General features: G+C 36.5%; 10 protein-coding genes and 1 pseudogene across 16 annotated transcripts; 6 read left to right on the top strand and 5 right to left on the bottom strand.

Annotated features, from left to right (window-relative positions):
* LOC109719070 lies at positions 2,510–5,061 on the top strand. Its single transcript, XM_020245588.1, has 3 exons — positions 2,510–2,672; positions 2,794–2,884; positions 4,606–5,061. Exons 1-3 carry the CDS (start codon positions 2,603–2,605, stop codon positions 4,739–4,741), a joined length of 297 nt encoding a protein of 98 aa, XP_020101177.1. The 5' UTR covers positions 2,510–2,602; the 3' UTR covers positions 4,742–5,061.
* Positions 5,820–12,471, bottom strand: LOC109719836 (proteasome subunit beta type-7-A-like). Its single transcript, XM_020246665.1, has 9 exons — positions 12,322–12,471; positions 8,931–9,072; positions 7,466–7,607; positions 7,249–7,345; positions 7,068–7,137; positions 6,710–6,814; positions 6,386–6,484; positions 6,022–6,112; positions 5,820–5,932 (listed from the first exon to the last, which is right to left on the bottom strand). The coding sequence occupies exons 2-9, from the start codon at positions 9,069–9,071 to the stop codon at positions 5,856–5,858; spliced, it is 822 nt and encodes a 273-aa protein (XP_020102254.1). The 5' UTR covers position 9,072; positions 12,322–12,471; the 3' UTR covers positions 5,820–5,855.
* On the top strand, positions 14,355–36,010 carry LOC109719618 (gamma-tubulin complex component 4). Its single transcript, XM_020246391.1, has 16 exons — positions 14,355–14,633; positions 15,986–16,271; positions 16,821–16,957; positions 17,568–17,666; positions 18,739–18,859; positions 25,750–26,022; positions 26,189–26,269; positions 26,348–26,431; positions 26,886–26,969; positions 27,137–27,192; positions 27,290–27,463; positions 27,573–27,795; positions 28,177–28,265; positions 29,434–29,587; positions 35,571–35,693; positions 35,788–36,010. The coding sequence occupies exons 1-16, from the start codon at positions 14,467–14,469 to the stop codon at positions 35,851–35,853; spliced, it is 2,217 nt and encodes a 738-aa protein (XP_020101980.1). The 5' UTR covers positions 14,355–14,466; the 3' UTR covers positions 35,854–36,010.
* LOC109719620 lies at positions 19,938–20,887 on the bottom strand. The gene is made up of 2 exons (XM_020246393.1): positions 20,697–20,887; positions 19,938–20,594 (listed from the first exon to the last, which is right to left on the bottom strand). The coding sequence occupies exons 1-2, from the start codon at positions 20,818–20,820 to the stop codon at positions 20,140–20,142; spliced, it is 579 nt and encodes a 192-aa protein (XP_020101982.1). The 5' UTR covers positions 20,821–20,887; the 3' UTR covers positions 19,938–20,139.
* Positions 21,658–22,953, bottom strand: LOC109719619. The gene is made up of 2 exons (XM_020246392.1): positions 22,733–22,953; positions 21,658–22,641 (listed from the first exon to the last, which is right to left on the bottom strand). The coding sequence occupies exon 2, from the start codon at positions 22,585–22,587 to the stop codon at positions 21,913–21,915; it is 675 nt and encodes a 224-aa protein (XP_020101981.1). The 5' UTR covers positions 22,588–22,641; positions 22,733–22,953; the 3' UTR covers positions 21,658–21,912.
* LOC109719286 lies at positions 40,628–41,532 on the bottom strand (annotated as a pseudogene).
* LOC109719731 (putative pentatricopeptide repeat-containing protein At5g52630) lies at positions 52,747–57,916 on the top strand. 4 transcript variants are annotated; one of them, XM_020246526.1, is made up of 4 exons: positions 52,747–55,928; positions 56,014–56,115; positions 57,038–57,232; positions 57,709–57,916. In XM_020246526.1, the coding sequence occupies exon 1, from the start codon at positions 52,777–52,779 to the stop codon at positions 55,576–55,578; it is 2,802 nt and encodes a 933-aa protein (XP_020102115.1). In that variant the 5' UTR covers positions 52,747–52,776; the 3' UTR covers positions 55,579–55,928; positions 56,014–56,115; positions 57,038–57,232; positions 57,709–57,916. The 4 variants fall into 4 exon arrangements, with proteins under 4 accessions (XP_020102115.1, XP_020102116.1, XP_020102113.1 ...); XM_020246527.1 differs by having other exon boundaries at positions 56,054–56,115; XM_020246524.1 differs by having other exon boundaries at positions 52,747–55,911.
* Positions 61,545–62,745, top strand: LOC109719732 (protein GOS9-like). Its single transcript, XM_020246529.1, has 3 exons — positions 61,545–61,657; positions 61,928–62,122; positions 62,325–62,745. Exons 1-3 carry the CDS (start codon positions 61,655–61,657, stop codon positions 62,562–62,564), a joined length of 438 nt encoding a protein of 145 aa, XP_020102118.1. The 5' UTR covers positions 61,545–61,654; the 3' UTR covers positions 62,565–62,745.
* LOC109719287 (mannose/glucose-specific lectin-like) lies at positions 67,471–71,178 on the top strand. The gene is made up of 3 exons (XM_020245861.1): positions 67,471–67,504; positions 68,930–69,018; positions 70,680–71,178. The coding sequence occupies exons 1-3, from the start codon at positions 67,471–67,473 to the stop codon at positions 70,917–70,919; spliced, it is 363 nt and encodes a 120-aa protein (XP_020101450.1). The 3' UTR covers positions 70,920–71,178.
* LOC109719146 (protein GOS9-like) lies at positions 85,537–124,056 on the top strand. Of its 3 annotated transcripts, none has more exons than XM_020245680.1 (3): positions 85,537–85,622; positions 85,864–86,058; positions 123,665–124,046. In XM_020245680.1, exons 1-3 carry the CDS (start codon positions 85,620–85,622, stop codon positions 123,902–123,904), a joined length of 438 nt encoding a protein of 145 aa, XP_020101269.1. In that variant the 5' UTR covers positions 85,537–85,619; the 3' UTR covers positions 123,905–124,046. The 3 variants fall into 3 exon arrangements, with proteins under 3 accessions (XP_020101269.1, XP_020101268.1, XP_020101270.1); XM_020245679.1 differs by lacking the exon at positions 123,665–124,046 and adding an exon at positions 86,517–86,952; XM_020245681.1 differs by lacking the exons at positions 85,537–85,622; positions 85,864–86,058 and adding exons at positions 122,693–122,773; positions 123,022–123,216 and having other exon boundaries at positions 123,665–124,056.
* On the bottom strand, positions 107,014–112,451 carry LOC109719145. Of its 2 annotated transcripts, XM_020245677.1 has the most exons (11): positions 112,023–112,451; positions 111,826–111,914; positions 109,426–109,532; positions 109,305–109,356; positions 109,142–109,199; positions 108,973–109,035; positions 108,214–108,284; positions 108,094–108,117; positions 107,627–108,023; positions 107,475–107,529; positions 107,014–107,226 (listed from the first exon to the last, which is right to left on the bottom strand). In XM_020245677.1, exons 1-6 carry the CDS (start codon positions 112,355–112,357, stop codon positions 109,029–109,031), a joined length of 648 nt encoding a protein of 215 aa, XP_020101266.1. In that variant the 5' UTR covers positions 112,358–112,451; the 3' UTR covers positions 107,014–107,226; positions 107,475–107,529; positions 107,627–108,023; positions 108,094–108,117; positions 108,214–108,284; positions 108,973–109,028. The 2 variants fall into 2 exon arrangements, with proteins under 2 accessions (XP_020101266.1, XP_020101267.1); XM_020245678.1 differs by lacking the exons at positions 107,014–107,226; positions 107,475–107,529; positions 107,627–108,023; ... (4 more) ...; positions 109,305–109,356; positions 109,426–109,532 and adding exons at positions 111,195–111,332; positions 111,543–111,608.

The raw sequence follows: 144,179 nt of genomic DNA on the forward strand, positions 1-144,179 counted from the left end.
AAACTCTATGAAATTAATTAATTAATTTTATTAATAATTCATTATATATAATATAGCTAATTAATTTTATTAATAATACACATAATAAATTGCGTAATAAAATCTAACCTAATAGATGCAATTTAAATCGCGTAAAATATCGCTGTATAAAAAAAATAGAGCATTTAAATTTTAGGAGTAAAATTTTAGAAATATAGTGTATTTCTGTGTATATATAATTAATGTTATTAAACAATTTCTTTTACAATTTTATTTTTCTTCTATTTATTGATTTTTTAAAATTATTTTGATAGATTTATCTCAAATTATTTTCATATAAATATTTATGAAATAAATTGTTGTATAAATTTACTTTGCGCATATACCGATTTTAATGACTTTTATTTAAATAGATTTAACGATTAAATTATTTTTTTATAACTTTTATTTTATTAATAATTAGACTTATAAAACTATATAAACATATTAAAAAAAATAAAATTTATTATAAAAATATTTTTATATCCGCAACATCGCGCGGGTATTTCACTAGTATTTACATAATAGCAGTGCACCCAAATTTTGTAACAAAAGAATTACCAAATGACTTGAAAGGAAAGGATCAAAATAGGACATAGTTTAAAATTTTGTGGATCATAAACGCTAATCAATTATCCCAAAAGTACGTGCTGATCGCACTTAAGAGCTCAGCCACAGTGCTCGCGGGTTTCGACCTGACTCAACCCACTTGGACGTTGGGTTTATTGTTCGACTTCTTGCCGTTAAGTCTAGTGTGGACCACAGCTCCACTCAACTTATTAGTCTCATGGACCTATTATCACGGGACAGAAAGTTGGACCTATTTTAGCCAAATAATAAATAACCAACAAACTTTTCTTACATATTTTTCTGAAAAATATTAATATTTAAACTGATGAAGAGATATGCATAGTAGTAATAAAATTCATGAAGTAGCAGAAGTGAAATTCTAGCTACAGATAAAAATGTTTATGCATACATTCATATGTACAGATAAAAATGTAGACTTTGGTTTTTCGATTTAAATTGTAGAATTCTCCATTTGGTTTTGTTTAATAGTTATTTTGGGTTCCATGCTCGCCTCTAGCCTTTTTCCTCTCCAAGATATAGTATTTGTTTGGCCCAGCTTTTGCTGGGCCAGATATTTCTCCACTAGGGGTAGAGAACTAGATATGTCAACAGGTCGGACTCGGGTCGGATTTTCAAAGATCCGAACCTGAATCCGACTCCAAACCTGAAACCGAATCCGTACTGGAACCCGACGGATTTTAAAAATCTATATCGAAACCCGAAATCTGAACCCGAAACCCCAAACAATTATTTCTCTTTTCAATATTTCAAAATATACTATATTAAATTTAAATTTTTAAAATACAAATTCAAATATAAATCAATTTTTCATATATACATATTATATGTAATGTAAAATAAATTCGGGTTCGGGTCGAGTTCATGTCAGGTTCGGGTTGGGGTCAGATGCAGTTAAAATCCATATCCGTATCTATATCTGTCGGATTTTTATTTTTGATATCTATATCCGAAATCATATCAATTTAGTGTCGGATATATTCGCTCTGTTCGGATTCGGATTCGGATAAAATTTCGGGTATCCGGATCTACTGACATCCTAGTGGAGATCTTATCGTAGCGAAGAAGCTTCGATAACGGAACTTCTATGATAAAAAAATTAGATCATTGCTGTGCTGGCGCTGAATGTTTGCATGTTTTTTTTTAAAATTTTTTTTTATTTTGGTCTTCAAATTTCTTTTTTTTGGAGGTTAATTTTGTTTGGTTTATAATTTATGAATTTAAAATTATATTTATATTCAAATGTTAAGTTAAATTATATTTTGAATTACATTTTAAAATTTACAGTTAAAATTTTTTTAACTCAAATTTTAATTGTAATTTTGATGGGTCCTAATTTTAAATTTAAATTCTAATATTAAATTCAAATTTGAATTCAGATTCGAATTTTAAATTTGAAGTTGGATTTGAATTCGAGTCTTTGAAAATCCGCTCCACGTAAGGGGAACACAGAGTAGAAGCCAATTTGGACACCCACCTCTCATTCCCCTTCTTCTTTTTTTTTTCTTTTTTTTTTTTTTTTTTGAGGTCAACAACTCTTTTCTCTCTCTCTCTCTCTCTCTCTCTATATATATATATTAAATAAACACAAGCATAAAAAGGAAAAGCAAAAGAAAAAGAACAAACCAAAACAAAACACATGCACCTCGCTAGGTTCCCACGCAACGCGAGCCCACAACACGGATGAAGCGTCCTATCCACTCACCTAAAGCCACGTGTCACAAACATTTCTCATCACACGTGTCATCTTAGCATTGGTCCTTGCTTACAACACGAAACAGCGAAAAATTATGAGACATTGTCGAACTTTGACCAAATTACCCTCGTCAAAATTTTGGTGCGGCGCATTTTAGCAACCACCCTTTCACAAATCACACGCCCATAAATACATACATTGCAATGAGAAGCGTCGAAAGGGGACGCCTTTTGTTTCCGTAACTCTCTCTCTCTCTCTCTCTCTCTCTCTCTCTCTCTTAGAAATTCTCGAGCGAGGAAAATGGCGGAGGCGCCGAGCAAGATCGATTCGATGAGGAAGTGGGTGGTGGAGCACAAGCTTCGAGCTGTTGGTAATTTGATCGGGAATTTTTTTGCGCCCTTTTTTTACGGATTTTTTGGTGGGATTTTAGGGATTTTGAGGTGCGATGTTCTAATTAGGTTTTTGATTTGATTTTTTGGGGGGAAAAACAGGGTGTCTTTGGCTCAGCGGAATCGGGGGTTCGATCGCGTACAATTGGTCTCGGCCTAATATGAAGCCCAGCGTTAAGATCATACACGCAAGGTTTTTCCCCTTTTCCCCCTTTTTTATGTTTAATTCTCATTAATTTGTTATTTTTGTGCAATTTTGATGCCAAATGTATTAGTTTTTTGCGAAATATGCGAGAATTCTGGGTTTTTTTTTTTTTTAGGTTGATGATACGGCCCCAGATCCTATCTGGAAATAAAAGAGAAATTGAAAGAGAAAATTTTAGTTCATTTCCTATGGTACCTAGGGTTTACTAATAAAGATGCAAAAAGGGCGAAAAAAACTTGCTCTTTAACCTAATATCTTAAAAAAACAAAAATAGTGTAAAGAAAATTAATTTTTAATTTACTAACAAGAGTGTGAATTTTTTGTTTTTTTATATTGCATTGCTTAATTAGATTATGTTATGTTATATAAAATTTGCAAATGTTGAAATGTAAACGTCGTGGGATGAGTTGTATTCAGTGGTGGTATCGATCAAGTCATCCTTATGGTCCATTTATGTGCTAACTACTTCATCTTTAGAGAATCGACCTTTCTTATTAGCTAAATTATTTAGAATCACTATATCTTAGAGGCTTTTTCGTCTCGGAGGTGATGAAAATAATGGGGATATTGTCTTTGTTTGGTATCACAATCCTCTTTTGGTTGTTTGCTTTCTCGAGTCTCGTTGTTAAGTTAGAGTGTATTTGTGCTAATCGCTTAAAATTGACACACTAGTAAGTGGTAAGATTTTGAGAAACGGAGGGGGAATATATGGAAATATATAAGTATCCTCCTCGGCGTCAAGCAAAACCTTTGACTATCTATGTTTGTAATTCCATTTTCAGGTCAAAAATAGTGTTAACTTGAACTATTTAGGACTGTTGGCACATTGCCGACTTACAGCTCTAGGATCCACCTTTATATTGTCCTTACATTTTTTTTTTAACATATGAAATCCGAAGATCTTCAGTATCTAGATAAATAACTAGAACTTTGTGTGACCATAGCCCCTGACTGACAAGCGAGTTCAGAGTTTAGGCGAAACTTGATTCCTTTTGTGTTAATGGCTTAGAAAGTTGGAAGTTTAGAGGTTGGGGCATGTTTGGTTCATGATTGGAATAGGAATGGAAAATGAAATTGGATTGCTTTGGAATGGAAAATGAAACGACGAATCATCCAAAAATGTTTGGTTCATTATTCAAATGGAAATTGGAATGAGACTCAACAATTTTGAGAGAGAGTTTTGATTAAGAGAGATGAAGGGAGAGGGGGGAGGTGTTTATGGGAGAGGATTTTGGTTAATTTACTTTGGAATGGGTCAATCCGGGAGGTCAAAACCGGATTGGGCCATAAATGGATTTGGTCATTCCCACCCCAAAGTGAAACAGGAATCGGAATCCGATTCCTGTAAGACAAACAACAGTTATCGGAATCGACGAATCCCATTCCGATTCCGTAGTCTAAATAGGTGAACCAAACATGCTCTTAATGATCTGGAGAATTGTTAATAACTTTATCATCCTGAAGGTTAGCACCAAGTACCAGATTTCTAGTTACGAAGGCTGAAATAGCAGGAAATGTTGGAAATGACGTCAGTTTGCTGCCCTTTCATAATTTGAAGCGTTACCTCTGATCTTCCATTTCTTTTAACATATTCCAATTCTTTCAATTCTTAGTGCATTCAAACCTTTTTTTTATACGTATTTTTCTTGCTTTAAAGGTAATAGGCCTTACTTTTTTGTTTTCTAATATATGTATGTTATGTCTTGCAGGTTGCACGCACAGGCTTTAACACTGGCTGCCTTAGCTGGTGCAGCAGTGGTCGAATACTTTGACCATCATTCGACCTCCGAGCCGAAGGTGGACAAATATGCAAACCAATTCCTTGCGCACTCACAGAAAGATTGAAATCATTTGAGGCTGCTTCTTTCAACCTACATCGAACTTTTGGTTCTTACGCAATCATACATGATACTTAGTGGAGGATTTTTTTTATTTTTTTTCCTCTTTTTGTTTACCATGAGATCTCGAGAAGTTGTTTTCCATAAGTGTGCTGTCGAAAAGGATCTCCTCCTGCTAATTACATGTCAGGCGTAACAATATATTGCTATAGAGGGGAAAAAACCTAAATTTGTTGAATAATCCGAGTAATAAGTTGGAGAGGGTGTTGGCGAACATGTTACATATTTTCATGATGGATGCCTTTTCTGTGTTTTTTCCTCTCCTTATGTATGGTTTCATCTGACTTGTTCTGACAATCCGTGCGAAGCAATATGCTCTCAATGTTTGTAGCCGGCAATAGTTCGACGAAAACTTAAGCTGAAGTTAGTGATTAGCATACATTTCTTGTGTTTGTTGAGGTGTGAATGAAAGAATGTCCGTGTGTCGGCTTCGTAACGAAGTGCTTCTGTTAGTCTCCTGAGGAAAATGATTTTCCTTTTCGGTACGGTATTTGATAGCAGGCATGCATGTAACATTTCTGAGAGGGAAGCTGATTTTCTGAGCCATCTTGAGGATGCTTGATATTGAATAAAGCAATCTGTTGAACTCTTTCAGGAACTAATGCATGTTTTATGAACAGAATTTAGCTTTATTTTAAGCCTTGAATTTTAAAGTTTCGACTCGCTACGAACTTTTGAAAGTGTTTTATTTACTATTATCAAGCTCCGGCCTTCATCCCGTATCATATTTTAATTCAAACCATCCATGGAGTTGCTCTAAGAAAAGATTAAAGTAAAGAAACTCCAATTGTTTGCAGAGTTGAATGTCCAACTTAAAAGTTTGATGACCAAAGTGAAATTTGACTAGAAGTTCAGGGACTAGTAGTGCAATTTACCTGAATAGAACATTAACCGGATAAAAACCATCCAATTGATTTAAGTGAAATCACAGAACATTCCAAAAGCTGATCGAAATTCATTTGCAATTACAACAACAGAAGCCATTTGTTTGTGATAATCATTTACCACCCCCCCCCCGGTAATGATCCGATTTCGTATGCAGAAAATCAGGTAACATGCAATCACTCTTCCATGGCGTCGCCACCCTCGATTGCTTTTATCTTCGGCTTTAGTTGAATGATCTTGCTAGATAGTACCTCTACAACCAAAACAAAACGAAAAAATTGAATAAAATTTTGAAAAGTCGGCGCGGAATCTTCTTGTTTATATATATAAATAAAGCCTCACCAGTATGCCCCTTGCCAAAGCTGTAGCCCTTTGAACTGACATAGGTCCTAGGGTTCGGCAACTGGTAGTTTCTCAAGTACTCTGTGTTACCCTAACAACATTAACCAGTGACAATGAACAAAATAAGTGAATCGAACGTTAACGGTAAAAATTGAAAACCAACCACCCCCTGTTAAGTATTACGATTCCACTTTGCCCTGCAATCGATACTTCAACCACTTGAACTACAATTTTTCAGGGGTTTTAGCGTTCCAAAAGTGTATCTTTGAGGATGGGAAGGGGCAGTGTGTGAAATTGCAATGTTTAAATAGAAGTTTCCTGCACCTTTAGTCGAAATTCATATACTGCAGTTAAGGTAACATACTTTGGTAATTACACAGACGTCGACGTTGCTTCCGCTACCCAAATCATTGAAAATGCCCGAGCAAATTGCCTCGCTCACAATTTGTATCCCCTCATCTCTCTGCATCAGAAAATTGTCATCCATTAAAACTAATCAATCCAGAGTTACAATTTACAAGACCGTTGTTAACCCCGAACATTGAACAAAGAACAACTCGCAAACAATTAACCAAGTTATTAAAATCCATCTTCTATTTAATTTAATCCATCATAGTTAATAAGAATAAGATAAAAATGACGGTGATGACAGTAGTTACAATTTTGCTTTATACGTAAATTTACTTACAGTTAGTCCCTCTCTGTATTTGGATTCAAAGACGGCCATAGCAGCAAGAGAACCCGAACCCATTGTGGCGAAAGGGAGAGTGTCGGTTGATCCATGGGGGTAAACCTATGTACGACAAACTTCAGTCTATGGTTTTAAAAGCGGGGAAATTATAGCCTGGACCTAGTCCACCATGTCAGCCATGGGCCACCACCGAGAAGCCCTCCGCCCCATCTTTACATCTTGATTCGAAAATTTTCGTTAAAAAGTGAGATTGGATGGATTGGGAGTACGAGACGGGCTGGAAGGCATCTCTACATTTGGCATAAATGAAGAAAATCAATAATAATCGAAGATTAACAAGCAACAGTATACTCACTGTGTGCAGATGTGGTCCGGTAACATCAACTCCACCGAGAACCAATGCAGCACTTACATGACCTTGGTAACTAGCAGCAAATTTCAATAATTCAATCATTTATAAGTGTGAGTATAATACTAAATGAAGCACTAGTTGAGTATTGAAAGAAAACTTTTGGGAAAAAGAAATAAATATTTACCCGAAAAGGTGTGATTTCAAAAGCGTAAGCGCGGTGATAACCCTTGATTCTCGACCTGTTGCATAACGGTGCAGCTGCAGCTGGGAACTCACCATATCTGGGAAAAAAAATAAAACTAATACGTAAAAATGTAACATATTTGGAAAGGCACATTTTATGATGTCTAGAAAAGGAGCCTTCTTCAGTGATGAAGTCGTGGCAAGTTCTTACTCCCTACCAGTAACAGCCTCGGTATCAGCAGCAGTTCCTGCTCCGCAGCAATAAATATTTGGTGCCATATAATGAATTTTCTCGCAATTCTTATCAGCAACTATAGGCCCCTCAGTTGCTCTTGTATCTGCCCCAAGAATAACGCCATCCTAAGGAAACAAAAAAAGAGACATTTAGGAAAATAAATAGAAGATTTTTAATACGTCAGTTTTTCACAACAGCATATAATAGGTCAAATTATTATATATTATCTAGCCGGTAATCCTATGCTCGCTTCCACGGAGTAGATAGGAGTAGGATGCAAGGTGAAGTGATTGGGTCCTTTAGAAGATGAGTGGAGCACACCATCCTGTGATTTGTGTAGATCTCTTGAGGATATAATTCTCACCATCTAGTTTCTACTCTGATCAACTCCTAAGAATGGGTATAGCCGCATAGCATAACTCATTAGCCAACAGGACCAATGAAGTTATTGCGACCTTTCCGCATCCAGTTACACTTAAAAAGTAAGAGAAAATGTTACATGTACACTTCATACTTTCTTGATGAAGGAGACTTACAAAGGACAATTATCAACTTATTTCGAAAATGAATCCAATCTAAGTGGCTTAAAAAGGAAAAAGTACCATCTCCAATATTACTGTGGAGCAACAAAACACTTTAAGAGGATACCGTGGTTGATAAGAAAAAGAAATGAGCAGATATAGCCATAAGGCATAACAATTACATCGACACGATATAGAGTACTCTTTACCGCAACACTCTGACTGGTGGACAATACATCAGAAAGAATTATATCTTAACGAATTTACTCTATCAAAGCCAATAATCTTGTTATATTACCAAGTATCTCATATCAATCCAAATAAAACATGTATACGAAATAATACTTCAACCCTTAAGGTGAAGAAGGGTGCAAAGAATTCTCTTACTTCGTCATCAATCAAATAACTACTCATTGCCAAGCATTCAATTTTACCGACAATTTGTCACCATTCACTTTGTTTTTTCTCTTTTTCTCGTAGATGAATTGATCTCTTCTATGAATTAGCCAGCTTGTATATCTTTAAAAAGTGATTTGAATTATGGGAAGATAGATAAACCAAAATTTTCACTAATATTTCTTGCGGCTCGACTATAGTATTTCTTACTGCCGAAAAGCAACCAAATATGCAAGTACGCCTGATATATAATCAAGCATGGACGTTAAGATGCAAAATTCAGTCACATGCGCCACTGATGGCAAATTTGCACATAAAAAATTCACAGTAAGTTACTTATTATTAATAGTATGTTACTCATAAATGGCGAAAGGTATGCTTAATGGAAAAGTAATTGACTTGACTGCTCAAACATCACTAACAGAGACACTGAATGCAGCGACTTTTCTCTCTTTTTCAACCGATATTAGAAAATCTTGAGTGGGTCCTATCTGTTCATAGAAAAGGAAAAAAAAGGCAGAAAAATAGTACCTGGAAAACTAAGCCAACAATAGTTGTTCCTGTTTTTCTGAAAGATGGGAGCTGGATGCCTTTTTTCAGTAACATTTCATTTCTGCGGCACAAATCAAAGCTAAATCCACCTTTTGTTGGAATATCAAGTGATCTAGCCATGCTGCAGAGAGAAATTATCAAACTCAGAAGACCAAAGAGACGTCACATCAATGCCCAAGCAATCACAAAATGAACTCATTATCAAGTAAGATCTATCTGATATGCAGCATCCAACATTGGAATGTTAATACACGGTAACAAGTAGATAAATGGAAGTCTGATAGAACTACTAGATAAGCTTGTACAGCAACAGTGATAACCCGCTAGAAACAAAGCAGACAGCTGGGTTGCTTTTTTTTCCCCTTGCAGGATATAGAATGTTTGTTTTTTCCTCATTAACTACAGACTAACAGAGAAATATATATTTTCATTAGTACTGTTCTTACATGCAATTAAACCTATAATGAATTTTCCCTCCCATGGTTATGCTACATTACGTTTTTGTGGCTTGCAATATACAAAATGACGAGATTGTCAGCATTCAGCTAGAGCTAGGGCAGTAGGACGTAAGGGTTTTATGGATTCTTGTCATTCTTCAGGTATGCGAATCCCATGGTAATGTAAGCAACGATTTAAGTGTTGTGTTGTGTCAAAAACTTGCCGGCACGGTACAACACAGTGCGTGCCAGATTGTGCCGATGGGTGCTGGTCACAAAAAATACATGTGTGCCGACACATAATTGCATGAAATACTTATTTTCTTTAACAACAAAATATTCTAATTGCTTATTATGTATCTTTATCAAGTCTTTGGAGCTTTATTGAGAAAATTACTTATTAATTTAAAGAAAAGAGAGTTTTGGGCCTTTGCATGGGTGCTGTATCATGTTAATATCTTGTCGACGCGATATGACGCAGTAGATACGGCCTATGCTGATAGGCACTTAAATCTTTGAATGTAAGATGCCTACTAATTGAGAATCTCGAATGATTTTATCACTTCCTATAAAGACCCATATGTCCATCCAACACAAGTTGTCAACTGCCGCTCTCTCATTATTTTATCGAAAATATATAGCATTCCTGGAGTATTAAAACTCTATAAAACAAATGGCCCCTTAATGTTCAAAAAAATATTACCATGCAATGCAAGAAAAGTTTAAATTACCCAATCTTAGCATTTAAAAATTTAACACGCAATGCCATAAATCTTTTAAATTTTTAACTATATACTGTAATATAATCAGCGTATTTCTACTAATTCCTTAAAAGTAGAACATATTAACGATTTTCCCTTGAAAGCCGGTATATCCAAAACTAACATTAGAGCATTGTTCAAAGTCTTCAATAACAAAATAAAATGGTAGATCCCTGCTCAATTTTCCCAAAATTTTCTTTTGTCGGTTGCAATGGAAGGTACTAAAAATCTACAACCTGTTGTGTTTCTACTCATGTCAATGATTGCAGTAAAACTAATTATTGATTACAACTAATAAAAAGGGAGACTACTTTGGAAAACTAAAACTATTCATCAACTCTACTACTGTTGCTTGGAACAAGGAAAAGCTTTTACGGCATTTGAAGAATATAGAGATATGAGAATAACAAAAACTTCGAATACTACTAAGAGTTGGTGACCAAATTTCAATTTCAAAGGAGAAAAGCTAGAATTCGATACGTGTAATAATCACCAAAACCACTAACTTCTTCGTAATTACAATTCAACTGACTACTGTTTACTTGGTGCAAGAATACCAACCAACTTTTTTCTCCCATTTTACTCACCGAAAAGCTTAATACGGAACAAAGAAAAATCATTAATCGTCTAATATTACTAAAAGTTTCAATTGACACAAACAACTAAACTCCACCAATAAGGTTTATATTGGTACCAGAAAACCTCATCACAGGTATTGCTGAGGTAGGGAGCATTTGGATCGACATAACTGTAGTTTGGCTGAAAATTAAGTTTTGGTGAGAGAAAAAAATATAGGTCTCGCCATCAACTAGTATAATGCCTTGGGATTACAGATAGATGGTGTCGATCGAGAAGGATATTGATGGGGACAAGCAAAAAGCATTTCGACCTCGGCTTCGCCGCGACGTGTTGGGAGCTATGGAAAGAACGGAATAGAAGAATTTTTTACGATCGCTTTGAAGACTGCGGGAAACTAGGCCAAAGAATCTGCTGGACCACCACGCTATGGGAGTCTGCACTAACAAGCTAGCTTCCTTTCTCTTTGCAACGACCTCTTCTGAATCGGGGGACGAGTATTATTTTGGGTTAAGGGACGAGTAATTTTGTTAGGATAGTTCTTTGACAAAGTACTCCCCTGTTTTTTGTGATCAGGTTGGGGCTTTGGACCTGTGTAATCTCGCCTATGTACCTATTTACACTTTCAAATAGGGTATATCCCTGTTTAATCAAAAAAACTAGTATAATGCCGAGGAGATTCCCTGTCTAGTTGTAGGCTTTTTTTTTTGTCTTAAGTTCTTAACGAAAGATGACTTCACAACTATGGTTAAATACTTAAATATTAGGGGCTATTTGGTTCCTCAGAAAAGTGTGGAAAAAAGTTTCCAAAAAAAAGTTTTCCACGGAAAACCTCTTTTCCGATCTTCCGTCTGTTTGGTTCCAAGAAAAAGTAGCTTTTTCTAGAACGAATTTTTTCAAATTTCATGGAAAACTTGCGTTTTTATTTTACTACATAAAAATTCGGAAAACGAAAACACAAGTTTTCCATGAAATTTGAAATTTTTTTTTTCAGAAAAGTTACTTTTCCTTGGAACCAAACAGACGGAAGACTGACCGGAAAAGAGGTTTTCCCTTGGAACCAAAATTTTTTTTGGAAAACTATTTTCCACACTTTTCGGAGGAACCAAACAGCCCCTTTAAGTTTGGCGGGAGTGAAATATCGGTCTTGTCATCGACTAGTACAATGTTGGGAAGATTCTCACTGTCTAGTCGTAAGCTAGATTTTAGGTCTTCTTACGAAAGATGACTTCAGAGTTCAGACCATTTCAAGGGAAATTTTTTTTCGAGAATTTAAGCTCGCCGCTACCTACCGGATTTTCTCGGTGTCTTCATTATGGGTGCCAAAACTAAAACTAATGTCTCTACTCTTACTTAATAAACTTGATTTACGGTCGAATCGCAGCTTCATCAATCCAAACACCTCCTTAGGGATCTAAGATGATTGCTGGGTTCTTGTTTCTCACCAAATCAACTTTGTGGATCATCATCATCATATGAAATATTAACGTTAGTGGGTTTCATCATAAAATCATATCAAATCAAAAACCCTAAATCTATCAAATTCTTACGAATAAGAAAGGAACAAATTGGGAAAAAAAAAACAAAAAACAAAACCTGGCTTCGATTTAGTTCGACGATCCGCTTCCAAATTGAAAGGAATCGCTAACGCGATCTTTTGATGGAGAGAAAGAGTTTTTAATTTGATTTATATTTGAAGGAGAAGGCCGTGCCTTTTCCTATATGTGTCTTACGGAGCAAGGAAAATGCATTGGAAGATAAAAATGCATGAAGACACCCTCTACTATATGTCGTTCTGGAATAGCTCCCTCAACTGTTTATTGTTTAATTGAGGGTTTTTTTACATTTAACCCTCTCAAAATCTTTCTTTTACAAATAGCTCTAGTAAATTTATATTTGCATATATGACGCTCTCTTCGTCACGCTGGTATTTTTAAATTAAATATAAATACTGTGATTGAATCATTGTATTTATATCCACACTCTAGTCATTTTTTTTAACTTAGAGATAATAAAAAATAAAAAAAGAAATAAGGTAATTCAATCACTATATTTAAGTACGGTAATAAAATCACCGCGTTCAACTTAAAAATACTATCTAGGCATTTGCAAATATAAATATAAATTTGTTAGGGTCATTTGTAAAATAAAAAATTTTGAAAGGGCTAAATACAAAAAAAAGCCATCTAATTGACTCTCAGTTTTAATTTAGTTTAATTTGATATTGAGATTTATTTAACGTTGTTAGGTAAATTAGAGTTAAGAAAAAATATATAGAGATATGCTTCTGTGTTCTCCGGTGGGATCACAAAAAATATATCTAATCGACTCACCACAATATGCGGAACACAATATTATGTATGGAAACAAACCGAGTATTAAATATATTTTAAGAAATAAAATTAGATCAACTAAAAGTTAGTAACTAATAATAGAGTTATCAAATTAGATAATTTTTTTTATTTAATTAAATTATAAAAATATTGAAAGGTCTCAATCTTAAAAAAAAAAAAAGAAAAAGAAAAGAAGAGGGGTTAATTCAGAATTGGCTACAGTTGCTCAAGTTGAGAGGTTCTCCGTACATTAGTTATGTACTTTTAACTAGTCTAATTTTTCACTAAAAAAAGAATTAAAAATATTAAATTTAGTGAAACCGTGAATGAATTTGATAAAACTTTTTAATGTTCGGACAAAATGACCTCAATTAGAAAAAAAAACAAATGTTGAGTAGCTATTTCAAAATTTATGCAGTTGCCATCGTACAATTTTACATAAATATATGACTAAAATATATAAAAACTTTATATATATATATTTATTTATTTTAAAATTTACTTTTAAAATTTAAAAAAATATTTTTAGAAATTTGGTATTAATGAAAAAGACGTAAGAAACAACATAATAAAAAATTATTTTTTATATATTTTTATTATTTTTAATTATTTTTAGTATAAATTATAAAAAATAATGGAATAGCAATGGTTGCTTAATGAATGTGGCTAAATATATCACCTTATAAAATTCTGAATAAGATAAAAGATTTTTTTTTATTTTTTTTTGCATTTGGCTCTCTCAAAAAAATTATTTTCATAAATAGTTCCACCAAATTTATAATTATAATTTTGACTCTATTTTCGTCGTACAGGTATCATGTAAACGCCAAACAAATAATAGTGGAAGAGCTGGAATAAGTTGAACACTATAATTCATTCACCATATCTATTGTATTTTAAATTTAAGCGCGGAGGTAATATAAGTATAGAAACACGATAAATGATTCACCGTGTCTATTATATTTCAAAGTAAAGCGTAGAAAAATATAAGTATGGAACACGGTGAACCATTCACCGTGTTTAAAAATAGTGAATTGTTTACCATGTTCAACTTATTTCTACACCCATCGCTTCGCGCTGATGTGGCTCCTGCGTTGTGAGGATAGCGTCAAAATTATAATTATAAATTTATAAATTTGGTAGAGAAAAAAAAAAAAAAAAAAAAAAAAAAAAAAACTCTAAGATAGAATATAATTTTTATAAAAAATATTATAAATATTTTTTCTATATTTTAGCAATATTATTTTACGCAAAAATATTCAAATGTATTCACTCTGAGTTGAGAGCTGAGACCAGTGAGTGAGCGGTTCGAAAAAAGAAGAAGAAGAAGAAGAAGAAGAAGAAAAAAACATCAACAAAGGGGAGAGAGAGAGAGAGAGAGAGAGGGAGAGGGAGAGATCGCTGCAAAATGCTCCACGAGCTTTTGCTCGCGCTCCTCGGCTTCACGGGCGACTTCGTCGTCGACTCGCGGGATCGCTACGAAACCCTAGCCGCCGGCGCCGGCGCCGGCGCCTCGGACGGCGAGCCCACCTTCGAGCTCGCCCCCGACCTCTCCTTCATCCACCCCTCCGAGAGGTCCCCCTAACCCGCTCCCCTTTTTTGTTCTCATCCATTTTAGACGCACAATTTATTCATTGTGATTTCTCTTTTATTTGGAAAAGTGTTGATCTCGTAGAGTGTGTGAAAATTAATGTTCCGGAACAATCATTGTTCTCCGGAGTCGTCAGAGAACCGTATCTTTAATATTCTTAATCTGAAACCGCGTGAGTTGTTCTCCCGAAAGCTTAAACTGTCAGAGTACGGTGTCTTTGATTTGATACCCTCAGAGAAAGTTTTTGAAGAAGTGTTGATTTCGTAGAGTGTGTGTGTGTGTTTAAATAATGTGAACCAACTGTTGTTCTCCAAGTCGTCAGTGTCTCAGAGAATAGCGTCTTTAATTTTAATTTAAAGCATCTGTTGTTCTCCCAAAAGCCGAAAAGCTTAAGCTGTCAGAAAACGGTGTCTCGAATATTTTATATTCAACAAAGTGTTTGTCTCGACGAACCGGGAAGTTCAACCTAATGGGAAAGCGTGCAAGAATAGTTTGTAATAACACTCCGCGGTGGAGAACAGGTGAAACTTGCCATGCGAACGGACCGGCCGATTTGTTGTGGCTCTTTATTTATTTGGTAGTGTTGACTCCCATGAAGTGAAGTGCTTTTTATAGGGATTAAGTTCGCCCTTCCTTATTTATTTTTTTATTTTTGTAAATTTTGTTTTGATGAACTTTGAAACATCAACCTTATTAGAGACTGTAGAAGAATAGTCTTTAACACTATGCAATGGAGAATAGGTAAACCATGCCACGTGAACCAACAGGAGAGGGGACGGAAGAGGTAAAGGATGGGAATATATTACCAATTAATGGGGATGGGGTGAAGTGAACATTGGACTTCTTGGAACCGAAGGGGCTTAGGACTAGCTCTCATATTATCGAACTCAGATGATTGATATTATACGAAATGTTTCAGGAATAGTGTTAGTAGAGTGGAAAATTTAGTTTGTTGCTTAGACGATCTGAATTAATCTGAAATGGTAATGTGGGTTGTCTTTGGTTACTACTCTTTAGCCTTCCTGCATCAATTGTAGATGTTCTTTTCGAATCAGACAGATTCAATAGAGAGAGTATGATTTTTTAGATGTAATGTGCCGAGTTAATGATTATGCCATCTGTTGGCTGTAATTTCTCCTTTCTGCCGTGTGTGTATATTCTTTTCATGGGAAAGGCCATGTTGTTGCATGAGCAAGAGATTCATGATCTATTAAGTTGGTATAAAACTGAATAGTTCATATTTTATAGGGGGGAAGGAACTACATCAAGTAGTATTTTTTATACTTAATGGCTTGGCTTTTGTGTCTAATTATTTGAATGGCTTGTTTACTTGCAGGAGTGTTATTGAAAGGCTCATACGTTTAGGCTTTTACTATAGGGAACTGAACCGCTTTGCAACCACCTCTCGTGATTTAAGTTGGATTCAATCCAGTGTCGATATTCCATTGCCTCAACCTAGCAAAAGTCAGAGGGGAAGAAAGGGGAGTGCTTACAGGAGGGCAATTGCGAATGGCATTGTCGAGATTTTATCTGTTTACAGGGCTGCTGTTCTGCAGGTTGAGCAGAATCTCTTATCGGATCCTTTGCCTATTCTAGCAACCGTAACTCGAGGCCTCAGCAAGGTTTGTTCGTTTAATTTATGGTGCTTAACTGTCAGGTTGTTTTAAGAAGCTAATTTTACGAAGAACCCAATTTCTTGGCAGCTAGGGAATATGTTGGTTTAATCATCATTTTGAACTTCTCAATCTATTACTCTTTAACTTGTATTAGTCAACTTAAAGTGTGAAGAAAGGTGCCTAAATAGCGCTTAACTGATTCCATAGCAATAATGTTTGTGAAAATATCTTGATCGGCAGCATAATGTGAAAGAAGGTAGAACTATTTATACGAATGTCTCTTTCCTGTTACTTAGACCATCTTCTATATGGATTACATTTTGGTAAATGAGCTTTGTCATTGTCAATAGTTCTTTTTCCAGGATTAGTTTTCCCATGTTATTGCTTGTGCCTTTTCACTCCCTGTGATTCAGAAAAACCTGTGATTCTTTTTTGATTTTGAAGCTGCCCTGTTAGAACATATCTCAGAAATCTGTGTTGCATTTTGCAACGCCGAGTTTGTTCATTACTAGTTTGCTTTTCATGTTCTAAAATAAATGGTCAATTCGCTCTTAGTTTGAGGTTCTTTTGCCGCCTCTTTTCGAGCTTATTACGGAGATTGAACGGGAGGATATTAGAGGAGGACAGCTTCTCAACCTTTTGGATAAACGGTGCCATTGTGGAGTGCCAGAGTTGCAAAATTGCATTCAAAGGTACTTAGTTTCGTGATCTATAATCCTACATTAAGAAGTAAATTGCATTCAAAAGAAGGATTCGAGTGCCCATCGGCACGGGCCATGCCCACCATGCTGTACATTGTTAACAAGATATCGGCACGATACGATCCTCGTGCCGATGGCACGGCTCAAAACTCTCTTTTCTTTGAAATTAACAAATAGTTGTCTCGATAAAGTGCAAACTATTTAATAAAGATATGTTATAACTTATACGCAACTAGAATATATTAGTGCCAAAAAAAATAAATATTTCATGCCAATGTGTGTTAGCACATAGGTATATTCTTTGCACGGCATCGTTGGCATGGCACGGTACGGCATGGTGCATGCCATGCCATACCGTGCTAGCAAGTTTCTGGCACAACCCTATGCCCGACACTTCAATCCTTTATTCAAAGGTACTTAGTCTCATTTTGGGCTGTAATTATCCTACTTTAGAAAGCAATCTTACAGAATGAGCACCTTTAATTTCAAGTGACCTGGCAATTTACTGACTGAACTATTTAATCTTCTGACGCTATATTTTGTTTCAAAGTGTTTGAAATAACTTTGTGTTCTTTTATGATTTTTGTGTGAAAAAGTGTAGGCTCCTATGGCATGGACATCAGGTCTTGTATAACCAACTTGCTTCTTGGATGGTATATGGAATTCTCCAAGATCCACATGGTGAATTTTTCATCCAAAGGCATGAATCTATCTTGAAAGTTAAATTTCTTCGAAGAAACCTTTTTATGTATACATGAATGGATTTATATTCTAGACAACCTTGTCTATTTATAACTGCATGTCTAATGGATGTCCTGCAGACTGCTAGGACATACTTTTCTTAACAAATTGTTATGGCTTTATGTGAAACTATCAGATAGAAGGACCTAATGATGCATGTAGTCGCTGCTTGAATGAGTACTTCTAATCTGCTATAAAGGGCATCTTGGTCCTTTTGGAGCTTATGCAGCAGTGCTGCTCGAGTAGAGCTACTTGAAGAAACTTTTTTTTTAATATAACTGAAATACCTCCAACAGCTTTTTGCTTCAGGAAAAACAGTTCTCAATTGGAGCTTTTGCTTCCACCGTCCAGAAACTCATTTTAGGTTCTTCCATAGAAAAGTCTCCAAGTTATTTGCTTGCCAAATGTCAGGCTGCTGCCTTTTGAGTAGAATAGTTGTTTGAGAGGCCAAGGCGAAAAGGTTCTAAGAATGTTTATAACAATCAGACTTTCAGCTGATAAAATATGATTGACCAACCAAAATATCTCTTTCGATCACCTTCCTTACATATTCATGCAGGTTATATATATACTGTTTGATGGCTATGGAAATTTCTTGGAAGTTGAGCACCTGAAATAGCTATTATAGTTATAGTTAGAAGTTAGAACAGCCTTGGTACTATTGTTTATGTGAATATTTCATTTAAAAGTTGTCATTTCGTTTCGTTTCTCTATCTTGTAACCAAAACGCCTTTGGCTGGCATTGTTTGTTTTTCTTAATTATATGGTGATGACTAAGTTGGCAGTTCTTCTATCTTCATATTTTTTTAGTTGGCAGGTTCTAGTGCGGATATAGGATCACTTGCTTGCTGTTTTTCTTAAGAATTCCCTGCTTTTCTCTGTATCAAGTGGTAGTAATATTTACTGTAGGGATATAGGACCTAGTGAGAAAGTAGTTACAAATTCTAGCTGAAGGATGTGGACTTGCATTTTCATGATTTGGTTTTGTTTTTTATGCTTGTGGGCCTTTTTTTTTTCATGTAATTTTGCAGACAAGATGACAGAGATGGGGAGAGCGAATCATCTCATCCTGATGTGATTGAGAAGTTGATGCATAAATCAACAGATGATTCAATTCTAACTGATTGGCACTTGGGATTTCATATATCTCTGGTACATTTCTTTTCCGAATACATGATATCCAACATGGTGCTATTTCATTTTTATTCTAGAATTATCATTTGTTAGATAAAAATTTTATTGGCGGCTAATTCAATATATTTCTATATAATATCCATATGTACCCCTTTTCTTTGTTTTGGTAACCATTTAATTGAATATATTGTTCTTGCACTTTAATCTCTCGAAAACTCTTCTCTCTTTTTCTAATGATTGGGAGATATGATAGACTAAGCCCATTGATTGGGTCATTTGGAGGGAATCCTATATACCTTAAGCCACCGTTTGGTTTGGGGTTAAGGAAAAAATAGCTATTCCAGGGATAGGGTTAAGTTCAGGGTTAAAGTGGGGTTAAAGTTTTTTTGTGTTTGGTTGGGGGTTGGAGTTAGTCTAGAATATTGAAAAATAGTGTTTAGTTGGAGTAGGTGGGATAAGAAGATAATGATTGATAAAGAAGGATAATGATTGGTTGGAGTAAGTGGGATAAGAAGGATAATGATTAAGAAAAAAAAGTAAAATTACTAAAATAGCCTCACTGTAATCATTTGAAATAAATATTTTATTTATTGTTTTAAAAATTCTATGCTTGCAAATTATTATGAGGATTAAAATTATATAAATTTTTGCGTAATTGTATACCAAAAATTATTTTCCACTACTCTTTTGTAATTTTGAAAATTTCCTCAAATTTTCAAACAACAATATTAAAATTGTTATATTTATAAATTTCACTCACAATAGTATTTCCTGAACTACAATTAATATTTTAGTTATAATATCATTTTAACCCTCCAAAAATACTAATTTCGAACCTTTCAAATTTAGCCCCTAGTGGAGTTGAGTATCGTTAGGCGTTTTCAAATCCGATTTGTTCCGATCTTTCAAACTTTGCATTGCTATTCGAATATCATTAATAATTCAGAAATATTTACGTACATCAAGTCAATCTGCACATCAACGAACATTTACACAGATAACAACACATTGAATCAAAAACAAAAACATATACAACCAAAATAGAACCGAAATAGTACAAATATATAACAGAGTACAAAAATAAGAATATCTACCAACATATCTACCTACCAATATTCAACGCAGAAAATATCATCACAATATATAACATTAATACATGTTCCATAACAGGCATAAATAAGCAAGTATTACAAAGCATATCCATCTCATACATCATCATCTTACAATTGTCAAATAACAATATAACCACTACACTCAATTCTACCAAATATCAATACAATTATCTAATTTATATAAAATTATATTCTAGTGTTCCACAATTGATTTGTAATATTAGCACGTAGATCCTCACCATTTTGGGAGTCCTCAATTACTCCCACTAAATCGTCCACTCCACCTTCATTTTCAGCGTTCTGTTCATCTGGACCCTCATCAGGAAAAATGTTATCATTTGCTTGGTGACGGCGAATAAAGTTATGTATTATACAACATGCCATAGCAATCAAGCATTGAACTTTATACGAAAACGGTGTTGCTACATTTAGAATTTTGAAACGCTTCTTCAAAATGCCAAATGTCCTCTCAACCACATTCCTTAATTGAGCATGCCGGTGGTTATACAAATCTCGTGGATTTCGATGAACGCGGGCCCGTGTGCTTGCGTCAAACTGACTAATATGGTAACGCTCTCCTCTATAGGGTGCAAGAAATTTTTCAGTATTTGCATATCCCGAGTCTACTAAGTAATACTTGCCTGCAAATAATATAATAACCATATGTTATTAGTATAAAAAACTTATCTACAATAGTGTTCATATATATTTAAATTTAACAAATAATTTATTAGCAAGACTACCTTCGGGAACAACGAAACCACCTCTTTCGCATGCCCATCGAAGTACTCTCATATCGGCAGCAGAGCCTTCCCATCCTGTGCATACAAATAAAAAATTAAGATCAAATGACACCGCAGCCATCATATTTTGTGAGGTGAACCCTTTTCGACATCGAAATGGTGCTTGTTGACTCCTTTTGACCACTACTGGAATATGTGTCCCGTCGATCGCACCAATAGCATTCTACAGTTTACAAAAGAAAAGATAAAAATATTAGTAATAAATTTTATTTATACACCAATGTATTATACGTAAAAGTGTGTATGGTTACCTTGAAAGGATGAAAATTTTGATTATCCCGAATTCTTGGATGCACGGCAGCATTACTTGACGGCAACATTATATAGTCATCTTTTAGCCTCACAATGCCGCGTAGTACATTGTTAAAATGCCTACTAATGGTTTCTCCGGAATGTTGGAATGTTTCCGCCAATATTCGGTTTGCCACGCCATGCCCTACGCCATATAGAAAGATGCCTAACTGCTCATCAGCAGTCATATTTCTTGTGCTACTTATTAAGCCCTTCTCGACTAAAGCATCGCGGAGTGCAATAAATGTAGTTGCACTCACACGAAAGTGATGGCAGCAACGTTCAGGATGACCAGATAAGATATCACACAACATTTGATGTCCGGTAAACGGTCGAGTCCGACACCTTTGTCTGGGTACTCTATTTGCAACTGCAGATTCTAACTCAAGTAGCATCATAGCCTCGATAGATTCATCATCATCATCTATTATTGTCATAATGGTGGCTATGGTCTCTGAAGAAAAAATTCTTTTGTATAGTGGGTTCGCCATTAATGTCTTTCTAATTGCAACTGTTGTAAATACCGAATAAATCAGCACTTAATATGCACATCCAAAAATAAATAAATACACACGAACATATAACTATAGCAAGAGGTAATATATATAGCGCAAACATATAATAATCTTCCAACAGCAAAAAAATATGCAAAGCTAATAAGAGTAGAGGAAATATAAATCAAAGCGTCATACATTCAAGAGTCACTACCACAAAGTAGAAAGTATGCAAAGCTAAGATAAAGAAGCATCCACACGCAATAAGCTTCCAACTACCAATACCACGACAAGCTAGAAAATATGGACATCCACACGCAATAAGCATGGGTCGAGGTACGATACAGAAGAACTACCAATACGCCATTTGTCTAACTCCCGGGAAATGACGGCCTATAGTATAGATTTTGCTGCGCAATTTCTCGCTCAACCCACTTTCTTGCATGCTTGTCATTCAATGACATGAAAGCATTGCGATTCTTGTCTTCCTTAAACGCATCACAGAGAACTAAGATATCATCATCACTTAACCCCGTCATCCCATACACTCGTTGCATGCATTGGTTCTGCGATGGCATATCAGTGCTCTTGCTCAGCTCTAGCTGACATAGTTGCCGCACCCAACCAAGCTTTTCCTTACCCTGCTCCGCGATGTCAAGGAAAGCAGAAGTCCGGGCATCTACTTTCTTTTTTCGTCCCCCAGATGTAGATGCCGTTTGTGCTTGCTTATTGCTACGCTCTGGAGAACGAGCTCTTTTACTACCAGAGCTATGAGCAGAACCACTTGCACCAGTTGTAGGCATCACGGGAGGGCTTGGGGAGCGTGACGTATTTGCTTCATCAAAGTTAGCATATCTGGCGCACCCAGATCCCCCTGCTTCGAATGGGTCCGATGAGAGATTACAAGCTGACATTCCAATGCCAGCAATAGTATCATCCTCACCAGGGGATGACCCAGAGGAGCTTTCAATTATAGGGGGAAGCTCCACAGCACTTGTAAATGCATATCTTCCTGTCGCAGTTGTATTTTGGGTAAGAAATTCCATGTCATCGTAGGCGGGAAAGGGCTTATCCCTACACCTGGCGTACGCCGGATTCTCCTGAAGTAATAATATTAACAATTTAATACTATCATATAATGTACATGTCTTAATAAGACAGTAACGCTATTATAAAAGAAATTGTAATTACCGCTATTACAGAATTTCAGATTCTTGCGTCACCAGGTGTGGGAATGTGCAAGTCAGAGTTCCATCCCCACCCGCTCTTGTTGGCAAGAGAATGGTACAAATTGAAAATTTTTTTTAACACTTTAAATCGATTCTTCAATTGTGTCTTTGTTAGGTTCATATTGTTTCGACTATTGAAATCATTTGCCATCCGCTTCCACGCAATCGGAGTGAATGACCCATTTACGCAGTTACCAAATGTATGTTCATCTCTCATAAGCCCCAACAATTGTGCATCCAAAATGTTGCTCCAATTTTGACTTCTAGTTCTTGTATCAATACGAATGCCACCGCTAGCCTCAATAGGTGACTCATCTGCGAGCCCATGTTGCTTCTGTTTGGACTTAGAAACTTTCTTGAATGGACGCATCTGTAGTTTATAATTAAAAAGAGTGCATGATGGATGCATGAATATGAGTTAAATGCAAGACTTGTTTTTCACTACCAAGTATAGTGTATAATGGCTATAAGGGTCTACTTAAATCAACGATAAATTACATATTTAATTACATATCTGCCTCATATGTACAAAAGCATGTTCGTCGAAATAAGGTTTAGATGGTTCATTCCCACAAATGGCTCAAGTGGTTTCCAACTAAAATGGGGTTGCATTAATTTTTCAATCGATGCCATCCATCTAATCTTAATTGGAAACCGTCATCATCGCCGAACCATATATTTCCCAGCAGTATATCTTTCCCTCATCAGTGTATCTACAATTCTTCCTCACGACATCCGAGAGAAGAGTATGAATAACTTGGCGATTTCATATAGCAACGAGAATATGCGCAAGTATTATCAGATATCGATATTGAATAGGCAGCAGAAAATGCAAAAGTATTAGGTCGGCACAGATCGCAGATAAAGAAACCCCAAAACAAAGAATCAACAACCGAATCAACAAGCAAGTCGCAGCTTAAGGCCGGCACAGATCGCAGATGAAGAAAACCCCAAATCGAGATGATTCACCAACCGAATCAATAACCAAATTGTAGGTTAAAGCCGGCACCGATCGCAGGTGAAGAAAGCCCCCAAAAAAATATCATCAAGCAAATCGCTGATGAAGGAGGGCACAGATCGGTAGATCCGGAAGCGTCGGTTTCGCGGAATCGACGAGGAAGAAGTAGCAAAGGGTTTAGCTAGATGTGAGGCACTTACGACCAACGCTGATGAGGGAAGGTGAGGCGACGACAGGAGGTGAGGCCGAAGGGGAGGTGAGGCGAGGGGAGGTGAGGCGATGACGGGAGGTGAGACCGGAGGGGATGTGAGGGGACGACCGGAGGTGAGGCCGGAGGGGAGGTGAGGCCGGAGGGGAGGTGAGGCGATGACCGGAGGTGATGAGGCGAAGACCGGAGGTAAGGCAACGAGAGGGGAGGACAGACGACGAGCGATGGTGAGGCCGGAGCGAAGGTGAGGCCGAAGGGGAGGTGAGGCGACGACCGGAGGTGATGCGGCGAAGACCGGAGGTGAGGCAACGAGAGGGGAGGACAGGCGACGAGCGAAGGTGAGGCCGGAGCGAAGGTCAGGCCGGAGGGGCTTCGGGCCGAGGTGAAGGGGATCCGGCGGTTAACCTTGGAGAGCAAGGCGTGGGAGAGGGGCGTGAAGCTTGGGGAGCAAGGCGTGAGAATGGGGAGGAAGAGGAAGAAGCTGGAGAGGAGAAAGGGGAAAGTGGAACTCGGGAAACGTGCAGGGAGAAAGCTGGGAGGGGGGGTGGGGTTAGTAAACCCCACCCCAAACCGAGTTATCCCCTGATAACCCGGTTTGGGGTGGGGTTTACTAACCCCACCCCATTTAGCTAGTGTTTGGGTATTAATTGGGGGTTAAGGGGTTATTCCACCCCTTAACCCCCAACCAAACACTAGCTAAGAGGGTAGATTGCGGAATCACTTTTTGGTAAAGGTTTCTTTCATTATTTTTTCAGTAAGACTGCCTTCTTGAGGAAAAATAACCTTACAGATTGCTGTAAACAGCTTTCCAAGTTGATGAAATGGCATTAAGTGTTGAAAATTTTCAATTCGCTGCCAATATCTCCATTAGCTATGTAGAGGGTTCCAACATTATAAAATGGAGTTAGTGCATTCCTCTCTACTTTTTTCTCTGTTATTTATTCACATTGTGACTTTGTTTTATTACTGTTTTTTTTTTCTCTCTTTATTTTCCCCTTGGCTTGGGTATTGCACACATTGGAACCTGCCTTTTCTCTTCTTTCTATTTTCCATTCTTTTTTCCACTCTTTGTCTAAAAACAAGCAAAGACCAGAAAGATTGGCCCTATCAACTTCCTATGACTTCAACTCTTGCGCCAGAAACAATTTATTTAATATCTTTTTTACCTTAGTCTTATTTTATGAAGGCTTAATTGTAGTGTATTCATAGTGTTAAAGAATGTGAGATCGCCGTTATCCTCCAAAAGTTTAAGCTGGTAGAAACGGTGTTTTTATATTTTTATATTTAACACTTCCCCCACGTTTAGACTTGAGACTTTTTTGACAGGCCAATAACGTGGATTTGAATTGAATGGGAGGAAATCAATTATGTTAGGAGCCTGATGAGACTCGAACTCAAGACTTCCTGCTCTGATACGATGTTAAAGAATGTGAAACAACTGTTGTTCTCCAAAAACTTAAGTTGGTAGAGAATGTTGTTTTTATATTTTTTATATTTAACACATATGAACCGTGCTCCAATGCATGCAAAATTATTATCTGAATAGTAAATTCTCTGGTCATTCTTAAAAAGGAAAGCATATGTATTTTGCCTTGTTTGTTTTAGATTAAATGGGGCAAATTATTATAGCAACTACTAAGATAGAAGGCAAGAAGTTCGAAAATTAATAAGAACATTAATAAGAAAACAGTGGCACTGTGTCTAGGAGCTTTTTTTTTCCTGGCTATACATGTGTTTGTTTTCACAGTTTAACTGTCGACCTCAGGGTGTATACTGTTACAGATCTATTCATCTCATGACAATCTGATTGCAGGACATGTTGCCAGAATATATACATATGCGTGTTGCAGAATCAATTCTTTTCGCTGGAAAAGCAGTGAGGGTTCTTCGAAATCCTAGCCCTAGTTTCAGATTAAAAGAATCTTTTGTGCACAATCCAAATGTGAAAGGGTCTCATAGAGTTCAAGGCTTTCTTGGAAATTTTGCTACCCTGAAGGAGTTGCCTGATTCTTCCAATCTTATCACAGAAGATTTACTACCCCAATCCGAGGCTGATAAAATTAATGCAATGCTTCTAGAATTGAAGGTTATTCTATTTGAAAATTTTTTGCTTTTCTTTTCTATCTTTTCTCGAAACTAATTTTTTGCTTTCTTGCAATCTCTTTATCTAGTTTTTCTAGTTTGATAAGTTATATATGTGAATAATCTTATCCTAGCAATCCTTTAAACTAATATTCCTTCATTTAATGCAGCATTCATCTGAATTCCATAAAAGACTGTTTGAATCTGCTGTAAGTTCAATTCGTACAATCGCAGCAAATCATCTATGGCAGGTAATCTGGTTCCAAGAAGGATCTCTTTAAAAATGCAGTCACTGTTGAAACTATTTATACCTTCTTTTGGTATACCAGCTTGTGGTTATTCGGGCCGACTTGAATGGCCATCTGAAGGCCCTTAAAGATTATTTTCTCTTAGCCAAAGGCGATTTTTTCCAGGTATGCAGTCATCAACTTAACCAAAAAGTGCATATATTTTTTGCTAGTGATATATAATTTAGTTACAAACTTACTAACCTTGGTTTATTGTATGAATATTTTGTCAATGGGTATTTGTTGATAACTTCTGTTTTCATCTTATTGGGCTTTGGCGAAGGAATGAGCCGGATCTTTCTAGTGGATTTAGAATGCATTTGGGACTGGTCATAACATTTGAGCATATTGTAGTTGTTCTAATGCTCATCTGCAATTTGTATTACATGGAGTTTTCGAACTTCCAGCTAAAATTCCCATTAGTTCTTTTGTTTCTATTCCACAAAAAGTTCAATCTGCTGGTCAATTCTTCTTGTTCACTATTTTCTATCTAACGCGCTATAACATGATGTTGTTACATGCAAGTAATGGCCTTCATATCTCTCTCATATTTAATATCAGTCATGTATTTCTTAATCAGTGTTTTTTGGAGGAGAGCCGTCAATTAATGCGTCTACCTCCTCGTCAAACTGCTGAAGCAGATCTTATGGTCCCATTTCAGTTGGTAAGTTGTAAAGCTTATTGATGTAGTCTTTTTTCTTTATGTAATTCCCTGTAAGATTTTAGTTCTCAAACCAAATATGATACTTTTTGCTTGTAATTACATCTGTAGTAATGTTACGGTATTTCACTTTTTCGAATTTTACAGCAACCGGCATAAATTTGATGCAGGCTGCACTTAAAACTATTGGCGAAGAAGACAAGTACTTTCCAAGAGTATCATTAAGGTTTGGACTTTGGATTAATGTATATCTTACATACCATTCTAGCATTTTTCTTTTTCACAGGGTGCATATGCGAAAGTTTTGTCTGCATCTATTGTAGAATGCCGTCATTTGGAGCTAATGTAACTGCTACTCAAAAGGATTTTCCTACAACAAAGGTTACTTCTGATGTGTCTCAAAAAGACTTGCCACTCGATGGTTGGGATGCAATTTCTCTCGAATACTTCATTGATTGGCCTTTACAGCTGTTCTTTACTCAAGAGGTCCTTTCTAAGTAAGTTCTATATGGCACCTAAAAAACTTTCAATTTCTGATTAATACTTCTCTCCTTTCTCTTTCGCTGGTGAAACTATTGTGAAGACAGGATATTGAATCTGGTTCAGGTACCGCAAGGTTTTCCAGTATTTGATCAGACTGAAGCGAACCCAGATGGAGTTGGAGAGGTCTTGGGCTGCGGTAATGCATCAAGATCATGCTGATTTTGCAAACTATAGGAAGGACCGAAAGAACAACTCAGTTTCTCAACTGCGTCAACGCTCAAGCCCAATGTGGCGAGTTAGGGAGCATATGATTTTCTTGATCAGAAATTTACAATTTTATATCCAGGTCACTATAAGAGATCAATTCCTTTTGTTTTTCTCTTTTTCCCTTGTAGTGCCACATCCTGCATTTGTTTGGTTTTTGTTCTAGTGCTGTGTTCATTGCATGTATATCCCTGTAAAATCATCCATTCACATGTATACCTTGTGAAATCTAAATGCTTGAATAACCTCCTGTGAAAACTGATATTAGCATTTAGTGAATGATGCATATGTCCATATGTATCATGCTTTTCCCTTATATGGTGATCATTTGTTGTGGTTTTCACTTGTCCTCCACACTTCCTTGTGTATGTATCTTTGTTTTGCTCAGTCAGCTAATCTTAAAATTAATCACGTATATAGAAGCTTGTGTTTTTGTTTCCTAAATGACTATTATTTTGTGTAGGTTGATGTTATCGAGTCCCAGTGGAATGTTTTACAAGCTCATGTGCAGGATTCACATGATTTTACAGAACTAGTGAGCTTTCATCAGGAGTATGCACTTATCTCTATCTTCTTCATATCTCTCTTTTTATTTTTTCAATTGAAATGCTATTTAATAATTCTAAGTCGGTTATGAATTGTGATTTTAGCTTTGCTATTTATTTTTGAGCTCTGCTTGCTTCATAAGCACTCACCACGTTAACTATAAACCTAAATACTCAGGATCTAATAGTCACTATGTACTCTGGAGGGTGAAGTCGATATTTGAGAAAGGCAAAACAGTCATATTATTGGTTGTTGTAAGATGTATCGTAACTACTGTTTGTGGCACAATTCTTGCTTGGTTGTTGTAAGATGTATCGTAACTACTGTTTGTGGCACAATTCTTGCTTGTTAAGGCAATGATGGTTTCTGCTTTAGGTGAAGAGGGGAAAATAAGGAAAGACAATTCTTGCCATGAATCTTAAGAAAAATAATCCGAACTCCACGAGTTCTATCAGCACTGGATAGCAGAAGAAATGAAAATTTCAATAAGCCTGGTTTAGCGTCATGGTATCTATGAAAAAGTAGAAATAAAACTCACTGTTCCCTACTTATGACAGATTTTGATAGATGATCTATTTTGTCGGTTCGTTATTACTTTTCTTGAATTCCTTTTCTATAATCTCTTTTGACCATGCGTAAGAGTGAAAACCCATAGCATACTTCGCTCCAAAGAAAAGGTAAGTTGGTGAGCTCATTCCCTCATTATTATTCATGCAGGCGTGCCGATAATTTAAGAAGCTCTAGTGCATCTGTTTGCATGTTCAGAAGAACTTGCTGACATGTTCTTTCTTTAATTTAATCTTATACTTATCCATATATAATTTCTTTTCGCATAATTTATGTGCTATATGATTTCTTGAACATCTCTTTTACACCATTGATACTGATCCTTTTGATGCTGCTGATGTTCAGCAGTAATATGTTTTTCAGACATGACATATATGCCCTTTGAAGACTTATCTGTTTACATCTATAACCTGCTGATTCTGCGTATATTTAAATTTTAAAGAACTTTTTCTGATACAAATCTAACTTCCCCTATGAACTGGACATCACCCCAACTTACGATAAGGGTATGAATAGGTGATTATGCAGTGGTGAATGCTGCTATTTGTTTATTTTTGTTTCCTTATATTTAGCACATATCCTGACGTTCTAGGTGTTTGACTTGCAGATACTTGTCAGCTTTGATTTCACAGTCGTTCCTTGATATCGGGTCCGTTTCTAGAATATTGGATAGCATAATGAAACTTTGCCTGCAGTTCTGCTGGAAGATCGAACTATATGAAAGCAGTACAAATCTGTCAGAACTAGAGCATATAACCGAGGTACCATTTGAAGTTCTTTTATTGAATTCGTTAGTATGAACTAAAAATCAGTAATGCTTATTCATATTAGGTACATTGGCGTACTCGATGTCTCTCAGGTTTATTGTCAAATTGAGTTACTTTTGCATACAAAATTACTATGCACACAAAATTATCAAACTAATATAAATAAGGCTATACTAGGAGGCTTTTGCGTCCCACCATGCACTTGTAGGTAACACAACATAATAAAATTTTGACAGATTACGAGTGCTTCATTATCTGTGGCAACCTAGTGTTAAAGTTATCAGCACCACTATAATGAACTTACCAATTACATGATTTGATGAGAATTACTAATTTATTTGACCCCCGCCAAAATGTATAGTTGAAGTCTGGAAGATTCTTTTGATATATCTTGTTTATGTAGTATGCACTAAGAAAGCGGGTTTGTCCCCTGGAGGGTAGGGTTCAAGAAGAGAATTGAGTAGCAAAAACATATGGAGGGGACACCATATTAGCATTTCTCAATGAGAGAAGATATGGCTCTTTTATGGAATTTTATACATTTTAAATATACAACCATAGGTGGACATATTCTAAAGCATATAAATATTACTTTTCTTGTCCAAAATGGTCTGGTATGGGCATAAACCTAGGATCAGCGTATCTAGTTTCAACTTATTTTTTTCTCTGTCTGCCAGTTTTAGTACATCTACACCATAGATTCGAAAAATTGTACAGAGACCCTCTAAACTACAGGTCATTTTGAAATAAGCCCTTAAACATTTTCTATTAATGCCCCGTTAACTTTCACTTGTTTGAACTTAAGTTAATATCAGTAAATTGAATAGGCATTATTACATAAAATCAGTCATTTTCATCAAATTTCATGGCTCTAACTACTTTTTAGGTAAGTGCTGATTTTACTATTGATTGGTTACCAATATCTAATGACGCTATTGGTTTTTAATGAAATCATCAATTTAATAATTGAAACAACTCAAAAGAAATAAAAGTTGAAGAGTTGCTAGTCAGGAGAAAAAAGTTGAGAAATCTATTTCAAAATGACCTAAAGTTAACTAGGTCTCCAACATTTTTACCCAGTATATGTGTGTCAAGGTTTTTTACCCAATATATGTGTTAATTGGGTTGGCCTTGAATTAAAGATAGTCGGCTTTAGTTCTGCTAGGGATGTATTGGACCTCAATGTTTAGTTATGAGGTTTATTATTTAACGACAAACTCTTCACTCAATTATAAGGGGTGAAAGTTTGACCCTCTTTCCGTTGTAGGAACCTTGAGGCTCCTGGTTAATTACGTCCCCAGTTGCGGACAACCTTTGATTCAGCCAGTTTCAACAGAGATTAACCCAGCTAGTAATATTTATACCTTTTCATTGATTTTATGTATGTTTTATGATATACCATCTAGAGGCACAATAGATTTATGATACAAGATTAGAAAAGGAAGTTTTCTTCATCTCTTTCTTGTCTCATTTTGTTGGTGCATCAAGGATGAAGTATTTCTTGTCCGCCACTGTAAACTTCCAGAAGTAAATAACAATGTAGGAATGAGGAACTTCGGTTGCTGTAGAGCTGGTGTAACGTAGTTTGCACATGATAACTAGATTGTCGTGATATCTTTTGATATTTGGGGATGAAAACAAAATAAGATTAGTACAAATTTATATTTTAAATTTTAAATTCTAAATTTTAAAGTTAAGATTTTAAATTCTAAATTTTAAAGTTAAGATTTTAAATTTTAAAATTTAAAATTTGAGATTTTAAATTTTAAATTTTAAATTTTAAAATTTAAATTTAAAATTGATATTTAAAATTTTAAATTTTAATTTCGAATTTTGAAATTTAAAAGTTAAATTTTTAAATTTAAAAAATATAAATATAAAATTTTAAAATTCAAATTCAAATATAATAAGAGGGTAATATTATTATTTTTAATGTATAACTAACCTCTATTTTTCTTATTCTATTTTTTTTATCCGAACGCTATTTTTCTTATTTCCGGGAATTACTCAATTTTCATCCAAACGCAAAATTGGTCTAGTTCTTGCTTATACCCGGACTTATACCTATCCCTGGAATAGACAGTTCTTGCTTATACCTGAACCAAACGATACCATAGTGTATTAGAAGATCCAAACTAAATCAAATTTAATTGAGCTAAGAATAATAATTTGATAGTAACTTCACAATTGTGTTTCTGGGTGTGGGGAACCTTGAGTACGGGGACGGGGAACTCTAACTACGGGTTGGACTAAGCGGGGCTGGGTTGAGCGGAATCCCTAGTATTTGCAGACGTGGGGACGGGGAACTCTAACTATAGGTCGGACTGAGCGGAATTCCAAGTATTTGTGGACATGAATAGAGAAGGGCTTTCTCTCTAGCCCTCCTTCTTGTCATTCTTCTCCCTGTTGTCATTCTTATTTTTGGTAGACGTGCACACATGATAGAGTAGCTCGATTTACGACTAAGCATAATGTGGCATTGTAATAGTTCTTGACCTAATGCTCGAAACAATGGCGATATCCACATTCTTATTCAAGGATGGAACGAAGGCTGATCTCGATATTTGTGTATAAAGACAATGAAGAGAATAAATATCGGCATGATCCATAAAACAATGTCAACACCGACGGGCTTGACAAAATGTAATAGATGTAACAAAGATGCATCTTGGTCTTGTCCGCAGACATGACAGAATGTAACAGAGGCAATAAAGATGGATCTTGCTTTTGTCCATAGACATGACATTTACGATAAAGGGTTAGATTTATGCATAAAGGTCATGAAGATGGATTTCAGCTTTGTACATGATGACTGCATTGAGAGAGAAGCTTGGCCTCTTATTCCTATGAAATTGAAATTGAAATTTGAATTCAAAATTTAAAATTGAACTTAAAACTGAATCAAAAGATCTAAATTTAAATTTAAATTTCAATTAAAATTTAAATTCAAATATGAGCTTTGATTTCAAATCTAAATTTGGATTTGTACTTTGAATTCAAATTCACATTTTGAATTTAAAATTCAAAATCAAAGTTTGAACTTTGAAATTAAATTTAGAATTGAAGTTTAAAATATGAATTTTAATTTAAAATTAAGTACAAAATCTTATTGTGTATTCGAAACTGAATTAAAATTTAAATTTGAATTCAAAATCAAGATTCAAATTTAAAATTTGTATCTAAATTGAAATTTAATTTTGAAATTTAATGTCAAAATTAGAATTTAAAAATGAAATTTGAATCCAAAATTTAAAATTTAAATTTAAATTAAAAAAATCTAACTTTGAACTTAAAATCTAAATTTTAAAAAATTTGAAATACAAATTTCGAATTAAATTTTATAATCAGCTGGCGTTGACACGACGCTTTTGTGGTGCTGACGTGGTGTTGATGTGGAACGTGAATTTTAACACTGACATGGTGTGGATGTGGAACGTGAATTTTAACACCCTTTGCAACGTTTGGGATCTAATGGCAATGAAATCAAGAGGTTGAGAACTTGATTGCAAAGAAAAAAGGTTAAGGATAAAAGTGAAGAAGGATGCAAATGTTGGGACCTCCAGTGCAGTTAACCCTAATAAAAAAGATATTTAATGTCTTTACTTATGTGTAATTGACTTGTATGTTGTTTAAATTATATTGTTATGAAGTTACAAATTATTTTCGTCCAATATTTCATATCATTACAATAATTAGAAACACATACATGTATGACTATCTTAAATCTAAGAAGTTATTTGTTTGAAGGCCTATAAGATTTTATTTAGCTACACACATATTTACTTTTATAGACTATAACCAGTCAATATCATTTGTCCCAATGGTTCAAAAAGTGTGCACAGTCACCTTTTTTGCATGAATCTCACTTAATCACACCCGACACGCCAATATGAAGATAGAAAGATACCACTTGCTTTGGGGCATTGCTAGGGATAACCAACTGTTCCTAGAGTGTCCCTTAAAAGGGTAGTAGTTTTTAACTCATGGATAGGTGCTTGGCATTAATTAGGTTAGATTTATATTTCTACCCATCATATTTACATGGGAGGACATCTTCGGGCACACTTTTGAATACATAAGTATGTTCCTGTCTTGCATCCAATGTTTCAAAATCAGTAGGACTAGTATGGTCAAACCGATCATCGCTTAACTATTTTTTATCCGGACCAACTCATAACCTTGGATTTGAGATAATCAAAAGGCAGTAAAACCTAGTCGGCCCAACTGAAGTTTGAATGGACTGGCGAGACAATTTAATGTTAAAATGTCCAAAACTATATACTAAAGTGATTTATCATCTAAACTACTGATTTCATTCTTCTTTCTCTTTGTTCCCCCTAAGATCTAGCATCCAAGGCCCGTAGTCAATTTATTTGATTATAAGAAGAATAATGGAAAGATAAAAATGTATAAAACTTATCTCAACTATCATCCATTTGGATTTAACCAACTAAGATTTACAAATTCTGATTTTACTTCCTAACCTTTTAATTTATTTGATTTGAGCCAATTAGCGGCTTTTTAACAACAAAATTTGAATGCGTCGTTTATCTTTACGAATATAGTTAGTATATGTTATGCAATTTACGTTAACTATAAACATTAAAGCATGCAATTAGCTTAAATTTTGCATTCAAAGAGCATTAAATCATTTAAATCAAACAAATTGAAAGGTTGAGTACCAAAATCAAAATTTTGAAAGATTGAGTAGTCGAATCAAAATGGTCTATAGTTCAGTTATGTTTTATAGATTTTTACCTAATGGTAATTATATCCAAGTTAATTTGACATACTTTATTATTTGTCCTAAAACATTCCTTTATTTAGATTTCTCTTCCTTTCTAGATGCCTAACAATTCTTTTTGTTGTATATAAATTATTAAAACACCGTTCTTTTGGGAGATTAAGCTTTTGAAGAAAATTGCTGTTTCTCATTATTTAAAATGGTTATTAGAGTAAGAGGTTGCGAGTTCGAATCCAACGAAACTCCTAGCATTGTTTAATTTTGTCCTATTTAATTCAATTGCACATCATGGAGCTATTGAAAGGTCTCTGAGCTCGGACATGTGGGGGAGTTTGAATCCAACCAAGCTTCTAGCTTTGTTTTATTGCCTCTCATTTAATTTATATCCACATCTTGCATTTTTCAAAGCATGTTGAGCCCAAACGTGAGGGAGAGTTCGAATCCAACCAGGCTCCTAGCTTTGTTTAATTGCCTTCCATTTAATTCTAGTCCACATCTTCGGTCTATCAAAACATTATAGCAGCTTATGCTTTTGAATATAAAATATTAAAATACCATTCTTTGGCAGTTTAAGCTTTTGGAGAAAATGGTTGTTTCGCATACTTTAACAATTATGTATAACTAGTGAAGTTACCCACGTATTGCGGCGGACTATTACTATAAAAGATAGAATATTGATAAAATAAAAATTTTAAAATTTTTTGACCTTCCATGGGACATCAATAAATACAAATAGTATGAGAAAAAAGAGTATAAATAGATCTTACTTTACATTTTTTGTGAAAGCGATTAGTTTAGATGATAATAAACTATATGAATGCATTAATTAGAAAGTGGGCGGGTGGGAAGACAAAGAGTCGAGTGGAGATGGGAGGTGGGAAGGCGAAGCATCAGGAAGTGAGAAGGGGAGAGAAGGTAAGGGTGAAAGAAGAACTGCTATGTGGCAAATTCTATGAGGAATAATGTATAGGTATAGATATAGATATTTGTTGTGATACTGAAGTTAGTAGTTCAATCATGTTTTCAACTACTGGTCAAATCAGTAAATTGCTGATAAAAATAAAGTAAGCTCATGAAAAAATAGTTTCTATTCGCGCTATCCTATCATCTTGTTTTTTCTCTTTCATTTCCTTGCAAATGCTAGCATTGCCACATTAAGTGACAACTGTAATGCTGCATTTGGTGTAGCATTTGTCACGTGTCTTGATTGATAGTTATTTTCTGTTTCTGCAGGAATTCAGTAAGAAATCCAATTCTCTGTATACAATTCTGCGTAGCAGCCGTTTGGCTGGAAGCCAACGAGCGCCGTTTCTGAGGCAATTTCTTATGCGACTGAACTTCAACTCATTCTTCGAGGTACGAAAGTAGTAATTTCTCGATCATTAACAAAACTTTGTGAATTATCAATATAATTTGCGCTTTCTGCTCTTGGTCTCTTTTCCGCCAACAGGCCACCGCGAGAGGCGTGCTGAATGTGGTCAGGCCTCGCCCGACTCCCCCTGCCATCCAGCAGTAACAAGCCCATTGGTTCCGAAGGGTGTTTGCATATGTTGCGGCGTCAAATTGATTTATTTTCTAATGTTTGCGGAAGCCATTGTGTGCTGAATATTTTCTATCATGTACAATTAGTCTATTGCTTCTCAAAAGAAATATACTTCTGCAATTCTTTGTTTTGTTGTGTGAGTTCCAGGTAACATGGCTTCAGTGTTCAAGAGAAAAAGCCTAAACATAGTTAGAGAACGGGCTTTTTTTGCAAATAGCCCCCTGATAAATTTTATTTTTAAAATTGGCCATGTCAAAATTTTATTTGCAAAAATGGCCCTGGCCCCGCCACGCAAGCGCCACATCAGCGCCACGCGGGCGGGGCTGGGCCATGTGTTTAAGTTGAACGCGGTGAACCATTCACCGTGTTCAATACAAGGTTTTGTATTGGACACGGTGAATGATTCACCGTGTCCAATACAAATACCTCCAATTTAGCCAAAAATGACTAAGTTGTGGGTGTTTGTATTGGACACGGTGAATCATTCACCGTGTTCAATTATTTGTATTGGATACGGTGAATCATTCACCGTGTCCAATACAAATACCTCGCAGTTAACCATTTTGTATTGGACACGGTGAACCATTCACCGTGTCTAATACAAAAACCTTGTATTGAACACGGTGAATGGTTCACTGTGTTCAACTTAAACACATAGCCCAGCCTCGCCCGCGTGGCGCTGACGTGGCGCTGACGTGGTGGGACCAGGGCTATTTTTGCAAATAAATTTTTGATAGGACCAATTTTTAAAAAAAAATTAGTTAGGGGGCTGTTTGCAAAAAAAGCCCTTAGAGAACAAACTCAGCTTGTCAAGCCCCAATAGTTTAACATCAGTAAGTATGAGAATAGGTTTTTTTTTTTAATTTTTGTTTTTAATTTGTTAAATGTATATGTATTGTAGGCTCCGTAAACTTGAAAATATGTTGCGTACTAAAATTTGTTCTATTAAAATTTTATCTAAGTTGAATACTTCTATACCATTAAATTTGCAAATGAAATACATTAACAGTTAAAAATCATTGATTTGAATACTTTCGATCACTCGGTAAATGGTATCGAAAATTTACAAAATTTCTTTTCTAGATAATTCGGTTAGGATAAGAATTGAGATGGTTTGAACGAACTATTTCGGTTAGGATAAGAATCGAGATGGTTTCAGTGTATCAGAAGAAGAGTCAAATTGTTAAACTAAATGGGATAAGAATAGAGCCAATTTGGATAAGGATAAAGATATTATTTTCAAACATTTTGTTCTTATTTTCTTGTAAATCTGAAGGTTATAAATAGGGGTTTTATTGGCTCTTTTAAAAACATTCTAGTTTAGAGAGAATTAATATACAAATTTTTTCACATAACAATATTGTGTTTTTTTTCCTCTTTAATTTGATTTTAGATATCCATCAGGGAGGCGCTGCAATATTGCTTCCTCCTCCGACTGATAAAGTTCTTAATTCAAAAAACATAGTTAAAGACAATTAGAATGTCACCATCACTTTTAACAATTAGAATGCCACCATCTCTTTTTGACGCACTATATTTTGTTAGATGGAATTATTATATTTTAAATATATCTTCAAATTGCGTATTTAGAAACTTTCGAATTTATTACTCTTAAATTTCGTGCTTATTAAAAAAAATGATCACAACTAACTTTGTTCAAATAAAATGTAGAATGATTTGAAATATAAATCTGTAAGTTGTTTTCCTCCAATATTTCATAATTTTGTAACTAGAAGCTCAAAATGATATATATATATATGTAATAGCATGCTAAATTGAAAAAGCTAACATGTTTTATAATGCTTTTATAAAACATATACTTTTCTGGATTCATATACTTTTATAGGCCGTGTGACACCCTCACTCTCTTGTTATGAGGTTACCTACCTAATCGCAAAAAATGACATGCCACAGTTATGACAACTTTGCTTGCGGGTACCAAGGGACACAAATTTTGTTGATATTTGTTTTTAAAATGAGACTGTTCCATGGTGCAAATCCGCTATGTCTGTCCCGCTTTTGCGACAGAATAAAATAGTTATCCCATGATCCGTAATGTCTAAAAATTTAGTTTCTGTTGGTATCTCAAATAAGGATTACCAACTTTTTTTTTTTTTAAGTTTATTTAAATTTAAACTAAATAGAATTAAATTTTATCATTTCAATTAAAATAAATTTAAAAATAATGAAAGTACCGTAAATGCAACTATCTTTTAAATTACAGTAGAAGTAAATAACATTTAAAACTAAATAATGTTTTTACAAAAAAAAAAAAAACTTATTTGAGGCAGGGCTTGGCGAGAGGGATTGGGGGCGGATCAATTCTTTTACCATCTTCTGCCCCGAATTCGCCTCAAATCATAAAAGAATGTCCCGCTTCTTACCCCGAAATTCGTTTATTGATTCTCGCTTACTGCTCTGTTTTTAGGATCCCCAACCCAGATCCATTTGCTTCCCTAAGTAGTCTTAAATTGAATTTACTCAGTCAAAAATGTTGGATACGGTATTGTACATTGCTTACTGCTCTTTCAATCCCGGATAATGGATTGCGACAAATTTAAGACAAAATCTTGCATAATGAAAGAAATTTCTTATCAATTTTCAAATTTGGAATTTATTTGGAAAAAAAATTATTTCTAAAGTTTTCTAATGATTGATCGACTATAGTCAATTATTATTAATTGTGTACAATCAATTAAATAAACCACAAAACATTATAGAATTACCCAATCAGGAACATAAAAAATTTACATGATTTAACTAAAATTCACAAGTAATGGAAAAAATATTGTGCATAAAATTTTTCTACAAAAACTTTGCTCTCAACACATGAATAATGACGGAAAATACTGTTCTCAACACAAGAATAATGAAAACAAAATATATCAATTTAACAATTCTAATACTAAAATAGAACAAATTCCTTCAAACAGAGAATATTCCAACTTTTTCATCTTTCATCAAAATACTTTCTGAATCTCTCTCCTTTTCTCCTATTTTTGTCACTTTTCAAAACCATAAATTTATTGCACAATTGTCCGTAGTCCTGCTCGATGTCATGTGATTAAATTTTTGGATCAGAGAATCATTCGGAATCAAACCGATAGGTATAAATTTATACATGTTTATAAATACTATTTGAATGTACGTGCAAATGTATATAACAATTATTTTAATTTATTTCAAATCAAAATAAAATTGCGAATAATATTTATCTAAAAATTTACAATAAAAATTATATATTTTATAAGTTTATATATAATATTTTATTAGAAATATCTCCAATATGCTATATTATTTTTTTATATATATTGAATATTTTTATATATTTTTTGAATTATGATGAATTTAAAATTCAAGTATATGTTTAAAACTAAAAACATCAAAATTTAATTTATATTTACTTTAAAATTAATAAAAACACGTACTTTGAATTTGGGTTTCACGACATACGTAATTTTTGGCACAGAAAGAATTTTAATTTCTCTTTTCTTACGCAAACAAATAACGTAACAAAATAAATAATGTAAATAAGATGGATAGGAATATTATTTTTTAACATATTAATCTTTATTTGATAAATCTTTTAACAGATTAATCATAGCCGTCCGTAGAATTGAATTTATAGATAGATAGAAATATATTTTTTTAACAGGTTGATCATAGCTGTTCGCTACTATTTGAAATATTTTTTAACAAATTGATCAAAACCCTTCGTAGGAATTATTTTTTTATTCTTTCTTGATTTCTTCATTCCGTCTGCCATTGCAAGAATTCCTATTTGCTTCAATTCAATGCTAAGAGTTTGACTCAACGTGCTTGTAATTTTTTAGTCGTCAAATTGCCTCAAGATCCATGCAAGACTATTAATAGTGTATCCCGTTAAGTCTCTTTTGCTAGTGCTATATAAATGTTGAGGCGATCCAACAGCTAAAAAATTACGAACACGTTCTCAACTCCAATGCGAAATACAACCATAAAAATGATAGAGCACAAATCAGGATCTTAATAAGATCCTAGTAAAAGAATATTTCATTATCTCTCAAAACCAATTACTCATACCAGATTCAATGCTAAGAGTGGACTCAACATGTTTATAACTTTTTAGTCGTCAGATCACCTCAAGATCTGTACAAGATTATTATAAGTGTATCTTGTTAAGTCTCTTTTACTAGTATTGTATGGATGTTGAGGCGATCTAATAGCTAAAAAATTACGAGCGTTCTCAACTCCAATGCAAAATACAGCGTTCTCAACTCCAATGCAAAATACAACTATAAAAATTTAGCCGAAAAATATTTGAATTTGTTCCTTCGCATGTTATTATCCCGCAATTAACAAAATCCCGAATAAACAGCAGGATCAACAATGAATAACAATACCGACCGTCCCTAGAGCAAGTGGCAAAGGGCTTGGTGGTTGGTACCCGAGACCCAAGTTCGAATCCTAATTGATTCACATTTACAGCTAAGTTTATTTCTAAATGAAATAAATGAAGCGGGTAGCGTGCTACCTATCTCTCAAAGAAAAAAAAAAAAAAAAACAATGAACAACAATCTTAAAAATGTTTTGGTGTGTTTCGTACTAACAGTTACTACAACACGCCGAGCCGTAGAATCAAATCAGAAATTACATATTAACATGTCATTTTACTATTATAACTTGTTGTTATCACTAAGAAGTAGCCGAATTGAACTTTTAACCACCATTCCATAAATAATTTGTGGAGACGAGGGTCAAAGGAAATTCATTCATCCATTCTTATTGCCACATTATACTTCATAATCTTGAATATCTCGAGCCCCGTTGAAGTAACTTTCGCACAACCGTTTGTGTGAAGAACTTCGAGGTGGTCGCAGCCATCCCGCAACGCTTGCAACCTGCAATTGCAGAGGTTTCTGCGTCGACTTGCGTCCAAGAGCGTCAGTTTCTTACAGTTTAAGCCGATCGCTAGCCAGCCCGGGAAGCGTACCTCGTGGCACAAAGTGAGACTCCACTCCTCGAGCAGCGGGGGAGCCTTCGCTATTCTGGCCGCCGAGCTATCGCCATGAACCGACACATTCGGAGATTCAAGAACCGAAGTCTCGCGGCGAACTTAGAGCTGATCACATGCAATCCGTCCCGTCCCACCCAGTTCTTCAAGTTCGATGCATTTAAGTACTCAAGCCCGCGCCACTCGGGGCTTCTGACAAGCCCTCTTAAGAGAGAAAGCATGTAGGAATCGGATTCTAGATAAGCCAAATTGCTTGAAGATCTTTTGAAACTGGTCCCATTTATTCTGAGGCAATATGAGATCATACCGGCATGAATGACAGGGCATGCTCTGACGAGTGTGCCAATCTCGCGGTTATAACATTCTTCAATCCACGACATGAATAGGCGAGATTTTCCAAACCGGAATCAGTGATATTGCAACGATAGAGCGAAATGGATACAAAGCCTCAGTAGATATTGCGCGTATGCCTGATAAACTTTTGGGTTATAATCATAGTGGGATACTAATGATCCCCGTGGAAAATTTTGAATCTCGAACCAGCGGCGGCATGTAAGGCCGAAAGCGTTTCTATCTGTTGCATTCTGAAGCTTATTGAATATAGTGAGCAGATAGTCGTCAGGTAAGTGGCTCTTGGTGCAGTCTACGCGACTATCCATTATAGAAAGATAGAAGCTTCGATGAGCTACTGACTTTTTTTTGATGGTTGCAAAGCTTACTAAATTAAGATTAAAATTTAAATTTAAATTTGAATTCAATATCAAGATTTAAATTTAAAATTGGTATTCTAATTGAAATTTGATTTTGAAATTTAATTTTGTAATTGACTCGTATGTTGTTTAAATTATATTGTTATGAAGTTACGAATTGTTTTCCTCCAATATTTCATATCATCATAATAATTAGAAATGCAAACAAGTACGACTACCTTAAATCAAAGAAGCTATTTGTTACCGACAGTCCCTATCGCAAGTGGCAAAGAACTTGGTAGTTAATACTCGAGATCCCAAGTTCGAATCCGAATTCTGAAGTGGATAGTATGCTATATTTCTCTAAAAAAAAAGAAGTTATTTGTTTGAAGGCCTTATAAGATTTTACTTAGCTATACACATATTTACTTTTATATATAGACTCTATAATCACAATGGTTCAAAAAGTGTGCACCTTCACTCCTTTTGCATGAATCTCACTTAATCACACCCGACATGCCAGTATGAAGATAGAAAGATTCCACTTACTTTGGGACATTGCTAGGGGTAACCAACTGCTCCTAGAAGTTTTTAACTCTATGGATAGGTGCTTGGAATTAGTTAGGTTAGATTTATATCTCAAACCATCATATTTACATGGGAGGACATCTTAGGGCACACTTTTGAATACATATCTATGTTCCTGTCTTGCATCCAACGTTTCAAAATCAGTAGGACTAGCCCGGTCAAACTGATCAGATCGCTTAACTATTTTTTATCTGGACCAAACTCATAACCTTGGATTTGAGATAATCAAAGGCAGTAAAACCTGGTCGGCCCAACCGAAGTTTGAATGGACTGGCGAGACAATTTAATGTTAAAATGTCCAAAACTACGTACTAAAGTGATTTATCAACTAAACTACTGATTTCATTTTCCTCTCTCTTTCTTCCCCCTAAGATCAAGCATTCAAGCCCCATAGTCAATTCATTTGATTATAAGAAGAATAATGGAAAGGTTAAAAAGTATAAAACTCCATTTGGATTTAACTAACTAATCTTTAAAAATTTTGATTTTACTTTCTAACCTTTTTAGTTTATTTGATTTGAGCCAATTAGTGGCTCTTTAACTACAAATTTGAATGCGGTGTTTATCTTTACGTACATAGTTAGTATATTTTATGCAATTTACGTAACTATAACTTTATTAAAGCAAGCAATTAGCTTAAATTTTGCATTCGAAGAGCCATTAAATCATTTAAATCAAATAAATTGAAAGGTTGAGTACCAAGATCAAAATTTTGAAAGATTGAGTAGTCGAATCAAAATGGTTTATAGTTCACTTATGTTTTATAGATTTTTACCTAATGACAATTATACCCAGTTTAACTTGACATATTTTATTATTTGTCCTAAAACATTCCTTTATTTTAGATTTCTCTTATTTTCTAGATGCCTAACAATTCTTTTTTGTTGCATATAAAATGTTACAACACCATTCTTTTGGGAGACTAAGCTTTTGAAGAAAATGGTTGTTTCTCATCATTTAACATGGTTATTAGAGTAAAGAGGTTGCGAGTTCGAATCCAATGAAACTCCTAGCATTGTTTAATTTTGTCCTATTTAATTCATATCCACATCATGGAGCTATTAAAAGGTCTATGAGCCTGGACATGTGGGGGAGTTTGAACCCAACCAAGCTCCTAGCTTTGTTTTATTGCCTCTCATTTAATTCATATCCACATCTTGCGTTTGTCAAAGAATGTTAAGCCCAAACGTGATGGAGAGTTTGAATCCAAGCAGGCTCCTAGCTTTGTTTAATTGCCTTCCATTTAATTCCAATCCACATCTTGGGTCTATCAAAACATTCTAGCAGCTTAAGCTTTTGAATGTAAGTTCATCATCAAACGTTCTTATATATCATATAATGTAAACTCAATTAGGGTTCGGGTCGGGTAGGGACAAAATTCATATCCGAATCTAAATTTTTCGGGTTTTCGTTTAGAATCTGGTAAATCCGCTCTCTTCGGGTTCGAGTTTGACGAAAACTTCGGGTATTCTCACCCGTTGACATCCATATCAGCACTTAGTATGGAATAGCTTGTTTAGATGACTATTTTTCAGGAGGCCTATTTGGATGCATGGACATCTTATTTATTTTTTCTCTTCTATACAAGAACAATATGATTGTCATAATTCTCTCTCTCCCTCTCTCAAAAAAAAGTAGTGTAATAATTATCTAATGAGAAGTCTGATACTGTGTTATTGATGTGATGATATGGTAATGCATGCTTAGTGATATAATAATAATTAAGATATTATATCACTATTACATTGGTGAAACATTATGATCTGTTCGACTTTGAGCTGATCAATTGCAGCAATTTAGAAAATTTGGGAAAGAAATTTACAAGAAATTAAATTCCATGACCAAAATATCATGTCCATCTTAAAGCTGAGGATCAAACATTGTTTAAACGACCAAACATGATATAATTTAGTCAATCTTTTTTTTTTTTTTTTTTTTTTTTTTTTTGTGATGATTAAGTTTATAAAAGACACTCTTTTATATAATAGACTCATGCTACACTTGCTGAACCTATTCAGTGTAGCACGATTCTTATATTATCGTTCCGATGTCGTTAATTTTTTGTTGTTTCTTAACATATGGTAATTACATTCATAACAATGTAATGTGCTATTAAAAGAATTATAACTAATAGTAATTTCTGCTTAAGGTGTTAAGATTTAAGACGAATTCTCAAAAATATTGCTTTCTTGGTAATCAAATAAGAAATTAATTTAAAGATGGGGAAGACAATACAAAGATAGTTTCTTTATTAGGTCACATCAATGTCTGATTGTAAATTTCGGTATTGAGACTCTTATTTTGACTTTTCTCTCTATTTTGCTATGTTTTTAATTAATTCTTTAATTTGGATTGGCTAAAAATATAGTAACAAAATGAATGAAAAGTTATGTAGAATTAATTTTACAGTGCAATTCTGTCACTTCCCAATTCTGTGATATTATTAAGACTGATAAAAGTTTTTGTTAGAGAATAAAAAAAAAATAAGGCTGGATTAATTTTAAAGATTACAAATTCAGAATTGCAGAATTTCAATAATCATGTATTATTTTGTTCCATCTTCTGCAGATTTAGGGATCTTAATTGATTACCTAGTTTTTATTAATCATCTCGCTATAACATTGAAAACAAATATCTTTACAAATTTTTAAGACTTTCGGATGTAAGTTTATGAAGTAATATGATTATTAGAATCGGCACCAAGGTCTTCCACGGTCAAAAATAGATGAAGAATATACCAAGTTACAATGACGGATATCAATAAGGTAGCCAGTTCAACTAGGTTGGGAAGTTGTCAATGGCAGTGAAGGAAGACCATCTCCACAAGAGGATGCCCCTACAGTCAAAAGACGGAAGATGAAAGATGGAAAGGGCCGGCGAGGATGCCCCTACACTCAAAAGATGGCAGATGAAATATAGGAACAAAAGATGGAAGATGAAAGATAGGAAGGGCTCAATGAAAGACGGGAAGGGCTCGCCATGAGCCATAAAAACAAAAGCCTTTGCACTCAAAAGATGAAAGATGAAAGATGGAAGGTCTCGCCATAAGCCATAAAAAGAAGAGTGCAATGAACGAGAAGTGACAGATTATGTCACACTAGTCTTTTTGGCCTTATACTAGATGAAGTCAAAACTGATTGAATTAGAGCAGTCAAATCCCTACACTGTCAAATCCGCTAATCATTGCAAATAACTCCTTGTCCACCCGCCACAGAGATCCCTGGTACCTGTGGTATTAGAAATATCAAATATAATTTAAAATTTAGAAAATATTTATTCAAGGGGATAAAAATTTGTCAATGAAAAAGAGATTTATATTTATAAATTGACAATAGTTAAAAACTCTGAAAAATAAATTTATGATTTTATTATTTTATTTTGTAGGAAATTTTATATGTCCTTAATTCAAAAAATATGGTTACAAATAATTAAAATGTCAACGTTCATTTTTTTGACGTACTATGGGATCATTATATTTTACATATATCTGCAAATTGTATATTTAGAAACTTTCAAATTTGTTACTCTTAAATTTCTTAGGTGTGTTTGGTTCCACGTAAAACTTTCGGTGGAAACATTTTTTTACGTCATTTAGTGTTTAGTTTGTAGGGAAAAAAAAAAGTTTTTCATGACAGTTCTTTGGTTGAAAGAAAAAAAAAAACTATTTAATATATTTATAAATAAAATTATATATAATGAGAGGGAGGTCACGGTCCGCTTGAAAACACTGCCCATGAGGCCGTGACCTGCGATTTTTGCTCCACGCCTTTTCGTTTTACGCCGCTCTCGTGCGGAAAACGAAAGAGAATATTTTCATCCAAATATGTAAAATTATTTTTCAGGAAAAAGTTTTTTATGCTGAACCAAACGAGCACAAACTATTTTTCAGCTGAAAATTTTTTTTCCATCCTTTTTTACATCAAATCAAACACAGCCTTATTGATTAAAAAAAAATGATAATAAGGAACTGTTTTCAAATAAAATGTAGAAAGATAAAAAAAAATACAAAACTGTAAGTTGTTTTCCTCCAATATTTCATAATTTTATAACTAGAAGCTTGAAATGATATATATATATATATATATATATATATATATATATGTAATATTATACTAAATTAAAAAAGCAACATGTTTTATAATGCTTTTGAGTTTATGCTTTGTTCTGCATCTATATACTTTCATAGGCTGTGTGACCCTGTCACTCTCTTATCATGAAGTTACACTATCTAGTCATGCATGACATGCCAGAGTTACGATAACATTGCTTGCGGTACTAAAGAACACAAATTTGTTGGGATTTTTTTTAAAGTGAGACAGTTTCATCCACCGTCGATTATGCTGATTATACGAATCTCAAATTAAGCACGACGGATGGTGAGTGAGACTGTCGCACTCTCCATAGGGCGAGACTTTCTCACTTTGGGGACCGTCTTCATAAAATTTTTGTGCGATACTAGATGATTTTTATAGTGTTGCATAATACTGTAGTAGTATATCTTATTGATAAGTGGTTTTAGGTTTGTAAATGGTTAGTATCCGCTATATCCACCCCACTTTCTTGATGGGATAAAATTTTTCCTATGATTCACACTGTCTAAAAATTCATTTTGTAGTGTTTTTGGGATTTAGCTTTCTGAGAGACTGTAGCATTAGTGGCTTCTCGACACATCTGTAGGGTGTCGGGACGAGTCGGAGTCGTTTTGGCTCGAAATGGACGCAAAAACGGATTCGAAGCTGTCAGACTTGGAGTTCGGATACTGAAATCTGTAAACTGCAGGATTTTGAGTGTTGTGTACCTGTACTCGGTACCTGGGTGGAGTACCGGTGCCCCAGAGGATTTACCGAACGCAGAGGTACTCTTGGGTCTGTGAAGTTTGTATTGAGTACCAATACCTGAGTGGTGAGTATCGGTACTGGGACTAAGTACCGATACTGCATTGAACTAGTACCGGTACACAGTGGCTGTCGGAGTATCGGGTACCGGTACTCAATACGCAGGCGGCATAATTGAGTTGGTAAGGGGTCTTTTGGTAATTTTGTTGTTGGGTTTATCCACCAACCGACCCCTAGCTATATATATCTGAGTTGAAGCTTGCAGAAGGAGGATAGCTGCTCATCTTTCTCTCTCTCTAGCTATTTGAGGATTTGATCTCAGTTCCTTTCTTCTCTTCTTAGGAGGATCGTTCTTGCACGTGGGTTGTTTCCAGTTGAGGCAAATCTTGTGCGGGGTTCCTTCTATCGACTCCCCGCCGGTTTTGGACGAGCGTTTGAAGTGGGTTAATATTGACCGAACACTTCGAAATTCCTCCTAAGTTTTAGAAAATGTCAGCATGCTTATATTTATAGTATAGTCTTATGTTAGTAGCTCGAATTTATTGATTTGTATGTTTTATATGAAATCTGAATTTGGAGTGTAAGCTAATGATTTTAGATGAATTTTATATTCTAAACTGAGATTTGAATTAAGAGAAAACTCATTAAATCTACACCCGACACTTTTAAAAAAGTTAACAGAATTAGCTTGCGGAGCTGTTTTTCTTTTGTATCACCGCTGTTAGTGCGTCGTGGATACTTGGTTTAGTGTAGGTTGAGTTTATACTCGTGTTGAGGGGCCGAGCTCGTTTTACAGCAGAGTTAGGCTATTTTGTACTGTCGGATGCCGTCGGGGCTAATGGTGAACCCAGATTCCTATACCTTGCATCAGATTGTGCCGAGAGCACGCGAGCCTTGGTTGTTAGACCGGTTTGATCAATTTGTGTTGATTATAGCCTGTGTAAGCCTGATTGAGCTCGACACACGCTTGCATACTCGGTGGGGTTGTTCCCACGAGTTCGCTCCAGAGTGAGGCTTTTCTTGCGTTGATGTCGCAACAGTCTTGTTTGGACAGTTTTCTTGGACCGGCCACCCCCGTGGGTGGTGTGCGGTGTGCGGTGTAGTTTGAGTACCGGCTGGACTGGCTAGCCGACGGTCCCTTGAGATTGGGTCAGTGTAGTTGATTTGTAGCTAGTGATACATTTCTATATCTACAGAGGGCCTGATTTGGATAGCAGTAGTATAGTGACATATAGTTATAGAGTTATTTCCAACCTATTTTACTATCTTTACCTATTTGCTCATACGTGTATTATAGACTACTTAGTGGGTGGGCCGTTGGGGTTGATGACGGTACCCACTGAAGACTATTCTGTTTTGCAGTAGTTCTCACACCCAGTTGTTGCCACCTTTTTGCAAAGCTTTCGTCTGCTGCTGCTGCTATTGATTCTGATCGAGGTAAGAGAGCCGCGAGCTAGATCCCTACTTTTTCCGGTCAGCTGATTAGCAGAGTACCCCTATAGAGGTAGTTTTGGATGTTTTCATGTACATACGGTGGTGTTTTGCTGTACTCTCTGAGTTTTGATTGTACTTTTGGAGTTTGTATGTACAGTGGGCCTTTTATGTATACATGAGTTTTTAGTTTTAGCAGCTCTATACCTTTTGTTGTTGCTTATATCTGTTTGCAGGTTTTGCTTTCGCTTCGTATACACGAAAAATTTCTATATATACTGCGGGTCTATCGGCATGCCCGGGGAAACGTTCTGGGGCATGATACATTTTTTGTTGATGTCTCCATTCAAACCTGCCAATTATTTTTTTTAAAAAATTATTTAAATTTAAACTAAATAGAATTAATTTTTATTATTTAATTAAAATAAATATAAAAATAATGAAGGTGTCATAAATGCAACTATCTTCTAAATTACATTTTTTTTTAAAAATAAATAACATTGAAAACTAAATAATGTTTTAATGGAAAAAATAAACTTATTTGGGGCCAAGCATGGTGGGACGGATTGGGGTGCAGATCAATCTTTTACCGTCTCCTACCCCGAATTTGTCTCTGATCATAAAAATGTCCTGCTTCCTATTCCAAAATTCGATTCGTTTATTACCTCCTACTTGCTGCTCCATTTAAGATGTATTGGGACGAAAGCTCCACCAATCCGGATCCATTTGCATTCCTAAGTAGTCTTAAATTGAAAATCATGGATAAAATTTTGTACATTGCTTAGTACTCTTTCAATTCTAGGGTAATGGATTGGTTTGAAGGTTGAGCCTTTCCTTTTAAGTTTATTTTAGCAGGTTTTAAGAGATAAAAAAATAATGACAAATTTAAGACAAAATTTTGCATTAACTTTGTTATTTACAAGATTCTTGGAGACTTTTAATTTTTTAATTTTTTGCTAGCTTTGTATTGTGAACTGTGTATGCTAAATTATAGAAATGTGCTTAGAACGCGATTCTCCGTTATATAACAATAAAGGAAAATTCTTACCAATTTTGAAATTCAGAATTTATTGGGAAAATATATTTAATTGCTAAATTTCTAAAATTTTATAATGATTAATTGACTATAGTCAATTGTTATCAATCGAGTATAATCAATTAAATAGAGCACAAAATATTACAGAAATCACCCAATCAATCAAGAAACATCAAATATTCTTGTGATTTGACTAAAATTTACGAATATAAGAGTTGGTAGGAGTTTTATTGAAAAATATTGTGTATAAAATTCTTCCACACTCCTTCAAACAGAGAATGTTCCAACTTTTTCATTTTAATCAAAATACTTTCTCAACCTCTCTCCTTTCCTTCTATTTTTGTCACTTTTCCAAACCCTAAATTTATTGTACAATTGTCCATATATATAGCTTGATATATTGCTGATTAAATTTGGGCAATATTTTGAGATCTGTCGAACTGATAAAGTAAGAAATTTAAAGATTAGAGAATCATTCGGAATCAAACTGATAGGTATAAATTTATATATGTTTATAAATACTAGTTGAGAGTACATGCAAATATACGTAATGATTATTTTAATAGTTATCTTAAATCAACATAAATTTTTGGATCGTATTTGTTCAAAAGTTTATAATTATTAATTTTTAATTAACCCGGTTAGACTAGTTGGCTCGATTGGCTTGATTCAATTTTTTGAACGATGATTCAACGTAATTGACGCACCTACTATTTCGTCCTCTCGGGTTGAAAATTAGTATACAGCTGACTACTTTTAAACATAATTTATTTTACTAAATAATATTATTATATTATATTTTAACTATTTATTTTTCAAAGAAACCTAATTTGTTGATAATCTGTTCTTTTCTCAATAAGAATATTGGCCAAAGAAAATTCTTCCATATTATTCTTTTTAGAAGGAATAATTTTTTCATACTGTCTCATTAAAGTATTAGATATATAAATCTATGAGTTGTTTTCCTCCAATGTTTTAGTACAATATAAATGTATGACCTACTATACTCAAGAAGTTGTATATTTTAAAGGTTATGAATTTTCACTTTGCTCCGCTTCTTCATACTTTTATATTGCAATAAGATAATTTTATTAGCTGCAGCAACTCAGGAAGTATGTGCGGTCACTCTTTTGGAATGAAGTTTAGCTAATCACACCAAATAACTGGTGATCATAGTTAGTTAATTCGGATTCGGCAAAAATTCGGTACGAATATTATACACATAAAATTCGTTTTCTAATTTTTAAATTCGTTGAAAAATTCGGCTTAAAAAACGGATTTGGTATAAAATATAAAATATAAGATATAAAATATAAGATAATTTATATTTAAAAATAAAAATTATAAATTTTTTATTCATATTTTCAATAATTTAGCAATAATTCGTGAATAATTCACGAAATATTCGTGAATAATTCGGCTGGCCTAAAAATTCGCGAATAATTCTCTTTTTTTGAAAAAAAATTTGTAAACGGACCGTTTAATTCGGATTTTCAATAATTTGCGAATGGAGATTAGTTTGCAAAGGATTACTCTAAGCGTTCCCTTAAATGTCCCCCAAAGTGTAGCAGTATAATCCTCGATACATAGTTTGCATAATGATCTGTAAATTTACTCTTTCACCCTAGAAATTTGTGAGGAATTCATGGATATAGTTTTGTATATTATAAACCACTCTTTTAATGAACAGTAAAGGTTGAACTTCGAATTTGATATGCTTTACCTTTCATTGGAGCCGGACCTTGTTCCAACAGGTACAAAAATTTGATGAGAATAGTCCCCTACTATCTCATTTGTGGTTCATGCAATTTTAAAATTCGAGCCACTAATGGCTTTTGAAATTTGCTTCAAAAATTTGCTTCAGACGTCCTCGTTTGTGTTGCCATTCTATTCTTGGCCTTTGAAAATTGCTTCAGACGTCCTCGTCGTCGGGTCCAAATTAGATTTTCCTGTTTAGACCCCGACAAGTTCGTTGGTGTATTATTTCACACTTTTGACTGGTACCAATCCGACTCGCTAACAATAATAATTCATTAGATCTAAACCACCAGCCTAAAATATTTAAACTCAATTATTATTACTAGCGTATATACCTCATATATTTTAAGTAAAATTATTTTTCCACCCGATGTGAAATTATTAGGACATTATAATTTTTGCTAAACATTCTACTGCTCTCTCTCGTTTCGAAGAGAATTAAGATTATGTGCCACAAGGTGGAGATGATGTGGCAGTGACTGCAACGCCATATCATTGCCAAGTCATCCTGGTGATTGTAAGTGACAACGTGGTCCTTAAAGCAAGTGGCAAAGGGCTTGGTGGTTGGTATCTGAGACCCAAGTTCGAATCCTATTTGATTTACATTTCCAGCTAAGTTTATTTTCAAATGAAATAGACGAAGCGAGTAGCGTGCTATCTATCTCTCAAAAAAAAAAAAAAAAAGAAAAGAAAAAAAGAAGAAGATTGCTTTAGCAGTTCTTACATCATTGGTAAGTTAGCATAGGATCAAGTTGATTGAACTGCACGATTAAATTACAACCATCCAAAACATTCGAATCAGCAAATTTAATAAATTAAACTTTGACCGACCGTCCCTAGAGCAAATAACAAAAGGCTTGAAGGTTGGTACCCGAGATCCCAAGTTCGAATTTTAGTTGATTCACATTTTCAGCTAAGTTTATTTCTAAATGAAATAAATGAAGCGGGTAGCGTGCTACCTATCTCTCTCAAAAAAAAAAAAAAAAAAAAAACTCGAAATGTCACTCAAAGTTAGAGACTATTGGGCTGCATATCGAGTTCTAACTGCATTATAATCTTATACGCATTAATTATATAGTTTGTGAAATGTTGTGAGATTTATTTATAGAAAAAGTATTTTTCATACCTTTTTTTTTTTTTTTTTACTTAAATAATCTATATATTTCGCATTTTGGAAAAAATTAGAGAATAAAAAAAGAACTTTATATCATATATGGAAAAAAATAGTAAACTATTTTTTCTGACAATCAAACAAATTAAAGATATAAAAGTATGCTTTTGGATAATTTTCTGCAAACCAAAAGGAGGTTTTATAAAAATGAACCGAAAAATATTTTAGGTATGAAAAATACTTTTTCATTTGTCTTGTTTGACGTGAAAATACTTTTTTGTCAAAATATTTTTACAATTTTGTAAAATAAATTTAAAAAAATTTTAGCTGTTAAAAATGAAAACTCAAGCAGCGTAAAATTTTTTTTTATTTATTTTCTTACCAAATCAAACAAATGNTTTTTACTTAAATAATCTATATATTTCTACTGGTGAGCATGAAAATATGTTTTTGTAATGAAGCTTTGGCGCCACCTCCTCTTCCCCACTCCTTTCTCCCCTTTCAAACCCCACCCTCTCCACACCGCCGCTCTCCCCCTCCCCTCCTCCCCAAACCCTAACCAAACCCTAACCCTAACCCCGCCCTCCACCCTCTCCACTCTCTCCACCGTCCTCCGCTCCCTCCCCTCCGGCGCCGCCGCCTCCTCCTCCGCCGCCGCCGCCGCCGCCGCAGCCGCAGCAGCAGCACACGGCGCCTTCCTCAAATCCGGCGGCCTCTCCTCCGCCGCGCCCTTCTGCAACCACCTCATCTCCATCTACGCCCGATGCCGCCTCCCCGTCGCCGCCCGCAAGGTGTTCGACGAAATCCCCCAACCGGACCTCATCTCCTACTCCGCCCTCGTCTCCGCCTACGCCCGCAACGGCCTCGGCGCCGCCGCGCTCGCCGCGTTCAAAAAGATGCGATCTTGCGGCGTCCCCTTCAACGAGTTCACCCTCCCGACCCTCCTCAAGGCCTGCTCCGCCTCCTCCGACCTCCTCGCGGGGGCCCAACTCCACGCCCTGTCGGTAACCACCGGTTTCAATCTCGACGTGTTTGTTGCGAACGCCCTTGTCGTCTTGTACGCAAATTTCAGAATGTTGGGAGAGGCCCAGAAGCTGTTCGATGAAACTGCGGAGCGGAACGTGGTTTCTTGGAATGGGCTGCTCGCGGGTTACGTGAGGAATGAACGGTGCGAGGACGCGGTTAGGTTGTTTAAGGAGATGGTATTCAACGGGACGACGCCAAATGAGTTTGGTTTCTCATGTGTGTTGAATGCCTGTACAGGCTCGCGGGATTCGCAGAGCGGTTGGGAAATTCACGGTCTCCTTACCAGGCTCGGATACGATTCGGACCCTTTCACGGCCAACGCGTTGGTAGATATGTATGCGAAATTGGGTGCTATCCAGTATGCCACAGTGGTTTTTGAGAGGATCTGCGAGAGAGATATTGTTTCATGGAATGCTTTTATTGCCGGGTGTGTTCTTCATGGGCACGATTACCAGGCATTGGACTTGTTGTCGCAAATGAAGGCATCGGGAACATTGCCTAATGCCTTTACTCTTTCTAGCATTCTTAAGGCTTGTGCGGGAGCGGGGATGTTGGGTTTGGGCCAGCAAATTCATGGTTATTTGATCAAGGCCGATTCTAGTTCCGATGTGTATGTGGGCGTCGGGCTTGTGGATATGTATGCAAAGTCGAGTCATTTGGAAGATGCAAAAAGGGCTTTCAATTCAATCCCGGAGAAGGACTTAATCTCATGGAATGCTCTCATATCGGGTTGCTCACACAGCAATCGACATGAAGAAGCACTTTGTCTATTTAGTAAGATGAGAAAGGAAGGTTTTAGTGTGAACCGTACTACATTATCAGCTGTTCTTAAGTCCATGGCGAGTTTAGAGGTCATCAGTGAGAGTAAGCAGGTTCATGCGCTAGCAATGAAAGAAGGTTTGATATCAGATTCTCATGTTGCAAATGGTCTCATTGATGCATATGGGAAGTGCGGTTTAATAGAAGAAGCAAAAAGAGCTTTTGAAGAATGTCCACTTGATGATGTAATAGCCTTCACATCTATGATAACAGCTCTCTCTCAGGGTGGACAAGGGGAGGAAGCCATAAAGCTTTTCTCCGAGATGCTGAGAAAGAAACTTGAACCAGATTCATTTGTTGTTAGTAGCCTTTTGAATGCTTGCGCTAGTTTATCTGCGTACGAGCAAGGGAAACAAATGCATGCTCACATGCTTAAACTGCATTTTATGTCCGACGTCTTTGCGGGGAATGCTCTTGTTAACATGTATGCAAAATGTGGAAGCATTGAAGATGCCAACTTAGCCTTTTCTTTAATACACGATAGGGGAGTTGTTTCATGGTCCGCCATGATTGGAGGGCTCGCTCAACATGGGCATGGAAAGGAGGCATTGAATTTGTTCAGAAAAATGCTTGCTGAAAGAGTGAGCCCTAACCATGTAACTTTAACTAGTGTTCTTTGTGCTTGTAACCATGCAGGGCTCATTGAAGAGGCCGAGCATTATTTTGACTCGATGAAAGACATGTTTGGGATCGAAAAAACTCAAGAGCATTATGCATGCATGATCGATCTTCTTGGGCGAGCTGGCAGACTAAATGACGCAATGGAGCTCGTAAATAGTATGCCCTTTGAAGCCAATGCTTCTGTGTGGGGAGCACTTTTAGGGGCGTCTAGGGTTCATGGGGACACGGAGCTCGGCAGAAAAGCCGCTGAGAAGCTTTTTGTGCTTGAGCCAGAGAAGTCTGGGACCCACGTGCTTCTTGCGAACACTTATGCATCAGCCGGCATGTGGGATGATGTAGCTAAGGTTAGAAGGTCGATGAAAGATAGTGGAGTTAAGAAAGAACCCGCCATGAGCTGGATTGAGTTGAAGGACAAAATTCACACATTTATAGTGGGAGATAAGAGCCATGAGAGGAGTACTGAGATATATGCTAAGCTAGAGGAATTGGGTGAATTGATGAACAAAGCTGGGTATGTTCCTCTGGTGGAGGTTGATCTTCATGATGTGGAAAGAAGTGAGAAGGAATTGCTTCTTTCTCACCATAGTGAGAAGCTGGCTGTTGCTTTCGGATTGATTAGTACACCACCTGGCACCCCTATTAGAGTAAAGAAGAATCTTCGAGTGTGCAAAGATTGCCACACAGTGTTCAAGTTCATATCTAAGATCGTTTCAAGGGAGATTATTATTAGAGATACCAATCGGTTTCATCATTTCAGGGAAGGAGCATGTTCTTGTGGGGATTATTGGTGATGCTACAGATTAATTAAGAAAGATTTACTCTGGATCTTTGCTCAGATCTTGATATATATTCTTGCAAAGACACTGATACCTACGAGATATAACAGATCTCTGTTAGTTCAGCGTGAATGAACTTGGATTTTACCCACTGAATTTTTTCATTTGACTTAATAACTTAAAGAAGGTCCCTTTTGGGGAGGGGAAGCGAATTGACCATGAGAGCTTGGATGTTTTCACTCATAGCTTGGCATTTCTTATACCGTAGAATTGTGTACGATAGGCATTTGATTTATTTTTGCATTGGGAAAAGCATTTCCTCATGAGTAGCTATTCTACTTGAGAGTTGTAAGTTGTTCTTAAAGGTTGTTGAAGGAATCTAACATGATATACTTGAACATTGATAACATTGATAACACCCTGACGCATTTCCTCTTCCCTTTCTTTCAGTTAACTGTGCTAAAGATTTCTGCTGCTACTGTTCAATCAGGTTTCAAACTTGGGAGAATCACATCAAGCTTGTGATTCTTGGAGTCAACTAGATTAAATTTGGTAATATGCAAAGATCTTTTTTTTTTTTTTTTTTCTTCTTCCTGTTTTTGCATCTTTATGTATCCCTAAATTCATTTTAATTTCTGGGCGACATTTAGTTATCTGTCTGACACTATTCGCTCTAAAATGTAAAATGGTCCTTTATTGAAGTTTCTGTAAAGTTCAGTAACAAGATATATCTACATTTCACAATGCAGAAGTTTTGCGTAATTCAGCTGTTCATATTTCACAATCTTGTCTCGTTTATTTGTGATTTCCAGATTGTGCTCATCAACAAACTTTTCTTAGTTGTCTCAACATATGTTAGTCTATGTGCTCCCAAGGTTAAGATTAAGGAACTCGAGATGATCTTTGTATCAATTAGATTTGTCTTAGAAAGATGGCTTAAATGTATGACCAGATTATGGCATTTATTTGGTCTGTCATGCAAAGATGGCCTTGACAAGGTTCTCAGGATGATCCTTAAGCAATTAGGTAAATCGTGCAATTTCTCCGTAGCGCATACAATATCCATGACTTCCTTGAAAATTGCTTGATTTAATCTTATTTAAATCATACTTATTACATGGCCACCTTCATTTTTGGCCTATATTTATAGCACCTAAACATACCTCTTTTCTATCATCGAATTTCCTTACATTCAAGTGCAAGTTTCACCACTCAAACTACAAATGGTGAGCTCCTGCTACTATGAGTGGTCTAGACTCTCGATAATTATTTTTCATGATAGTATCTCTCTAAATTTAAATATTACTTATTTTTGTGACTCTTTTACATGTATAATTGGAAAGGTAAGAGCACACATATTTGTTGCAGTACTTTTTTGGTCATATCTTAATTGGTGGAAGTGGTAGTTGAAAGAGTTATGAAATCTTCTTGTACGATACTATGTATATATTTTTTTTCTTGATGTTTGGATTAGGCTGGATGCGTCAAGCTTGGATTATGGGGCGGAAGGGGAGGAAATCTCTGCGACATCGATGGTTACTCTAGACGCCTGTCGAAGATTGTAATTCGTAGCGGTCAAGCTATCGATTCACTAGCATTTGAGTATGTTCTAGACGGGAAGGCATACGAGGCTGGCCCATGGGGTGGTTCGGGAGGAAACCCCTCTCAGGTATGATTTTTATTTTGTATGTTCTTGGAAATATTTTCATGTGTGTCAAACTTCAAAAAACATCAACTTTAAGGCATGATTTAATTGAGCAATTAATCAAATGAGAATTATTTGTCTCTTGAAAATTTTCTCATTTTGATTTCAATCAAAAGGCCAAGTCGGGTTGGTACATTTAAGAATTAAAGGAAAATTAATATTGCTTTAATAATGCGGTCCTCGCCGAACTCTTTTGTAGGATAAATCTAGCGTTGTTCTCTAGTTAGGGCTTGGGATAAGTAAGCTACTAACAAGACCAAGCCTGGGTTCATAACGGAGTTCGACCTTACGCTTTAGATGGGGCCTGAGCTCGGCCCGACTTAACCTTGCTTGATTTTCGACACCCTTGTTGTGAAACTTCTAGCAAGAAATATTAATCTTTCTAAAGCAACACATGATATTCTTTTTCTTTTTGAAAAAATATATATATTTGTTTGTAGATCGTATTTGACTCTGGCGAGTACCTGACTGCAATGAATGGCACCACCGGTCCATTCAACCAAGTTGCCAATGTAGTGAGGTCGATCGCTCACTTTCATCACCAATGTTCGCAAGTACGGGCCGTTTGGACTGGAGCAAGGAACTCCTTTCTCCATTCCCGTGGCAAATGGTCGAATTGTTGGCTTCTACAGACGCTCCGGCGCGTACATTGATGCCATCGGGCTTTATCTAATGCCCAACTGACGTCTATTCTCATGCTCGTCATCTTCCGGAAGGAGTAGACTTTCGATCAATGTAATAAAGTCGAGGATATAATGGCCTCGTGCATTGTTATCCTTTGTTCAATTTCGGGGAATAAAATTGGATGAACTATTTTGTTCTTGAATGAATGATAGAGTTCTCCATCAATTCCTTAATATGATTACTTTATTGTGAACATATTATTTTATACATTAATTGCATTTACTAATTACTTATAGTTATTTTTATTGGGGCTTGTTTATGGAACAGCTCTTCTCCAAGAAACATCACCAATGTCCTTTTATTTCTCTAATCCAAAAACTATCAACTCACCTCATCATATTAACTGAAGTTGAACCTCTACTTACTGTGATCCTCACTGATAGTTTATTTAGTTTTGGTTATGATTTTCATTCTATAAATTCATTGTATCAGGTGATATTTTAAATAAAAGGATTAATTTTATACAGCTGTCCTTCTAAATATAGTGAATGGTAAATATCTTTATAAAGCTTAAGTCCTAATATTTTTTAATATGTTCTAATTTGTCAAAAATTTAGCATCTGACACATATTCGCATTTATAAAGAAATATGAATACGAATATAATTTTATTGAAAATCCTATCGTATTCGACCATTTTTATTCTTAGATGGCGCGGTTTTGAGATCCTAAGGATGCCCCGAAATTGATATCTAAATTGTCAATGTGCTTTTCCCAAGTAGTCAAATTTGGCATTTATTTTTCAAATCTTTTATTATTAGAAAGATTTCTTTAATTTTTAAAATTTGCTCACTTGCAACTTATGAATTTATTTGCATTTGTTGGTTAAATATATTTTAGAATCACTTTTTATTTTTATTTATTTATTTATTTTTGTCGAGCAATGTTAAATTTATGAGATAAGGCGGAGCACGTTCGAACAAGTCCATCGATCATCTTTGAATGGAGATGCATAGGTTGCATATGAAAATATTGTCTCTTTTTGTAGTAGAAAATTAAGAATAGTACTGTGCTACAGTAGTAATACAATTATGGGAGTACCTAATGACATGATAATCCAACATTAAGAATCTAACAATTTTTAACTTTTCCTTCGTCGTAGATATAGTTTACTTGATACGCATAGTCATTATCAATTAATTAGTGCATATTAAAAATTTTCACGTGGTTAATTTAATATCATTTTACTCTGATTATAGATGGTGGATGGGGGAATAAGAGGTTATTCCTCCCTTATCCTTATCCCCAAACACACGAAAAAAAAAAAGATGGGATAGCTGTGTGGGAATAAGGATGAGAACAGCTGTGTGGGAATAGGGACGGGATAGCTGTGTTCGCTTAAATGGGCCAGCATCCTGCCCTGTGGCGGGAGGCTATGTGGGCAGAGTCATGTTCGAAATGGCGTGAGGCTGGTTGGGTCGAGTCATGTTCGAAGTGGCGTGAGGCCAGGTGGGCCGAGTCACAATCAAGACCCGTGGGCGCTGTTTCTGTACGATTTAAGTGAATTGGTTGTGTATTTCTAACAGCTCGAGCTTTTGGGATTAATGNGTGGGAATAAGGATGAGAACAGCTGTGTGGGAATAGGGACGGGATAGCTGTGTTCGCTTAAATGGGCCAGCATCCTGCCCTGTGGCGGGAGGCTAGTTGGGTCGAGTCATGTTCGAAGTGGCGTGAGGCCAGGTGGGCCGAGTCACAATCAAGACCCGTGGGCGCTGTTTCTGTACGATTTAAGTGAATTGGTTGTGTATTTCTAACAGCTCGAGCTTTTGGGATTAATGGTTAGCGCCAACGATCTAACAAGCTGTGTGTGAATAGGGGTTAGAACAGCCCTGTGGGAATAGGGATGGGAACAGTTGTTACTATCCCTATTTAATTTTTTAAAAAATTTAAATTTAAAACTTTAAATTTAAATTTTAAAATTTATAAATCTATAATTTGTAATCATAAAATTAATATATAATTTTAAAATTTAAATTAATATTTCGAAATTTTTAAATTTAAAATTTGAAATTTTTGATTTTTAAATTTAGATTTAATTTTAAATATAAAATATAAAATATAAAATATAAAATATAAAATATAAAATATAAAATTTAGAACTTCGAATTTTTAAATATGAGATTTAAAAATTTAAATTTTAAATTTAAAATTATAAGTTTAAAATATAATATAAGAGGTAATATCATTATCTTCTATTTATAACTACCAACTATTTTTCTTATTCTATTTTATTTATCCAAATACTATTTTTCTTATTTTGAAAAATAATTCAATTTTCGTCCAAACATAAAATTGGCCTATTTCAGAATTAAGAAAAGTGACTGACCGTGCCGAGCATAATGGCTAAAAGAGTTTGAGGGTTGGTGCCGGAGGTTTCATGTTCATATTTAATAGGGATTTTCAAATTTTTTGGTCTAATCCTAACGTTAGTAGAGATTTTATCAAAAATCCGACAGTATTTGAGCGTTTTCATCCATCGATGGCGAGGTTTTGAGAGCCTAAGAATACCCCTGAATTGATATCCAAATTGCCAACGGGCTTTACTCAAATGGTCAAATTTGAGATTTATCTTTCAGATCTTTCATAATTAAAAGAATTGCTTAAATTTTCAAAAATTTGCTTACTTGCAACTTGTGAATTTATTCGCATTTATTGGCGCTCAGTGAATCTAATATATACAAGTTGTTATATATATATATTTTTGAATCACTTTTTATCTAATTTTTTTGGTCAAACAACAATAAATTTTGTGAGACAGATCAGAGGGGAGATTAATTGTTCAAACTAGTCCATCGATCCTTTTTAAATGAAAATGTATAATAATATATAGGTTGCATCGGGAAATGTATATGGTTTCTTTTTGTCATGGATAATTTAGAATAGTACTACGCTGCAGTAATAATTCAATTATCAAATTAAGCACCTTAGGACACGATTATTATTATCCAACATTAAGAATCTTACAATTCTTTAACTTTTCCTTCGTCCATATAGTTTAGTTGACACCCGTAATCAATATTAATTGATTAGTTCTTGTTAAAAATTATCACGTGGTTAATTCAATATCATTTTACTCCGATTATAGAAAAAAGATGAGACCAGGAGATTCACGATCGAGACACGCCGGAGCCAACGCGATGGAGTCGTCATTTTAAGACCCCATATAAACAAAGCTTTAATTTTTTCGGTTTTCGAACGTTAGTAGACGTCGATTTTAGTAAAAAAGTAGAATTAAGAAAAGCGACCGACCGTATTAAGCATATTGGCTAAAAGTTAGAGAATTGATATCTGAGATTTCGAGTTCGAAGGCTAGTTACATTATATCTCAAGCTGAGTTCATTTCATAAAAGACTTGTGACCTTTCTCTCTTTTGAAAACGAAGTAAAAAGAATTAATAAATCCGCACATTCATGGTACGTAGCTACAGAGGTTTAATTAAGTGTCACATTAAATGAGATGCAAGAGTCGGTTTGGACGTATATATATATTAAGTATGCATGCACGAGTTCCTAGTTTAAAAATTGTTTGATGTAATATTTTATATAAACCATGCGCATCACATGGTCACTTTCATATATCTTCACCTACATCCTCGGCCTCTATATATATAGCACCTAAACCTCCTATCTTTTCCATCACCGAGTTCATCAACTCCTTACATATTTAATTACAAGTGCAAGTTTCAATCACTTCAAGCTGCAAAATGGTGAGATCCTGCTACTCTGGCTAGGTGTGGTCGAGACTATATATATATATATATAGATAATTATTTATCACAATATTTCCGATCTAAATTTAAATACTAGTTGTTTCTGAAACTTTTTAGTTACATGAGTAATTGTAGGACAAGAGCGCACATATATATATATTTGCCACTGTATTTTATTCATAATATCATGATTGGTGAAAGCGGTAGTTAAAAGAACTATGAAATCTTTCTGAATATATACTACGTGTTTTTTTATGTTTGGTTCAGGCCGGACGCGTCAAGCTTGGATTATGGGGAGGAAACGGAGGAAACCCCCGCGACATTGATGGTAACCCTACACGCGTGTCGAAAATTGTTGTTCGCAGCGGTCAGGCGATCGATTCGCTGGCATATGATTATGACCAAGATGGAAAGACTGTTCAGGCTGGTCCATGGGGTGGTTCCGGTGGAAACCCCACTACGGTATGATTGTCAGAAATTTCAATTGTAAGGCATGGTTTAATTGAGTGATTTATCAAATAAGGGCAAGCTTGGGCTCTTTAGATGAGGCTTGACCTCGGACCACGACCTAATTTGGCTCGATTTTAAATTCGACACTCCTGTTGTGAAATTTTAGCAATAAACATCAATCTTTCTAAATCAACACATTTTATTATTTTTGTAGATCGTATTTCAAGCCGGTGAGTTCCTGACTGCAGTAAATGGTACCACTAGTCCATTCAACAACGTCGCCAATATGCTGAGATCGCTCACTTTTGTTACCAATGTTCGCAAGTACGGGCCATTCGGAGTGGAGGAAGGAACTCCCTTCTCCGTTCCTGTGACGAATGGTCGAGTTGTTGGCTTCTACGGACGCTCCGGCGTGTATGTTGATGCGCTCGGGATTTATCTGATGCCCAACTGATGTCGATTTTTATGCCGGTCATCTTCGCAAAGGATTATGGGTTTCGTTCCATGTAATAAAGTCGAGGATGAAATGGCCTTCTGCATTGTAATCCTTTCTTAATTCGGAGAAAATAAAATTCGATGAGCTATCTAGTTTTCGAAAGAATGATGAAGTAATTGAAGCTAGTGTGTTTCCTCCATTATGTTATCAATAGCTTTAAATCATGGCTTCTTTGGTAATTCAATAATTTAATTCTAGTTGTACTTTCATGGATAACCTTGTAAATTTGAATAATATTATAAATATTCTTTAAAACTTTAAAATATCACCAACTCTCTTTCAAACCTTATAAATTGTCGGGAATGGTCCAGTCATCATCCTTTGTTCATTTTTGCCAACATCAAAAGATGAAATGACATCTCTACCCTTAATTACTGATGAGTAAAAATGTGTGGAAGCCCCTCACCTATAGCTTAAGAAGACCCCTTAATTAATGTCACCGCCTCAAGGGCAGGGGTATTCTGAAACAAATTGACAGGTCTACTCCAAGTTTTGAAGGATAAATTAGATATTATCTAATAAAAGTAAGAATAAAACTTAAGTATTAAGCAAATGGTTTAGAGTTTCCTAAATTCTAGGAAGTAGGAATGACCTTGTTGGCCTTCTTAAGTGATTGTGTTAAAATCGGGACGGCGAAAAATAAATCCAGAAAATAACTTAATGCAAGAAAAGAAGAGAAAAAAGGAAAGAGCATATCGATATTTTACGCGGTTTGGCCAACGGCCTACTTCCACGGACGAAGACGGGGCAAAAGTTTTATTAATGTCAAAAGATGAAGTACAAAAAAGATCTCTTAAAAGACCAAAGCCTTAATTAGATTGAAAACGATGAAAGGCGCGTCATAGAAAAGACTTCAAATATGCTCGACTCTCTTGATCGTACGGACAAGCTAATATGCCATGAACACAAGTCTAATCTAATTCAATTTGAATTAGATTTCGACTTATAATCCGTATATACCGAATTTAACCTATATTATATCTAATCCTAATTAGATTAGAATTTAAGTGCAATTTAGATAACTACAAATCTATACCTAACTCATGTACCCTTGCAAACTTGTGAAGTTTTTTATTTATCCCTTTATTTTTATATATATGTTTGAATAATTTCTTTTTCTTTAATTCTTATATATATACAATCTAACAACTTGCATGATTTTTGAGAAAGTATACTAAAGAATAGATATTCTTTTGGAATATATAGATATGAATGTTAGAAAGTTTATAGAAATATAAAGACACTTAATTACTCCAACTATAAATTTTTAGTTTTTAATTTTAATTAATTTAATTTATTGAATAAACTTATTTTTCGCTAAGTTTTCAAACCATATTCAAATTTTATTATCATTTTCATCTTTAAGTCTTATTTACATAGCTTGACTCTAAACATTAAATTTTAATTTAATTAAGTTATAGGCATTTTCCTTTTATCATTATTAATACAAATGACGTAGCAAATAATTTGAGTTTTTTCTACGTAAGTTGAAACTATATCATGTGGCGATAGTTGGCGTAATTTAGTAATATTTAATAAACCCTATTAGTGTATGAAATAAATGTTAAAGTAGCAAGAAACTCGAAGCAATGCACAGATTTTTAATTTGAATTAGTTTTGTGGCATAAAACTATAAATTTATCATATTCAAGTTTTATTATCATCTTCATTTCTAACCATCGAAATCTCTAACTCTTATTTATGCAGCTCGATCGACTTTAAACATTAAAATATTTTGATTTAACTAAGTTATAACTATTTTACTTTACCAAACGTACGACCTAGCAAATAATTGAACATTTTTTGTGTAAATTTAAACGTTTCATGTATCGCGTGTGGCACGCACTGCAAAACAAGTGATAAGCGAAAGAATTAATTAATGAACGAGAAAGAATTATTTAATGAACGAAGAAGAGATAGGAGGGTTTCGTCCCAACTTCGTGTAGCAAGAGAATATATTGATTCTTTAAAAAAAAAAAAAATTAAAAACCCAAAAAAAAAGAGAGGTGGAATACAATCGTAGGTCCTAGCTTTAGTAGGGATTTTTATATTTATTTGGTCTAATCCTAACGTTAGTAGAGATTTTTTATATTTTATATATATATATATATATATATATATATATATAGTGAGGCTACTATGCTATCGGAAGCACGGAGCCTTCCATGCTTCCAGCTCGTTTTCGATGTTGCGACTTTCGAATTGTCGATTGGCTCCGTTAAACTTGATCTAAGAGTATGTCGGAATATAGAAAATAAATTTTATTATTTTTTGATATCATTTGCCTAGTATCGAATGGGCTCACAAATGCAACAAGTTTCAATGGCCGTGTGAAGCCGTTTGCAAGTTTAACGTATAGAAAATCTAAATTACGTGAAATTTTTGATAGAAAATTCTTTATCTATATTAAAAACAACAATATCTTAATTAAATTTAAATGTCATTTATTCATTTTGTAAGAGCGGTTTTATTTTCAGCCGTTGATTTGAGCAGCTTCGTTCACTAGGCAAATTGATAATAAAATTATAAAATTTATTATTCAGGTACTTCGATACTCTAGACTCAAGTTTAACGGAGCCGATCAGACGATTCGAAGTAGTCGGAGCAACATCGAAACAGAGCTGGAACACGGAACGCCCATGTTCTTCGCATAGGCATAGTACTACTATATATATATAGTATATATTATATAATTATTATAGTATTTATAATATATCATAGTATATATGATACTATAACGTCCACTATGATGGCTTGTAAAAGCACCCAGCACTTGGTGATTGTAAAAGCTATCTTCTATATATTTATCTAAGATTTTTATCCGTAGATTTACTCTATCGTTTATTTTTAACGCATTAGATTATACTATTTCAATCAACACGAAAAGCGACCTCCCCCATCCCCCACTAAAACCGCTAGAGAAGGCCTACATCATCCTAACCGCATATCATTTTTTTTTTTTTTTTGGTTTTTTTTTTAAATCCAATGCTAAAATCTACAAGCACCAATACTTGTAGCTTTAAAAATCATAGGAAGCTCAATCTCTCTCTCTCTCTCTCTCTCTCTCTCTCTCTCTCTCTCTCTCTCTCTCTATATATATATATATATATATATATATAGTCTTCTATACTATCTATAGTATCGAAGCTCCGGAACTATAGTATCATTTTCGATCTTAGGGTGTTCAAATCAACGATCCACACTGTTAAAACTGATTTAGGGTATTTAAAGTTTTTAGAAATAAAATTTTATATTTTTTCGACAAAGTTTATTTTATGATCAAACTATTTCAAAATTGTCAATTTTCAATGGCTACTATGGCGAGTTTGGAGTTTAACGGTGTAGAAGAATCAAAATTTCTTCAAATTTTGATATAAAATACTTTAAACTATTTAAATTAAGGTTAACATTCTTGATCTTGAATTTGAAAGTTCTATGCTCAAATTTTAAAAAATATTTAATTTTCACCGTCCATTTTGACATAATTTATTTACTAAGTAAACGATATCGAAAAAAAATTAAAATTTTATTCCTAAGAATTCAATATACGCGCTAATCATATTTACGATACAGATCGTTTAATTTGAAGACAACCTAGAGATCGAAAACAAGACTATTATGTACCAAAACTCCGGTACTAATAGAGATAGTATAAGTAGGCCTACTTATATATATATATATATTATATATTTATATAATATATATATTATATATATATACCTGGTCTATAAAAATATTTTTTAAAAAAAAGGATGCGTAATAGACTCCTATGCTGTTCGAAAGTACGGGGCCTCGCGTATTTGTAAATTGTTTCCGGATGAATAGGGCGTGAAGGGCTGAATCGTTTGTACCGGTACCAATTTGCAGGATCGATCGGTTTTGTTAGACATGATTAGCACTATTGAACTATCTAGGAACCAAAATTTTATAAATTTTTAAATTCGTTTGCCTAGTGAACGAGTAACCCTAAAATGAACGATTGAAAATAAAAATCTCATAAAAAATAGCGATAAAGGACTCGAATTTCAAATCGGAAGTATTGTTCTTGCTCTTGATGTTAAGTAGAATTTTCTATTAAAGTTTTACGTAATTTGGATACTTCTACACCGTTGAACTTAAAAGCGTGCCACATCGACCGTTAAAATAGTCATTTTTGAGACCCTGTGATCGCTTGGTAAATGAAGTCGAAAAATTATAAAATTTGGTTTTTAGATAGTTCCAATAGCATAGATTATGCCTAACGGAGCCGATCGTCGAATCAGATGCCATATCATCGAAAACAACTTACAAGCACAGAGGCCTTCGTACTTTCGAAAGCACAGGAGATGTACTTATATATATATATATATATTCGGCGATGGTGCTTTCGAATCGACGATCGACTTCGTTAGACTTGATCTAGCATATTTGAAGTATTTAGAAAATAAATTTTGTGACTTTTCGATATCATTTACCTAACGATCGAAAGGGTTTAAAATCAACGGCTGAAAATAAAAATCTTACAAAAAGTAGTGATATAGCATTAAAATTTTTGATCAAATATATTGATCTTGTTATAAATAGTATAAAAAATTTTCTATCAAAATTTCATTTGATTTGAATGCTTCTATACCGTTAAACTTGCAAACGGTATACATCAATCATTAAAAATTGTTGATTTTGAACCTTTCGATCACTAGGAAAATGATACTGAAAAATCATAAAAATTATTTTCTAGATAGTTTAAATACACTAGATCAAATCTAACGGAGCCGATTGTCGATTCGGCAGCTCCATCATCGAAAACGGCTTAGGAGCACGAAGGCCACTGTNATATATATATATATATATATATATATATATTAAAACAGGATAGAGATCGAATATGAACGTGGGGTGGCGCGCTAGTGGTAAAACTGGTAAGGATAAGCTCCGGTTGTATCCGAATTCACATTCGAAAAAAATAAAAAGAAAAATATAAATGTGAATATGCTTTTGTAAAAAATTCGACCGTACTCGACCGTTTTTATGCTTAGAAGATAAGAGGGATGTTAAATAATATATATTTTAGAGAGATAAAATGATTTTTATTGTGTTTTTTGTTTATTTTATTAAGAGTATTTCTGTATTAAAGTTATGTATATGTTCGTTAAATATATATTAACTTTTACTGAATGAAAGATAGATATATGAAGTTTGGGCATGAGTGTGAGTCTTTAATTGTATTGTGTATCTAATTCAGACTAATTTTGATTAACATGACATATGCATTTTAGCATATGTTATGATTAAAATAATATCCGAATATAAATTTGAATCATATTTGAATCTGAATTCCTTTTTAGTAGATTTGGTAACGAAAATTTAGAATTTGACTAACCGCATCGGTAAAGAAATATAGATGCGAATATGATTTTATCAAAAATCCAACCATATTCGACCGTTTTCGCCCTTGGATGGTGAGATTTTGAGAGCCTAAGGATACCCGGCCCCTAATTGATATCCAAATGGCCAATAGGCTTTTCCCAAGTAGTCAAATTTGAGATTTATCTTTCAGATCTTTCATAATTGAAACAATTGCTTAAATTTTCAAAATTTGCTTGTGAATTTATTGGCATTTATTGGCGCTCAGTGAATCTAATTAATATATACAAGTTGTAAAATAAATATATTTTTGAATCACTGTTTATCTAATTTTTTTGGTCAAATTAACAACAATAAATTTGTGAGACAGATCAGAGGGGAGATTAATTGTTCAAACAAGTCCATCGATCGTTCTTAAATGAAAATGCATAATAATATATAGGTTGCATCGGGAAATGTATATGGTTTCTTTTTGTCATGGATAATTTAAAATAGTACTACCCTGGAGTAATAATTCAATTATCAAAGCACCTAAGGACACGATTATTATTATCCAACATTAAGAATCGAACAATTTTTTCACTTTTCCTTCGTCCGTATAGTTTAGTTGACACCCATAGCTAGTCAATATTAATTAATTAGTTCTTGTTAAAAATTATCACGTGGTTAATTCAATATCATTTTACTCCGATTATAGAAAAAAGATGAGACCAGGAGATCCATGATCGAGACACGCCGGAGCCAACGCGATAGAGTCGTCGTTTTAAGACCCTATATAGACAAAGCCTTAATTTTGTCGGTTGGTTTTCGAACATTAGCAGACGTCAACTTTCGAAAAGAAGAAGAATTAAGAAAAGCGACCGACCGTGCTGATCATATTGGCTAAGAGTTTGATGATAGGTACCGGAAGTTTTATGTTCGAAGGCTAATTACTTTATATTTTAAGCTGAGTTTATTTAATAAAAAAAAAAATGGTCAAGTGATCGATTCACTAGCATTTGAGTATGTTCTAGACGGGAAGGCATATGAGGCTGGCCCATGGGGTGGTTCGGGAGGAAACCCCTCTCAGGTATGATTTTTATTTTGTATTTTTTTGGAAATATTTTCATGTGTGTGAAACTTCAAAAAACATCAACTTTAAGGCATGATTTAATTGAGCAATTAATCAAATGAGAATGCTGGCCGTGCACGAGGACGTGGCCGAGGACGTCGAGGGAGAGGACGATCGAGAGGCTGATTGTATATTTTTGATTTAGATAACTTAGACTTTGTATAATATTATATAATACTGAATTTAGTGCATATTTGTATATTTCTCGGGATTTTTTTTGATATTTTTATCTTGTTGATTGTATCTTGTTATTCCACTCGTGATCTTGTGTTTCTTGTTGAAAAATTTATTATCGTGAAAAAACTTGCGTCAAACTTGTTGAAATTTTGTTTAAAATCAAGCTTAAAACAGCAGCTGCTGCTGTTTGCGCTAAAGACGGTGAACCATTCACCGTCTTTATGCAAATACACAAAACCGGAGAAAAAACGGCTAAGTCGTGGCTACGCCTAGATAAGACGGTAGACGACTCACCGTCTTTGTTAAGGCGGTGAACGAGTCACCGCCTTATCTGTGTTTTAGCCTCTCTCTCGAGGACTTGGCGAAATTAGGCTGGGTGGAGTCCTACAAAAGACGGGAAACTTGCTCAGATAAGGCGGTAAACCATTGACCGTCTTAACTAAGACGGTGAACGATTCACCGTCTTATCTATACCCTCCCGCTGTCGATCGGATTTGCTGCCTAGATAAGGCGGTAAACGAATTACCGTCTTTCTTAAAGAGGTAAACGAGTCACCGTCTTCGGCGAATTGCTGAGAAGGCGGTGATACGCGGGTGATACGCGGGGAATTGCTGAGAAGGGAGTGGAGGTTCCATGCCTAGAGAAGACGGTGAACAACTTACCGGCTTCAAGATTCAGTAAACACGGTGAACGAGTCACCGTCTTATTTGGCTGGGGGCAACACTGAGAAGGCGGCGAATGCGGCGGATGGTGTACGCCTAGATAAGGCGGTGGATGATTTACCGTCTTTGTTAAGACGGTAAACGAGTCACCGTCTTCTGTTGAATTCCTGCGTAGGCGCTGATACGCGGGGAATTGCTGAGAAGGCGAGGGGTCCACGCCTGAGAAGACGGTGAACGAGTCACCGTCTTTATGAGAAATGCTGAGGTGGCGGCTGAGGTAGCGAGAGGAGGGTTAGTTTCACAAATAAAATTTTCAGAGGGTTATTTTGCCAATTATAAAATTTCAGAGGGTTATTTTCGAAAAAAGTCCCTTTAAGGCATGATTTAATTGAGCAATTAATCAAATGAGAATTATTTGTCTCTTGAAATTTTTCTCATTTTGATTTCAATCAAAAGGCCAAGTCGGGTTGGTACATTTAAGAATTAAAGGAAAATTAATATTGCTTTAATAATGCGGTCCTCGCCGAACTCTTTTGTAGGATAAATCTAGCGTTGTTCTCTAGTTAGGGCTTGGGATAAGTAAGCTACTAACAAGACCAAGCCTGGGTTCATAACGGAGTTCGACCTTACGCTTTAGATGGGGCCTGAGCTCGGCCCGACTTAAACTTGCTTGATTTTCGACACCCTTGTTGTGAAACTTCTAGCAAGAAATATTAATCTTTCTAAAGCAACACATGATATTCTTTTTCTTTTTGAAAAAATATATATATTTGTTTGTAGATCGTATTTGAATCTGGCGAGTACCTGACTGCAATGAATGGTACCACCGGTCCATTCAACCAAGTTGCCAACATACTGAGATCGCTCACTTTTGTTACCAGTATTCGCAAGTACGGGCCGTTTGGAGTGGAGGAAGGAACTCCCTTCTCCGTTCCCGTGGCAAATGGTCGAATTGTTGGCTTCTACGGACGCTCCGGCGTGTATGTTGATGCGCTCGGGATTTATCTGATGCCCAACTGATGTCGATTTTTATGCCGGTCATCTACGCAAAGGATTATGTGTTTCGTTCTATGTAATAAAGTCGAGCATGGAATGGCCTTCTGCATTGTAATCCTTTCTTAATTCGGAGAAAATAAAATTCGATGAGCTATCTAGTTCTAGAAAGAATGATGAAGTAATTGAAGCTAGTGTGCTTCCTCCATTATGTTACCTCTAATATGTTATCAATAGCTTTAAGGATGTCTTTTGCAGTAATTCTATAATTTACTTCAGTGGCACTTTCATGGAAACCCTCGTAAATTTTAAAAATATATCAAAAGTACTCTTCAAAAGTTTGAAATATCACCAATACCGCTTCAAACTTTATAAATTATCAAAAATGGTTCAACCATCTTTCTTCGTTCATTTTTAATTACTGGTTGGTAAAAGTGTATGGAAATTAACCCTCACCTAAGCTAGCTTTCATTTCTTTTATTTGGATTTTTGTAAGAAGTAAAAAAAAATTTAATTGAAATCTTTCACGCATGCTTCGAATGAAATTTTTTAAAATTTGCCAATAAAAATCACTCCATTGAAAAAAAGTAAAAAAAGATTGAGAAAATGTAATAAAAAAAATCACAATTAAAATGGTTTTTGTACATTTTTATTGTAGAAGATTGGTTTTTTAATTGAAAATTTTTTTACGTGAATGTCATATGAGAAATACTTTAATATCAAGAATATTAATAATCAAAATTATTTTTATGTGAGATATGAATAAAATATATTTAATTCTTGAGATAACATTGAATATCAGTATCTAGTTATATGTCATGATTGAAAGTATAACTTAATTGTGAAAAATAAAAGGGCAATTTTTTATATACCCCTCAAAAAATTGCCTTTTAACTATACCTATGTTTTCAAATCTATCCATCCAAAATCCAAACTTTGGCCAATAATCCCCAAGGGCAGGGGCATTGTGACGTCCTATTTCTTAGGGAATTAATTACTCATTCTATAACTACTCCAGCTCGCACGCTTAACTCTCTTTTAATTTCTTGGACCCATCCACTATCCAAAATACTATAGTAGGATTAAAGGTTTAATCCTATATATATATATATAGAGAGAGAGAGAGAGAGAGAGTAGGGCTGCTGTGCTCTCAGGAGCACGGAGGCCTTCGTGCTCCTGAGCCGTTTTCGATAATGGAATTTTTGAATCGACGATCGGCTACGTTTGATTTGATCAAGGGTATTTGAAGTTTCTAGAAAATATTTTTTGCGATTTTTGATATCATTTACCTAGTGATCGAAAGGATTCAAAATCAATAATTTTTAATAGTTGATATCTGCCGTTTTCAAATTTAACGGTGCAGAAGTATTCAAATTAGATGAAATTTTGATACAAAATTCTTTATTCTATCTACAACAAGATCAACATTTCTGATCGAAAATTTAGTGCTATATCACCACTTTTTATAGGATTTTTATTTTCAGCCGTTAAAAATTATTGATTTTGAATCCTTTCGATTGCTAGGTAAATGATATCAAAAAATCGCAAAAATTATTTTCTAGAACGTTCAAATACGCAGTATCGAGTTTAACGGCAAGCGCGAGTCGTCGATCGGAAATTCTTATCATCGAAATATGGTCAGGAGCCGGAGACTTACCGGCTCTGAATAGCACAACACTGCTGCATAATTCTAAAACAATAAATTTATGGTGGTGTATGAATGATGGCAAGGAGATATTAAAGAGAAATTCAAGAGAAGAGAAATTGAAACACAATTTCTCCATCAATATCGTGCCTCCCTCTTCAATTTTAGGCACCAGTCAACTGTGATGGGTGTTAGAAAGTTAGGAGCACAAGGGCTGAGTGTGCTCCTAATAGTACAGTTATCCCCTTATATATATATATATTTATATATATATAGAGGTAGAGAGATGAGAGAGAAGAGAGAGAGAGAGAGAGAGAGAGAAGTTTGAGCTAGATATATCATCGAAGCAAACGGGCTCGTTGCAACCCATTTTGTTCGATGATGGAGCCTATAAATTGACGATCATGACCGTTGAACATGATCTATACCACTTTAAGTATCTAGAAACCAAATTTCAAATCATTTCGACATCATTGACCTAATGATGATCAAAGGGTTTCAAAATTTATAATTTTAATGGTAGATCTATACTCTCGATCTTGATTACAAAATTCCTATCATCATTTTTTAGAGGATATTCATTTTCAGCCGTTCATTTTTATGCCCACTTGATGGATAAGAGAACAATATCGAAAAAGCATGAAATTTGATTTCTAGATGCTTCAAATGGTACAGATCATATTCGATGGTGCTGATCGTCGATTTGGAGGCTTCATCATCGAAAACAAATTTGTGGCAACGGAGTCCGTTTGCTACTGATAGCATTCTAGCTCAACTCTCTCTCTCTCTCTCTCTCTCTCTCTCTCTCTCTCTCTCTCTCTCTCTCTCTCTATATATATATATATATATATATATATATATTATAATACAAAATAAATTCAAGTTCGGGTCTGATTCGGGTTCGGGTTGAGTACAGTCAAAATTCATATCCGAATTCATATCAATTGGGTTTCTATTTTTGATATCCATATTCAAATCCATATCCATTTAACATCAGATATATCCGTTTCATTCGGGTTCGGGTTCGAATAAAATTTCGGGTATTCATACCCATTGACATCCCTGTCTGCGACCACGAATGACGTACCTCGCACGGTTGGTCTTATTTTGATTTCCTGTGGGGTGGTATTCATGATTCAGATTAATATTTAATTATATATGGTTATCAGGTATTGTGGATTCATGGCTTCCGATAAACGCAAGCGTTTATTGTTAATTACCCCTACAAAGTATTATGGCACATTCGATTAAGAGACCTCTGTAATGCTGAAATAGATTGAAATTAAATAAAAGATGAATTTTATAACATAATTCACTATACAATACATAGCATAACTAGGGACATACCCCCAGTGTACATAAATAAAAGAGAAAATGATTAGTTCAACGACATGAGTATGACGGTCAATTGAACTTAATTTGAATTACACCTATAATTTTAATAGGTTAATCCAATTAGATTTAACTAAATCCTAGTTGCATGTATTAGGATTTAGTTGGGTTTGAATTGATTAGACTCTAATTGTATGTGTCAAAGTCCAATCAGATTTAAGTTCACCATAAGGTGAGGGATAGCTAAATCTACATGTATTAGAATTAGCCGATTTGATTTAGATTAACTCTAATTATACATATTAGAGTCTAATTAATTTAATTGAACTCTAAGTATGTATATTAGAGTCAAACCATATTTGAGTTCACTCTAAGGTGAAGGATGGCTAAATACTAAATATATGTATTAGGATTAGCCAAAATTGATTTAAATTAAACTCTAATTATACATATTAGAGTCTAACTTGGTTTCCTTTGTTTGAACTCTAAGTATATGAATTAGAGTCCAATCGACTTAATTTGATTAGGTGAAACCTAATTCATTATTTTTACCTTAGTCATATATACTAAGATAAAAAGATGGTTTGATCAATTCTAAGCATATATTTAGAAATTTGATCGAGTTTGGATATGGTTGTGATTGGAATAGTTTGTTTCTAAGGACTTGGAGAAGCGGTTGGATTGATATAGTCCTATAGTTATGGCTTAGGACAAATGTTGACTGGAATTTGGATCAGGTTTTGTATAATTTGAATTGGTTTAGATTGGGAATTTGATTTTGATTGACATGATCTAGGCTTGAGATGTAGGTTGGCCATTGGATTTAGGCTTGGGTTGAGGTCAGGCCCGTATAGTTTAGGTTTAGAATCAAGCCTGGATTAGATTTAACAAGCTATATTTGGGTTCAGGCTCAATGTGGGTTAGAATAGTACATGTCTGTTTGGGCCAGATTTCGGCCCATGTAGTTTGGGTTTAGCTTGGATCAATCCGAATTAAATAATTGGGTTGGGTTTACATTTAGTCTTGGACATGAACTTGGGCTCATTCGGAGATATAATTAGGCTGAGTTTATATTTGGCCTTGGACGTGAACTTAGGCCCATTCGGAGATATAATTGGGCTGGGTTTATATTTGGTGTTGGACATGAACTTGGGCCCATTCAAAGATATAATTGGGCTGGGTTTATATTTGATCTTGAACATGAATCTTGGGCCCATCCAGAGATATAATTGCGCTGGGTTGCTATTTGGTCTTGGACATGAACTTGGGCCCATCCAGAGATATAATTGGACTTGGTTTACAGTGTTAAGATTAGGCCCGTACAGCTTATTCAAACTTGAGATTTCAACAGAAAATTTCAAAGACACTTTGAAATCACGTTTTAAATTTGAGTTTCAAATCCATAGATAAATCCTCATTTAGTGTGTGTGTATATATATATATATATATATATATATATATATATATATATAAATCCTCAGGTGTGCCATTTTGTCTGCGACCACGAATGACGTACCTCGCACGGTTGGTCTTATTTTGATTTTCCGTGGGGTAGTATTCATGATTCAGATTAATATTTAATTATATATGGTTATCAGGTATTGTGGATTCATGGCTTCCGATAAACGCAAGCGTTTATTGTTAATTACCCCTACAAAGTGTTAGGGCACCTTCGATTAATCCCTATATAGTATATATTGTTATTAATGATATATACTTATATATGAGGATATATTATATATTAACAAAATATTTAGTTCCATATTAAGATATATTAAAAGTATTATTATATATAATTAATTAATTATATATATTTATGAGTAATATATAGTGTACATATTATATAGAGTAGGGCTACTGTGCTATTAGGAGCACAGCAGTCCTTGTGCTTCTAAAATTCTAACCACTCATAAAATTTGATTGGTGGTTAGAACTTAGTTAGTTAATTCGCGATTAAAACGCGAATGATACGCGAATTAAAAAAATTACGTATTAAACGGTCCGATCCGTATTTTTCCGAAAAGTTCGGAAAAAAACGCCAAATCTTTCTCAAAAAAACTTGTTCGCGAATTATTCGCAATTCGCGAATGATTCGATTAAAAAAACGGCACTCGCCGTCGCGGATTCGCGGTCGAGGCTCGCCGCTCGCGTCGTCGCTGCGCTCGTCGTCGCGGATTCGCGGCCGAGGGTCGCGTCGTCGTCGCTCTCGTCGCCGAACTCGTCCGGGTTGTCCTCCTCCTCCTCCGCCGTCCTGGCCGGCACCGGGAGCAAGAGCGGCCGCGACGGCAGATGCCCTCTCGCGCCGTCCGCAGAAAAAAGAGGAAGAGAAACAGTAAAAAGTATCGGGGCTTTTGAGTATACTTGTGGCAGGTCCACGAGGCCACTTTGTGCCTCGTGGACCACATGAGAGGGAGGTCACACTGGACCTCCTCTCATTAATCATTTATATATATATAATATATATATATATAATATATATATATATATATATATATATATATATATAAACTCCTCTCTCTCTCTTCTATATATATTATATATATATATATTATAATTTTATTTATAATACATATTCATTTATTTATTATATATAATTTTTTATTTATAAATTTATAATTATTTATTAATATTTCTAAATACTTAATTTTATATATTATTAATATATATTTATTTATTATAATTTTGAATATATTTAATTTATATAAAAAAGTATAAAAATAATATATATAGTATATTAATTATTATATATTTATTATATAGCCGAATTTTTGATTCCGAATTTTTAATTGATAAACGTATAATATCCGTATAAATTACGTATCCGAATAATTACCGTATCCGTTTTTTAGCCGTATTTTTCAAAAAATTTAAAAATTAAAAAACGAATTTTATCCGAATTATATCCGTACCGAATTTTTGCCGAATCCGAATTAACTAACTATGGGTTAGAATGAGAGAGGGAGGAGATATTAAAGAGAAATTCAAGGAGAAGAGAAATTGAAACACTGAATTTCTCCTCAATATCTCCTCCCTCTCTCATTCTAACCACCTATCAAACTTGATGGGTGGTTAGAAAGTTAGGAGCACAAGGGCTGCTGTGCTCCTAATAGCACAGTAGCCCTACTATATATATATATATATATTTGATGTTATATTTAAATTTGTATTTTAAAAATTTAGATTTAATATAATATATTTTGAAATATTGAAAAAAAAAATTGTTTCGGGTTCAAATTTTCGGGTTCAGGTTCGGGTTCGGGTTTCGGATTTTTGGTAAGGTTCGGGTTTGTATAAGAATTTTTAAAATCTGTCGGGTTCGCGTTCGGGTTTGGGTTCGGGTTCGGATTTTTGAAAATCCGACCCGTTGACATCTCTAATACTATATATGATATACTACATCTATCATTTATTCCTTTTATAGATAAATAATATATATATAATTAAATATTTTATTTTGATAATTAATATATCCGGTATTTGGGTCGGGCTCGGGCCGGGCTTGGACATGCCCAAATAGGCCCAAAATTTTTCGGGCTTAAATTGTTAAGCCCGGCCCGAATCCAAAGTTATATTTTTAATACCCAAAGCCCGGCCCAAATATGGCCCATCGGGCCGGGCCCAGTTCCACCCCTAGGTGGGTGAGCCGAGCTGCTTGTCAAATTGGAAAAGGATCAATTAGGGAGACGAAATTCGGAAGACAAGCTACTTGGGTGAGGATGAGTTGGGGAAAGGGTCAGAGGGATTGCAGAGGCAAAGAGAGCTATTTGGGTGAGGAGGAGGTAGGATCGGAGAGGGTTTAGGGTTTAGAGGGATTGGAGAGGCGAAGAGACTGGCTATGTGGTTTGATTTTTTTAATTTTCTTTTATTCTTTTCTTTAACTCTAGCAATAAAGAGGCACCTCTGTTTAGATAATCAGATTCAAGCGGTAAACAGAGCGTCTAGGATTAAAAAAGAGTTAAAAAATGATTAAAAATAAGGAATTAATAGAGCGATTAAGGTTGGTTAATCCCGCACGTAAGGATGGGAATACGCCTTAGGGCAGTGCCTCGCACGTTTCCGGATCTATCTACTAATAACAACGGAAGAAATATTTTGTCGCTAAATATTGGTTACCAAATAGCAATATAAAAAATTATTACAATTTGGTTGCTTTTAGCGACCACTTATTGCCCCCGTCGTTGAATATTAGTCGTTATAGATCTAATTTCTTGTAGTGCCGCTCGCCGACTGGGAGATATTTTGGACGGAGCGTGAGTCCACAATAGATTGGCTAAGACTAGCGATATAAGTCTCATATCGCCTAATCCTTGTGAATCTTGCTCCATGAAGACGTCAAGGCTTAAAGGAAATGTGACACTATCAATATTTGGAATAATCATACTATAGCTAAAACTTTTAACCTAATTATAATATTTTGGACGGTACTTAGCCACAAATATTAACAAGCTTAAGCCTAGTCGGTGGTGGTGCCGGCTGCTCTGATGCTCTAGGCGCTGTACTCGACGGCGGAGTAAAGGTCTCGCACATCCTCTGTAACAGTGTCCCTTGCTGCCTCGTCGCCTCAGTCAAGGCAGCCAATTGCTCTCTCAGATCAAAGGGTGCACTCGGCCCTACCTACTTAGGCATCTCTTATGGCGCGACACGATCCCGCATCGGTGGTTGACCTCGGCGTCGATATATGGCTACCTAAAATCAAAACAAGGGTCAGATACAAAATATAATCAACTCTCGACCGAATCAAGTGAAAGTCTAGAATGCCGCCCCTATTTCTTCTCAAAATTATACTGTCTACAGCCGATATAATTTTTCTTGACTGAAACAGACACTCCTTCAATCACTCACTCCACTCTAGGAGGAATTAAAACAACTCAATCGCTGACTTTCGCGATAAATCATGCCTCTCGCGTCTTACCTTCCTAAGGTTTGCCAAGCTTAAGATTTTCTAGGTCCTAACGACTAATACTAAGCTCCTGATACCAATTTAATCTGTCACGCCCCAGTTTACCACATTTCCCCGAGCACGCCAACAGACCCGCCGTATACATAGGAATTTCACCTGTATACGAAGCGTTAGCTATACCTTTAAACAAATCTAAACTACAACCACAAGGTAAAGAGCTACTAAATAGAAAAATAATAAATAACCTCAAGGGTTCCAGTACATACAAAATGTCTACTACACCACTCGCTTCAGCGAGTACCCAGACAACAAGACCGTATGTACAAAAAAATCCCAAAACTACCTGTGGGAGGTACTCCTCTAGCACTGCAACTAGAGAAGGGATCTAGCTCGTGACTCCCTTTCCTGGATACAAATCAGCAACAGCAGTAGCCGCAGATGAAGGTTCTGCAAAAAGGGGTCAACAACTGGGTGTGAGAACTACTCCAAAAATAATTAGTCCTTAGTGGGTACCGCTACCGACCTTAATGGCTTACCCCCTAAGTCTATAGAAAGTATACACAAGGATAGTAAAAGATGCTGAAAAAACAATACAACTATATACCACTATACTATCGCTAACTACTATCTGTAGATAAGAACTGCACTCTATGACCCAATTTCACTAGGGACTGTGAACACATCCGTTCCGCCTGTCGAAACTACACCAACCACCATCACACTGGGTTGTCGGTGGAGAGCAAGTCCAACCAGGACATTACGATATCAACGCAAAAGCACTAAGCCCGACTTCGGAGTGGCACTTGTGGGCGCTACCTAACCGAGTATGCAAGTATATCTCCGCCGAGCTCAATCCGGCTCTCACAGGCTATAATCAAAGCAAATGGGTCTAACTGGTCTAACAACCAACACTTATGTGCCCTCGGCACAATCTGATGCAAATACAGAAATCTGGGTCTACCGTCAACCGCGACGGCACCCGACAGTCCGAAACAGTCTATACACTACTGTAAAAAATAAACTCGGCATCCCAGCACGAGCGTAAACTTATCTTACACTAATCTGAGTATCCATCGCATACTAACAACGACGATACAATAGAACCACAGCTCCTAAAACTAAATCTAATAATTTTCAGAAATGACAGTGTAGGATCTATATGTTTTCTCCTAAGTCAATATATACCAAGTCCAACATGTAAAATTAAATATTAGCTTAACTCCAAATTCAGATTTTATAATCTAATCCACCAATTCGAGTAGTAGCAAGAAAATAAACCAATAATACATGTCGACCATACTAAAACTTAGGAGGTATTCCAACGATTTCGGTAAACTTCAACCTACCTCGAAAAGCTCGTCCAACTACGGCGAGAAGTCGAAAGAAGAGGAAATAACGCGCTCGCCCGATCTCCAACGGCGCAACCGCGACACACGCACGCTCGAACGGCCCTCCGAATCGACGTCGAAAATCTCTCGAGCTCAAGTCGGATCTCCACCTGAAACACGATTCAAATACTAGAGAGAGAAAGAAAATTGAGAAAATTACCCTCTCTCAGCTGGATAGATATGAGGGGAGTAGGTGGTGTGGATAACCACAAACCAAAAAGACAATACTACCCCCCATCAACTCAACAAGCCAGCTGGAGTACCGGTACTCGGCCTCTCAGCCCGCAAGCTCCCACATAGGGTATGCCGTACCGGTACTCAGCATCAAATTGGCACAACCCGAGAGCATCAGTTCTGAAAATACACTTGAGTATTGGTACTCCTCTGTATGATACTAGTAGTCAACACTGAAAATCTGCACTTTACAGATTTCAATGTCAAAACTTTGCTCTCGCGTCGCACTGAGTTTGTTTTGCGCCCATTTCCCGTCAAAACGACTCCGACTTGTCCCGACACTCTCCAAATGTGTCGACAAGCCTCAAATGCTGAAATCACACGGGCAACCAAACACTAGAGATACTACATTTAAATTATAAAATTTTAATATTTAAAAATATAAATTTAAATTAAAATTTCAAACTTTAAATTTAAAATTTAAAATTTAAAATTTAAAATTTAAAATTTAAAATCTAAATTTAAATTTTGAAATTTAAAAATTAAAAATTAAAATTAAAATTAAAAATATTAATAATTCTAAAGTTTAAAAAATAAAAAATTAATATTTAAAAATATATTTAAATTTTAAATTTCAAAGTTTAAATTTAAAATTTAAAATTTAAAATTTAAAATTTAAAATAATTATGAAATTAAGAATATAAATAACATTTAAATATTTAAATTAAAATTTAAAATTTAAAATTTAAAATTTGAATATTTAAAATTTAAAATTTAAATTTTGAAATTTAAATTTTAAAAATTTAAAATTTAAAATTTAAATAATTGTAATTTATAATTTAGATAGAAAAATTATAATTTAAATTTAAAAATTTAAAAATTTTAATTTAAAATTTAAAATATAAAATGTCAATTTTAAATTTTATCTTAAATTTTAAACTTGATATTTAAAGTTAAAATTTTAAAAATCTAAATTTGAGATTTGAAATTAAAATTAAATTTCAAATTTAAAGTTTAGAATATTTTTCGAATTTAAAATTTAAAAGTTAAAATTTAAAGATTCAAAAATGAATCTAAAAATTAAAATTTACAAATAAATTTAAATTTAAATATTGAATTTAAAATTAAAATAAAAATTTGATGTTTGGTCCAAAATCAGAATCAGATTTTAAGAAGTTACTTTTTTCTGCTTCTAATTTTTGGGTCTTCAAAATCAATTTTCTGATTCTAAAAAATAGAATCAGATTTTAAAAATGAGGTTGCCTAACGCTTTATGAAGCCGAAAATCACTTTTTAATCCAAAAGCGCTTTTTAAAAGCTAGGCCAAATACCTCCTTAGTACGTGGCGCGACGCCACGTCGGTCTTTGTCGATGGCCAAAATAGTGCAACAGCTCAGCACGCGTCAACTAATCAGGAGTACTGCTAGAGTGGGAAGGAGAAAGGAATTGATGTGGCTAGGAGCGAGGTGCGCGACCAGAAAAATTTTAGAATATATGTATTAGTTATATTGTTAATATAGGATCATCAATTAATTATATTATTTTTTTAAATTAATTCATCACATCATAGTTATTAAAAAAATTTTTATTATTATTTTTTCTATAAAGAAGAGATATGATTGGCTTTTAATAGTTGACATAGTGTTACTGATTGATATATAGTAGAATCTCTCCCCGACTAGGCTACAAAGATGACTCGGATGAAACTGATTAATGAAAGTGGAGCAAAAACCGCGATGCATCTTGTCAGTTTCATGCATACATTATTTTCATATATATTGGCGACATATCAATATTTAGATACCGTTTGATTGGATGTAATTGTATATTCAGTATAGTTAAAATGAATGTAGCTAAAAATATAGCAACCGTAAGTATAACTGTTTGTATGGTCATGTGTGGATACAATTGTTGCAGTTATATATATTTTATCTGCTTGATAAAGTTTTTTTTTTTTTTTTGAGAGAAATAGGTAGCACGCTACCCGCTTCGTTTATTTCATTTAGAAATAAACTTAGCTGGAAATGTGAATCAACTAGGATTTGAACTTGGATCTCGAGTACCAACCACCAAGCCCTTTGCCACTTGCTCTAGAGACGGTCGGTCTTAATAATGTAAAATTAATAATTATATTTGTGAGTTCTGTAACCTTTTTCAAATAGAGCGGTAAAATATTGTCTGCTACACATGAAATGATGATGTAATTTTATTATTCATTTATACTTTCTATCGATAAATAAATAAGCGAATGTATTTAACATTTTTATATTTTTATATTTTTGTAGTTTACATGCTTAAAATATGATAGAAATTTATTAGTTTACATGTTTTAAAATTTTAAAGTGTGAGGTTAGTTTTAGCAGAGCCGGGGTCATACAGTTAGCAAAAATGCGGCTCCCCGACTGACGGATATTTTCGATGGAGCACGACTCTCTAATAGATCGGTTAAGACCAGCAATATAAGTCTCATATCGCCTAACGTTTGTAAATTTTACCAACCGTCCCTAGAGCAAGTGGCAAAGGACTTGGTGGTTGGTCTTCGAGACCCAAGTTTAAATCTTAGTTGATTCACATTTCCAGCTAAGTTTATTTTTAAATAAAATAAACGAAGCGGGTAGCGTGCTATTTATCTCTCAAAAAAATAAAATAAAATAAAATAACGCTCGTAAATTTTGCTTGACGAAGACGTCAAGGCTTAAAGGATGAGGACATGTGACACAATCAATATTTGGAATAGGTCATACTATGGCTAAAATTTTTAACCTAATTATACTATTTTGGATGGTAATTAGCCACAAAATATTAACAAGCTTAAGCGAGTAGAGGGATAAAGTACTTTCAGAATGAGTGGGCCCCATACAAAGCAGGGCATCACATTATTTTTACTAGAGAGAAAAAAAAGAAAAAGAAAAAGCGAGAAACAGAGACCTGATCATCCAACATTAGGAACAGAACAATATTTTCTTTTCCTTCCTTAGTATAGTATGACACCCATAGTCACGATTAATTAGTGCATGGTAGTTATAGCAGTTGTTTATTTTAGAGCAATGATTAGGCCACATGGAAGAGCCGACTTAAGTAAACTGAGTATAGAAGCCCTTCTTAAGCTTCGTTCAGGATTGCGGGGAGATTGCGTTACGTGTAGTGAGAAAGTACGATGAAAAAATACTCTGTTTGTTTTCGTAAGTAATATTACGTTCCACATATCGTGATGAGTCGGTTACGATATATTTTCTGCGGTCTCATCGGAGAACACAGAAGCATATCCTGATATGCTCTTACCCTAACTTCATTTTATCTAATAGCGTCAGATGGACCTTAATACCAAATTAAGCCTTAGTGTTTTCAAAGTAGAGTCGAACCGGCCACTTGAATGTGAGACACAGATAGTCTTATATATAAGATATAATAGGTCTAAAACTCTTAATCCGGCTATAGCATTTTAGATAGTAGAAGTTAAGAGAGTTAACCATGCTAAAATGGAAGTAGTCCTAGAATGGTGACCCCCTTGGTAGTTGGAGTGTCACATTTAGTCCCCCCTTTCTCAAGAGAATAAGAAACTTACATTATATGTATGGAAATGAAAGTTCTCTAGGTAAATAGAAAATCAAATACATTTCGGTGATATTCCCTTGGCTTGCTAAAACCTTCTTGAAAACATCCCGGGAGCTCAGCGCTCTTGGTTGAGCGTCCGGAAATCCATCTGGACGCCTGATTAATCATCCGATGGCGTTTCGGAGGCCCACAGGGCAAACTAATTGTTCAAATATTTAACGAACCTAACCCTTCTGCTTGGCTAGAGCATCTAGAAGTATAACTGGACGCCCATATGAACAATCCGGAAGTTTTTGGACGCCAACAGGGAGATTTAAGCTAATAAGAGCATGGGGCGGTGCCGTTTTGAGCGGTCCTTCAATAATTATTTTTTTTTTTGAGAGATAGATAGCACGCTACCCGCTTCGTTTATTTCATTTAGAAACAAACTTAGCTTTAAATGTAAATCAACTAGGATTCAAACTTGGGACCTCGGTACCAACCACCAAACCCTTTGCTACTTGCTCTCTGAAAGGTCGGTCAATATTTTAAAAATATTTAAATATATCTTTCGCGGACCAAAATATATTTGTTGATCTATAAATATTTCTTTAAATATTCCCATAATACAATGGTACTTATTAATGAGATTTGGGATATAAAAAAATATTTTGGAATAATGAAATAAATTTAAAAATTTTGGATAGTATTGCTGGGTATATAAGGGAAAAGTGCTTCTAACATATAGAAGTTGAGAAATACATTTTTGAATTGGATTTTTTTTTAAAAAAAATTGTTATTAATCTAATACATTATGAGGAGGAATTAATAGTAGGAATCGGTGTGCCCTTATATTAATATTGTCCTATCCGTGGAGAGATCTTTTCTCTGTTTGATCTTTTATCTCGTTGGAATCACAAAGGACAATCGTTTATCTCGCTCATTGTAAGACATATATATAGCATGTGGTTGGTAGTCCCTTATCAATTATAATTATTATTATTATTTTTCATATGGGACTATGGGGTGCGAGAATAATTGCAATATGATTATCTGTGACATCCTTAAGATTTAAAATAATTGTATCTATAAGGTATAGTAAAGCTAAACTTCTTAAACCAACTGTAATATTTTGAACGGTTAAGAGCGTTAAACGAGTCAAGAGGTAGAGAGTAGTTTTAGGATGGATGAAGTTTCCAAAAAGTGGCACATTACAGTTGATTTGGAGTCGATCACTAGTCAGAAGTATGAGATAAGTCTTAACTGAGCCGGGGTTACACAGCTGGCAGGAGCACAGCTTTCTGACTGACGACAGTATTGGGAGAAGCTTGGCTCTCCAAAAGATTGGCTAAGGCTAAAAAGATAAATCTCATATCGCCTGACGCTTATGAGCATCTCTACATAAAAAAGCCAGGGTTTAAAGAGGAAAAAATATGACAACTGTCAAATTTAGAATAGTGATAAAAAGGCTATAAACCTTTTAGCCTAGTTATAATATTGGCGGTGACTAGACTCAAAAGGGTTAGGAGGATTAAGCGAGCTGAACCGGCTGGTTAAACTGATTGGACCATGATCCCCGTACGTTTGATTGGATCGGTTGGTGAACTTGCTTGATTTAATTTTGTATAAATCATACTTATCACATAGTCACTTTCATCTTCGGCCTCTATATATAGCACCTAAACGCGCTTATCTCTTTTCCATCACTGAGCCTCCTTTCATTCTAAGTTCAAGTTTCACAACTCAACTTACAAATGGTGAGATCCTGCTACTATAGGTGCTCGAGACTATACGATAATTAATTATTTATCCTGATGTTATCATCACTCTAAATTTAAGTGTTTGTCATGTTTGAAAGGTTAGAGCGCACATATTTGTCACAGTAGTGGTTGATCATATTTGACAGGCGAAAGTGCTAGTTGAAGGAGCTATAATTATTATTATTTTTTTTTTTGCACAATACTATTTAAATACTTCTTTCTTTGTGTTTATGTTTAGGCCGGACGTATCAAGCTTGGATTGTGGGGTGGAAATGGAGGAACTCTTTGCGATATCGATGGTCATCCTATACGCTTGACAAAGATTGTAATTCGTAGCGGCCATGTGATCGATTCACTCGCATATGAGTATGTCCAAGACGGGAAGACATTTTCAGTTGGCCCCTGGGGAGGTTCTGGGGGAACATCCACCACGGTATCATTTTCATTTTTTTATTAACATTTTCCCATAAAATCGCCGATGATGTATTAAGTAGCTAAACATAATGCCAAACTTCAGCTTCAAGGCATGATTTTATTGAGCAATTTACTAAATTTTTGAATCATTTGTCTCCTGAAATTTTGCTCATTTTGATTTCAACCAAAAAGCCAGACTGGGCAGGAACATACCAGGATAAAATTTTCAGCAACAAATAACGCGGCATTCTTGGCCTTTTGTAGGATAAGTATAGGATTGTACTCCAGTTAGGGCTTGGGCCAAGTGAGCAACTTCTAAGCCCAAGCGTAGGTTCTTAACAGAGTTCGACCTTAGGCTTTAGATGGGGCTTGAGTTCGGCACAACCTAATCTGGCTCGATTTTCGAAACTTTTGTTGTAAAACTTTCAGCAACAAATGTTAATCTTTGTGAATCAACTTACTTTATTCTTTTTGTAGATCGAATTTCAACCTGGCGAGTTTCTGATTATAATAGATGGCAACTTCGGTGAATTCGAAGGCTTCAATGTGGTGAGGTCGCTCACTTTTATCACCAACGTTCGTCCTTACGGGCCATTTGGAATTGAGGACGTCGGAACTCCCTTCTTCATTCCTGTTGCCAGTGGTCGGATTGTTGCCTTCTATGGACGTTTTGGCCAATATGTTGACGCGATCGGGATGTATCTTACGCCCAATTGATGTTCCACTCTCATGCTCATCATCTTCGTCGAGGACCTAGGGGTTTAAATATTTATGTGCAATAAAGTTGCCAATAGTATGGCCTCACGTATTATTATTCTGTATAATATTTCAAAAAATAAAAGTTGATGAGCTACTCTGTTTATGAGAGAATGATGAGCCTATTAATTGGAATGTCTTTACTCTTACTGTGCCATAACTATTCATTCATATTGATGCATTTTTCCTTGAAGGAACCCAAGAAAGATGGATGTATAATCCACTTGCTTTACAAATTGCATTCAATCACACATTCTTGTTATTCATTTAAGTGCAAATATTTATAATTTTAGAGCACACAAGGATTTGTTTCGAAAGCACAGTATCGGTGAGTTTTGAATTTTTTTCCGCTTTCCAAAAATGCCTCTATCCTTTTTACTAATATTTTTATGTCCAGTAATTCTCAACCACTCATTTCAAATAATTTACTAAGTAATAATTTATTCTCAAATAAAGATATTAATTTTTTGCCATTAGATTTTATCTAACGATTGAAAATAAAAGTATCTGTCACTTTTTTTGACAATAATACCCTCGCATTTATATCATATCTTCTATCTACGCGTTTTTCAAATATTTTCCTTCTCACGCATAATATCCGTACTTGTGTCACGCCCCGGAGTTCATTTTTGATTTAAGAACCAATGTGGAAGTGCCCAAACTTTTTTTTTTTTTAACCTCGACCCCAGTGTATGCCAAATCCGTCACAAATATAGAGAGTCCACTATTCACACGGACATAGTCTTCCCTATATTTGCACAGCGTCGCACAATTATAGTATACAACCACAACCGTATGAGCATACACATTCATTCATCATTCACATTTACATTCATTTCATTACAAATATTCATAGATCCACATCTATCAGTTTAAAATATTTTTCACTCGGAAACTCATTTTGAGGCACTAAGAGTCATGAAAACTAATAAAACATTTTCAAACCGTTTCGAAACCCTTTTTCTTTAAAATACGCTACCACGAGGGATAGAAAACCGTTTTCATCTAAAAGAAAATAATAACTTCTTTAATTCATTTACCAAAATCATATTTATTCCAGTGCACAAAAACCAACTGAACCAATATGTTTAAGTTATTTATTTTGAGTAAGAAAGGATAGAAACTAGACTGAATGTCACCGGGCCGGAAACTCCATCGACCGCTACGAACGTGTCTCACGTCTCATCTCAATCCTCACCGCCTGCAATACCTGAAAAAATGGTTTGGGGGGGAGCGGGGGTGAGAACATGTAAACATGTCTCTCCTCCCAGTGGGTAGCGCAAGCCGACGAAGACGAGGAGTACTCCACGGCAGAAAGAGATCAACAAAGTCATAGATAGATAACACAACTATAGTAGCTATAATGTCCGAAAGAAATAGAACAGTAATAAAACATGTAACTACCGCTACTGTAAAATGGAACCGAATGCATACATGGATATCATAACTACAGTAGCAATGATGCATGGGTAAACAACAATATATATGAATATGACTAGCCGCTACTGTAAAACAGAACAAAGTATAAGTATGCATCAACCGGACGATCAGTCCTAAAAATACCCAATCAGAAACTTGGCATGACGGTCCGTAGACCTCAAGCCTATGCCACTGTCACTCTACCTGTATATAACCCAGTTCTGACCGCTGGGCTCATGGGTTGCATATAACCCAGTTTTGACCGCTGGGCTTACGGGCTAGCACATCCAACCACTCATCCGAAAAAGAACACCTAGACGCGGTGGATTAGACCGCTGGTGTTCGTGAAATGCGAACGAGTATGTGGCGATCGAATGCTGATATGCTCAAAAGCCAACCGTCGACAACTAGCCAACAATCACTGCCCCTCGGGGCATACCGACCAATAGGTCATTGAACCATAAGAAATACAAGTACCGACCACTCAGGTCAACTAGGATGGAACTACTCAACATCCTTCCAAAGGTATGCAAGTATCGACTGCTCAATGTCAACTAACATATATGCACACAAATCGACAAATAGGTCACAATACGAGATCAAGAAACCGACCGACTAGGTCACAAGAATGTCAAGTCACGAATCAATGTAATCTATAATTATCCATCGGCAACTAGCCGACAATCCTACCCCTCAGAGTATACCGATCTCATAGATCATCAAGCAACATGAGTCACAGAACCGACCGAATAGGTCACAGTACTAGATACCAGAATCGACCAACTAGGTCACGGATCTCACAAGCAATCATAAACCAGCTCTACTTCTACTCATGATACTAAACATACAAACAACCAAGTAGAGCGTAACAAAGATAACAAAGGTGCTAGGCTCAACATAATATATGCAAAGTGATAACAGGGAAACAAGGGTAAGAAGATGTCACCGAGCATGCACCACTGTACTGACTTCATGTCGAAGTGCCCACCTATAAGAATAGTGTGCCTGTCTCCCGACTGTGGAAGATCATCAACCGGACCTACGGAGGGTCCACCGGGTTAGTATCTAACCCACACATACGAACCACAAAACCACAAACCCTACCAATAATAAACCCACGGGAATCGGTTTCCCAAAACCGATTGCCGTAACTCGCCGGAAGTCCCGCAACTCTCACCAGGACTTCGTTGGGACCCACTAACTGTCCCGGAACACACCACCTCACATTGAAACGATTATCGTCGGATAATCGTTCCGATCCGGATTTCCGGAAGTGTCTAATTCGACACCGGAACCCACCAGCGCTCACCCGTCGTTTCTGAATCCTCGAAATGACATGAGTGACCAGCCAACAAGGCTCAGCGACAATACCAATTATCGTTAGGCACCATCGAAATAATTCCGAACCGAAAACACGTTCCGTCGGTGGATTTTGCCGACGAACGCACAGGAAATCAATTTTCGATCTTCGAAAAGGCCTGGGCCTTGGACAATCAGTCCAGAGGTCACCCACTGCCAGCACACGCTACCAACAGTGACCACATAACGCACAATTGCATAGTAGCCTCCGCGACTACATAAAATCACATTATTTTATGTGATTTTCGGGGTTTTATGGCTCGACAGCACAAACCGAGGACCCTCAAGCCTGGCCGAGGCACCTCCTGATAGGTCTCGATGTGCGGGAGGCCGTGCTCACGATTCGGAGCATGGCCGACCACTGTAGAGAGCGCGGGAGCGACGCGAAGATCTGCGAACTGCGCTCTCAGCATATAAAACATGTTTATCTCACAAACCAGGGGCTCTCTAACCCCAACGAAGGTGGCCACAATGATCGTGACAGATCAAGGATCATCGTGCTCACCTTTGGAAGCCTCGGGCTGGCCTCGGGTCATCGTAACAGTGACCCGAACCCGAGATAGTGCACGAAACAGCTACAATATAGCTTACCGGACCATGGGGAGCTCGGGCACGGCCGGCGGCCTCCGGGAGACGGGCACGACGGGAGGCGGGCACGCCGGCGGCAGGCAGGTGCGGGTGATGGAGGGAGGCCGGGGCACGCGTCGGTCGGCGACGGAAGGCGGCGGCGATGACGGGCACTGATGCCTTAGCCACACTAACCCGTGGAGAGCATGGGCCCAGTCCCGCTAACAGGGGGGCACTGGCAGCGGGGCGACTGCAGTGGGTGAGTGCGGCTGGCCAGAAGAAGCCGGCGCTCACGCCAGCCGACGGCGGGAGGCGGTGGCGGCAGCGCTGGAGCATCCCGAGCCCGCACGGGCTCGGCTCGGGCTCACAGGGTAGCGGCGGCCGCGACGGCGACCGGGGAAGCTCCAAGACGATGGCGACGGGTCACCGGAGGCCGGGGGAGGGCGGCGCGGCTGACCCTAGGCGGCGTAGGCGCGGGAGAAAGACAGGCTTGGTCTCTGCCCGAATTGGCTCAGAGTGGCCGCAGGTAGCTAGGGCGGCGGCGGCGGCCCACGGGGACGACGACGACGGCGCGCGGGGAGTCGCCGGAGGTCGGGGGAGGGCGGCGTGGCCGGTTCCATGCAGCGGCAGCACGCAGGCTAGGAGCTGGCTTGGGTTCTGCCTGAGCTGACAAAGCTTGCCCGCGTAGTGCCCTGACGGCGACGGCGGCGGGGACCGGCGGGGGAGTTGCCGAAGGTTGGGCCACTACCAGGGGAGGGAGCTCGAGGGTGTAGATCATCTTAGGTGCTCTCGGATAGAGAAGATGGTGGCAAGGTGGTAGAGGTGATGGAGGAGGTGGAGGAGCAGCTAGATCCGGCAGCCGGCGGCGTGCTCAAGTGGTCGGGGCGCGCGCGGGGCTAGGGCAGGGGGTGCTGGTGACGGCTAGGGGGTTATCAGAGATGGGTGGCTAGTAGGGTTAGGGTTTCATCCATGAAACCCTAAAGCCTACAATATATACAATGTGCAATTTGCAAGAAAGTCCTCCGAAACTCAGTATTTTAATCTGAGTCCCTCACTGTGCGAGGAAAACGCGATTACATACCCTCACGTTCGATTTCACGTAAAACGGTACATAAAATGTCGCGCTTTTCGCAAAATTACCGTTTTGCCAAAATTTACCCCTCTTTGATCAACGTGCGATATCAGGAGATCCGTCCGTCAGATTTGCGAAGTGTGATCAGTACGATAGAGACAACAGACTCACAACTTTGTTTCACCTTATTTGGTCACGGATTTGCGACAAAACCAATCCTCTCTCCAACTTTCCAAAACAACACCTAAATATAAGTGTAAATCCAATAAACTCCCTTTTTCTCGAAAATCGTGCATCAAACCTAAAATCCATCAGTGTCATTAGTTCCAGAATAGCTGCACCAATCAAAACGAGCTATTGGATCGCTACGAACGGAGTCCGATATGCGCCAGAAGCCAACTCTACTCACCAGCCTCCCTGGAAAACCGGAGTTACTATTCACTTTAAGTGATTAGTATTGATCACGTAACTTCTTAATTCTAACTCGTTTTCTCCTGAAACTTGATGAGTGCTTGTTTAATTAAATTACACACAAAAATATTGTCAACAGAGAGTTTAACTATACTGCCAAAATCTCAGTCCTTACAACTTGCCAATCCTTCTTCAACGTAATATCCATGAATTTCTCAAATATTTCATTAATTCACCTATCATACACGTCCACTATCTACATAATATCCAGTTAACCTTTTTCACACGTAATATCTACGCGTTTCTCAATCTGATCTTAATCATTTTGAAATATATATATATATATATATATATATATATATATATATATATATATATATATATATCATCCCTAATATTTGTGCATTCAAACAATATCTAAATTATGCTTCTTTTCTTTGTTTGGGCTAATGCTTATTTATCCCTGATTATCATTCAAAATTTTCAAATTTAACTTGAAANTGTGAGTAGTACGGAGGCCTCCGTGCTACTAAATTATTTTCGATGACGCGGCTTCCGAATTGATGATCGGCTCTTTTAGACTTGATCTACACTATTGAAAGTATTTGAAAACTAAATTTCATAATTTTTCGATTTTATTTACCTATCAAACGAGTAGTCTAAAAATAACGACTGGAAATAAAAATATCATAAAAAATAATGATAAAAGACTTGAATTTAAGATCAGAGGTACAATTCTTATTCTCAATAGTGAAGAGAATTTTTTATAAAAATTTCATCGGAGTTGGATTATTTTACACTGTTAAATTTACAAACGCATCACATCGGCCATTAAAGTTGACAATTTTGAGATCTTTTGATTATTAGTCAAATAATGTCGAAAAAAAAATAAAATTTAGTTTCTAAAAATTTTCAATAATATAGATTTTGTCTTACGGATCCGCTCGTCGATTCGGACGTTGCATCGTCGAAACAATTTGGTAGTAGCACCAAGCACTTGGTACTTATAAGTTTCTCACTATTAGATTTACCCTTTGACTAATTCCATCCGTTAGATCATACTATTCAACCAATCACCCACTCAACTCTAAAAGATCGCTATCATTTTAACCGCACATCTCTTCATCCAAGGACCAAAAACCTAACAGCACAAATGATTTTGTGCTATTAGAAATATTCCAGTCTAGTTTTACATATATAATAATTATAAATATATTATATATATATATAATTAATATATATATATATATATATATATAATATATATATATATAGAGGAGGCTACTATGCTATCGAAGCATGGACCTCCGTGCTTCCAGCTTGTTTCAATGTTGCGACTTCGAATCGTTGATCGCTCCGTTAAACTTGATCTAGAGTATTTGAGTATCTAGAAATAAATTTAATATTTACGATATTCATTTCCTAGTGAACGAAGGAGCTCAAAATCAACGCTGAAAAAAAAATCTTACAAAAGTAATAATATGAACATGAAAATTTTAAATCAAAGATATTGATCTTGTTTTATATAGTATAAAGAATTTTCTATCAAAATTTCACGTGATTTGGATATTTCTACACCGTTAAACTTGCAAACGGCTCACTACGGCCATTGAAATTTGCTGATTTTGAGCCCATTCGATCACTAGGCAAATGATATCGAAAAATAATAAAATTTATTTTCTAGGTACTCCAAATACTCTAGATCAAGTTTAACGGAGCCGATCAACGATTCAAAAGTCGCAACATCGAAAACGAGCTGGAAGCACGGAAGGCTCCGTGCTTCCAATAGCATAGTAGCCTCACTCTCTCTCTCTCTCTCTCTATATATATATATATATATAGTTCGGCTACTATACTATCAATAGTATTTGGGCTAATTTACTATATAGCTTTCATCCGTTAGATCTACTTTTTTGACTATTTTTACCATTGGATCAATACTATATAACCAACTACCACAAAACCTTAGAGGTATACTGTCATCCTAACTCTACAATTTTTTATCCAAGGGTTAAAAAATGTATAATAAAAAAGTGAAATACTATTATTAGTATAGAAACTTAATTCTATGAGTCTGGATAGAAGGGCGCACGTGTCGGTTGGAGGAGCACACGGCTGATGAGGGAGGACCCGTGGATGTGCTGGTCGACGGCGTGAGGCAGCGACAGCAGGGGAGTTGCGTCCAAACCAAGATGGGCTCGTGTTGGAACTAGGATGCCAGCAACGAGGATGGCTGGGGGAGGTCGGGGCGGCACCAATGAGTCTCCTAGGGTCCACTTGAGCTTGCAGGGATGGAAGAAAGATATGCGGTGGCCGAACAAGAAGCTGTGGCCAATCTTCAAAATCTAGGGTTCCGTAGGGAACTGCTTGAGAGCGATCGGTTGGTGCTGGGATCGTTGGAGGGTCGTTGGACTCCGAGGTGCAGGCGACGGTGAAATAGGGCGATGGGACTAGGGGAAAAGGATTCTGGGCAACTTGCTAAGGGGAAAAATGAGAGAGAAAGAGAGAGAGAGAGAGAGAGAGAGAGAGAGAGAGAGAGAAATCAAGTTGGAGAGATGATTGAGGGATCTCGGTGGGGACTTCGGCGGCTAAGCTCATCGTCAAAAGGCAGGGATCAAAGGCGACAAGGGTGGGGAGGGTGCTGTTACAACGAGGGCTTGAGAAAGCAAAAGGATTTGGTTCTAGGGTTTGTGGAACCCTAAAGTCCGATGTAATAGTGTTCTGTAAAATTGCTCTAAGCTCTCTGCAGCTTGCCATTTTATTTTTTGACCCTGACAAAATGCGCAGAATGCGCAAAAGCATCTCACTTTGCGATCTCACATAATATACTAGAACTTTTTTCGAAAAACCCAATTTCCACAATTGCCCCTCTTTCTCTTAAATTAAAATTGCGTTCGTCAATGTTCCTACTATGACCTTCTCTTTCTCTTTGGGCAATGAAGGCTTGAGCATAATTTGATGCTTTTGTTTTCTCCTTATCTTCTAGAGCTAGGTGCTGTTCAAATCCTTGCAATCCCATAATATATTCAGTGGCTTTGATAGAACAACTATGTTATAAGCTCTACAACGAGATCCAACGACTCTCGGTAATTGAAATATTCCATCAACATCATCTAAGAGTTGTTGTATTGCTGCAAGACAATCACATGAGTGTTTGAATTTTCTAATAGCTTCATCTAAATGTTGGTTTCCTTTCAGAACTGCTACCTAGTCCATAAACTACATTTCTTTCTTTTTGGTAGAAGCAAAGAAATGTTCTTCTAGACATTTCTATATTTGTCTTTCAATGTTGCATCCAATAACCAAGCCAAGAACTTCCTGCCATAGTTCCTAAAAGCCATTTGGTAAGGAGTCCATCATTATTAATCCAGATTGTATATTCTGGACTTTCTTCCTTCTTATCTGCATTTAAAATTATTTTTGTAGGTGCATTTTCTTCTATGTGATGAAGAAGATGTACACCACAAATCGGGGATAAATATGTGATGTCCACAGTAAAAAATTGGAGGAGAGTTTAACGAATACCAGACTTGTCATCTGATGAAAGCTTTGAATCATCAACTCGGACTTGTTCTTCTATAACGACCCAATCCGCTAACAATAATAATTCGTTGGACCCAAACCACTAGCCCAAAATGCTTAAGCCTTGTTATTATGTCTAGCCCAATCAAGTTTATATACTTCCACACACTTCCGGCTTGTGAACTGGCTCTGATACCAAATTAACGACTAGATCCGCTAGCAATAATAACTCGTTGGGCCCAAACCATCAGCTGAAAATACTTAAGCCCAGTTATTATGTCTAGCCCAATTAAGCTTATATACTTCCACATCTAGCCATAACTACCCGATGTTGGATTATTGGGGTGCCACATCTTCGCCCTGCTTGAGAAAATATTTCGGTCTTAGATGTAGAGGCTTTGCTATGCTACCATAAGGAAGCAAAATAATGGAAGTGAATTAGTGAGAAAATTCTCGTATCATTCCTACTTTTGATTCTTACGTGTATATATACACATAAGTATATAGATACAAAGTTTCGGCAAAAAGAAATGTACAATTATAGCAGCTTATACAATGATTGATGCTAGAATCATATAAATAGATTTCCTTTAATTTTGGAATATACTATAGCAGCCTATATGAGAATTGATGCTAGAATAATATGACTGAAACTCCATAATCAACTCCTTTGATCAATCAATCCCTTTGATTAGGTTACGATGAGATTTATTATCATTTCCTGCAGATTTTGATTTAGCTCTATTAAAGGGCCACTCAGGCAGCTCGTAAATTGCTCAACTCTTATCGTACACACGAATGATGAAATATATTGATTGCTTTGTAATTTTTTGAAATAGTGACCAAACACTTTCGCTGCAATATATGAAAATAGCATATTGTCAAATTTTGTGTCAGATGTGCCTCGAAATTGATAATTGACTTTAGTTTTGAGACTCTGACTCGTCGATAATTTCGCGGTGGAACTAATTTGGCAAAAAATTGTCATGCCCCGGATTACTCGTTTCCCAGGGCATGCCAACAGACCAGCCGTATACATAGAATTTTTTTCCGTATACGAAGCGAAGCTGTAACGGTACCTGTAATAATACCACACTACAACCAGTAGTATAGAGCTGCTAGGAAAACGAACATGAGTGTATAAACAAAATGGATCAGTATATACACAGTATCCTGGTACAAAAACACTTGTTCCAGCGAGGTATAACATCAATATGTAATGAACCCAAAAACTACAGCTACCTGTAGCTGGTACTCCACTAGCTCTGGCTCGTCTCGTAGGGCTCTAACCCACGACGCCCTTGCCACGATCAGGATCAGCAGCAGCCAACGACGACGGCTCTGCAAAACGAAAAGGAACAACTGGGCGTGAGAACTACTGTAAAAATAAGTAGTCCTCAGTGGGTGCCGCCCTCAACATCATCGGTTCACCCACTAAGTCTACAGAAGGAAGTAAAGATAGTAGGTGTAGTATCCTAATATATATATATATATATATATATATATATATATATATATATATAAATATATATATATTATATATAATATATTATATATATATAATATATTTAGTATGCCACGTGCCTCCCTCTCCCCATGCATGCTGATTTAACCGAGGATGCCACCACTCCTTAATTAACTCATTGTCTCTCTCGTCTACTCTAAGCCGGTGGAGGGCAAGGAGGAGCTCAGTGTGGAGCTTTCCGTCGTCGACGGTCACGCCGCGGAGACCGTCCGAGCATACGAGCGATCGCCGTAGTTTCACGAAGGAGGCCGGGTGAGGAAGTGTTTCCGTCGTTCTCGACGCCGGCCCGAATTGGAGTCGCTGTTAGGAGGTGGGTAGCTTCTCTTCCTCCATGATTCTTCTCTAACTTCAAGCTCCATTGAATCCCACGCATTGTGCTTTTTCCGCAGAATTTCGCGTGTCGACGTCGTGTTTGACTCGTTTTCCGCGCAGGAGCATCGGAACGTGACGCGACTTGATTCGTTGAACCGAGACTTCGAGACGAATCCATAGGTCCTTACTTGCCCGATTTTGGAGAAGGTTGCTCCTATGCAAATCCCCTTTTTACTTGAGTTGCTTTTGCCGAGCAGACTCTGAAGTGCTGATGAGCTGATTCCCAGCAATGACCCGCCGTGTTTGTATCTAAGTTCTCTGTGAGGAATGTCTAAACGCGACGAAATTTGGTCGTGCTAGATTCGCGACTTCGAGACAAATTCTTGAGCCCAAGATCGTGAATTTTTGGAGGGCAGGTTCCCTGTCGAACCTAGTTTACTTAGTTGCTACTGTGCCGGTCAGATTTCAGAATGCTGTTCGCAGGTTCCAGCGTCGACGTTCGTATTCTGGCCCGTCTCCTGCTAGGAGGCGTCGGAATTCAGCGAAACCTTGGACCATTGGATTCGGTGACTTGGAGAGAAGCTTCAAGAACCCTTGTTGTTGCTGAATTTGGATAAGGTTGCTTGGTCGGATTTATCGCTTTCTTTCGCGCTATTTTCTGGCAGATTTTGTGATTTTGAGTGTAAATTGGTTTACTTCTTCGCAGCAGGACGAACCGGGGACTTCGATGGACCAGCAAAGGGATCATTTGGATCCGGGCCACTTTCTTCGCTGCCAGAGAGTTGCTTGAAGGTGGGTTCATCGGTTTTTGCCTCTAAGTACATATTAAAGTCGACTTGTATGCTTTGTCGGTGAACATAAATGAGTAGCTTAAATTCGATGGATTAGTATCATTAAAAACGCTGAATTGGGAGCATGCTCTACGTGAGTGATGAAATGATACTGTTTCGTGACTTGGATTTGACTTAGGTAGGAAAAGCCGCCGATTTGGACTGTCACCAGTTTTAACTACCTGAGTTAGCTCTAGGAGCGTTAGAAATTGTACTGTCTGCAGTTTCTTCGAGACGAGTACTCCAGGTAGTTTAGAATTATTTACACCGTCGTTTCTCGTAGGATTTTTACAGGGTTGTTCAGTTGGCGATCATGTTGTGCAGTCAAAGTTTGACGGCGGACCGTATGCCTTTTTGGGGTTAGATTGAGCCCGAGGGCACGTTACCAATGTTGGTTGTTAGCATACCGATTATGTCACTTCTGACATTGGCTAGTTTGGAGCCTCGATTGAGGCTCGACAGAGTACGCTGCATACTCGGGTTGGGTAGCCCCACGAGTGCCACTCCGGAGTCAGGCTTGTGCTTTTGCGTTGTGTCGCTCATGCCAGTTGGACTTGCTCTCCACGGACCAGATTAGTGTGGATGAGAGCGAAGTCGCCAAGCGGGCGGACGGGCTGTATTCACAGGTCCCGCGGGACGGTATGGCTTACAGATCCCGATTGGATTGGGTCAGATTATGACATTTCTACAGTTGGTTAGCGTAGAGCCTGATAGTGATAGTGTAGTGGTTGATAGCCGGTAGATCGTACCTCACTGCTTTTCCTTCTATCCTTTTGCTCCCTTCTGGTAGACTAGTGGCGTGACCGATGTCAGTTTTGGGCGGTACCCACTGAGGACTACTTGTTTTTACAGTAGTTCTCACGCCCAGTTGTTACTTGTGTTTTGCAGAGCCACAGGTGTCGGCTGCTGCATCTTCCGCCGACCAGGATCGAGGCAAGGGCGTTGCGAGCTAGAGCCCTACCCGACAGTCATTGCTAGAGGCTTTCCCCTACTGCAGGTAGTTGTTGTTTTGGAGTTTATGTACATAGTTGTTTAACTCGCCAGTGCGAGTAGCCTTGTATTTTGGATTCTAGCTATGTATATGAAACTCAGTTATTTAGTTTTTTTGAGCAGCTCTATGCTACTGTTTGTAGTATCGTATTTCTACTGGTACTTTGACGCTTCGTATACAGGGGAAATCCCTTTGTATACGGCGGATTTGTCGGCGTGCCCGGGGAACGAGATATCCGGGGCGTGACAGTAGGGAAAGCTGGAAAGCAATCTACAGCTACATGCCACTATACTATCATGCTCTACACTAACCAACTGTAGTGAAAGTAAATCCTGACCCAATTTCACTAGGGACTGTGATACACCCATCCCGCCCGTCGAAGCTACACTAACAACCACTACGCTGGATAGTTAGTGGAGAGCAAGTCCAACCAGGACACAACGACACTAACGCAAAAGCACAAAGCTCGACTCCGGAGTGACACTCGTGGGAGCTACCCAACCGAGTATGCAAGCGTATCTCCGTCGAGCTCAATCAGGCTCTCGCCGGCTATAGTCAAGTATACATGGTCAAACTGGTCTACCAACCAACAAGTCACGTGCCCTCAGCACAATCTGATGCCAAAACGGCAACCCGGGTCCACCGTCAATCCCGACGGCACCCAGCAGTCCGGAACAGTCTTAACTCTACCAAAAATAGGCTCGACATCCCAGCACGAGCATAACAGCAATCTACACTACCTGGGGTATTCACCACGCTGTTACTGCGGCGATGCAAAATAGTAACGGCTCCTAGAGCTAAATCTGGTAGTGTAAGCATATGACAGGTTATTCGCGAATTTTCTCCTAAGTCAAATCCAAGTTCAACATGTATAGTTTATCCATAATTAAAACCATGCTCTAAATTCATTCTAGTTAGCAAAACATGAAGCAACCATGAACTAGAGCTATAATACAAGTACGTGTAAACCCAAAATATACATGTCGACCAACGAGTCTCTAGGAGTAAGAATCCGATGATAAACCCACCTCGAAACGCTTAATCGGCACCGGCGCGACGTTGAAACGGTGGAATCACACGCTCGCTCGGCCTCCCAACGCAGCCACCACAACGCTCGTGTGCTCGAACGGCTCTGCGGCGCGACGTCGGCGACGAATCAACTCCACCTGAGCTCCTCCACGAACGAATCAAGTCTAGAGAGAGAGAGGAGAAGAAAAACTGTAAAACTCTCCCTCTCTACTCTCCTCTATGCTCTAAGTAGTAAGGGGGGAGTGGGCGACACGAATGAGGCATGAAAAGACAAATCTGCCCCTCACCTACCCCCGTGTACCGGTACACGGGCACATGTACCGGTACAGATGGCAACCGGAGAGCAGCTGCTCGCCAATCTGGCGAAGTGTACCGGTACACCTCCGATGCTGTACCGGTACAGAAAATGTACCGGTACAACCTTGATGTTGTACCGGTACAACAAGCAGAAAATCTGCAAATTCACAGATTCCAATGCCAAGTCCTGCTCTCGCGTCCCAGCTGAGTCCGTTTTGCGTCTATTTCGCGCGAACGTGACTCGGACTTGTCCCGACACTCTCCAGAGCTGTCGACAAGCCTCAACTGCTGAACACTAGGAATACCACAAAAATTTTGTGAAGAAAAAAAATGGATGTCTGTAGTGGATAGCAGAGAGCCTGTAATTTTCTTCTTTGTTTTTGCCCTAGTCGGGATACAGCGTATTTGAATTGACAAACTTTGTATTCCTTTTCTGCATAATGAAGTTCTCTCCTCCCTCGCCCTTTGTTTTTTTCCCTGCGAAGGGTTTTCTTTGTAAATCTATGTGTTATTTATTTTTCTGTTTGTGGTTTATCTATGTCACGTTCCCCGTTTTCGTTTCTATTTGTGGGCGTGTCATAAAATTTTGATGTAGATCTGTACTCGTCTGTTATCTTAATCGCAATCAAATTTTATTTAATTAAATTAGAATAGGATGAGTGGTGAGATTTAGATATATTAATTAGCTACAAATATAGTTTAATTAGGAATCTAATTGGATTAGAGTTCTAATCAAACTCTATGTTGCATGGAAGCTGTGCATAACATATAAGCTGTGCATAACATACATAGTGCATGGCACTGCCACGTTAATGAGGCCAATCTCCAATTAATAAGTCAAGCACTGGTGAAGCATCAAAAGGTGGCATTGGATCCCCAGGGTCCAAAAGTTTGTTGGAGCCCGAGGGCAAAAGCATAGAGCAAGTGAACATTTTACACAAAAAAAAAAAAAAAAAAAGATAAATACTTTTAGTCATCAAACTATGAGAAGCCTGATACTCTGATTTTCGAATTTTTAATATATTATAATTTTTTGCTCGAAATTGTAAATTATTACAATTAAGTCCGAACTCTTAATTTAACTAGGTAAATACTGACAAATTATTGATACAGAAATTATACATTATCTTAATTATTTCCGCATCATCAACCACAATATTTTTATAATACTCATACATTAATTATTTATCAATATTTACTTAACAAAATTAAGTTGTGTGAGTTGATTGCAATAATTCAAAAAGTTTAAACTAAAATTTTTAGTAAATTAAAATTTTTTAACGATCAAAATGTGCTGCGGCACCTCATAGTTCGCGGCCCAAAATAGTAATTTATTCACGTTTCACACGGTAAAGATCGATAAAACCAGTCATGAAGCACTTAATAACTAACTAAAAACTATAATAAATTAAAATTTAATAACTAAAGCGTCACCTAAATCATAGTTTGCTTCCCAAAAAGAGTTAATTAATTACACACGTTTTACACGTTAGAGATAAGAACACTCGTGGGGCAGATGGAAGAGGCCATTCGGACAAGAAATTTTAGGGCCAGTTTAGCTTAGCTTCTGAAAAAGTAATTTCTGAAAAAGTAATTTTGATTTGGAAAAGTGATTTTGGTTAAAAGTTGTAGAGCGTTTGACTTAATTTAGATAAAAGTAATTTTTTTGAAATGATTTTGAAAAGCTGTTTGGCAAATTTTTTTTTAATTTTGCATAAATTAATATTTTTATTAAATTTTATTTTAAAATAATTTAACATCTAAATTAAAATTTAAATCACAAGTAAAAATTTTTAATTTTCAAAATTGTACAAAATTTAAAATTTGATATTTTAATTTAAAAAATAATTTAAAATTTTAAAAATTTAAAATTTAAATTTTAAAAATATAAATTTAAATTTAAAAATATATATAATTACGAAATTTAAAATATAAAACATTAATATTTAAAAATTATTAAATTTAGANAATATAAAATTTGTCCAATTTGCATAAAAAATCTACTAATTTTGGGTTTTTGCAAAAGTGGACCACATTTTTCGTTTTTGCAGATTCGGTCAGAATTTTCAACAAACTGACCAAAATACCCTTATTACTTTTTCTCTCTCCTCTTCTTTTCTCTCATTCATTTTTTTTTCTCTTGGCAAAAAAAACAATAGAGGCAGAGGCGGAGGCAGAAACGGCCCGCCTCGCCTCTCACCCTCATGCTCTCGCCCTCGCCCGCGCACCCCCAACCTTCTTGGCCTCCGACCCCACCGAGGCCGCGCCGCGACTCTTTTTTTTTTTTTTTTTCCTCTCTGACTCTCCTCCACCGTCTCCGACAACGACGCCTCTCTCGCCCTTCTCCACCCTTTTTGTCCTCTCCCTCTCCCTTCTCCTCTGCCGCCTCCGACTATGACGCATCTTCGTTGACGCCGACACCGTGGAGGTCGTTGCGGCGTTGCAGCCTCGGAGTAAGGGGTCCTTAGCGGCGTTGCCGCCAACGCCGTGGCCGTTGGCAGAGAGGGGTGGCTAAAAAAAATTATAGAAAAAGTAAGAAAAAAAAATAAAGATAAAAAATTATAGAAAAAGAAAGATGAAAATAAAATTGCACCGTGAAAAAAGAATTATACTGTTTTAAAAAAACGTTGCACTATTATGGACATAAGTTGTACTACTTAAGATATAAACTACAGTTTTAAGATGAAAATTATACTCTTTAAACAAAAATTGCACTCTTTGAGAGGTATTTTGTAACATACCGAAATTTCGGTAAGCGAATGTCGAACTTTAGTCAAAATGACCAAAGTACGAGGTTGGTACACTTCGGAAAGGCCGAAGGCGTCAGAAAGAGCAAAATGCATTACTGGAGGTCTTCGAGAGCAAGCTGGAGCAAGTCTGCAAGACTGCAGCCTTTGTGCTCTCGGGGATCGGTCCCTGAGTTGAAGGACCGGTCCCCGTACGCGTGAAAAATGGGCAAGGGCCCATTCTGTGCTGGATTGCTCTCGGGGACCGGTCTCTCGAGAAAGGACCGGTCCTCGTAGCTGAGGGTTGCGGCTGACAGCCAATGCAACCGATCCCCCGACCAGAGGGACCGGTTCCTGTACGCGTAACCAGGCTGAAGGCTCTCGGGGACCGGTCCCTCATCGGGATGACCGGTCCCTCAGCACAAAAATTGCCCAGTAAAGGTAGTGCACTGAATGGGAACTGGGAGGGCCTAGTTGCAATTGTTATAATATGTTATAAGCCTACACCCTCCTCTTCTTCACAGCCAACACTCCCAAACTCTCTCCCTCTCTCATATCCCTCTCTCTCTCTAGAAAGCTTGATCTAGGGCAAGGTGGAGAAGGAGAAGAAGGAGATTTAAAGGGATTTTGGTAGCTTTGGTGGTTCTAGAAGCTCTCCAACAAGAAGGCTTTGGAGGAGCTTGGGCAAAGATGAGTCCTTATGCAAAATGAGTCTAGGGTTTGGGTTTAGACCTTAGATTTTTAGGTTTTGATCTCTTTGCAAGGTTAGAAACCCTCTAATGGTCAAAGAACACATGAAAACCTAGGTTTCTCATGGTGCTCTCATGGTGGATTGTTAGAACCTAAAGTAGATGCCCTAAGAATGGTTCTAATAGCTTGGAAATGATATTAGAGAGCTTCCTATTTGAATCTAGGCTATAATTTGCTTAGGGATGAGATCAATCTAGGAGAAATTTGAAAATGGCATTGTTAGGGCTCAAAATTGGGGCTTTTGTCCTAGAATTTTTTCGAGACAAATTGACCTCTTGGAAACCTAATTGGAGGTATTCCCGACGCATTGGACAACTCCGTTCGACGTTACGAAAATGTCTAAGTATACTTTGTGTATATAGGGCCTAATTTGGCACTATATTGGTTATAGGACGCGGATTCGGCGTTTGTAAAGTTCGGGAGTCATCGTATTCTTCATCTACTACCACTCAAGGTGGGGGGTGCACGCCGGAATCATCGGATTCCCCTTTATGTCTATTTTCACCTTTGTTGAGCATACTTGTATATAGAGACATTCATGCATATTAGGGTAGTTCACATGTAAACGATGGTTTAATTTCATTGAAAATGCTTCTAATATAGTTGAACATGAAAAATGATTTGAGCCGTAGCAGACATGTATGTTGAGACCCTAAACTTGTGTGAATGTGAGACTTGGACTTGGATAATAATAAATAAAGGTGACATTGACAATAGAGACATAATTGACATTGAGAGATGAATTGTTAAATATAATTTAACCGTAGTGATATTGTGGCAAGAATAACCGAGAGAGTGGCATGAATAAATAGGTAGAAACCTATTATGGCAATAGCATGGTGACTAGTGGCTATGTATCCTCAAGTTGGGGATTGGATCGATACTCACATTGCTAGGCTTGAGGGAGGTAGCTCCTCCTCAAGCGGTGTACTCCGGAGTGTAGACACCACGGGGAAAGTACCCCGTTGACGAACCCTCGGGTGGTTGAGCCTAAAGCCTCCCTCGGTAGACGGGAATTATGCTGGTGAGTTTTGGGGTTAACAAGGCTAACCGGCAAGATTGAGTAAAAACAAAGGTAAAGTTATGAAACAAGCATGCATGCATATCATCATATATATGATTATCTGTTATTAACCAGTTTTCTTGCAGGCATAGTATTAGCACTAGCATTGGTTACTTTTTCATTTCTTTGAAATACTTATGCCTGAATAGACCTAGTGGGTAAGTCGGCGAGGTCGGTTGCCGAACCCACTGGGAACTTCGTTATAGTTCTCACACCACTAACCCCACAGGTCCGAGCACGAGCGGGGTGGCGGAGGACCGAGGCAAGGGTATTGCGCCATAGCTAGTGGCCACCGGAGTACTTGCTTTTTAGTCTTTCCCTTTTGGTTCGTGTATCAACTTTTTTTTTGTTGATTTATAGATGTAAAAAGTTGAAAACAATTCATGTATTTTGGAGAAGGATTAAAATGTAAAGATTTATGGTTGAATGGAAAAAGAATGTAATAGTTATAGTTTACTTGTATTTGTTTAAAATGAAATCAAATATCATGTATGATTGTATGTTTAGCTTAGAGCTTTCGCTTCCGTTGTTGCTTACTCTCGTGCAAGCCTTGTATAATTGCATATCTTTTTGTTGATTGCTTAATTATACTTGTTGTTGGAGCCTTGGGCGGACAGGGGAGACGCTGTCCGTTAGGCGTCTGTTGACGTGACCCGAACCCGACCAAATTGGCGGGGATTAGGGCGTGATATATTTATACTGTTTCTCCTCTTATTGCACTCTTTTAGATGTAAACTGCATATATTAAGATGAAAGTTACACTCTTTAAACGAAAGTTACACTCTTTGGGAGATATTTACACGGTTTATCCTCTTGTTGCACTCTTTGAGATGTAAACTGCACCTCTTTAAGAGATATTTATACTGTTTCTCCTCTTGTTGCACTTTTTTTTTCTTTTGTTGCACTATTTCTTCTCTCATTACACTATTTTTCCTGTTAAACTGCACCCTTTAAGAGGAGAAACAGTGTAACAAGAGAAGAAATAGTGCAACAAGAGGGGAAACAGTGCAACAAGAGGAGAAACAGTATAAATATCTCTTAAAGGGATGCAGTTTACATATCAAAGAGTACAAAAAGAAAAGAAACAGTATAAATATCTCTCAAAGAGTGCAACTTTCGTTTAAACAGTGTAACTTTCATCTTAATGGATGCAGTTTACATCTAAAAGAGTGCAATAAGAGTAGAAACAGTGTAAATATCTCCCAAAGAGTATAATTTTCGTTTAAAGAGTGTAATTTTTATCTTAAAGCTACAGTTTACATCTTAATAGTGCAACGTTCTTTCAAAACAGTGCAATTTTATTTTAACGGTGCAATTTCATCTTCATCTTTTTTTTTTCAATAATTTCTTATATTTATTTTTTTTTCTTGCTTCTTCTATATTTATTTTTGTCACCTGTCTCTGCCAACGCCGGCGACAACGCCGCTAAGAACCCCTGCTCCGAGGCTGCAGTGCCGCAGCGACCTCCACGGTGTCGACGTCGGCGAAGATGCGTCATCGTCGCAGGCGGCAGAGGAGGAGGGAGAGGGGGAGGACAAGAAGGGCGGAGAAGGGCGAGAGAGGCGTCGTTGTCGGAGACGGTGGAGGAGACACTACAACAGGTACGAGATTTAGTGGCGACAAATGTCGCCACCATAGCCAAAATTGTCGCCACGAAAAGTGTTTTGGCGGCGACAATTCGTCGCCGCATCCCGCCGCCTAAAACCCCGTCGGTAAAACTATTTGGTGGCGACAATGTGTCGCCGCTAAAAGTTAGATAATTAGCGGCGACAAACTGTCGCCGCGAAAAATTAGAGAATTAATGGCGACATGATGTCGCCGCGAAATATTTGGTGGCGACAATTTGTCGCCACTAAAAATTAGATAATTAGCTAATCGGGCTAGTTATAAGGTGGCGACTATTGTCGCCACTATTTTTCTGATCGAAAATTTTTTTAAAAAAATAATTGGTAGTAATAGATATTATTGATTTAATATAAATTGCATAAAAATAACCTATAATTATAAAAATTTCTCGTTATTAAATTTTAACCTTTAATTTAAATTTAATCCTCTCAAAACAAAATTAAACCTAAACACTATGGCTCAAACACCTTAGAACCAATATATATTAAATCTAATTGAATCTCTATAAGTATTTAATCATAAAATTAATCCACATAAATAAGACTGAATCAAACTTTAAATGTAAAGAAGAACAAAAATAATCTTATAAGGCAAATAAGAAAGACCGAATCAAACTTTAAATGTCAAAGTATCATTGCATTGTCACCTAATACACCCAATACAACCAAAAAACAAAATACAATAATAGTGTTTTTGTCATTTCCACATGCTATCAAATGTAAAGTTTTCAAAATATGTTAAATTCTTAAACTTGATTGAATACATCACAGTTTCAATATTAAAAATAAATTTCATACATGAGTTTCAACTACAAAATGCTTGTTTGAATTCCAGCCAAAAAATAATAAATTCTAATGACGTTAAACATCTATGATTTACGATAAATCACAGTTTCAATGTTTGATGGAGTATTCGGATCTCCAGCTTCAAACCTACAAGATAAATCGAGAGTTTTTTAGAAGAGGTCAAATATATACATAATCAGCAGTTGGTTGATAAGTGCATCCAATCTGGAATAAAACGACAAGAACGATAAAAATACAAAGTCGCTTGTCACTGATCATTGGTTATTTATTCACGAACATAAAGATGTTCAAAATAAAGCTACTAATATCAGTTAAAGGATTTAGTTTTAAGATAAATCAATTAGAGCATCATATATTTAATGAACCTTACTTACCTCTATTACTTACAAGCTCTACCCGTAATCCGCCAGCTCTTGCATGGTTGATCTCCTGCAATGGAGTTAATAAGTGACTGATAATCTTTCACTAAGCAGGTGAGACAAAAAGTAGAACTTGATTATCAAGCTTAGAAGTTGAATCTGCTTACCGCAATAGCAAAAGCTCGACAAAATTTAGCAAGGTGTTTTTATTTTTCTCCGAGACTCCAATTGATTAAGCCAATGGCCATATAGCATTGCATAGAAATATAAAGAATATAAGAGAAGAAAGAAAGTGGGAGGGCCTATTTTTCACAAATAAGAATCCTACTGATAACCTAGGAATAGATAATACAAAATTAACCATATCATTCTCAACTCAAATTTAAAGGGCACAAACAAGAGCCAGCAGGTGAGACAAGAAGTAGATCTTCTCACACAGAGGAGTTACTTTTTTTAGGTGAAATTTAATTAATTAAAAAAAAAACTTACAACTTTTCGAAGTGACTCATTGTCAATTGGCCTTCCATCTTTACGCGGCTTATGAGTTTCTATGAATATGTGTGCCTGAGATGGTTTCGCTCCATCTTTAGTCTAAATATTAATTGGATTATATACTTTATGTGCCAAGTATAACCTGTTTTTATTTGCCAAGTATAACCTGTAACTGAGAAAAGAGTGTGAAAGCAAGACCACTATCAAAGAAACTAGTTTACCAGTTCAGCAAGTTTCTAGAGATCAAATAGCATGATGTTACCTAGCATCATCAATCCTTAAGATATTGCCACTTGGTAGCTTGAAATCTCCAGGAAGATGAACCCTAAGTAACTGACAGCAACAAAACACAATCTCAGTCTTTTCAAATTATCAATACTTAGCTTTTGACGTATGCTTTTTTTAAAAGACCAGAGCATTCAATCAGCAAATAACAAAGCTTTCTGTGCATGCGTATAAGAAGACATATTATTTCAACTACACCTTATGCATAATATAGCAGATATTTATAACTTCCTAGGCTCATGGTAGAACTTATTAAGAGACATGGCGCCACATTGATCCTGACCTAATACCAACCACCTCTTACCAATCATATAGTTTTTCTAACAACCGATAGTTGGCTTAGCAGATATCAATAAGTGCCAGTAGTTGGCTTAGCAATCAGTTTTTATTCCTTTTAAAAGTTATCGTATGGTGAATAAGCATATTATATATAAAGATTTTTCAGCAAAGGAAGTCTACAGAGATAATATTTTTCAAGTGAACCTAGAATGCACAAATTACTTATCTCAGGTGAGATGATTCTGCATGCGAACATCAGTAACTGGATAATGGAGGACAAATTATAGACTTTTAGTTACTACGATAATAGTAAGCAGTCGTGAAGATCTCATCTTCAAGATGTTCTCCTCAATAGCCTGCCACTTATCTCAGAAATGTACAAAAACAGCTTACTATTTTATAGTACAAATGTTTAGAATAGCTTATGGAAATCAATAAAAAAATTTTGATAACTTACTTTCACATAATCAGCCACTAAAAAGCAGTTTTGTTGTAGTGATTATATTTATGGCACTACTTCCTGCAGCCAATGACGCATAAAAAGGGAGTTTAGTTATTTAGTTGAGCCAATCCAAACATTTAATACACATCAAGTTAAATGAACTGAATTTTCATCAAGGACATACTCTGTAACTTCTTGTTCCAAAGCTCCTGAATCTTCATCAGTTGATCTTCTACTTTGTTCTAGAATAATAAAGCAAAGGCCTTTGAAATTTTTAAAAGAATGCCTGAATGAAAAAGAAATCACTTAACAAATGCCATTTGAGATTTCAGGGAAGTCCACGCTACCTTGCATATCCAAGATATCGCTGAAAGTTTCTGCAGACCCTCCTCCAATGTCCTAGAAAATTAATGACAATGAAGTTAGTACCCAGATACTATGATGTCTAGAGAAATACACCATGTATACCTCTGTAGCACACAGATTTGTATATATCTCCGATGCATAAAGGCTGCACATTTGAGGATTGGCTTTGTCATTATCAATATCTACAATGCCCATGATAGCTGAATCCCCTGCATCATTAGAAACCTATCTTTTAGCTGCAAACCTAATTGCATTTCACATAAAAATTTACAACAAACAAGGAAATGCACCACTAGGATTGTCAGGACCTGTTTTCTCTTGAAGCAGAGGCAAAACACTGATTTAAATTATACATTCAAATTGAAGAACTAGGATCATTAATTATGGATGCTAGATAGCACTAAAGATATAAGCTTTATAGTGACGTTAACTTGCAAAACACCATGGATGCTAGGAAATGCAGTTAGATGCTTGATGTCAACTTGCAAAAAGAATCTCACATAAGCGTTAAATCTAGGTAGAATCATACCCAATTTAGGATTTAACTTAAATTCCCCTTCACCACGAGTTAAAGCACCTTAACCAGCTTCAAAAGTTGCCCCAAATCACAGTTATAAGGTGTGTACATCCTGCTGTGAACAAGCACCCAAAACTGCATTATTACACTTATGTAATCACATAATTGAGGTTAAAATCTCACTTATTTAGATTCCCTACTTGTAACTCTGCTTCTTGCTGATTGAAATTCATTCAAACCATTCACAAAGTCAAGATATTCAGCACAACGTGAATCTCCAAGCTGCTGCAGCATACACCAAAAACAGCTTCATTCCTTCATTAATAAGCTTATTGTAACATCAACATAAGGCAACCAATTCACTAATTACCTTTTCCAAGTTCCAATTTCACTCTTCCCCTAGATTATGGTTGAAAGACCACATCAAAATCCTGCTTCTATAGCTGATAGAACTCTCCTGACATAAGCTGGGTACAAAGAACCCGAAATCACACTCAACTCTACCATTAAAGCATCAAGCTACTAGGTAGTTAGGTTAATTACCTTAGCAAACCTCCACTCAGCTACCTGCTGTGTTAGAGCTGCGAAACACTTCCCAAACACCTTCTTCACCCTTCTACAATAGCTCCAAGGTCTCCCAAGACAGCTAGCATCAAAGAAGGAGAAGAAAAAATAGGCTAAAACCCTTAATTCTAGTTAGAGAGAGAAAAACCCTAGAGAGAGAGAGTGGGAGAGGTGCCAAACCCTTCCCCTGAGCTCCAGTAACTCTCAGGTAACTTCAGGAGTCGAGCTGGCCCCTGTGGAGATAAGATCAACAGCCAAAAGACCAAAGTCTCCCTGCTGCCACGCAGCAGTTTACATTTGGTACCTGATGTTTCCTGCTACACAATAACATACGTCTATACAGCTAAGACCTAACTTGCAACAGATCACTTTGATTAAAAAATTGAATGAATGGCGTCATGAAGGCATGAGCATCACTTTGGTTTAAAATAATTTAATCAATAGACAAATGAATGGCAGATCTTCTTCAATTAATGAGCAAGAAAGAAAGCACAAAGCTGCATTTTTGTTGAAAATTGAACATCATCGAACCAATGTATGACATTGCAAATGGCCAGTAGACAGAAAAACTAAATTAGTAAAAAAAGTCACTTTATGAGAGTTGCCATGTCCAGTAGACAGGAAAAGAAAAAATGAAATGCTATCTGACAACTTTTTCAAGGGGTAAAAGCAGAACTATAAGAAGAGGTGATTAATCACACTTAAACCAAAAAAAAAAGCAGTACATATCCAAAGAAATCACCATAATTTATTGGGTGAAGTTAACAATCACATTACATGCTAAAAATACCTTTGAGTGCAAGAATAGATGCCAAAAGCTTCACTGTGTCTCCTGAGAACGTCGGCGGAGACTCCTACGAAGGACGACAACTCGTTAAACTCCTCATTTGCGCCGCCCCCTTCGTGAACGACATGCCATAATTCCCCCCTTAGGTAATGTAAAGGTAATGTAACGTCACTATATATTATTAGTCAACTATTACATTATTTCTGCATTGATTATATATTAATATTTAGTCAACTAAATTATGTTACAGAATTTGATTGTAATTATTTTAAAATTTAAGCTAAAGATTAAAACAAATTAAAATTTGCCACGGACTTTATAGTTTGAAGACCAAATGCACAATTTATGTACCATTATTTTTAAGGCCAAACCATGGCATCTCGAGCATCAGAATTATGAGGTCGGAGATTTGAATCCCTGTTTCAGTAAAGTACGAGAATTGCTAACTGATTCAAAAATCAACGACGCCAAGCAAAATCAAAACTTCAAAAACATGCATAGTGGTCCCGAAACAACCCACATTGTTCAGATCAATTCCGCACTTCCTTTTTTTTTAAAAAAACACTAATTTATTTAAGTTAAAGAAACCAAAGAAAAAAAAACTCTTAACACAGGAATTTCATCAAACAGGTACCGTGCGTGTATGAGGCGCGCCCCCAACGCCACTGCTCAGCACCCATATATCTCCTTGAGCTTCGCCACAGCTTATTCGTCGAGCGAGTACTATAAAAAACAAAAGCACGCACAAAAGAAGTCAAAAAAAAAAAAGGTTGGGGGAAAGAGATTAGGGTTCGCGTGTAGGTAGAGTTTTGGTGGGGGGGGGACGGGGACCTTGTTGAGAACCCAGGTGGAGTAGGAGTAGGCGCGGCGGAGGAGGTCGGAGAGGGAGGTGGAGGGATCGGCGTCGCGGTAGTTGACGAAGTTCTCGCGTGCGTACTTGGCGTAGTACGCACGCGTCTCTGGGGGCAGGCGCCGCACGAGATCCCGGCCTTGAGCCGGAGCGAGGCGGAGGCGGAGCCCCCATCTTCGTTGGCGAAGCGAGACCTACGAGGGCGGAGAACGCCGTCGTCCTCCGCGGCGCTGATGGATTTGGCGGAGTTGACGACGGAGTCGAGGATGGCGCGGGTGGAGGCGAGGATTAGAGGCCTCCATCGTCGCTCGACCATGGCTAGAGAGCGAAAACGATTGGAAATTAGGGTTTTAGCACGATGAAGAGGGAAAGAGAGGATGATGAGAGCGTACGAAGACAGAGAGAGAGAGAGAGAGAGAGAGAGAGAGAGAGAGAGAGAGAGAGAGAGGGTGGGCGGAGAGGAGGAGGCGAAAGAGAGAAATTGAGAGGGAGATGAAAGAAGATAACTTTCTGATCCAAAAAGGCGGAGGGAATTAAGGGCGGGATGTCTGGAAATGCTCCGCGCTACATTTATTAAAATATTGGCGGCGACGTATATTTGTCGCCACCATTGTTTGTGTATTGGCGGCGACATTTATTTGTCGTCACCATTGTTTGTGTATTGGCGGCGACATTTATATGTCGCCACCATATTTTCTACATTCGTGGCGACAACTGTTGTCGCCACGAAAAAGTCGCCGCCAAATTTACTTTTTCTTGTAGTGATATATCGCGGCGACACTTTGTCGCCACCACTTTCTACGCAACGGCGGCGACAAATAAATGTCGCCACCATTTCCTAAGAATCGGCGGCGACAAATAAATGTCGCCGCCATTTCCCAAGAATCGGCGGCGACGAAAAAATGTCGCCGCCATTTCCTATGAATCGGCGGCGACAAATAAATGTCGCCACCATATTAAATACATTGGTGGCGACAGTGCTTGTCGCCACCAAAAAGTCGCCACTAAATATTCTTTTTGTTGTAGTGAGAGTCGGAGAGGAAAAAAAAAAAAAAAGGCGCGGCGCGGCTTCGGTGGGGTCGGAGGTGAGGAAGGTGGGGTGCGCGGGTGAGAGCAAGGGCGAGGGCGAGAGCATGAGGGTGACAGGCGAGGCGGGCCGTTTCCGCCTCCGCCTTTGCCTCCGTTGCCTCTTCGGAGAGAGAAAAAAAAAATGAACGAGAGAAAAAAAGAAAAGGGAGAAACAGGAGAGAGGAAAAGTAATAAGGTATTTTGGTCAGGCGGCTGAAAAAGCGGACCGAATCTGCAAAAACGAAAAAGGTGGGCCGATTTTGCAAAAGCCCAAAACTAGTGGATTTTTTATGCAAATTGGCCATAAAATTTCAATATTTAGAAATAAAAAATAGAATTAAAATTTCAAACTTTAAATTTAAAATTTAAAATTTAAAATTTAAAATTTAAAATCTAAACTCTAAAATCTAAATAAAACTTGAAATTTTAAAAATTAAAATTTTAAAATATAAATTTAAAAAAAATAATTATGAAATTTAAAATTTAATATTAATATTTAAAATTATATTTAAATTTAAAATTCAAAGTTTAAATTGAAATTTTAAATTTTAAAATTTAAATAATTTTGAATATAAATATAAAATATAAAATTTGAATTATTTTAAAATTTGAAAATTTGTAAGTTAAAATTTAAAATTTGAAATTAAAATTTTAAATTTTAAAAATTTAAATTTTAAATTTTAAAATTTGTTTTATACTTTTGAGATTAAAATTATAATTTAAAATTTTAAAATCTAAAATTTTCAAAATTTTATATTTTATCTTAAATTTTTAAATTTGAATTTGAAATTTGAAATTTTAAAATCTAAAATTTGAGAATGAATTTAATATTAAAATTTAAAATTTAAAGTTTGAAATCTATTTTTCAAAATTTAAAATTTAAAAGTTAAAATTTAAAAATTCAAAAATGAATCTGAAAATTAAAATTTAAAGTTAAATTTAAATTTAAATATTGAATTTAAAATTAAAAAATTTTTTTGAAGTTTGAGTCCAAAATCATAATCAGATTTTAAGAAGCAGCTTTTTTCTGCTTCTGATTTTGGGGTATTCAAAATCAGTTTTCTGATTCTAAAAAGCAGAATCGGATTTTAAAAGTGAGATTGTCAAACGCTCTATTGAGCTAAAAATCATTTTTCAACCCAAAAGCACTTTTTAAGGACTTTTTTTGCAAATGACCCCCTGAAAAAATTTTATTTTGAAACTAGCCCCAACAAATTTTTAATTACAAAAATGGCCCTACCCCTACCACGCAGGCGCCACCTGGGAGGGCTGGGGGCCTATTTGGCAAGTTGAGCACGGTGAATTATTCACCGTGTTCAAACACAGTGAATGGTTAACTATGTCTAGAAAAAATATATAAAAGATTCGGTGTTCAAATACGGTGAATGGTTCACCGTGTTTCATATTTATATTCAACTTCTTCTCTTTTATATATTTTTCCTAGACACGGTGAATCATTCAGTGCGTTCAAACACGGTGAATCATTCACTGTGTTCCGTACTTATATTCTCCCTATTAGGGATGTCAATGGTTCCGGTTTGGATCAGGTTTTCAAAACCCGAACCCGAATCTAAAAATCAAATTAAAACCTGAATCCGAACTTGGCGGGTTTTAAAAATCCATACCCATATCCATACCCGAAACCCGAATCCGGACCGAACCCGGCGGGTTTTTTATAAATTATTAAATATTTTATATATTGTATAAATAAATAAAAATAAATATGTATATAAATAATTTATTCGGGTTTGGGTTCGGATAATATTTCGAGTATCTATACCCATTGATATCCCTACTCCCTATTCCTCTTTTCAATATTTATATTGCGAAAAATATATATATTTGTATTTTCTCTAGACATGGTAAATCATTTATCGTGTTTGAACGCAGTGAATAATTCACCGTGTTCATCTTAACACCCTGACCCAGTCCCGCTCGCATGGCGCTGACGTGGCATCTGCATGGCAGGATAAGGGCCAAAAGGCAAATATAAATTTGCTAGGACTATTTTTAAAATAAATTTTTTCTAGAGAGCTAGATACAAAAAAAGCCTACTTAATTTTTAAAAGCTAGGCCAAACACCCTCTTAGTACGTGGCGCTACGCCACATCGGTCTTTGTCAACGGCCAAAATAGTGCAACAGCTCAGCATGCGTCAACTAATCAGGAGTACGGCTAGACTGGGAAGGAGAAAGGAATTGATGTGGCTAAGAGCGGGGTGCGTGACCAGAAAAAATTTTAGAATATATGTATTAGTTATATTGTTAGTATAGGATCATCAATTAATTATATTATTTTTTTAATTCATCACATCATAGTTATTAAAAAATATTTTTATTATTATTTTTACTATAAAGAAGAGATATTGAATTAATTCATCACATTTGCGTGGCAGGATCAGGGCCAAAAATGTAAATATAAATTTGCTAGGACTATTTTTAAAATAAATTTTTTCTAGAAGGCCATATGCAAAAAAAAGCCCACTTTTTAAAAACTAGGCCAAACATCCTCTTAGTACCTGGCGCTACGCCACGTCGGTCTTTGTCAACGGCCAAAATAGTGCAACAGCTCGGCACGCGTCAACTAATCAGGAGTACGGCTAGACTGGGTAGGTGAAAGGAATTGATGTGGCTAAGAGCGGGGTGCGCGACCAGAAAAAATTTTAGAATATATGTATTAGTTATATTGTTAGTATAGGATCATCAATTAATTATATTATTTTTTTGAATTAATTCATCACATCATAGTTATTAAAAAATATTTTTATTATTATTTTTACTATAAAGAAGAGATATGATTGGCTGTTAATAATTGTCGCGGTGTTACACATTGATATATAGTAGAATCTCTCCCCGACTAGGCTACAAAGATGACTTGGATGAAACTGATTAATGAAAGGTGGAGTGAAAACGACGATGCATGTCTTGTCAGTTTCATGCATACATTATTTTCATATATATTGGCGACATATCAATATTTAGAAACCATTTGATTGGATGTAATTGTAAATTCAGTATAGTTAAAATACATGTAGCGAAAAATATAGCAATCGTAAGTATAATTGTTTGTATGGTCATGTGTGTGGATACAATTGCTGCAGTTATATATATATTTTATCTGCTTAATAAAGTAAAATTAATAATTATATTTGTGATTTCTGTAACCTTTTTCAAATAGAGCGGTAAAATATCGTCCGCCACACATGAAATGGTGATGTAATTTTATTATTCATTTATACTTTCTATCGATAAATAAATAAATGAATGTATTTAATATTTTTATATTTTTATATTTTTGTAGTTTACATGCATAAAATATGATGAAAATTTATTAGTTTACATATTTTTAAATTTTTAAAATTTGCTTGATTGCAACTTGCGAATTTATTCGCATTTGTTGGCACTCAATGAATCTAAAATAGGATAATATCTAACATTTACTTTCAAAACTTTAAAAATATGTAATATATTTTTGATGGACCAAAATATGCTGATTCATTTGGAGACATTTCTTCAAATATACACAAAATACTAGAATTTATTAATGGGATTTGGAGTTTAAAAAAATTTAAAAAAATAAAGGAATAAATTTAAAACTTTTGAATAGTAGCGATAGGAAGACAAGCAAAAAGTCCCTCTAAAATATATGAGTTAAGAAGTATATTTTTGAATTAGTTTTATTTTTTAAAAAAATTTGTTAGTAATCTCAGATATCATGAGTAGGAAGTATATAATAGTCGAAGCAAGAGGAAAAAGTTTAGAATGCACCAGTTATCTCGTTGATGTACCATTCTCTACTAATCACATTATTTTTTAAAATTCACCAATACCATTATGATTATTAAATAATATTTTTATTATTTTTTTTTTTAAAAAAAAATGTGATTGACTGATAATGCAGTGTAAGTGTTGAGTAGTGGTGTCACGCCCCGAGCTCGATCCTTTTGGCCGGTTTGAGCGTGTCGAACAAACGCCGAACGGACAGAGCCTTCCCTATCCGCCTAAGGCTGCACAATATGTATCAATAGAGTAAAAATTGCATAAGCGGAAGCATACATAATGGCTTGTACGAGGGCAAGCAATAGCCAATAGTGAAAGTAATAAACTACACTTAGGAATATCAATTATAATTTTGCATCATTTTTTTTCTTTTACATCACATGATCTCAAATGTAAGTGCTTGCATTTAAACATAAACTCTTTTTATATCATTCATTTAACATGTTCATAATAGTATAATCATCAAGATACAAAAGATGATGTATAAGTAGAGGGTATGCGACTACAAAATGATAACCACTCAGGAGGTCTCTAACTAGGACGCGATGCCCTTACCGCGATCGTCAGCCGGCTCGCTCAGTCTCGGCTCTGTGGAAATAGGAGTGTGAGAAGTATAACAAAGTTCCCAGTGGGTTCGGCAACCAACCACACCGACTATCCCACTAGGTCTAATCAGGCATAATAGAATAGAGGAAAGAAAATAACCAACTAACAAATGCAACTAATATGCCTGAACAATATAAAATGCGATGCTCGATATAATGCTCATGATGAATGCAGGATCACAATTTCTTTACCCAATCTCTTGGCTAACCCGTAGGTTTCACCCTTAACAAACTCACCAACCCAAAATCCTAATAACCGGGGAGATACCCGCTACAACCCGATAGGACCGTCCTCTGGGGAGATACCCGCTACAGCCCAGTGATGTCAACTCCGGAGCACATCGCTGGAGGGGGAGCTACCACCCTCGAGCAAGAACTAAAGGTGAGTACGATCAATTCTACATTGAGAATTCCAAGTTCAATCCATTCTTTAACTTTAAGGAAGACCATGCTCAAATGACCCTTAACTCTAAGGTTGAAATGTCATAATGTCTCAATCATTCTTTTCTTTACATTCTTTACTATCATTAGTGTCATATACACTACTAAGTTCTGGTACATATGCCACACTTGTTTTCTAAGTGCTATGTTCTTATTCTCATGCCAAATGCCACATTTGTTTTCTAAGTGTTCTAGACTCATCAATGCCACTCGTTAGATCTATGTCATGGTGTCACTTTTGTTTACTAACCCTTCTAGGTTCTTATCACATTCATGCAAACATAGGGATTATCATTCTCACATTCTTACAAGTATTTAATATGCATTTGAATTTACATTATGCTATAAAAAGTTCACAATTTAACCCTATTATGCAAAATGCTCAAATATGTACATATGCTCAAAACATGACACTTAGATATAAAGGGATTTTCGAAGTCCTTGAAATGCACCACCCACCTTAGAAGATTGAGAGGATGCTACGGTAAATTTTTTGAAATTTTTGAAGCTTTACTTTTTCGCCTGCGGCAAAACGAAGCCGAATTAGGCTTTTTCTCAATAACTCCGTCTAAACCTTTTCGTAACATTAAACGGAGTTGTTCCACGCGTCGGAAATACCCCCAATTAAGTTTCTACAAGGTCAATTTGCCTTAGAAACACTCGGAGGCAAAAGCCCTAAATTTGGTGCCCTAACCAAACCCATTGCTAAACCCTAGATTTTAATCTCTAAAACAAGCAAAAGAGAGCTTGTCTAACCTCTAGAAGTTCATTTAGAACCATCCCAACCATCTCTAGGGCTTAGAATGCAAACCCTAGAAATCCCCTATTAGAGCACCATGAAGAAAACTAGGGTTTCATGGTGTTCATGGCTCTAACATGCTTCTAAAATCTCTAAAAAGCTCAAAACTCCAAAACTTAGGGTTTAAATCCTAACCCTAGAAGATATCTTGCAAAAACTTACCTCTAGTCCCAAGCTCTGCCAAGGCCTTCTTGTAGGAGAGCTTCTAGTTCTTCAAATCCTCCCGAAATCCCTTCTCCAAGCTTCTTCTCCTTCTTCTCCTTGCTCTAGGGCAACCTTCTAGAGAGAGAAAGAGGAAGAAATGAGAGAGAGAGGTGTGTGTGTGTGTTTGCTGTGAAAAGGGGGAGAGGATTGGTATAATACATGTTGCTACAATAGCAACTAGGCCCCTCAACTTTCTATTCTGCAGCAGACCTACCCTTGCTGCCAGAGCCAAGGTGTACCGGTACACGGGCTCCCGTACCGGTACAAGGCTGCGTAGAGGCCAACCCGAGAGCAGCTTGTGCTCGGGTCGCTTGCTGTACCGGCACAACCACCATGGTGTACCGGTACACAATGCTCCAGAATGCTGTTTTAGTTTCGACTCGACTCTACTTCGCGTCGTTCGATGCCAAAATCATTCCAACACTTCTTAAACTCGTTTTTGCCCTTCCAACCTTGTTGGAATGCAAAATGAAACTTGTCCAACCATTTGTCTCGGCGCTTTAACCAAGTTGGTTAAAGTTCGATAATCGCTGTTGAGGTTTCGATAAGTTACAAGTGGACTTCCCCGAGTGAGAGAGAATAGATCTTTTCTCTGTTTGATCCGAAAGGCCACTCGTGTAATCGGTATGAGCGGGGTTGATAGTCCCTTATCAAGTATAATTATTTTTTCATTCATGACTTGCCTCTTATCGTGGGGTTGATAGTCCCTTATCGGGTATAATCATTTTTTCATTTTATGTGAAATTATTTTGTGCCACAAAAATAGCAATATGATTATCTTTGACGCCTTTAAGATTTGAAATGGTCATATATATATATATATATATATATATATATATATATATATATATACTANTATATATATATATATATATATATATAAAAGTTATAGTAAGATTAAACATCTTAATCCAGACATAATATTTTGTACGGTAGGTAAGTGCGAAAGGCTAAGAGGATTAAATAAGTCAAGAAGTAGAATAGTTTTAGAATAGGTGATCGTTCTGAAAAACGGGGCATCATAGTTGGTATCGAAACTAATCACCAGCCGAAAGTGTGAGGTTAGTTTTAGCTGAGCCGGAGTGATACAGCTAGCAACAGTGCCGCTTGCCGACTGACGAATATTTTGGACGGAGCGCGACTCCACAATAGATTGGCTAAGACTAGCGATATAAGTCTTGTATCACCTAATCCTTGTGAATTTTGCTCTATGAAGACGTCAAGGCTTAAAGGATGAGGAAATGTGACGCTATCAATATTTGGAATAGTCATACTATGGCTAAACCTTTTAACCTAATTATAAAATTTTGGATGGTAGTTAGCCACAAAATATATTATAATATTTTCTTTGAGAGATAGGCACGCTACCCGCTTCGTTTATTTCATTTAAAAATAAACTTAGCTGGAAATGTGAATCAACTAGGATTCGAACTTGGGTGTCTGATACCAACCACCAAGCCCTTTGCCACTTACTCTAGGAACGGTCGGTGTTAGCCACAAAATATTAACAAGCTTAAGCGAGTAGAGGTATAAAGTACTTTCAGAATGAGTGGCCCCATATAAAGCAGGGCATCACATTATTTTAACTCAAGAGAGAAAAAAAGAGAAAGAAAAAGCGAGAAACAGAGACCTGATCAACCAACATTAGGAACAGAACAATATTTTCTTTCCCTTCGTTAGAATAGTATGACACCCATTGTCACGATTGATTAGTGCATGGTAGTTATAGCACTTGTTTATTTTACAGCCACGATTAGGCCACATGTGAGAGCCGACTTAAGTAAACTGAGTATAGAAGCCCTTCTTAAGCTTCGTTCAGAATTGCGGGGAGATTGCATTACGTGCAGTGAGAAAGTACGATTGAAAAATATTTTATTTGTTTTCGTAAGTAATATTGCGTTCCGCATATCGTAATAAGTCAGTTACGATATATTTTCTGTGGTCCTATCGGAGAACGCAGAAGCATATCCTGATATGCTTTTACCTAAACTCCATTTTATCTAATAGCGTCAGATGGACCTTAATACCAAACTAAGCCTTAGTGTTTTCAAAGTAGAGTCGAACCGGCCGCTCGAATGTGAGACACAGATAGTCCTATATATAATATATAATAGGTCTAAAACTCTTAACCCGGCTATAGCATTTTAGGTGGTAGAGGTTAAGAGAGTTAACCATGCTAGATTGGAAGTAGTCCTAGAATGGTGACCCCCCTGGGTAGTTGGAGCGTCACATTTAGTCCCCTCTTCTCAAGAGAATAAGAAACTTACGTTATATGTATGGAAATGAAAGTTCTCTCGATAAATAGAAAATCAAATACATTTCGGTGATATTCCCTTGGCTTGCTAAAACCTTCTTGAAAACATCCAGCAAGCTCTTGAGGCACCCAGATTACAGCTTTCAGCGCTCTTGGCCCTGATTAATCATCCGATGGCGTTTCGAAGGCCCACAGGGCAAACTGATTGTTCAAATATTTAACGAACATAACCCTTCTGCTTGGATAGAGCATCTAGAAGTAGAGCTGGACGCCCATAAGAACCATCCGGAAGTTTTGTCCGCAAGTTTTTGGACGCCAACAGGGAGATTTAAGCTAATAAGAGCATGGGGCGGTGCCGTTTTGAGGGGTCCTTCAAAATTTTAAAAATATTTAAATATATCTTTCACGGACCAAAATATATTTGTTGATCTATAAATATTTCTTTAAATATTCCCATAATACAATGGTACTTATTAATGAGATTTGGGATATAAGAAAAAAATTTTGGAAATAATGAAATAATTTAAAAATTTTGAATAGTATTGCTGGGTATATAAGGGAAAAGTGCTTCTAACATATAGAAGTTGAGAAATACATTTTTGAATTGGATTTTTTTTAAAAAAAAATTGTTATTAATCTAATACATTATGAGGAGGAATTAATAGTAGGAATCGGTGTGCCCTTATATTGTCCTATCCGTGGAGAGATCTTTTCTGTGTTTGATCTTTTATCTCGTTGGAATCACAAAGGACAATCGTTTATCTCGCTCATTGTAAGACATATATATAGCATGTGGTTGGTAGTCCCTTATCAATTATAATTATTATTATTATTTTTCATATGGGACTATGGGGTGCGAGAATAATTGCAATATGATTATCTGTGACATCCTTAAGATTTAAAATAATTCTATCTATAAGGTATAGTAAAACTAAACTTCTTAAACCAACTGTAGTATTTTGAACGGTTAAGAGCGTTAAACGAGTCAAGAGGTAGAGAGTAGTTTTAGGATGGATGAAGTTTCCAAAAAGTGGCACATTACAGTTGATTTGGAGTCGATCACTAGTCAGAAGTATGAGATAAGTCTTAACTGAGCCGGGGTTACACAGCTGGCAAGAGCACAGCTTTCTGACTGACGACAGTATTGGGAGAAGCTTGGCTCTCCAAAAGATTGGCTAAGGCTAGAAGGATAAATCTCATATGCCTGACGCTTATGAGCATCTCTACATAAAAAAGCCAGGGTTTAAAGAGGAGAAAATATGACAACTGTCAAATTTAGAATAGTGATAAAAAGGCTATAAACCTTTTAGCCTAGTTATAATATTGGCGGTGACTAGACTCAAAAGGGTTAGGAGGATTAAGCGAGCTGAACCGGCTGGTTAAACTAATTGGACCATGATCCCCGTACGTTTGATTGGATCGGTTGGTGAACTTGCTTGATTTAATTTTGTATAAATCATACTTATCACATAGTCACTTTCATCTTCGGCCTCTATATATAGCACCTAAACGCGCTTATCTCTTTTCCATCACTGAGCCTCCTTTCATTCTAAGTTCAAGTTTCACAACTCAACTTACAGATGGTGAGATCCTGCTACTATAGGTGCTCGAGACTATACGATAATTAATTATTTATCATGATGTTATCATCACTCTAAATTTAAGTGTTTGTCATGTTTGAAAGGTTAGAGCGCACATATTTCTCACGGTAGTGGTTGATCATATTTGACATGCGAAAGTGGTAGTTGAAGGAGCTATAACTTTTTTTTTTTTTTTTTTTTTTTTTTGCACAATACTATTTAAATATTTCTTTCTTTGTGTTTATGTTTAGGCCGGACGTGTCAAGCTTGGATATTTTGGTGGAGATGGAGGAAATCATCACGATATCAATGGTTATCCTACACGCGTGACAAAGATTGTAATTCGTAGCAGCGATGTGATCGATTCACTCGCATATGAGTATGTCGAAGACGGGAAGACATTTTCAGTTGGCCCTTGGGGAGGTTCTGGGGGAACATCCACCACGGTACGATTTTCTTTTTTTTTTTTTACATTTTCGCATAAAACCGCCGATGATGTATTAATTAGCTAAACATAATGCCAAACTTCAGCTTCAAGGCATGATTTTATTGAGCAATTTACTAAATTTTTGAATCAATTGTCTCCTGAAATTTTGCTCATTTTGATTTTAACCAAAAAGCTAGACTGGGCAGGAACATACAAGGATAAAACTTTCAGCAACAAATAACGCGGCATTCTTGGCCTTTTGTAGCATTGCACTCCAGTTAGGGCTTGGGCCAAGTGAGCAACTTCTAAGCCCAAGCATAGGCTCTTAACAGAGTTCGACCTTAGGCTTTAGATGGGCCTTGAGTTCGGCACAACCTAATCTGGCTCGATTTTCGACACTTTTGTTGTAAAACTTTCAGCAACAAATGTTAATCTTTGTGAATCAACATACTTTATTCTTTTTGTAGATCGAATTTCAACCTGGCGAGTTTCTGACTGCGATAGATGGCTCCATGGGTGATTTCCATGGCATCTCCGATTTGGTGAAGTCGCTCAGTTTTTCCACCAACGTTCGCAATTACGGGCCATTTGGAATTGCGGGCGAAACTCCCTTCTCCATTCCTATTCAGAGTGGTCGGGTTGTTGCCTTCTACGGACGCTCTGCCACATATGTTAACGCGATCGGGATTTATCTTCTGCCCAGCTGATGTTCCACTTTCATGCTCATCATCTTCCCCGAGGACTTACGGGTTTAAATATATATGAGCAATAAAGTTGCCAATAGTATGGCCTCACGTATTATTATTCTGTATAATATTTCAATAAATAAAAGTTGATGAGCTACTCTGTTTATGAGAGAATGATAAGCCTATTAATTGGAATGTCTTTATTCTTATTGTGCGATAACTATTCATTCATATTGTGGTTTCATTGCGAACGCATAGTTTTATATCCAATTAAGTTGCATTTACTAATCACTTCTAGCTATTTTTCTGCGGCATGTTTCTGGAACATCGAGCAATTGACCCAAAAAAAAAAAATTTAAAAAAAATATTGATGCATTTTTCCTGGAAGGAAACTAAGATCGATGTATAATCCACTTGCTTTACAAATTACATTCAATCACCCATTCTCGTTATTCATTCCAGTGCAAATATTTATAATTTGGGGAAACTTCAAATGCAACCCTTGTGGTTTCACACTTTCTCACTTTAGTATCCTGTGGTTTAAAGTGTATCAATTTAGTGTTCTGTGGTTTTATTTTTATCTTTTTATTATCGATTCCACTAATTCTTTTAGTTAAATCAGTGAAAAAGTTAAAACTAAAGAGTACTAAAGTGAATATTTGATAAATTTAGGTGGGGTATCTGAAAACTTTTGCATATAATTTAACGAAATATTAATGGAAAATCTGACGAAAAGATAAAAATGAAACTATAAGACACTAGTTTGATACACTTTAAACCACAGGGTACTAAAGTGAGAAAATGCTAAACCACAGAGATGGTATTTAAAGTTTACCCTTATAATTTTAGAGCGCACAGGGATTTGTTTCGAAAGAACAATCGGTGTGAAGAACTACAAATCTACAATAGACACTCGACTTTGCACTTCTATCCCACGTCTTTTAATCTCTCATCCAAATCCTATCAATTCAGCTCATCATATTACCCGATAGTTGAACCTCTATTTACTATGATTAGTGTTGATAGTTTATTTAATTTTAATTTTCATTTACATTTACAGATTCATTGATGTATCAGATTAGTAATCAACTCGGAAGGACAATGTCAATAATAAATAATAAAAAATAATTTCTCTTTTTCGAAAATAAAAATAAAAATAGAAATGTTCAGGAAGAGTTTGGGGATTAATCAATCTACTATTCTCTTCTAAAGACCTTTTAGGGTATCTTTAGTCATCCATATGTAGACACATGTATCTCATGAAAGCTTATATATATAGAGTACGGTTACTATACTCTTATTAATATAGACCCTTTTGTATTCATAAGTTTTCGGCCGTGAGATGAAGGAATATGTGCGGTTAGGATAATAGTGGTTCCAATTAGGATAATAGTGGTCCCTTAGGCTTGAGTGGGTGGTTGGGTAAATAGTATGATCTAACGAATGGAAATGATCAAAAATATAAATCTAACGGTAAAAAAATTATGAAAACAAAGGGGTCTTACTCATAAGAGTATAGTAGCCAGACTCACTCTTCTCTCTCTCTCTATATATATAAAGAGAGAGAGAGAGAGAGTCTGGCTACTATACTGTGAGTAGCACGGAAGCCTCCATGCTACCAAATTATTTTCGATGACGCGGCTTCTGAATCGATGATTGGCTCCGTTAGACTTGATCTACACTATCGAAAGTATTTGAAAACTAAATTTTATAATTTTTCGATATTATTTACCGATCAAACGAGTAGTTAAAAAATGATGGCTGAAAATAAAACTATCATAAAAAATAATGATAAAAGACTTGAATTTAAAATTAGAGATACTGATTTTATTCTAAATAGTGAAGAGAATTTTTTTATAAAAATTTCATCGAATTTGAATTATTTTACGCTGTTAAATTTATAAACACATTTCATCGGTCATTAAAGTTGCCAATTTTGAGATCTTTTGATTATTAGTCAACTAATGTTGAAAAAAATATAAAATTTAGTTTCTAAAAATTTTCAATAACATAGATCACATCTTACGGATCCGATCGTCGATTCGGAAGTTGCATCATCGAAACAACTTGGTCGCATGAAAGCTTTCGTGTGTATACATATATATAATTTTGCTGGGGTGCTTCTAATAGCACCAAACACTTGGTGCTCATAAGTTTCTCACTATTAGGTTTACCCTATGACTAATTCCATTCGTTAAATTATACTATTCAATCAACCACCAACTCAACCCTAGTAGATCACTATCATTTTAACCGCACAGAGAGACCACTAGCATTTTAACCGTACATCTCTTCATCCAATGACTAAACACCTAATAGCACCAATGATTTTGTGTTATTAGAAGTATTCCGGCCTAATTATATATATATGTAGTTCGGCTACTATACTATCAATAGTATTTGGGCTAATTTACTATATAACTTTCAACTGTTAGGTCTACTCTTTTGATTATTTTTACCATTGGATCAATACTATTAACCAACTACCACTAAACCTTAGAGATCTACTGTTATCCTAACTCTACAATTTTTTATCGAAGGGTTAAAACCTGTACAATAAAAAAGTGAAATACTATTAATAGTATAGAAACTCAATTCTATGAGCCGGGCCGGAGGAGCACACGGTCGATAAGGGAGGACATGTGGATGTGCTGGCCGGTAGCGGGAGGCGGCTGCAGCTGGGGAGTTGCGTCCAAACCAAGATGGGCTCAGGCTGGAACTAGGATTTCGACAACGAGGATGGCCGAGGGAGGTCGGGGCCGCACCGACGAGTCTCCTATGGTGTACTTGAGCCTGCAAGGATGGAAGGAAGAGATGGCGGCGGTCGAACAAGAAGCTGCAGCCAATCTTACCGTTTGCAAGTTTAACGATGTAGAAGTATTCAAGTCATACGAAATTTTGATAAAAATTTTTTTATACTATTTACAGTAAGATCAATCTCACTGATCGAAAATTTACTGCTATATCACCCCCTTTTATAGTATTTTTATTTTCAACCGTTGATATTAAATCTTTTCTATTGCTAGATAAATGATATCGGAAAACCACAAAAATTATTTTCTAGAAACTTCAAATATGCTAGATCAAGTCTAACGGAGCTGATCGTCGATTTGAAAATTGCATCATTGAAAACGGCTTAGGAGCACAGAGGACTCCGCGTTCCTAAGAGCACAACAGTCCTGCTCTCTCTCTCTTTCTCTCTCTCTCTCTCCCTATATATATATATATATATGAGCAGGACTGCTATGCTCTCAGGAGCACGGAGGCGTCCGTGCTCCTGAGCCATTTTCGATGATGGAATTTTCGAATCGACGATCGGCTCCGTTAAACTTGATCTAGCGCATTTGAAGTTTCTAGAAAATAATTTTTAAGATTTTTTGATATCATTTACCTAGTGATCGAAAGAATTCAAAATCCATAATTTTTAATGGTTGATATCTGCCGTTTTCAAGTTTAACGGTGTAGAAGTATTCAAATCAGATGAAATTTTGATACAAAATTCTTTATACTATCTACAACAAGATCAATATTTCTGATCGAAAATTTTAGTTCTATATCACCACTTTTTATAGGATTTTTATTTTCAGCCGTTAAAAATTATTAATTTTGAATCCTTTCGATTGCTAGATAAATTATATCGAAAAATCGCGAAAAATATTTTTTTGAAGTTTCTAAAAAATATTTTTCGTGATATATATATACATATATATATATATATACATATATATACATATACATATATATATATATACATATACATATACATATATATATATATATATATACATATACATATACATATACATATATATATATATACATATATATTAACTATATATATAAATATATAATATATAATATAAATATAATACACAGTTGAGCGCGTGCAAATGCACGTAAAATTATTTTAATTTATTTTAAATCAATAAAAATTTATAAATCATATTTATTCAAAAATTTAGAAATAAATATTTAATAAATTTATATGTTATATTTTATTAAAAAATATCTATAATATAAATTATAAATTTTAATATAAAATAGATTAATAGATTTGATATCCAAAATCAAAAATTAAATTTAATTCACGATTTAATCTCAAATTTAAATTTTAATGTAAAATAGATGGATAAAGCATATTGATATTTTGGCAAAAATTTAGATAAGCATGAATTTATTTCTATTTTAGAGATAAAAAGAAATTAAACAAATTTTGAATTAAAATGTAGATTCACAATAGATATCTTTCGGTTGGCAAAATTTGAATAAGTAATTTTTTTTTATTTTTGTGAGATCCCTGGTGTTCAGCTGTGGAGGCTTGTCGACAGCTTTGTAGAGTGTCGGGACAAGTCTGAGTCGCGTTGGCGCCAAATAGACGCAAAACGGACTCCGTGCGACGCGAGGGCAGCTCTCAGCGAAGAAATCCGCAAAATAGCAGTTTTTCTGCTTGCTGTACCGGTACAACCATCAAGGTGTACCGGTACACATCAGCAGGCTGCGCGCGGGTTGCTCTCGGGTTGGCTATTGTACCGGTACGCGGGCCCGTGTACCGGTACACCAGAGTAGGTGAGAGGGTGTTTTGATTTTTTTCTACCTCGTTTGTTTCGCCCTTCCCCCTCTGCCTATACACTGAGGAGAGGAGTTGAGAGAGAGGTTTTATTGTTCCTTCTCCTCTCTCTCTAGACCTGATCGTGAGCAAGGATGAGGAGCAAGGGAGGAGTTGTTCCGTCGCCGACGTCGCGCCGTGGAGCCGTTCGAGCGCGCGTTTGTCGCCGTTGCATCGCGAGGAGGCCGGGCGAGGGTGCATTTTCACTGTTCTCGATATCGCGCCGGTGCTAGAGTCGCCGTTGAGGTGAGATATTCATCGATTCCTCCAACCATGGCAAGCTTACTACTTCAAGCTCAAGAATGCTGTTTTGTAGTTTTCCAGCGTCGACCGTTGGTGTTTCGGCCCGTTCTCGACGTAGGAGCGTCGGATTTTGACGAGACTTTGTTCATTGGATTCGGGACTTCGAGAGGAATCCACGAAGCCCTTACTTGTTGGATTTGGTGGAGGTTACCTTTGTCGAATCCCTGTTTTACTCTGCTGCTGCGAAACTAGATTGAATTAGGGAGTTTTGTTGTGTAGAGCGTGAGGTTAGCTCGATTTCTGGATTCGGCAGGTTTCGGTCGACCCAGCAGGCTGTCCCGCAGCTGAGAGATTGTTTCGTTACTAGGATTAGCTCTTAAGGTGGGTTTACATCGGTTTATTCCTAAGTATGTATAATTGTTAGTTTTGATAAATCATGTTATAGCTCCACTTCTTGATTGCATCATGGAAGGAACCTGCATTAAGAACATGATTAGTAAATATGAATATACATGTTGGACTTGGACATGACTTAGGAGAAAACGTGATAACGATCGGCATATGTTAAACTACCTGATTTAGCCTTAGGGGCCGTTGTATGATTTTATACTGTTGCAGTATTATCATAGTGAGTATTCCAGGTAGTTTAGTTTTCAGTTACGCTCGTGCTGGGATGCCGAGTGTATTTTTACAGTAGCGTTCAGGCTGTTCCAAACTGTTGGGTGCCGTCGAGGTTGACGGTGGACCCGTATCGCCTTTTTGGCGTCTGATTGTGCCAAGGGCACGTTACCTGTTAGTTGTTAGACCAGTTTGAGTCGGTTACTTGACTTTGGCTTTTGAGAGCTTGATTGAGCTCGACAGAGATACGCTGCATACTCGGTTGGGTAGCGCCTACGAGTGCCACTCCGAAGACGGGCTTTGTGCTTTCGCGTTGGTGTCGCTCATGCCGGTTGGACTTGCTCTTCACGGACTAGTAGGGTGGAGGTAGCTGGATAGTCACAACTGGGCAGGGACGGGTTGTTCACAGTCTCAGGGACGGGTATGCCTACAATCCCGATTGGATTGGGTCAGATTTGACATTTCCTACAGTTGGTTAGTGTAGATGATAGTGTAGTGATCCATAGCGGTAGATTTTATTTCTACATTTACTACTATCTTTGCTCCCTTCTGTAGACTTAGTGGGTGGACCGATATTGTTGAGGGCGGCACCCACTGAGGACTACCTGTTTGTACAGTAGTTCTCACGCCCTGTTGTTACCCCCTGTTTTTGCAGAGCCATCGTCGTCCGCTGCTGCTATCGCAGATCAGGATCGAGGCAAGAGCGTCACGAGTTAGAGCCCTACCAGACGTGCTGAGCTAGAGGTGCCCCTACTGCAGGTAGATGTTTTGTTTTGAGTTCATGTACATAGTATACTTAACTCGCCAGTGCGAGTAGCTCTGTATTTTTGGTATTGGACTATGTATATGGAACTCCGTTTCTTTAGCTTTTGTTTACTCTAGCAGCTCTATACTACTGTTCGTAGTATTGTATGGTTTACAGGTACAACTGTCGCTTCATATACAGGAAAAATTTCTTTATATACGGCGGATTTGTCGGCGTGCCCGGGGAACGTGTAATCCGGGGCGTGACAATTTTAGAGGTAAAGATAAATTAAAAGTTTGTTTTATTATGTTATTTATTTTACGTAAGAAAACAGGAATCAAAATTTTTTTCCGCCTAAACATGGGTCTGCCGACATATCGAAATTTGAAATACATGCTAGATAATATAGATATTATATTATAGTTAGAGATAAAAATGAATTAAATAAAAATTCATAGTAGATATTCTCAGATTGGTAAAAATTTGGATAAGCATAATTTTTTTTCTGTTGTAGAAATAAATATGAAATAAAAGTTTTCTTAATTCTATTATTTATTTTACGTAAGGAAAGAGGAATCAATTTTTTTTCCCGCCAAAAAATGGGTCTGTCGACAGACCGAAATTTGAAATACGTGCTTATATATATANTTTGTGACCAAATGATGGAAAAGTAATATATGGAAAAGGAATATAAATTCTGCTTTAATGTTTATATATATATATATATATATATATATATATATATATATATATATAATTTGTCTACTATACTATTAATAATACAAACCACTTGCTATTAGGTTTTTCGCCCTTCGATGAAGGGATGTGCGGTTAGAATAATAGTGATTTTCTAGGGTTGAGTGGGTGGCTAGTTGAATAGTATGATCTAACGGATGAAAATGGCCAAAGGGATAGATCTGACGGCAGAAAACTCGATAGCACCAAATGCTTAGTACTATCGATAGCATAGTAGCTGGACTCTCTCTCTCTCTCTCTCTCTTATATATATATATATATAGTACTATCGCTAGGATGATAGTGATCTCCTAGGATTGAGTAGGTGGTTAGTTGAATAATATGATCTAACGGGTGTAAATAGCCAAAAAGGTAGATCTAACAGTATAAAACTCAATCGCACCAAGCATTTGATACTATCAATAATATAATAGTCGCACTCTCTCTCTCTCTCTCTATATATATAGTCCGACTACTATACTATATATCTATACTATCGATAGTTTTAAGCACTTTGTACTATTGAGTTTTTTGTCATTAGATCTACCTATATATATATAGAGTCCGGTTATGATCTCCTATAGTACTAAGCATTTGGTGCTATTGAGTTTCCTGCCGTTAAATCTATCTCTTTGGTCATTTTCATTCGTTAGATCATACTATTAACTAGCCACCCACTCAAGTAGAAGTAGAACCGGACGGCATAAGAACAACTCAGAAGTTTTTGGATGGGAACAGGGAGATTCAAGTTAATAAGAACATGGGGTGGTGCCGTTTTGAGCGGTCTTTCAAAATTTCAAAAATATTTAAATATATCTCTTGTGGACCAAAGTATATCCCTCAGCACAATAAAAAGTAATTTCTAAGTCAAATGTCACCATCTCTATTCTATTTTTATGTCCAAAATATCTCTCCACAACCACCGCGCTAACTCATCTGATGCTTCAATTGCGAAATTCCAGTCATCATTAATGGGAGAACTACTGGATTTATAGTAATTTATGTAGGTGTAGTTTATAGATTATCAACCGTTAATAAGTCATCTAATCAACTATAAAAATTGATATAAAAAGACGTGTTTTAATTTTTAGCATTACTTTGCATTTGTTCTATTGAAGGTTATCTATAAATATATCTATAAAATCTATAAATCTATAAAATACTATTAATCTCTATAATCTTAGTCCACGTGACATACTCTCCTTAAATTTTGCCCATGGGACCTGCCTGCCAGAGTCACTCCCTTCTTTTATTTCCACTCTTCAATCTTTTTGCTCTTTGTTCACTCCTCCACAGTGTGTCCGCTCGCCTTCTTTGTAACTCTTCTTCTTCTTTCTCTTCCCTTCCTCTTTTTCTTTCTCCTTTATGCTAGTTTCAAATCCGTAACCAAAATTTATTCGTCCCCGTTCATCCATGACATGTTTTGCTTCGCCCTGTCAAACGCATGTTGTCTCTCTATTTAATTTTCTGTATGATTTTTTCTTAGTTTGCTAAAAAGAAAGGTTTAGAAGAAAAGGAGTAAGCAAAGAGATTGTAACAATTTTGGATTAGGTTGGATTTTAAAAAAAGATGAAGACGAGAAAAAAGATGACCATTAAGAATGTGTAATCAAAGTTTGACGTGGAGATCAAAGCTTATAAGGAGGGAGAATATGAGACCCCGCATAATTTTATTTAAAAAATATAAAAAAATTTAACTATAATATTTTAAGTGATGACAGGAATCAAAAAATTTAAAAGGATTCATTAAGCGTGTGAGGACTGCAATACGCCTAGATTGGATGACTCTTAGAAAGTGGGGAGTCACATCCAGTAGGGGCCGCACGTGATGGATGAAACATTGTCAGTTAGTGCAAAAATCTTTGGTGGGGCCCAACTAGTACGAAGTCCGCATCCTCGTACTCACCGATGAAACATTGTCAGCTAGTGTAAACATCTTTGGTGGGGCCCAACTAGTACGAAGTCCCCATCCTCGTACTCACCAACCGATAGAAACTACTCCGTCACTGTCCCAACCCAGTCCCGTAGGAATCCTGCATATATTTTTAAAAAGGAAGAACCTCAAATACCCCATGTGATTTCGTATTTTTTTATTTTAATATTTTATAATTTAAAGTGTATCAAGTTAGTACTTTGTGGTTTCGTACTTTTTCACTTTAGTATTCTATGGTTTAAAGTGTATCAAGTTAGTACACTGTGATTTTATTTTTGTATCAAGTTAGTACTATGTGCTTTTATTTTATTTTTTTATTATCTATTTCGGAATATTTTTTTCGTTAAATCAGTGACAAAATTAAAACTAAAGAGTACTAAAATGAATATTCGATAGAACTAGATAGGGTATTTGAAGTTTTTTGTACATAATTTAACGAAATATTAAACCACAGGTAGGGGTGGAACTGGGCCCGGGCCTAAACAAGGCCCGGCCCGATGGGCCATGTTTGGGCCGGACTTTGGGTATTAAAAATATAGCTTTGGGTTCGGGCCGGGCTTAAAAGTTTAGGTCCGAAAAAATTTTGGGCCTATTTGGGCATGTCCAAGCCCGGCTCGAGCCCGACCCAAAAGCCCGATATATTAATTATCATATTTAATTATATTATATATATTATTTATCTATAAAAGAAATAAATGATATAGTATATCATATATAGTATATGTTGTTATTAATGATATATACTTATGTATATATATGAGGATATATTATATGTCCACAAAATATTTATTTAATACTATATTAGGATATATTTGATATTAGATATTAATTTCTTTGATGTGATCAAGCTAAAAATTGGTATTTTATTTTAATTTTATACAAATAAAAGTATTTATGTATTATATATGATAAATGCATAAAATGGGCCTTCAAAAAGCCCGATGGGTATTGCGCATTGAGCTAGGGCTTGAGCCGGGTCTTAAATTTTTTTAAAAATTAGATAAAAGCCCGATTCGAAGCCCAACATTTTCTTTTGGGCCGGTCTTGGGCATAGTATTACCCGACCCGAACCGGCCCAGTTCCACCCCTAACCACAGGGTATTAAAGTGAGGAAGTGCGAAACCATATGGTACTAACTTGATACACTTTAAATCACATAGTACTAAAGTGAGAAAGTGCGAAACCAGAAGGTACTAACTTGATACACCTTAAACCATAGGGTACTAAAGTGAGAAAGTGAGAAACCACGGAGGGTATTTGAAGTTTTCCCTTTTAAAAATCTATTTAACACTAAATTAATTATAATTTAATTTTTAATTTACGTTCGTTTAAATTTTATGTTATTATTTAGTTTATTTTGGTGTTATTTTCAAACTATTTACTAAAAATATATAGCAATCAAATATTATTTAACTAATGTGCCGTATAAAAATTATATAGATTTAGAATACATATGATTAAATGATAAATATAATAAAGACATTACTAAATTTAACATCCTATGCCTATAAATAGATTAAGAATCATATAATAGACTAATTTATATTTTTACGCCACTTATATTAAGTCTTCCGAATTTAACTATACGTCACTATATTCATTACTGTAGACTTTTTCCTACATATGTTCGTGTCACCAACATAGCAAATAAGCGCTATGAGTAGATAACTTAGGTAGCGTTTGGTTCGGAAACAAGGAGGGGAATAAGTTCTTGTTCCCTCCTTTGTTCCCAAACGTGATGTTTGGTACTCGAGAACACTAGTTCCAGAGTTTCAAAAATAAGTTGGTATAAGACTAGAACTGTTGTTCCACCATTTTTCTGGAACAAGCTTGTTCTTTGATAAGAATAAGGTTAATTAAAATCTAAATTTAATCTTAATGTCAGTAAATTATTAATTAATATAATTAATATATTTAAATTATTATTTATTGCTTTAGTAATTAAATATTTAATTTATTTATTATTTATAATTAATTAATCTCAATAATATATTACGCTAATTATATAACTATTATATTTATAATTATAATTAATAAATTATTTCATTAATAATTATTATTTCTTTACTCTAGATAACTCGATGAGTTATTATTAATTTTATATTATATTAATTATATTAATAATAATAATATTTATTAATAATAATTATTTTTCTTAATAATTGTATTATTATTAATTTTTATTTATAACTTAATTATTAATAATTAGATAATTATTATTATTAATTTATTACTAGTAATTAATTATTAATTAACTTATTATTTATAATAAATATAATAATATTATCAATAATATTAGATAATCGAATTCATTATTAATTTATTTATTAATAATTAATAATATACATAATTAATAATAATTGAACTTCTTTATTAATTAATGTAGTGAATTATTATTATTAATTAGCATATTCAATATTATTAATTATTATTATATTTAATTTATTAATAATTATTATTTACTTTATAAATAATTTATTTTTAGTTAGTATTTTTATGCTAATTAATTACAATACCTCACTAATCTTTAATTTCAATTACTCTAACTCTATATTTGTCTGTTGTTCCAATCTACTCTACAAACCACATTTATCTTATCTCCTAAAAGTAACCCAATTCATTCATCAAACGCAAAAATTGGATCTCAGTTCCTAATTATCACTTGAATTGTATCTATCCGTAAAACTAGCAGTTCTTCTTATACCGAACCAAACGCAGCCTTTAGTGTTCTGCGTTATGAAAACTATAACACAATAACCTGGTATATAAAAGAGAGACGAAGTATATCTACATGCTAAGCTATGTATCCACTATCCTGGGGTGTAAACGTGAGCACCGACACGAGCGATGGCTCGTTTAAATATCGCAGCCGAAAAATTCAGCTCGTGTTCGGCTCCGTATTAACGAGCCGAATCACGAGCTGGCTCGCGAGCTGGCCAACGAACAATAAATTAACAAAGATTAGATTAATTATATTATATATAATAATTTATAAAATCTTATTCATTTAGACTTTTATCTAATAGTTGAATTTTACTATAAATGATTCTTTTTATAATTAAGCTCGTATTTATATTTTTATTTGCTAAAATTTAATAATAAATATATATATTATATATAATTATTATTTATATATAAAATATATAATTATATAAATTATATAAATATAAAATATATGTATTCGAGCTTGTTATCGAGCTGAACACGAGCGAGCTAACCCAGCTCGTGTTCGGCTCGTTATTAAACGAGCGTGAAAATTCAGCTCGTGTTCGGCACATTTACTAAACGAGTGAGCGATCTCGAGCTCATTTCAACCGAACACGAGCTGGCTCCCGCCCGAAGCAACGGTTGGATTACCATCCCTAACTATCCATCTTACAGTTGTAGAATCCCCACCCCATACTTCATGCATAGACTCTTGTAGATTTAATCCACTCTTACACAAGGGAATACGAAACTTATGTTACATGTAAGCAAATGATATTCCCATACTCTAGATTAAGAAAAATCAAATGCATTTCGATGGTATTCTCTTGGCTTGCTAAAACCCTCTTGAAAACATTCCTCGAGCTCTTGAGGCTCCCAGATTAAAACTTTTAGCGCTCTCGGTTGAGCGCCCGAAAATTTATTTGAACATCCGATTGAGCATCCAATAGCGGTTTCGGAGGCCTGCGGGGCAAACTGATAGCGCGAATATTTAACAAACCTAACAACTTTTCCGTTCGGATTATGAAACAATCGTTGTACTTTAAAAGCTTAAGCTTTTAGAGAACGGTGTTTTAAACATTTTTATATTTAACACTGCCCCTCATGGCCGGGCTCGAAACTTTTTAGTTGGCTCGTGACGTGAGCTTGAATTAAATGGGAGGAAATTAATATGCTAGAAGCCTGGCGTGACTTGAACTCAGGACTTCCTGCTCTGATACCATATGAAACAACCGTTGTACTCTAAAAGCTTAAGCTTTTAGAGAACGTTGTTTTAAACATTTTTATATTTAACATGGATAGAGTATCTAGAAATTGAACCGAACGCCCATAAGAACAATCCGGAAGTTTTTGGACGCCAACATGAAGAACGTGGGGTGGTACCGTTTTCAGCGGTACTTCAAAATTTTAAAAATATTTAAATATATTTCTCGTGGACCAAAATATATTTGTTAATCTATGAAAATTTCTTTAAATATTCTCGTAATACAATGTGTTGGACCAATCCGGCACGGACAGTTGGCACACCGAGTTCATATCCATATTCAGGATTCGAAAAGCTGGACCGGGAGCACGGAAGAAATGCACTAGGAGATATGAGCCGCGTTTGTTCAAAAACGTGGCAACCGCGATCGGTTATGAGCGGTTCCCAACGGCGGTTCCAATCGGCCGAACGTGGTCCTCCAAATCCGGAGAAGATGGCCGATCGTGCAAAAACAACAAATGAACGCAAGGGCAAATCTATAAATAAGCCTGTAGTACCCTGAAAACGGGTCTTCGCCCCTGCGCACAAAAGACCACCTTTATTTTCCTGCATCTTTCTTTCCTGCATTTATCGCTTTTCTTAGGAGTAGTTCCTGTAACGTAGCTTCATTGGAGTCTGTCTGCCCTCCAGGCATCACTTCATTGTAAGCACCTCGGAGTCTGTCTGCCTCCGGGCATCACTCCCTTGTACACCTCGGAGTCTGTCTGCCCTCCGGGCATCACTCCCTTTTTATTGATAGAAAGTCGTTTCCGGCTCCTCAGGCCGACTAGATCTCGTTTTGTCCTAGCCATTCGACTCATCTCTCAGCCGAGATATAGGCCTCCCCTGTTCATTCGGTTCGTCCTGCTGAAGCGAATTTACCTCAGAGTTTTTCGGACCCGGCTGATTCGATCCCGCATCGGCCGAATCGCTTGACTCGTCGTGGGCGCAAACTTCGAGGGTCACTATCAGCAGCCGATTTCCACCCCGGCACACTTCCCGAGGAGGATATTAGACTGGGTCAACAGTCGGGACTTTCGGCTACCAACAATTTCTTGGCACGCCCGGTGGGACTCTCAGTGAAGGTAAATTTGAATTTGATTTTATACATATAAATTATGGCTGACGACAACGCCATGAATCTCCGTAATAGGACCATTCCGAGAAATTCTGGGAGTGAACAGCCCAGTAATTCGGAGAACGCTGTGGAGCGCCAAGCAGTTTTACCGGCGGAATGTGAAACTAGCGGTCAATCCGGCCAACAGGAGCCTAGTTTGACCCAAGCACTTGGCCAAATGACTAGGGTCCTACAGACTTTGGACCAAAATAGTCATGCAAGTACCACACGGCTGGATGCCGTTTTGGCCGCAATCACGGCCTCTAACGAAAACATAGCCCGAATAGGGCAGTTGTTAGCTCGAAACGAACAGCCGATAGCAGGCCTCCAAGCGCCTGTGGTAACACCAGTGTTACAGAATCCAGTAACACCGGTAGTTGGGCAGCTCCAATACCAGGGGGCACAGTATCAAGTGGCTTATAGACTGGCTGTTGGTAACGCCGGTCAACAGCCGGAAATGGCTTGGGGATTACCTCCACCCCCTCCAATTGCAGCCTACCAGCCTCAAAATGTAGAGGCTAGGGGGCAGGTCCCGAATGCACAAGGGGTTAATTCCCTAGGGCAGAATATTAGGATTCAACAACCACCGAATCCAGTGCCAGCGCAAGTCCGCATACAGGGGATTAATAATGAGATATATGCGCAAATAGAAGAAGCGATCCGGAATACTTTCGGAGTAGGCACAAGGCCGGCAATGCGGCCTGTATTCAGATCACCATATCCTGCTAATATAGATGTAGAGCACCCATATCCGGCAAATTGGAAGATGCCGAAATTTGATAAATTTTCTGGGGATGAGACCGAAAATACGGTCGAACATGTCGCTCGATTTACAGCCCAATGCCGCGAAGCAGCGGCAGATCCTTTTTTGAAGCTAAGATTATTTAATACTTCACTGACTAAGACAGCCTTCACTTGGTATACAAGTTTACCTGCTAATTCCGTCCGAGACTGGGACGAATTAGAGGGTAAGTTTCATGAGCAATTTTATAGAACTGAGCCTGAGTTGTCAGTTGCAGACTTGGCTCAATTTAGACAATAAACGGGAGAATCGGTTGATGAATATTTAAACCGATTCAAGATGGCTCGAAGCCGATGTTTTGTAAGGATGCCGGAATCGGAATTTGCCAAAATGGCATTTAACGACATGCATTTTAAGATTAAGGATCATTTTGAGGATAAGTTCTTTTCAAATCTTTTTGATTTGGGAGTTCGAGTTGCTCAATACGAGCAATTTCGAAAAGGGAACAATGAAGATCGGCCTAGATGGAGTCGAAACAAAGAATAGAATAAAGGGAAAGAGAAAAATATCTTTTTCTTCAAAGAATCCTCGGCTCATGAGGAGCCGAATTCATCTGAGGAGGCAGGAGATTCGGCTGACGAAGCCGAAATCTGTGCTGCCGAGATGGTGAGAAATAATCAACCATATAAATGTGCTTTGCTAAAACCTGCAAAGTCAAGAGAAGCAAAAGCACATGTATCTGCATTTAATTATTCATTTGACAAGCTAAGACCGATCTTATTTTCGATCGGTTATTAAAGGATGGACGAATTAAACTACAGGAAGGCCAAACTATACCTCCTGTAGAAGAATTGAAACGTAGAAGATACTGCAAATGGCACCATTCATGGAGCCATAAAACTAGTGAATGCACTGCCTTTAAGAGGCAAATTCAAAAAGAGATAAATGAGGGTCGGCTGATCTTTGCCGACCAAGAAAACAAAGATATGGAAATTGATAAGAATTCTTTTCCATCACAGGTCAACACTGTGAACATGAAAGGAAAAGAAAAAGCGACTGTAAAAAGGCAGATCCAAGAGGAGATAGAAGAGGGTCGGCTCATATTGGCCGACCAAGAAAATGAAAGTCGAATAATTGACAAAACTTCATTTCCATTTCATGTCAATATGGTGAACATTAAAGGAAAGAAAGTTTTTGACAAGGAGACCGCAGACAACGTGGCTCATGCCAAGAAACATCTTCGGCTATGCATCAAGTGTAAGGCCGAAATGACGAAAAAATACTGGGAAGCTATCGTGAACGCCAAGAAAAGGGGGAATGAATGGAACGAACTGATGGCGTTCGCTAAAGATTGGGATGATATTCCCGATCGTGAAGATCAAGAAGAAGAAGGCTCAGATGCAACCTCTAATGACACTGAGCCGGAAGTAGATTCAGTTCAACGCAAAAAAGACATGATGATGCAGAAGATTCTGCATGATTACTACAACAACAGGCGTGGAGAACGTCATGGCCGATGGGACTTCCAGGACAGACCATTCGGCTCCAAGCAAAGGTTCCCTGGGTATCGGCCACATTGGCAACAACAAGTCAGGCCGAGACCAAAACCAGAGTTTGAAGGAATGACCGAGGGAGACATAGAATTCCTCGGTCGAAGGCTAGTCAACGAACTCGGCATTCAGCCTTGGCCGAGACCATGGGAAAGAAGAGAAATTCTAAAAAACTATTTAAGAACGGTAAAGGTACCGGCGAATGTGCCAGTAGATGAATGGCACAACGTTGAAGTTAAACCATCGGCCAGATGGCAGGGGCCGATGTTAACAAAAACTCAGAAGCGTCGGCAGCAGAGGATGCAAGCTGATGCAAGACAAAATTATGAAGAGGTGAAAGGGATGAGGCTCAATGTATGGAGACGCTCTAATGAGCGACCACACCCTTTTCGTCCGATGAGGAACGATCACGAGGCAGGCGGCTCATCATCAGCCCCCCAGTTGAAGTCAAGAATAGAACGACCAATCGAGGCCGAGTCAGAAGATAAGATGATAAGGAGGGAGTTAGAAGAAAAAGTAGCTTCCCTCGAAACTATGATCAAAAGAGAGAGATGGCCTCCGAAAGAAAGGGAGGTCCGGATGGAAAGTGATTCTTCTGCCGAAACAACAAAGGAGTCGAAGGAGAAGAAACAAAGAACCAAAGGAAAATCAGCCGAAGAATCACCGGCTGAAGTGAATATGGTATATGCTCTGCCTCAATCCTTTAAGGCAGGGTTTATTGAGTATGAAGAATTTAGAGAAGAAGAGGAAGATGGGCTTAGAGTAGCCCAGTTGCAATTAGAAGATGTTCGACCGGCCGACGCAGTGGTTTTTGAGAAACCATCGGCCATGCAGACGAGGTTCATAAGGCCTTTGTTTATAAAAGCTTTGATTGAAGGTCGGCCGGTAGGCCGAGTAATGGTGGACGGCGGTGTCATGGTCAACGTAATGCCTACTTCCTTCTTTAAGAAGTTGGGCAAAGACGAGGACGAGTTGAAGCCTACCGATTCGATTATAACCGATTTCACAGAAAACGGTCAACAAGCCCGAGGAGTGCTCACCACCGAACTTACGGTAGGTTCGAAAACTTTAAAAACTGCATTTTTTGTGGTGGATGCAGATAGCCACTACAACTTACTACTTGGGCGTGACTGGATCCATGCGAATGAGTGCGTGCCTTCTACACTCCACGGGAAACTGTTCCAGTGGGTAGGAGATAAGGTCGAAGAAGTCCGGGCCGAAGGACGGCCTCAAATGATAGACGTCAACACGGAGGACATCGGCGATGCCAATTGGGCCGATGCTGATCCAGATCAGATTTCATTTGTGAGAGTAATAGAGGAGGGAATTCAATTAATTCTCTCTAAAGATATCAATGCTATGCTGGCTGAAGAAGAGCCACCCAGATGGTTAAAATGGAGCCCCAAAAATCAGAGATAGAGGCTTGGCACAAGTCTCAACAAGATGAGCCGATCAACAAGATCGGCTATGAGGATAACTCGGCTGCCAAAGCCGATAACTCGGCCAATAAGGCCGAGAAGTTCACAAAAGACTCGGTTCATAAGGCCGAGAAAGAAGGTTAAGCGAAATCGGTCAAGAAGACTGACGAATCATATGAGATAAATAGGCAAGCAGTGAGAATGGAGCTAGAAGAATCGCCTATTAAAGCCGACGAGAAAAAGCTGGAGACTCAGGACTTGTTGATAGAAGTAAACTTGGGGTCTTATGAAGACAACAAGCCAACGTTTATAAGTTCCAAGTTGTCGGCTCGGCAACAAGAAGAATTGAAGAAGCTATTAAAAGAGTACAAGGATTGCTTCGCCTGGAGCTATGAAGAAATGCCAGGTTTAAGCCGAGAGATTGTAGAGCATCGGCTGCCTATCAAAAAAGGGTTTAAGCCTTTTAAACAACCGGCTCGTAGGTTTGAGCCGAGTATTGTACTTCAGATTAAAACTGAAATTGAAAATCTTTCAAAGGCTGGATTTATTAGAGCGGCCCGTTATGTTGATTGGGTGTCTAATATAGTTCCAATACGTAAAAAGAATGGTAAACTTAGAGTTTGTATCGACTTTAGAAACTTAAATTTAGCTACATCTAAAGACGAATATCCAATGCCTATAGCCGATATGTTAGTAGATTCGGCTGCTGGTAATGAAATTCTGTCCTTCATGGATGGACATGCTGGCTATAATCAAATTTATATTGCTGAGGAAGATGGACATGCTGGCTATAACCAAATTTATATTGCTGAGGAGGATATGGCTAAAACGGCTTTTAGATGCCCCGGTTCAATTGGAACCTTTGAATGGGTCGTTATGCCGTTCGGCTTAAAGAATGCCGGAGCTACTTACCAGAGAGCCATGAATTTTATTTTCCACGATTTAATCGGCAAGATGTTGGACGTCTATATCGATGATATAGTTATCAAATCCAAGTCGCAGGCCAAACATTGGATCGATTTAAAACTTGCTTTTGAGAGAATGAAAAAATACAATTTAAAAATGAATCCTTTGAAATGCGCCTTTGGGGTTTCTGCAGGAAATTTCTTAGGGTTTTTGGTGTATAAGAAAGGGATTGAAATTGATAAGAATAAAGCAAGAGCAATATTAGAGTTACCGCCACCCAGAAGCAAAAAGGAACTACAAAGTTTGTTGGGGAAGGTTAATTATCTCCGGCGGTTTATATCTAATTTAGCCGGAAAAGTCGGGGTCTTTACTCCGTTACTTCGGCTGAAAGATAAAGAAGAATTCGTTTGGACAGAGGAACAGCAGGAGGCATTTGAAAATATAAAAAGATACTTATTGAATCCTCCGGTACTGGTACCTCCAAAGCCGAATCAACCGATGAAATTATATATATCGGCTGCAGATGAAAATTTGGGATGTTTATTGGCTCAAGAAAATGAAGAGAAGGAAGAGCAAGCCATTTATTACCTAAGCTGACGTCTGTTAGATACAGAAAAACGGTACTCGGCTATAGAAAAATTATGTTTGGCTTTATATTATGCATGTATAAAATTGAGATATTATATTTTGTTAACTGAAGTGTCGGTAATATGCAAAACCGATTTGATAAAATATATGTTATCTAGGCCAGTATTACGAGGACGAATCGGAAAATGGATATTAGCTTTATCCGAATTTTCTCTGAAGTACGTTCCTCCCAAAGCTGTCAAAGGCCAAGCCATAGCTGATTTTTTGGCCGATCACCAATGTGTAGAGATTGAGGAGCCGAGACAGGGTTTGGTTAGCTTCCAACCATGGACATTATATTTTGACGGTTCAAAAACAGCTGAATCTGCAGGAGCAGGGATAGTGATACAATCACCTGAAGGTTATATCTGTCAATTTGCATTTGATTTGGATTTCGGTTGTTCCAACAACCAAGCCGAATATGAGGCCTTGATAATCGGCCTTGAAATATTGTAAGAATTGAGAGTTAAGTCAATCAAAATCATCGGTGATTCACAGTTAGTGATCAAGCAGGTTAAAGGAGAATACCGATATGAAAATCCGAATTTGCAAAATTATTTGAGAAAGACATTAGAATTATTATGCAATTTCGGAGAAGCCGAACTTGAACACTTGAACAGACAGGAAAATGAAAGGGCAAATGAATTGGCCCAATCGGCTTCAGGATACAGAGAGCCGAAGTCAGAGTCAATAATAATACACAAGAGACTGCTACCTTCGGTTCATATACGAGAACCGATCATAGCTCCTGTAGAAGTAAAAGATGATTGGAGGAAATCATTAATTAAATATTTGGAGGACCCCAATACAAGGGTTGATTATAATATTCGAAGAAGAGCTCTCGGCTATTGTTTGTTGGATGGTCAACTATACAAAAGAACAGCCGAAGAAGTTCTATTGAAATGTTTAGGGCCGGAAGAAGCTCTGCTAGTAATGGGAGAGACACATGAAGGAATATGTGGAACCCATCTGGCAGGAAAAAAGTTAAGATGGACAATTCGGCACCTAGGATATTATTGGCCGACTATGCATCAAGATTGCATAAAATATGTCAAGGGTTGCCAAGAATGTCAATTTCATGGCCCGATTCAGAGGGTTCCTACCTCTG

Source organism: Ananas comosus, linkage group 13, assembly GCF_001540865.1.
Source record: "Ananas comosus cultivar F153 linkage group 13, ASM154086v1, whole genome shotgun sequence".
NCBI classification, from domain to species: domain Eukaryota; kingdom Viridiplantae; phylum Streptophyta; class Magnoliopsida; order Poales; family Bromeliaceae; genus Ananas; species Ananas comosus.

Bases quoted from the DNA above. Each gene is read 5' to 3' on its own strand.
- LOC109719070 (XM_020245588.1), top strand. From the start codon at position 2,603: ATGGCGGAGGCGCCGAGCAAGATCGATTCGATGAGGAAGTGGGTGGTG. The intron at 2,673-2,793 runs GTAATTTGATCG...GGGGAAAAACAG, and splicing joins GCACAAGCTTCGAGCTGTTG to GGTGTCTTTGGCTCAGCGGA. The intron at 2,885-4,605 runs GTTTTTCCCCTT...TATGTCTTGCAG, and splicing joins GTTAAGATCATACACGCAAG to GTTGCACGCACAGGCTTTAA.
- LOC109719836 (XM_020246665.1), bottom strand. From the start codon at position 9,071: ATGGCTAGATCACTTGATATTCCAACAAAAGGTGGATTTAGCTTTGAT. The intron at 6,815-7,067 runs GTGAGTATACTG...TGTCGTACATAG, and splicing joins CCGGACCACATCTGCACACA to GTTTACCCCCATGGATCAAC. The intron at 6,485-6,709 runs GTAAGTAAATTT...TTTCTGATGCAG, and splicing joins AATACAGAGAGGGACTAACT to AGAGATGAGGGGATACAAAT.
- LOC109719618 (XM_020246391.1), top strand. From the start codon at position 14,467: ATGCTCCACGAGCTTTTGCTCGCGCTCCTCGGCTTCACGGGCGACTTC. The intron at 26,023-26,188 runs GTTATTCTATTT...CATTTAATGCAG, and splicing joins CAATGCTTCTAGAATTGAAG to CATTCATCTGAATTCCATAA. The intron at 26,270-26,347 runs GTAATCTGGTTC...TTGGTATACCAG, and splicing joins CAGCAAATCATCTATGGCAG to CTTGTGGTTATTCGGGCCGA.
- LOC109719620 (XM_020246393.1), bottom strand. From the start codon at position 20,820: ATGATGGCTGCGGTGTCATTTGATCTTAATTTTTTATTTGTATGCACA. The intron at 20,595-20,696 runs GTAGTCTTGCTA...TATTATTTGCAG, and splicing joins TGGTTTCGTTGTTCCCGAAG to GCAAGTATTACTTAGTAGAC.
- LOC109719619 (XM_020246392.1), bottom strand. From the start codon at position 22,587: ATGGAATTTCTTACCCAAAATACAACTGCGACAGGAAGATATGCATTT.
- LOC109719731 (XM_020246526.1), top strand. From the start codon at position 52,777: ATGAAGCTTTGGCGCCACCTCCTCTTCCCCACTCCTTTCTCCCCTTTC.
- LOC109719732 (XM_020246529.1), top strand. The intron at 62,123-62,324 runs GTATGATTGTCA...TTATTTTTGTAG, and splicing joins CCGGTGGAAACCCCACTACG to ATCGTATTTCAAGCCGGTGA.
- LOC109719287 (XM_020245861.1), top strand. From the start codon at position 67,471: ATGAACGTGGGGTGGCGCGCTAGTGGTAAAACTG. The intron at 67,505-68,929 runs GTAAGGATAAGC...AAAATGGTCAAG, and splicing joins GCGCGCTAGTGGTAAAACTG to TGATCGATTCACTAGCATTT. The intron at 69,019-70,679 runs GTATGATTTTTA...ATTTGTTTGTAG, and splicing joins CGGGAGGAAACCCCTCTCAG to ATCGTATTTGAATCTGGCGA.
- LOC109719146 (XM_020245680.1), top strand. The intron at 86,059-123,664 runs GTATCATTTTCA...TTCTTTTTGTAG, and splicing joins CTGGGGGAACATCCACCACG to ATCGAATTTCAACCTGGCGA.
- LOC109719145 (XM_020245677.1), bottom strand. From the start codon at position 112,357: ATGGTCGAGCGACGATGGAGGCCTCTAATCCTCGCCTCCACCCGCGCC. The intron at 111,915-112,022 runs GTCCCCGTCCCC...TGTTTTTTATAG, and splicing joins CCACCTGGGTTCTCAACAAG to TACTCGCTCGACGAATAAGC. The intron at 109,357-109,425 runs GTATACATGGTG...TTAATTTTCTAG, and splicing joins CAAATCTGTGTGCTACAGAG to GACATTGGAGGAGGGTCTGC.